At 40.1% G+C, this 107,604-nt stretch overlaps 4 protein-coding genes across 4 annotated transcripts; all 4 read right to left on the bottom strand.

The window, feature by feature from the left end:
* Positions 1-44,542: 44,542 nt before the first annotated feature.
* Positions 44,543-46,997, bottom strand: LOC110868400. The gene is made up of 3 exons (XM_022117554.2): positions 46,670-46,997; positions 45,503-45,711; positions 44,543-45,401 (listed from the first exon to the last, which is right to left on the bottom strand). Exons 1-3 carry the CDS (start codon positions 46,819-46,821, stop codon positions 44,644-44,646), a joined length of 1,119 nt encoding a protein of 372 aa, XP_021973246.1. The 5' UTR covers positions 46,822-46,997; the 3' UTR covers positions 44,543-44,643.
* A 5,848-nt stretch (positions 46,998-52,845) lies between these two features.
* On the bottom strand, positions 52,846-53,763 carry LOC118480250. Its single transcript, XM_035975000.1, has one exon. It carries the CDS (start codon positions 53,761-53,763, stop codon positions 52,846-52,848), a length of 918 nt encoding a protein of 305 aa, XP_035830893.1.
* Positions 53,764-62,816: 9,053 nt separating this feature from the next.
* Positions 62,817-63,725, bottom strand: LOC110866841. Its single transcript, XM_022115992.1, has one exon. It carries the CDS (start codon positions 63,723-63,725, stop codon positions 62,817-62,819), a length of 909 nt encoding a protein of 302 aa, XP_021971684.1.
* Positions 63,726-70,094: 6,369 nt separating this feature from the next.
* On the bottom strand, positions 70,095-74,939 carry LOC110868402 (probable serine/threonine-protein kinase PBL7). Its single transcript, XM_022117555.2, has 6 exons — positions 74,756-74,939; positions 73,929-74,119; positions 73,301-73,490; positions 72,384-72,775; positions 71,368-71,783; positions 70,095-70,426 (listed from the first exon to the last, which is right to left on the bottom strand). The coding sequence occupies exons 1-5, from the start codon at positions 74,835-74,837 to the stop codon at positions 71,427-71,429; spliced, it is 1,212 nt and encodes a 403-aa protein (XP_021973247.1). The 5' UTR covers positions 74,838-74,939; the 3' UTR covers positions 70,095-70,426; positions 71,368-71,426.
* Positions 74,940-107,604: the final 32,665 nt, after the last annotated feature.

The following is a 107,604-nucleotide window of genomic DNA, read 5'->3' as shown; positions in this document are numbered from 1 at the left end:
TACCTGTCAGAATTGCCGACTAAAAAAAAGGGTGTCGATAAAGGTCTCACCTTTATTTTACACACACTTATATACAATACGTTTAAATCAATTAATAAGCATGTCAGAGTCTTCTTTGCATGTTATACTGCATATTTACTTGCCAATTTCTTTTTATTACCTATCAAGTTCAAAGCTACTAACATACTTTAGCAGCATTGAACTGGGGGACTAGCAGGGTATAGCGCCATTACGCCTTAAAAGTAATCATCTTCTCTCAGGCTGCCCATTAAGGTGATATCCATTGCACATTATCCCGCATCAGCTCTTATATAATGTGGATGTTTCAATACGCCAGACAATATTTATACTTCTCACATCATTTGACCTACGACTATACCACTCGACACAACATATGCAATTTGGTAGTCAAGACAAACGCACGACAAAACCAAGATACTTGATTATCTGAATAAGTATTCCACACGCTATGCGACAGGAAAAGTACTTATTCGAATGTGTATTCTCCATGCTAATATGCGACATGAATAAAAGAAAACCCTCACGCCACAGTCGGCGAGGTAAACAGACATGCCACCTACTATTAGCATTCCACACGCTGGTGCGCGTCCAGGAAAAGCACGTAGTAGCTTACATAAAAGTGCTCATTCACACCTAACGCGTATAAAGCATTTTATTATCGCAATAAGTGTTCACTCACGCCAAGCGTGTAGAAAGCACTTTGTTGTGCAAGTGTTCATTAACGCCGCGCGGGTTATAAAGCACTTTCTGATATCTACAAGTGTTCATATAAACATTTGTAAACACAACATACCACCGCATTTGAACTGCATATTACGGTAAAAAACAACTCTGACATGAAATATTTTTCATAATAACAAAGTCAGATGATCAAATTATATAGCGCTAATAGTGGGCATCTTGGTAATAGATGTATTCAACCACTACTACTCCAATGGGTATCTTGGTAATAGATGCACAACCACTGATGAAAAACCAAGTACTTGTCCTACAATTATAAAAGCATTGTGGAAAACATACATAACGCTCTAAGCACCCTTCTGAGGTCACTGAGCATAACAAGCACTTCTGCAGGGGTGCATTGTATATCATTCTTTCCGACGGCAACGATAACTGCTATAACTGGATCATCAATTGTGACAACCCTCACAAAACCAGGTATCCGTACGACTTAATTAACTATTAATTGTTGCCTAATTACTGTGCTTGACTGAGATTCCTGATAAACTGCTACTTGATTTTTGATACATGTACATATCTGCATCATACTTTGATTTCCGTCACTACATTATTTATTTACTGAACCTTAGTGACAAACATGATGCACAAAAGCACAGTAGCATTTGAACGGATAACCTATTGAACATGCTGGTATAGCCAGCATCAGGCAAACACTGCCTCTAAAGGCCTGAATGAGCCAGAATTATTTTACTACACCCATAGTGTGTGTAGAGATACAAGGGTTGTATAATTGCGTCTCTAGGAATAAGATACAGAGATTGGATGTGCCTAAAACGTACTTTAAGCACGAAACACAGCACTTTTATCAACACACTAGCTTCTAGCTACTTAATAAAGTGCCAAAATATGAGGAATTATTCCTGACACCTTGCAGAATAAATTGTGTCGCTAAAAATATTACTTACGACGCTTAAAGGATATCTTAAGCACTTTAACGGATTCCTATCCAACCGAACAACCGGACAATACCCGGAACATAAAAATATTGCCAGTATTATTGTTGGTATTTTTCTGAGCCAGTTAGGGTCCCTGATTTCCCTAACACCCGCTTTTTAACGCATTAAACAACTAACGGGGTTAGACCTTAAAGTTAACTCACTTAACTTAACTAAACTGTAACTGAACGATCGAGACCCAACCGGGCGACCCCACCCCCCTTGGGCCGGTTCCATTGGAATGGAACTAGAGGGTACACCCCTTTTATTATTTAATTCGTTTTGTGGATATCTAGAAGCATTGAGAACCGATGGACGAAGAACTTGAATTTCCCTATAAATACTCCTCTCTCTCACACAAGAACACACACACTCAAGATCACCACACTCTCTCTCCCTCTTGCTCTCCCTCTCGGCCGAGAACACACACATCCATCCATCCATTTTTCGGTTCAAGTCTTGCCATTCCAAGTGCACACTAGTGTCGGGGATCACGTACAACGAAGCTTGGAGCAAACGGAAGCTAAAGAACCTCGTGCATTTGCTTTTATCCACGCCGTTTTCGACTAGATTCTTCCCTAGCCTTGAGCTAGAGGTATATTATTTAAAACTCGTTTTTAATCGTATCAAAGTGGTTAAAAGGATTTTTGACGGTTAAAAGTCGGTAACCCATCATTCGAATCTAAAAAGTTTACTAAAACATGAAAATCGTTGGATAAAAGGTCATGTCGCGTGTAAAAGTCGTAGTATTTGAATATGTTGATTGTTAAGGCCCGATCTACGTTGTGGTGGCTCTTATCATCGTTTAACCCGACTTTGTTAGGATCACGTATCTTAACATAAGCTTGTTTCTAGCGGTGCGAGGGTTAAAAGGTGAAACTCCACCACACGGGAAACATGAACTTGTGTAAAAGTGTTTTAACATGAAAAATAGTATTTAAAACGAGCCGATCTACGTATGTACAAGTGGTATATTCGTAGGACCGGGTGTCGAGAAAATCATGTTTTACAAAAGTGGATAACATGTTAATAAAAGATGATTTCTATAAACTACAAGTATAAAAACACTTGTGAAACGAAAGATCCGACAAAATAACAATTTTTATAAAAATTGTCGGAAGTTGTAAAGAGTGATTTGTTCCAAAAACGGGGTTTTTGCAAGACTAAACTATTTTATACATAGATCCACTAAATATAACGAGATCTACATAATAGTTTTAGAAAAACTACAAGTTCATGTAATGTTGTGATTTTACATACTAGTCTACGAGTTTAATGTGTTGAAACTAGTTTGAAGTATCGGAAAATGATTTGGTTGATTTGAAGAATTGTTGAAATGATTTTGTAAAAGAAAATGATACGCTTGAAAGCGTGGCCACCTCCAGTTACAGGGGAAACTCTGGCGAAATTTTCTAAAAATATAACACTTAGGATTATTTACAAGTGTTAAACTATTTTGAGATGTTTTCAAACTATATTTCGCCATGACTTTATTCATTAAATAATCGGAGGTGGGATTTTCACAAAAATAAACGTGATAAATATTTATTCGATAAATATATTTTTCACAACACTGTTTATGATTATTTTGTGAAAATGTATAAATATTATTTTTCGAAAAAAGAAATAATATTTACTAACTTTGTCGAACCCAAAATAATACCAACGCCTTCACGACAAACATATAAGTTACAACGGTAATTACTATTACCACTTAATCGCCAAAACGTAACTTACGCTTTATTCAGAAATATTCATAAACGCATGTATTGTCAACGTATTATTTTGGAAAGTATTATATGAAGAGAAAATATATTATTTTTGAGAAAAATAATTATATTTTGGGAATGAGAAATAAAATATATTAAGTGAGACTTAATGTTATAAACACGCATGTATTAATTCCCCCATCCTTGGGAAGGAGATTTTCTACCAAGTATATACACGGAACGGTTGTCTAACCGTTTCCCGAAATTAAACTATAAAGCTAAGGCACGGCCATCCGTCTAATAGAATTAGCACATGTAGGTCGTTGCGCAGCAGTTGGATATTTGGATTACTTGGTATTGTGACGCACTCACTGTGAGTTCATGTCCCCCTTTTCTCTTAACTGTTTTCAGTTTTATAAACTGCGGGGGTGAAATACATGTTACAATGATTATGATTACTTTACACATGGTATGGTTAGCGTAAGGAGGGTTACTTTTAGATCATGTGAATGGGTAGGCGTACACTTGAGGTCATTAATCCTCAGGGTAGGACCGAGGGGCAGGAGCGGTAGATCTATTTGGGTGTAGCGAGCCCAGTCCCAGGTCCAGCATAACGGACCTTGGGATGACTTTGTTCCCGACGCATAAATTTGCTAGGTTTGAGCCTTCCTACTTGCATTTACACATATCAATGGCCTTGCAAACCATTGGTGATCTCTTTTTCCTTATTTGCTACATACCAGGTTTTTGATAAAGATAAAGGTTTGTTTACGCACTTTCGCATGAACTCGCTCAACATTATTGTTGATTTTTCAACTTACATGTATTTCAGGAAATTAACGATCTGGCGCGGTATGGTTTGTTTTCTCCGCTGCATTAGGCCCGAGGTCATCCAGGGTTCGAGACTTGTGACTCTTTCCTGGACAAGTCACAGTCCCCGAACCGTGTTTATTTTAAAGTTTGTGGTTGTAACGTATTAGACATGTTTATGGTTGTCGGGTGTTTACCCGTTAAGACAATGTTTTACTATTTTACTTTCAATGGATGATCTTGCATATTTTAATTCATATAGCTTGTTATGATTAAGCTATGGTATTAAGAAGTCACACCAAATTAACCACGCTTCCGCAAAGCCAGGGTGTGACAGCTTGGTATCAGAGCTCTGATCATAGCGAACTAGGATTCCTTCTCGAGTCTAGACTATGATCATTAGGGCTCTCACGAAAACATTTTTCTGCATACCACTTAAGTCCAGATCCAAAACCTTTTTATAAACAAATGTTGAGCATATTTTATTTATTATTTTTAGGCTCAGTCTGGGAGGCTGAGGCTCGGTCTGGGAGGCCGAGGCTCGATCTAATGGATCGAGGTAGTTGGCTAGTGGGACTAGGGAGTCAGTCTGGGAGGCTGGGAAAATTGGCTAGTGGGACTAGGGAGTCAGTCTGGGAGGCTGGGAAAATTGGCTAGTGGGACTAGGGAGTCAGTCTGGGAGGCTGGGAAAATTGGCTAGTGGGACTAGGAAGGACAGTCTGGGAGGCTGGGAGGCTAGTGGGACTAGGAGAATTATGTGATTATTATTTGGTAGCTTATGTGATTACCTGATTTACTGATTATTTGTGCATACTTGTGATTGTGTTACAGACACATGGATACATCAGATACCGGAGACTCGGATACTACTGGACCTCTACCCATGGTGTCGGATGACATTGTGTCATCGGAGCATGAGGTGCATTGTGACAACCCGGACTTTCAAGGTTAGTAACGTTTAAATCTGGTGATCTCGACACTTCGTTATTCCTTTTCTTAATGTTAACTGTGCATGATAACTTCGTTAAGCAATCATGTAAGTGTTTTTGGGCCGCAACTATATTGGGCCACATATTAGTGTTAATTGTTCGAGCGGACCGCACCCTAAACCCTTATAACCCGATAGAAAATAATTAGATTTAAATTAGCCCATTAGATAACAACTTTAGTATTTAGTATATGATTTTGATAGTCCACTTGCATGGGCTTGAGCCCAATTCGGCCGATCAACAGGAACCGCCCCCATATGTCGTTAGTCTAGCAAAACTTGTGTAATTGTTTAACTTAAAACTCAAAACCAAAAACAAACTCTACCTATTTCCTTGTGCTTGCAACTTATCGGCCCAACCTTAAACAACTCAATCTTCCTTTTCCTCCTCATATACGGAAACAAAGTGTTGTGATTAATTGCAACCTTAAATAATCCTCACCATCATTATCACGTACATACGGTATAAGGTTCTCAACCTCTTGCGAACCCTAGCACTTTCACTTGTTCCTGTGAAACAGACGGCAGCCCCTCTTCATCTCGAAGACTTCCGCAACTCCATCTCGATCTCTTCGGTTAGTGTAATCTCCTTATGTTTCGAATCAAACTTCTTTGTCATGCATAGTTGTGTCGGTACAGAATCGTTGTTATTGTTTGTGCTCTTACACGATGGAATATGTGCTAGTTATTGCATGAGAATAGGATTCTTGGTAGTTAATTATGTGATGATATGAATCGTTATAAAAACCGTGGTGTGCTAACGCGAAACGACTTCGGATTCGGGTTAGTGGGAACTGAGTCCAAGTTGCTTGATGGAACAATGATTTGGATAGGGTAATGGTAGATATGATAAATGGAATAATGAGCAGTTGATTGGTAATCGATGGTATGATGATATGAATTGATCTGATGCAATGTTATTGACTTCTAATGATAACCTAGTGTAGGATAATAGATTGGGATTCATGAATAATTAAGCCTTAAATGATGAATGATCAATGCTAATTGATGAACTGATTAGGGATTTTTAATCTAATGGTAGTGTCACATAAGAATCCTTAAATCTTATAAATTGGTCATGGGTTACTGGTAATCGGGCCACCTTAACATATCAAGTATTCATAAACCTGATTTGGGCCGAGGGAGTGTCATGGGCTGCACACTAAGCACCGGGCTATAAGCCCAGCCTTTTTCTCAAGTAAAACAACGGGCCACACTGGAATGAGTTTCATATGTTAGGCTGCATAGTATTTAAGGTGGGCACGTGTATAAACATTTGGGGCACACACATGCATTAAAATAATTATGTTGGGCTGGTTACCTGGGAAGGGCTTTACGCGCTAACTCACACAAACTGGGCTTAACACAACATCATGATTGGGCCTGTTCTGCTGGGCCGCAAGATGAAACAGAACTATATAAGGGTTGTGGGCCAGAATACGTTTGGGTCAGGGATATAATCTATCACACACCTAGTTGGGATGCACGTTGTCGAGTTACGATTAGGGACTGTTAAGCGTCTCGGACATGATATATTATGTGTGTGTGTCTTAATTGAATAATCATTGTTCTTGCTTGAGTTGTGCTTAACTGTTATACGTGCCATACGTGACAACCACCGATGTGGTCTATGTGTAAACAAACTGTAAAACTGATCATTACCAAACACTCTTCTAGGTTGTGAGTATTGAACTTATTTAACGAGTAACTTGTCTAACCGAGCAAATCTAAGGTGAGTTAATTGCTCTTTCTCAAGCATGGATCCCAGTGAAGGGTTAACGGGTAACGTTCCGATGAGGAATGCATGGGTAACGGGATGTTGGTTATTGTACTCAGTTTTTCTATCATTGTAAGACCACTACATCTACCGGCACGTTGCTTGTAGGGCAACGGGGGTTATTAGTTGATAGCGCTATTAGGTTTGGCACCCTCACGACGTTCAAGGGGGAACGGGCGTGAACTAATTACCTTAAAACATGACCAATGCTTTGATAGAGGCATTGGGGTTGGCAATCACATATCATCTGGCCATTCGGTACTCGAGTAATAACAACATCAAAACGTCAAACATCATAACAACAAGCAACACATCATTTTGCAAACTGTTTTACTCACTTGTTCGGTAACACAACTTGGTAAACAAACACAAACCTTGAACTCACCAGCGTAGTCTGACACACTTGTTTACATGCTTGTAGGTAATTACTGAAGGAACTTGGGAACTTGCTGTCTGATGCTGCTGGAGTGGTTATGGTCATGATAAACATTTATATTGATTGGGTTTCGACACATTTATACATTTATACTTTTATGCTTCCGCTCAATACGTTGGTTTTGGTTAAACCTTTCAAACGTATATTTATTTCAATTGGGTATTTCAATACCTTATGACTTGTGTTTGATATGATTGGTGGCTCTTTGTTGAATCGTTACACCTCCATTAGGGACACGCCCTAGGTGGTAGTTTGGGGGTGTGACAGTTTGGTATCAGAGCTACTGGTTATAGAGAACTCGGTTTTAAAAACGTTTTCATAAAACCAGACTATAACCGAATTGATCCAAACGATGACCATGACACTCAGCTTCAGACTGCAAGGTTCGTTCCTCGTTAGCTTATGCTTTGTATGCCTAGTAAAAGAAACTATATTTATAGCATGCACGATACGACATGGTAGGCATCATGACACACTGATAGTGTAACGTAACACATACATCTAGTAAATCCTAATCTTGTTGGTAGTGCTTGTTTTGTGTTGATTGGGGTGGGAGAAACTTCAAACATGAGTTAAGAAGCATCGAGAGGAGCATGCAAACCGCCTTATTATCATGGGTGCACACATAATAATAACGCGTGGTGCATGCAAATCCCAATGAGGCTTAACGAGTGTAAGAGGGGTTCTTCCCTGTTTGTGTATGAACATAGTAGTTAATCGCCCCTAACATGATAAACCTGAATACTTTTCTCGTTCTCGACTCCTAAATTCGTTTCATTCTCCTATTATAGAAACAAGAGTGGACGAGGAAACGGACGTAGCAATTATTGATTGAAACCTTGTGTGCTTACTCTTTCTGTCATTTTTTTCCTTTCTGCGTTAATACCCTCTTTTGGAACGTTGTGAGTGTGCATTCTTTCGTTTAACTTGCGTTACGTCATCAACTCGACAGGCATGTCTACACCGTCCGCATCTTTCGACCAATCCCGGGCGCCAGGGAAGGCACCCGCTGATACTCACTCACCCCCGCGTCAGATGGAGACGCGTGCTGCTTATAGGAAGAGACTCGCACAGGGCGGGGAGTCGTCCTCCCGACCTACGCATGCACTACCAGTTAACTCCCTCAGCGCTCAGGCCGAGTCGGCTGTGAGTAAGGCCCTCCGAGATTACAACCAGATTCTAATAGAACAAAACCAAGTCTTAATGGAGCAAAATCAGAAATTACTAAGAAGGGTTGATACCCAAGGAGGGCGATTGGAAGCTCAAGAGAAGCAGATACAGGAACTTACTAGGAGGACTACTGACTTGAAGGCAGAAGCCCTAAAAGGGCGTGAGGTACAAGGTCTGATACTGAGAGACGCTCGAGTGGATCATGAAAGGCTTAACTCGCATGCCGAAAGGATAGGTATGATGGATTGGAGGGTCCATCAGTTGGAGGAAGCCCGCTTCGCACCTGAACCCGAGCCAGCCCCAGTCCCGGCACCTCCCGAACCAGGGGTGGAAGAGTCTGATGAGGAACCCGAAGAGGAGGAGGAAGAGCCGGAAGAGGAGGAAGAAGAGCCAGAGGAGGTCTCGGATAATGACGGAGACGATGATGATGGTAGTGACCTCGGGGATGGTGACGTGGACGACTGACTCGTCTTTCAATCGTTTATCTAGTTATTTTTCTTTCAGTTGTTCTCGTATAAACAATCATGGTGATTAAAACTTTTGCGAATATTCGATGTAGTGACTTATATGGTTCAATTTGAATGGGTTTCTTATTTTATTGTTTAAAGGATATTTCTTGTACTGAGTCGTCACCTTACCTCTTTTTACCCTTGCACCACAAGAGTCACATCTTTGACTCTACGACAGTTACCTTAATTATGGTAAACCTCTCGCTGGCTTTTGTACTACCCGGTGTCTATTGGTTGATGCAATACTCTTGAAAGTTTTGACATGGTCGTTGACATGGACTTGGTTATCTAGGTATCAAGCGGAAAATTCTCTGCAAAAAGAAAATCGTGCGTCCCCTCTCCCCAGTGGGGAATCCTTATCAGTTTAAAGACCATCGTAGTGGCGTCGTTGTTGGCATTGTCACAGTCGTGAAAGCCCGGAAGTGTCTACGGAAGGGCTACTCTGCTATACTAGCTCTTGTCACCGATTCGCCACTCTAAGAAAGGAAGATAGAGTATCTTCCAGTATTCGTGGAATTTCTGACGTGTCTTCTAAAGAGTTACCTGGTTTACTTCCACATCGTTAGGTTGAATTCCAGAATTGACCTTATGCCATTCCTGATTTCCTCCTGGGATACAGCAATCCCTTGGATTCGCTGGATACTGTCACAGCTTCATCATAGGATTTTCGCAGGTTTCGCAACTTCAACCTCCTTAGCATAGCGGGGAGCTGTGAATTCCTGAGAAATAAAATCGGGGAAACGTCTTTTCAGCTTTTGAAACCCAACCCTACAACACGCGAAGCATCGCTTCTATCCGAGGGTACCGATGATCCAGCGATATACCATGATGGTGTTACGGAGAGGAACTGCACGACCTACAACCTCCGGTGGAAACCGTGGTCATTGGATTTAAGTGGGAGGCATTACTTGGACGGTACTGAAGGCACCAATTAGACCGATCACAAGGGCCTTCAGTGCACCCTTGTTTCAATAGAGCTAACCATGTGAAGGCATCGCTAGAATGGAACTTCCGAACGAACACGTGATTAGGAGAACTATACCCACGCATCCCTGTAGACGAACCTTATCACTTTCACTTGTCATCGCCGCTAGAAGTGAAGCAGTCACAGTTACACGCGTATGTCGTTTTGCAACACTAACCTTTACCCACCAAACTCTGTCTTGGACAAATGATACACTCGCGCGACCGCAATGTGACGAACCTCCCTGTTGTGCCATGCCGCCATGCACCACTACTGGAAATTACTTCTTGACAACAAATTTGCTGGCCAAATCCTTCGGATGTTTAATGGACCCCTGTTTCGCTCGATTCTTTGTACGAACCTCATTAATTCTCTGTTTCTTTGATTGGCAACTGATATAACAAAACGCTAACCACCATACCATGATTTCCACTGATCACAAGATTAGCCCCCAGGCGTTGTAAAGTATCTATAGATCGAGTTCGTCGGAACTCACTTCAAACCATTGTTTTAGATCAATTTTCGGGACGAAAATTCTTTCAAGTTGGGGATGATGTGACACCCCGCGAAAACGCTTAACAAAACTAGTGTCCTCAGTGACTGTTTGCTAAATTTCGGGGCGAGATTCCTCTTCAAGTTGGGGATGATGCCACAACTGAGCAGAACCCGCAACAATCCTGATTTCTCACTTCGTTTCTCTCACACTTGGCGCTTGCCAAATTTCGGGACGAAATTTCTTTCAAATTGGGGATGATGTGACAACCCGGACTTTCAAGGTTAGTAACGTTTAAATCTGGTGATCTCGACACTTTGTTATTCCTTTTCTTAATGTTAACTGTGCATGATAACTTCGTTAAGCAATCATGTCAGTGTTTTTGGGCCGCAACTATATTGGGCCACATATTAGTGTTAATTGTTCGAGCGGACCGCACCCTAAACCCTTATAACCCGATAGAAAATAATTAGATTTAAATTAGCCCATTAGATAACAACTTTAGTATTTAGTATATGATTTTGATAGTCCACTTGCATGGGCTTGAGCCCAATTCGGCCGATCAACAGGAACCGCCCCCATATGTCGTTAGTCTAGCAAAACTTGTGTAATTGTTTAACTTAAAACTCAAAACCAAAAACAAACTCTACCTATTTCCTTGTGCTTGCAACTTATCGGCCCAACCTTAAACAACTCAATCTTCCTTTTCCTCCTCATATACGGAAACAAAGTGTTGTGATTAATTGCAACCTTAAATAATCCTCACCATCATTATCACGTACATACGGTATAAGGTTCTCAACCTCTTGCGAACCCTAGCACTTTCACTTGTTCCTGTGAAACAGACGGCAGCCCCTCTTCATCTCGAAGACTTCCGCAACTCCATCTCGATCTCTTCGGTTAGTGTAATCTCCTTATGTTTCGAATCAAACTTCTTTGTCATGCATAGTTGTGTCGGTACAGAATCGTTGTTATTGTTTGTGCTCTTACACGATGGAATATGTGCTAGTTATTGCATGAGAATAGGATTCTTGGTAGTTAATTATGTGATGATATGAATCGTTATAAAAACCGTGGTGTGCTAACGCGAAACGACTTCGGATTCGGGTTAGTGGGAACTGAGTCCAAGTTGCTTGATGGAACAATGATTTGGATAGGGTAATGGTAGATATGATAAATGGAATAATGAGCAGTTGATTGGTAATCGATGGTATGATGATATGAATTGATCTGATGCAATGTTATTGACTTCTAATGATAACCTAGTGTAGGATAATAGATTGGGATTCATGAATAATTAAGCCTTAAATGATGAATGATCAATGCTAATTGATGAACTGATTAGGGATTTTTAATCTAATGGTAGTGTCACATAAGAATCCTTAAATCTTATAAATTGGTCATGGGTTACTGGTAATCGGGCCACCTTAACATATCAAGTATTCATAAACCTGATTTGGGCCGAGGGAGTGTCATGGGCTGCACACTAAGCACCGGGCTATAAGCCCAGCCTTTTTCTCAAGTAAAACAACGGGCCACACTGGAATGAGTTTCATATGTTAGGCTGCATAGTATTTAAGGTGGGCACGTGTATAAACATTTGGGGCACACGCATGCATTAAAATAATTATGTTGGGCTGGTTACTTGGGAAGGGCTTTACGCGCTAACTCACACAAACTGGGCTTAACACAACATCATGATTGGGCCTGTTCTGCTGGGCCGCAAGATGAAACAGAACTATATAAGGGTTGTGGGCCAGAATACGTTTGGGTCAGGGATATAATCTATCACACACCTAGTTGGGATGCACGTTGTCGAGTTACGATTAGGGACTGTTAAGCGTCTCGGACATGATATATTATGTGTGTGTGTCTTAATTGAATAATCATTGTTCTTGCTTGAGTTGTGCTTAACTGTTATACGTGCCATACGTGACAACCACCGATGTGGTCTATGTGTAAACAAACTGTAAAACTGATCATTACCAAACACTCTTCTAGGTTGTGAGTATTGAACTTATTTAACGAGTAACTTGTCTAACCGAGCAAATCTAAGGTGAGTTCATTGCTCTTTCTCAAGCATGGATCCCAGTGAAGGGTTAACGGGTAACGTTCCGATGAGGAATGCATGGGTAACGGGATGTTGGTTATTGTACTCAGTTTTTCTATCATTGTAAGACCACTACATCTACCGGCACGTTGCTTGTAGGGCAACGGGGGTTATTAGTTGATAGCGCTATTAGGTTTGGCACCCTCACGACGTTCAAGGGGGAACGGGCGTGAACTAATTACCTTAAAACATGACCAATGCTTTGATAGAGGCATTGGGGTTGGCAATCACATATCATCTGGCCATTCGGTACTCGAGTAATAACAACATCAAAACGTCAAACATCATAACAACAAGCAACACATCATTTTGCAAACTGTTTTACTCACTTGTTCGGTAACACAACTTGGTAAACAAACACAAACCTTGAACTCACCAGCGTAGTCTGACACACTTGTTTACATGCTTGTAGGTAATTACTGAAGGAACTTGGGAACTTGCTGTCTGATGCTGCTGGAGTGGTTATGGTCATGATAAACATTTATATTGATTGGGTTTCGACACATTTATACATTTATACTTTTATGCTTCCGCTCAATACGTTGGTTTTGGTTAAACCTTTCAAACGTATATTTATTTCAATTGGGTATTTCAATACCTTATGACTTGTGTTTGATATGATTGGTGGCTCTTTGTTGAATCGTTACACCTCCATTAGGGACACGCCCTAGGTGGTAGTTTGGGGGTGTGACATGCATACCTCAGATTATACGAGCACAGATGATGACGACTTCCAGCCGTTCGCTATACCCGACGGCATTGATGAGCATACTGATGACTCCTTGCCCTTCGCTTTACCCGAGGGTGCCTATGAGCCTATTGATGGCGATCCTGCTGAGTATCTTCCCCTTGTTGTGATTCCAGCTCCGATTCCTCTTGCTTCTTACCCAGCATACGAGCTATTACCAGACGCCGAGGCTGACGGCGACATTGATCTCTACGAGGACGAGCCTTTTGAGGACGAGGATCCTGATGCAGCCCCTTTACCCGCTGGCGGTCTCTTGATGATTGCTGATGCCCCAGCTGGAGACTCGCCCGTCCACTCACCAGTCCCAGACTCTTTTGAGTCTGTGGCTTCTGCTCCGTCTCACGAGGTGAGCATTCAGCATTTTGTTCATGACTCGGACCCTGACCAGGCATCTTCTGCCGCCCCTATTCCGAGTTTCGCTTTCGAGCACGATGATATTGAGGATTCGGATCCTGTTTTCCCTCCAGGATTTGATCCTGACCGTGATATTGAGTATGTTCATATGGACCAGCTTGTAGAGGACCCTGTTGATCCTGCTGACCCTATCGGTCCCATTGATCCAGACTTTGATTTTGATATGGCGTTTGACGACCCGGAGCCTGCCATAGCCCCAGAGCAGGCAGCTGCTTTCGATCCTGTACATGAGCATGGCTTGGTGCATGCTGATGTTCCTGTCGACCCTGTTTTGGCTGACCCGCCAGTTGGCGATCTTCCTGTTGATGACGTCCCTTTGTTAGCTGATGATCATGCTGTTGATCCTTTTGTTGACCCACCTATGATGCTGACGTCCCTGTTGACCATCATGTTGATCATGTTGATCCTGTCATTGCTCCTTTTGATCCTGTACCCATTGAGCCTGAGCACGCTCTATTTGCAGAGCATATGGATCCACCTGATGAGGAGGCTCAGCACGGTTGGATACCGGCTGACGAGGATGTTCCACCATTTCCACCACATCACACTGAGGCACATCATACTGATTTTTCGTTTCAGATCCCACCGTTTGCACCTCCAGCAGGGCCTGGAGAGGGCTCTTCAGCCCACCCCTTTGGGCACATACCGATGCCTATGCCTTTCATGCCTCAGATGACACCTGTTCCATCTTCTGTTCATGTAGCACCATTCGATCCCACCAGCATGCCACTGCTTTGGTCATCTTCCTCACCGATGCCACCCACTGATCCATATCATCCATTCCATATGGGACATACCATAGAGGACGTCTTGATGTCCTTTGTCCATCAGCATGATTCCCACACACAGCGACTCCAGGAGCTCGAGAGAGCTCAGCTATCTTTTGGTCCATATCTTGGTCAGACATCTTCATCTTTTCAGCCTTTTCGATCATTACCTCCTGACTTTGCTGCCCGACTTACGACTATGGAGCAGCAGATTGCATCTGTTATTCGCACTCAGCAGGCGATGGAGGAGGATTGGCTTCACTTACGCCGCTTACTCTACACTCACTTTCCCCCTCCTCCACCCCCATCCGCATAGGGCTCATTGGTACCATAGTGGTAGGCGATGGTGAGACGACCGCGATTGTGACTGCACAGCCTTTTGGAGACCATCTGACGATACTGATTTTTGTTGATATTTGTTGATGTACTGGATGTATGTGACACTGATGTGATATTGTTTTTGACAGGGGTGATGTAGCCCCTATTTGATTTGTGATTGTATGATACAGTGACATGCTGACACACTTGCTACACTTTATGGTCTCGATATATAACAATCGCCGTATTCTCACCATATCTGTTTCGCATGATTGCTTATTTATGTTTTGGGACATGGGATGTTGTATGTATGATATTTGCAACATGGGATGTTGGGACATGGGATGTTGTATGTATATGATATTTGTAACATGGGATGTTGGGACATGGGATGTTATGTGTGATATTGATGACATGAGATGTTATATGCTATTACTATTACTATATATATGTTTATTATGGCCTAATCGACGTACGCATCTTTAGAAGATGGCACCAAGACGTCAACCGCAGCCAATGCCCACGACTCATGAAGAACTCCAGCAACTTATCGCTAGCGCCATTGCTCAATACGCTGCCTCGCAAGGAGGACCAAGCGGAAGTAGCTCGAACATTAACGGCAACCAAAATCCTCCTCATGGTAACCCTAGTCATTAAGAACATACCGTGACCTGAATGGATTCCTTTAGCAGATGCTAATGCCGTTCCTATGATGTAATGTATGTGCAGGGTGCACCTACAAACAATTCTTGGACTGTAAGCCCATAAACTTCGACGGCACAGGTGGTGCTGTTGCTTTCGTCCGCTGGGCAGAGAAGACCGAGTCCGTACTTCGCATGAGCAAGTGCGCTGTGGATCAGCAAGTCACTTACATCTCAGGGCTATTTGTGGATGGAGCCCTATCCTGGTGGAATCTACAGGTCCAGACCCTTGGCGAAGCCGCAGCTTACGCACTAACCTGGACAGAGTTGAAAGAACTTATGCGCAAGAAGTACTGTTCTCGTGCTGAAATTCAGAGGTTAGAGACCGAATTCTGGCACCTAAGGATGGAAGGTTCCAAGATAGCTGAGTATGTCCAGAGGTTCCATGATTTGTCGCACGTGGTACCCTACATGGTTACACCGGAGTTCAAAAGGATTGAACGCTTCATCTGGGGATTGGCTCCTCAGATGATCAGCATGGTGACTTCTTCCAAACCTGCAACCATCACCGAAGCCATCGATCTGAGTGTGGCTCTCATCGAAGAGGCGATTCGGTTGAACAAGTTCGATGAGATGAACCCAAGAAGAAGGAGACTCATGTGGAGTCATCTGGTGGTAATAAGCGAAAGTTTTCGGGTCTCAAGCAAAGCACCGGGGCGGTGGTCAAGAAGGGAGAATCGAATGCGCCAGCTCATGATTCAGCTGGTGGTAGAAAGAAAGGGAAGGGATACATGGGTGCACAACCCAAGTGCAATTTATGCCAACGACATCACTCTGGTCGTTGTGGGTTGAAAGTTTGTGAAGCATGTGGAAAGGTTGGCCACCTGAAGGAGACTTGTTGGACCACTGCTGGCCGGGGAGGTCAAGGAGGAAATGGGAATAACCGTGGGGGTAATGGGAACCGCCCACAAGGAAATCGGGGAGGTGATGGAAACCGTGTTAATCATGCTAACCAAGCAGGCACAATGAACCGAAACCAGGGAAACCACCAAGCTGGAAACAATGGTGGGAACGGGCAGAGGCCCGGATGTTTTAATTGTGGAGATCAGGGGCATTTCAAGAAGAATTGCCCAGAATTAAACCAGGCACGCGGAAGAGTGTTTAACATGGAGGCCAGGGAAGCACGCCAGGATCCCAACGTTGTCACTGGTACGTTCCCTGTAAACCAACGCTATGCATCCGTTTTGTTTGATACTGGTGCCGATTATAGCTTCGTGTCGCTAGAATTTAAGAACATGCTTGGTTTAGCCGCTAGTAAGCTAGATATTCCGTATTCAATTGAATTAGCGAATGGGAAGTTAGTAGAAGCTAACGAAGCGATTCGAGGTTGTGTAATTGAATTGGGAGAGCGTGAGTTCGCTCTAGATCTACTACCAGTCCAGTTGGGAAGCTTCGACGTGGTAGTAGGGATGGATTGGTTATCAAGCAACAAGGCAGAGATAGTTTGTCACGAGAAGATTATTCGTATCCCGACAGACGATGGTGAGACCATTGTTGTTCATGGGGAGAAGCGTGAGACGCCGTTAAGGATGATTAGCTGCCTGAAAGCAAGGAAGTGTTTGAGGAAAGGATGTGTTGCTTTTCTAGCACACATTGTGGATAAAAAGGCTGCTGAGCCAAAGATCGAAGACATCCCTGTCGTGAGGGAATATCCAGAAGTCTTTCCTGAAGACTTGCCTGGCTTGCCACCTCAAAGGCAAGTGGAGTTTCGCATCGACTTAGTTCCAGGCGCTGCGCCTGTGGCTAAGGCACCTTACAGACTTGCTCCGTCTGAGATGCAAGAACTGTCGACACAACTTCAAGAGTTGTTAGACAAAGGTTTTATCCGACCAAGCTTCTCGCCTTGGGGAGCTCCAGTTTTGTTTGTGAAGAAGAAGGACGGTAGTTTCCGTATGTGCATTGACTACAGAGAGTTGAACAAGCTGACGATCAAGAATAGGTATCCCCTGCCAAGAATCGATGATCTGTTCGACCAGCTTCAAGGTTCAAGCTTCTATTCAAAGATCGATCTTCGATCTGGATACCATCAACTACGGATACAGGAGGAGAGTATCCCGAAGACAGCCTTCAGAACTCGATATGGACACTACGAGTTTCTCGTTATGCCGTTTGGTTTGACAAACGCACCTGCAGTGTTCATGGATTTGATGAACCGAGTTTGTAAGCCGTACTTGGATAAGTTCGTGATCGTATTCATTGATGATATACTGATTTATTCGAAGACGAAGACTGAGCACGAGCAACATCTTAGAGCCATTCTGGAGCTGCTAAAGAGGGAACAGTTGTACGCCAAGTTCTCTAAGTGTGAGTTTTGGCTAAGAGAAGTGCAGTTTCTTGGGCACGTGGTGAATGGAGATGGAATTCATGTGGACCCAACCAAGGTCGAGGCGATCAAAGATTGGGAAACGCCAAAAACGCCAACCGAGATTCGGCAATTCTTGGGTTTGGCTGGCTATTATCGAAGGTTCATCGAGAACTTTTCAAAGATCGCCCAACCATTGACATTCCTCACGCAAAAGGATAAGAAGTTTGATTGGGGAATCAAGCAGGATGAGGCATTTCAGATATTGAAGGATAAGCTTTGCAACGCCCCAATATTAGCTCTACCGGAAGGTACCGATGATTTTGTGGTATACTGCGACGCATCGCGTCAAGGATTGGGTTGTGTGTTGATGCAACGTCAAAAGGTTATCGCCTACGCATCACGCCAACTGAAGGTGCATGAAAAGAACTATACCACTCATGATTTAGAGCTAGGCGCAGTGGTCTTTGCTTTGAAGATCTGGAGACACTACCTTTACGGTACAAAGTGTATGATCTTTACAGATCACAAAAGCCTCCAGCATATATTCAACCAGAAGGAGTTGAACATGAGGCAAAGACGATGGGTCGAGTTGTTGAACGATTACGACTGCGAGATCAAGTATCATCCGGGAAAGGCGAATGTGGTCGCCGATGCCCTAAGTCGTAAGGAAAGAATCAAGCCCATAAGGGTTAGGGCTATGGAAATGATAATTCAAACAGATCTCTCCTCGCGCGTGCGTGCAGCGCAGAAAGAAGCTCTCAAGGAGGAGAACCTTGAGAAAGAATATCTCCGTGGGATGGAGAAGATATTGGTGCCAAACAGGGAAGGAACGTTATGTTTTGAGAAAAGGATTTGGGTTCCTATGTTTGGAGGTTTAAGAGAGGGTATTTTTGATGAAGCTCACAAATCGCGGTACTCTATCCACCCTGGAGCGGATAAGATGTACCAGGATCTCAAAGATTATTACTGGTGGCCTAGGATGAAAGGCGATGTTGCTATATACGTGAGCAAATGTTTAACTTGCGCCAAAGTTAAGGTGGAATACCAGAAGCCTTCGGGACTTCTGCAGCAACCAAAAATTCCCCAGTGGAAGTGGGAAGAAATCTCCATGGATTTTATTACGAAGTTGCCAAGAACGCCAAAAGGCCATGACACTATCTGGGTGATAGTGGATCGCTTAACGAAGTCAGCACACTTCTTGCCTATTCGCGAGAAGGATCATACAAGCAAATTGGCTGAAATCTACATGAGAGAGATTGTTACGCGCCATGGAGTACCTCTCTCGATTATTTCTGATAGGGATGGAAGGTTCGTATCAAGGATATGGCAATCCTTCCAAGAAGCTTTTGGCTCAAAATTGAATATGAGCACAGCTTTTCACCCGCAGACCGACGGCCAAAGTGAGCGGACGATTCAGACGTTGGAAGACATGCTGAGAGCATGTGTGATGGATTTAGGCGGTAGCTGGGATAAGCATTTACCCCTTGTTGAATTTTCATACAACAACAGCTACCACACCAGTATTGGTGCCGCGCCATTTGAAGCTTTATATGGGCGCAAGTGCAGATCGCCACTCTGTTGGTCTGACGCAGGTGATAGACAATTGGTAGGTCCCGATGTAGTTCAGGAAACTACAGATAAGATCGCGCAAATCCGAGATCGCATGAGTGCGGCTCGTGACCGTCAGAAGACCTACGCAGATCTGAAAAGGAAACCTCAGGAGTTTGAGGTTGGGGATATGGTTTTGTTAAAGGTATCACCCTGGAAGGGTGTGGCACGCTTTGGGAAGCGTGGGAAGTTGAATCCGCGCTACATTGGTCCTTTCAAAGTTTTAGAAAGAATTGGGACCGTAGCATACAAGTTGGATCTACCTGCCGAGCTGAATAATGTTCACGATACATTTCATGTATCCAATCTGAAGAAGAGTCCAACTCAAGTTAACGTTGCCATTCCTACCGACGAAATTCATGTTGATGACACGCTCCACTTCGTTGAAGAACCTGTCGAGGTCACGGATTGGAAAATAAACAAGACCCGCCGGAGCAGTGTCAAGCTCGTCAAAGTTCGCTGGAATGCTAGACATGGTCCTGAATTCACCTGGGAGCGTGAGGACCGAATGAAAGAGAAGTACCCCCACTTGTTTCCTAAGAACCCTGCTTCTACAAGCAGAATTTAAAATTTCGGGACGAAATTTATTTAACGGGGGGAGAATGTGACAACCCTCACAAAACCAGGTATCCGTACGACTTAATTAACTATTAATTGTTGCCTAATTACTGTGCTTGACTGAGATTCCTGATAAACTGCTACTTGATTTTTGATACATGTACATATCTGCATCATACTTTGATTTCCGTCACTACATTATTTATTTACTGAACCTTAGTGACAAACATGATGCACAAAAGCACAGTAGCATTTGAACGGATAACCTATTGAACATGCTGGTATAGCCAGCATCAGGCAAACACTGCCTCTAAAGGCCTGAATGAGCCAGAATTATTTTACTACACCCATAGTGTGTGTAGAGATACAAGGGTTGTATAATTGCGTCTCTAGGAATAAGATACAGAGATTGGATGTGCCTAAAACGTACTTTAAGCACGAAACACAGCACTTTTATCAACACACTAGCTTCTAGCTACTTAATAAAGTGCCAAAATATGAGGAATTATTCCTGACACCTTGCAGAATAAATTGTGTCGCTAAAAATATTACTTACGACGCTTAAAGGATATCTTAAGCACTTTAACGGATTCCTATCCAACCGAACAACCGGACAATACCCGGAACATAAAAATATTGCCAGTATTATTGTTGGTATTTTTCTGAGCCAGTTAGGGTCCCTGATTTCCCTAACACCCGCTTTTTAACGCATTAAACAACTAACGGGGTTAGACCTTAAAGTTAACTCACTTAACTTAACTAAACTGTAACTGAACGATCGAGACCCAACCGGGCGACCCCACCCCCCCTTGGGCCGGTTCCATTGGAATGGAACTAGAGGGTACACCCCTTTTATTATTTAATTCGTTTTGTGGATATCTAGAAGCATTGAGAACACATGGACGAAGAACTTGAATTTCCCTATAAATACTACTCTCTCTCACACAAGAACACACACACTCAAGATCACCACACTCTCTCTCCCTCTTGCTCTCCCTCTCGGCCGAGAACACACACATCCATCCATCCATTTTTCGGTTCAAGTCTTGCCATTCCAAGTGCACACTAGTGTCGGGGATCACGTACAACGAAGCTTGGAGCAAACGGAAGCTAAAGAACCTCGTGCATTTGCTTTTATCCACGCCGTTTTCGACTAGATTCTTCCCTAGCCTTGAGCTAGAGGTATATTATTTAAAACTCGTTTTTAATCGTATCTAAAGTGGTTAAAAGGATTTTTGACGGTTAAAAGTCGGTAACCCATCATTCGAATCTAAAAAGTTTACTAAAACATGAAAATCGTTGGATAAAAGGTCATGTCGCGTGTAAAAGTCGTAGTATTTGAATATGTTGATTGTTAAGGCCCGATCTACGTTGTGGTGGCTCTTATCATCGTTTAACCCGACTTTGTTAGGATCACGTATCTTAACATAAGCTTGTTTCTAGCGGTGCGAGGGTTAAAAGGTGAAACTCCACCACACGGGAAACATGAACTTGTGTAAAAGTGTTTTAACATGAAAAATAGTATTTAAAACGAGCCGATCTACGTATGTACAAGTGGTATATTCGTAGGACCGGGTGTCGAGAAAATCATGTTTTACAAAAGTGGATAACATGTTAATAAAAGATGATTTCTATAAACTACAAGTATAAAAACACTTGTGAAACGAAAGATCCGACAAAATAACAATTTTTATAAAAATTGTCGGAAGTTGTAAAGAGTGATTTGTTCCAAAAACGGGGTTTTTGCAAGACTAAACTATTTTATACATAGATCCACTAAATATAACGAGATCTACATAATAGTTTTAGAAAAACTACAAGTTCATGTAATGTTGTGATTTTACATACTAGTCTACGAGTTTAATGTGTTGAAACTAGTTTGAAGTATCGGAAAATGATTTGGTTGATTTGAAGAATTGTTGAAATGATTTTGTAAAAGAAAATGATACGCTTGAAAGCGTGGCCACCTTCAGTTACAGGGGAAACTCTGGCGAAATTTTCTAAAAATATAACACTTAGGATTATTTACAAGTGTTAAACTATTTTGAGATGTTTTCAAACTATATTTCGCCATGACTTTATTCATTAAATAATCGGAGGTGGGATTTTCACAAAAATAAACGTGATAAATATTTATTCGATAAATATATTTTTCACAACACTGTTTATGATTATTTTGTGAAAATGTATAAATATTATTTTTCGAAAAAAGAAATAATATTTACTAACTTTGTCGAACCCAAAATAATACCAACGCCTTCACGACAAACATATAAGTTACAACGGTAATTACTATTACCACTTAATCGCCAAAACGTAACTTACGCTTTATTCGGAAATATTCATAAACGCATGTATTGTCAACGTATTATTTTGGAAAGTATTATATGAAGAGAAAATATATTATTTTTGAGAAAAATAATTATATTTTGGGAATGAGAAATAAAATATATTAAGTGAGACTTAATGTTATAAACACGCATGTATTAATTCCCCCATCCTTGGGAAGGAGATTTTCTACCAAGTATATACACGGAACGGTTGTCTAACCGTTTCCCGAAAATTAAACTATAAAGCTAAGGCACGGCCATCCGTCTAATAGAATTAGCACATGTAGGTCGTTGCGCAGCAGTTGGATATTTGGATTACTTGGTATTGTGACGCACTCACTGTGAGTTCATGTCCCCCTTTTCTCTTAACTGTTTTCAGTTTTATAAACTGCGGGGGTGAAATACATGTTACAATGATTATGATTACTTTACACATGGTATGGTTAGCGTAAGGAGGGTTACTTTTAGATCATGTGAATGGGTAGGCGTACACTTGAGGTCATTAATCCTCAGGGTAGGACCGAGGGGCAGGAGCGGTAGATCTATTTGGGTGTAGCGAGCCCAGTCCCAGGTCCAGCATAACGGACCTTGGGATGACTTTGTTCCCGACGCATAAATTTGCTAGGTTTGAGCCTTCCTACTTGCATTTACACATATCAATGGCCTTGCAAACCATTGGTGATCTCTTTTTCCTTATTTGCTACATACCAGGTTTTTGATAAAGATAAAGGTTTGTTTACGCACTTTCGCATGAACTCGCTCAACATTATTGTTGATTTTTCAACTTACATGTATTTCAGGAAATTAACGATCTGGCGCGGTATGGTTTGTTTTCTCCGCTGCATTAGGCCCGAGGTCATCCAGGGTTCGAGACTTGTTACTCTTTCCTGGACAAGTCACAGTCCCCGAACCGTGTTTATTTTAAAGTTTGTGGTTGTAACGTATTAGACATGTTTATGGTTGTCGGGTGTTTACCCGTTAAGACAATGTTTTACTATTTTACTTTCAATGGATGATCTTGCATATTTTAATTCATATAGCTTGTTATGATTAAGCTATGGTATTAAGAAGTCACACCAAATTAACCACGCTTCCGCAAAGCCAGGGTGTGACATCAATAACAACGACTGGTACAACCACCAGCGGTTTCACATTCGCCTAAGGTGGCATAACATCTGCATATGCATCTATGACCACCAATAGCTGCACATTACGACAACAGAGACCCCGATGACACGGACGCGTGGTAGGGACCGTTGTCACATCAACATCAACTCTTTCAATGAGCTGAACGCCGTTAGCGCACCATGTGTTAACCAACAAAAGTCACACCACAGGGTGGATATTCTACAGTAGCCCACACGACTGCGTGCGCACCGCTATGGCAGGGCCACATCCGCAAAAGTCATCCAAGGGCGAGACACAGAACTACCAAAACTCAGCCTGCTCCAAGGCTCACACGCGGGACTCAACCGCATACGCGCAACCTTAACAAGCTCATGGCAATGCGCCAGTACAAATGGCAATTGTCTATAACTAACCAGCGTGCGTCAGGGTTACCCAACCAATTTCCACGATGAGCAATCGTATACTATTCATTGCTCCATTGTCTCTACTCACAGCCAACGACAACCACAACAAACGTGGCCGGCGACTTTCTCTCACCCGGACGACATGTAAGCCTAAAATTAGTGATCTTCACTCCCGAGCTCCTAATAAGTCTAAGTGCTCCTCCCACGCTTGCACGCGGGATCAACACTAGACTGGGGGACATGACGAGGTATGGTACTGGACCCGACCCGAATGGTCAGACTTTCCTGCTATTTATCACTTTTATATTAATTATATATTATTATTGTGTACCAACCCGCGAAGCCCAGCGCATTGTAGTTTATACTACACTAGGCTGTGGGCTCGTAGAGACAACCCCTAATTGGGCCTGGCCCATTGAGGTTAGGGTTTTCCCATATCTCCTATATAAGGAGGTCTCCACCTCCTCATTAGGGCATGAGATATAGGGCAACACTTTTGTAGCTGGAAATAGGGAATTCTTCCTCTACCGGCCGTCTCTACAATTGCCCACGTTTCTCTCTTCTTATTTGCAGGTCTAGGATTCGGGCAAAGAAGACGAGGTGTGGTCACATCCGTATTCATCACCGTAGAAGTTCCGACCCGCTTGGGTTCATGCTTCTTCACCACCAGATAGGGAGGTAGAATTTAGGATTAATCTAATTCCAGAAACTATACCGATAGCCAAGGCACCTTATCGGTAGCACCCACAGAAATATTAAAACTGAAAAATCAATTAGATGAATTATTAAGTAAAGGTTTCATACAACCTAGTTTATCCCCGTGGGAGGGGGCACCAGTGTTGTTTATTAAGAAAAAGGATGGTCTGATGAGAATGTGTATTGATTATAGAGAATTGAATAAGGTTCAATTAAGAATCGATACCCATTACCTAGGATTGATGATCTTTTCGATCAACTTCAAGGAGCTAGATATTTTTCTAAAGATATACCTACGTTCCGGATATCATCAACTGAAAGTACAAGAGGAAGACATACCTAAAACTGCTTTCAGAACTAGGTATGGTCATTACAAGTTTACAGCCATGCCCTACGGATTAACGAATGAACTTGCAACATTCATGGACAAAATGAATAGGATCTGTAAACCATATTTGGATAAATTTGTAATTATCTTCATCGACGATATACTTATTTATGCCAAAAGACAGAAAACACATTATCAGCACTTGCATGCACTCTTTACTTTGTTAAGAAAAGAGAAGCTTTTCGCCAAATTCTCGAAGTGTGAATTTTGGCTGCTAGAAGTACAATTTCTAGGTCATATGGTGAATAATGAAGGTATTCACGTAGATCCTGATAAGATAGCAGCAATTACCAAATGGAAGGTTCCGCAATCCGCAATGGAAATTAGGAGTTTTGTAGGTTTAGCCGGATACTATAGACGGTTTATTAAGGATTTTCCAAGATAGCTATATCGTTAACTAAGCTAACCTGTAAAACAGCTAAGTTTGAATGAGGACCTAAATAAGAAGAAGCCTTTAGGATCTTAAAGCATAAATTAACAAATGCCCCAATCCTAGCCTTACCAGAAGGAACAAAAGATTTTAAAGTATATGGTGATGCTTCAAAGCTAGGATTTGGATATGTGTTAATGCAACGCAAAAAGGTAATTGCGTATGCATCAAGGCAATTGAAAACGCACGAAGAAAGCTATACCACTCACGACTTAGAATTAGGAGCCATAATTTTGCCCTTAAGATTTGGAGACATTATCTGTATGGAAGTAAGTTTACTGTCTATACGGGTCATAAGAATTTAAGATATATATTTGAGCAAAAAGAATTAAACATGAGGCAAAGGAGATGGATGAAAATCCTAAGTGACTACGACTGTGATATTCAGTATCACGAAGGAAAGGCTGAAGACGGCTAGAGATCGCCAGAAGAGTTATAGAGATAATAGACGAAAGCCGTTGGAGTTTCAAGTTGGATACAAAATGCTATTGAAAGTATCTCCTTGGAAAGGAGTTGTTAGATTTGGTAAGAAAGGAAAGCTAAGTCCAAGGTACGTAGGACCATTTCCAGTGATCCAACGTATAGGACCAGTTGCTTATCGTTTACAACTACCAGAAGAGTTAGCTGGAGTACATGATGTATTTCATGTATCCAATCTCAAGAAATGTTTATCAGACGAATCCCTGGTAGTACCTCTTCAAGATATAGAGGTAAATGAAAAATTGAAATTTGTAGAGAAACCACTACAAATAGAAGATAGAAAGATCAAGTTTCTCAAAAAAACAAACGACTAGTGGTCAAAGTCAAGTGGAATTCAAAGAGAGGACCAGAATACACTTGGGAGCTGGAATCAGAAATGAAGTGGAAATATCCTCATTTATTCCAGTAAATCTCGAGGACGAGATTTTTCTTAAGGTGGGGAGGATGTAACAACTCTCACTAAAATTAATACTTAGTATGTTAATTATCTATTAAGAAAACCCTAATTAAGACACCCAAGTGATTCTGCACAAACCCTAAAATTTTCAGAACAATCGGAATCAGGATCAGGGCCCCTAAAACCCAGGGGGGGTAAACCCTAGTGGACGATTATCTAAATAACTTGCTGTCGAATTCGAATTTGGAGAAATCATCAACTCAGCAGGCCTAGTCCCACACGTGGCAACCCTATGACCATTAGGTGTCCTTTAAAGACCGTAAGGAAAAAAAAGTCTTACGGTCCATAAGCATGTCAAATTTTGTGTATAAATAGTAGACATTGGGACTTGATTTCTGGCACTAAAACGACGAAGAAATTCGTTATACACACTGAGATATCATAGAAACAGTCCACAACACACACAAATTCACGAAGTGCTGCCGTAAAATAGGGTAATAACTCGATCGCTTTTACGATTCAACGTCCGATCGATTGAAACTATCCAACGTATGATTAAGTGCTGCTCAAATTAAGTTTATACTTTGTCATTCGTCGTGATTTCGACTTGAATGTTTGAGTGCTGTCCGAACTCGGGCTATACTCTGTCATTCGTTGTGAATCCGCTGAATTGTTAAGTATTGCACTTTGTTAATCGTTGTGAGGGTTTAATCTCATGAATTGTCGTAACTGCTGTATTAGTTACTAACCCAGTTTGTGTGCATTATTATTAAAATTAGGTTAAACAAGGCTAAATCAGTAGGCTTATACACTGCTCGTTAAATCTGCAATGTGAGTCATTCTCTTTTTATCAACTGTTTTACAATACTCCAAATTATTTTCAAAGTTATAATTACAGGGACTAAGTCGTGGATATCTTGAATCACTGGCTAGTGGGGTATTGTGCACATTACTAATTTTCTCCCAGTTAGGTTCATTGACCTACTAGGGATAATCATCACTATTTAGGTTCATTGACCTAATAGTGGTATGACCATCGTCACCATTGTGACATGTCACCATTGTGACACGGTGCCAGATAAAAATAAGATATAAACCATTGTAATCGCTCTTATGCTGTAATTTTATAACTAAGGGTCATTTTATAAAACCTGAATGAACTCACTCAGTATTTCCCGCTGACAAAACCTTTTTCAAACATGTTTCAGGTGATCTGTTATGATCCAGGAAAAGTGCCGTGAAGCACTACAAGCTTAAGAAAGTGGCTCCTGATAAAATAAAGAAACATGTTTTGTAAAATAAAAGATTTCCCAGTGAAATCAAATGATTGTAAATTACCGGGGTTTTATCCCTAAATTATGTAAACGGGAAGTTTTAAATATTGAAAGATCATGTTTTAAAAGACTTCCGCTGTCGCCTAAATTAAATACCACGGGATTTCTGTCTCGCGGCTCCTGAAACGGGTCATACCGGGTCGGGGGCCGTGACAATAAACTACATGATTAGCTACCAGGGAGGCCCCCACACAAAGGCCCCCAAACACCAAAAGTTTAAAAGTATCCTAAGGCAAGTAGTTAAGTTACAACCATATCGAAGGAAATAAATGTTCAGAAATCACTCGGGGGCACCCCCAGACAAAGATGGTGGAGAGGAAGGGCCAGCAGAGGAAAACAGGGCTTTTAACTCGTCAATCGATATTAAGGGATGCTCCACGATTTTCTTCAGGATAGCAGGGGTCTTGCTTCCAAACTCCTCATCCAACGTGGACAACTTCTTCTTAGCTTTGGAGTTGTACAGCGGAGTCTCTTTCCTGCCTAGACCCTGAGCAGAGTAAGCATAACCATCCTTCAGACCGGCCTGGTAGCCAACATCCCGGTAAGCCCTGTATATCTCCTCCAAACCCCTCTTAAAGTCTTCCGACTGGGCAACAACAGCAAGGAAGGCTCCAAAACCTTCAGTGATTAGCCAATGCTTTTCCTTTGCCAACCGCTGATTGTCATCAGAAGTTACCCCATAGTCCGCATACATGGTGTTAAGTTGCTCCTGGGAAACGGAGCCAACTTCCTTCAAATACTTCAACTCAGCAGCCAACTCCTCCTTCTCCCCCACCAGCGCCGACATCTCTTGCTCCCAGGCTCGCTCCTTCTTCTCCAGCATGGCCCCAGACCCCTGGACAAAAAGTCAGTAAAACAAAAAACAAAAAAAAAGGGGGGGAGGGGAGGAGGAAGGATTGTATACCTTCTCCTCTTGCAACTTCCCCTCAGCCTCAACCACTTGGCACCTAAGTCCGGCAGCAAACAGATTGGGAAGCCTTAAGCTCAGCCTTGAGCCCTTCATTCGCCCTCTTCAGATCATCAATCCCTTGCAACATACCAGCACCCCTGAAAAAGCTCTCACAAAGGGACATGCTGTACTGATCCTCGAAGAGATCATCCCTCAAAGCAGAGTTCACAAACTTATGGGAGGGAGGAACAATATGAGTAAGAAAGTCCCTAGCGGCCTCAGGAGTCCCTATCACTGAAGAATGAGAAACTTTCCATTTGGGAACGTAGGTGAGGGGAATAGCGTCAGCAAACAAAGGAGCCAAAGGGGACCGACGGGTGAGACCCTCAGGTTCAGTGAGCTTGCTGGTCCCCGTAGCATGAAGAGGGGAGAGTTCAAAGGCTGAGGTAAAGTGAGCCAGGCCGACTTCCGGGGTTTTGTCCCGTACCCGGGAAGATGAGGGACCAGTAGTGATCTCTATGGGATCACGAGAACTCCCCTACACCAAAAGAAACATCAGAAATCAAACAAAGATGAAACAGAATAAACAAAGAGGAGAAAAGACCCACCAGCAAAGGTACACTCACAAGGCTTGAAGACCTCAGATGTTTGGACAAGGAACCTTTGACCCCAACAGGGGGACGCTCAGAAGCAACTTTTAAAGGAAGGGGGAGCTTCTGCCCACTGGCACTTCGGAGTCTTTGACGGATATCATGGGGAGCGGGGGCTGGCTGAGGACTTGCAGATTTCCTCTTGCGAACTAAACGAATCTCCAGATCCTCATCATCGCTTTGACTAGAATGTTGAACAGGGGGAAGGTCAGGGGAACTTTCCTCCTCATCAGAAGGGTTCCCCTCATCACCCCCCACGGTGATAGAACCCCCAACCGGGGCAGACCCCCCGGTAATTGACACTGCCCCACTCCGGCTCAGACCCGGAACAACTTCACCATCAACCACAAACTGCACATCCTTGGAATCTCCCTGAAGCAACCTCCACAAAGTCAACTCTGCAAAAGAAAGGCTCTAAAGATGACTACACAGATACAAAGAAACAAAAACAAACAAATGCAGACCCGAGACGGAAAAATACCTTTTTTTCCAAAGAAAGCTTTGGGACGAATAGGGTAAGAGGGACTCAACCCCCCATAGCCAAAATACCCTCGGAAAAAGTGAAAGCTGTTGGATCTGAGTTTGATTCTGATTGTATTTTGTGTTTGTAATTAAAATGAAAATGGATGAGTGTGCAGCGGAATTATGATGAAAACAAACTTTGCATACAATCAAACGAGAGTAATATTTTGATCAAACATCTTTACACAATGAATCGGAAGATTGAATTTATTTCAATAACGATTACAATGATTGATGAATGAATGCAAACTCCCCCTCAGCCAGAGCTCAGTTGTTTGTTCGTGCAAAGAAGACGATGATGCAAAAGAGCTAATAGAACAGTACAAAGTACTAATCTATTTATAGGCACTTGCAAACCACTGAGCATCTTAGCTGACGTCACCATGAAAGTGACATCTAACCTCCTAACAAACTCTAACCTCTGATCTATACAAGCACTGCTATGTTAACTACTGCTTTTACATTACAATACAAAACATACTATTGATCAGCTGCTGCAACCTTCCACTGCTGTGAACCCAGCAGCACTTGTCCGGATCAGCAGAGCTTGACTCAAAGCAGTAGATTGAATCAGCAGGGCTTTAGTCTTTCATCAGGTCTTTACTTGAGCAGCAGTTGTAGGTCAGCATTTAGCAAGATCAGCAGATAGGAGGTCAGCAGATGTTGAAATCACTTTCAAGGGGAGAGATTTGTATGTAAACATCTACTTATTCTGGATCCACTGCTCTGATCCAGTTTTGGCTTTAATTATCTGTTCCTCTGATAGGGTTCAATCCCAACAATCTCCCCCTGGAACAGATAATGCCAAAACTCTTCATTATTGTGGACATTTATTGCCTCATCAACAGTTCCCTTATCTGACCTTTAAATTGTAGTTCAAAGTCAAGGGCATCTGTGTCTTCATCATCCCTGCTAAGTGGAAGATCAAGGAGATCCTGCAAATCTTCAAGACTCAAGCCAAGAGCTTGTTCCCTTGATATTTTCTCCACTTCTCCACCAGACCTGAGCAAAGTCAATACTGTCAGTTTCCCACTTTTGTATTTTTGAGCCTGGTGGGTTTCTTGGGAGATGTTTATTTGCAGAGGTATTTGGTGAGGCTGGCCTATTCATAACTGGCTGACCAGCATTTGCAGATTGACCCAAACCAAGAGTTTCTATGATCATTTTCTTTATGCCTTCTTTTACAAGGTCATCTCCTTTTATCATCTCTTGGATGGTTTCAGCTCCCAACTGTTTGTGTGTCCTTCTTTTATAGATGGCAACACCAGTTGGAGCAGTGGTTCTCCTGATTTGCAGCTTTGATGGTCTTTTTGAAACCTCAGCTTCAGGATAGTCAAGCTTTTGAGGAACTTTTGGATCTTTCTTTCTTAATTCCTCCAACCTTTTGTAGGTGATCCTGACCACATCTTCTTTCCATCTAGCAATTTGTCTTTTGTTTCCATATTCAGCAGCAACCAGTTCTTCTTTCATTCTTTTCAGTTCTACCTGTTTGTCAGGTACATTCTTTCTAAACTTTGCCCAGTCAGGAGGAGTGTGAGTGACTTTCCTTTTTATCATGTCTTGAATTCTTGCTGCTTCATTTTCAAGCTCAGGAACAGTCCACTCTTTGTACATGTATCTCTCTCCTTTGTACTTCTTGTGAGCCATGATGCTTTCAATGTAGTCTTTCTTCAAAGTTTCAGCTGCTCTTTCTGAAATTTGTTGACTGACATTTTTTGCAAATTGTTCTAGGGAACTGACTTGTGTGAGCAGATATTGATAGTTTCTAGAAATTTCTTTGTCAGATTTCCCTTGTGTGTTTCTTTTTGAGATATCCTCTCCTTGCTTGGCCTTGATCTTCAAATATTCATCAACATTTTAGGCCAGGGATATCCTTTTATTGATGGCAAACTCCTTTTGGCAGGGTCATCCTCATAGTAAAAAGATTTTATTTCTTCTCTAACAGCTGCTAGTTCAAGAGGAAACTGAACACCTGCAGGAGGTAAGGGCTTGTGCATTCGAACTGAAGAGAGAGTAATTGGTTTTGGTATTGTGACAAGAGCTAAAGATTTTGAAGATGTTTGAGATGGTGAAGTATCATCATCTTTGAGAATTAGCCTTCTCCTCTTTGTTTGAGGAGGGGCTGATGATGTTTTGGATGGAACAATGGTGGTGGATGTAGTGGCAGTGATTTGTGATCGACTAACAGTTGTTGAAACAACTGGTGTTCCAACCACTGTTGTCTTTACAGCAGATGTTGTAATAACTGCTGTCTTCTGCCTTTTGGCAGGAGGTGATTTTGTTTTTGGTGGTGATGATGATAAGGCAGTGGATGTAGTGTGTGTTGAAGTGGTGTGTGTTGAAGTGGGAGCAGATGTTGAAACCACTGAAGTACCAACAATAGTGGGTACAACAGGAGTTACAACAGCTGTTTTAGGTGGTGGTTTTAGAACAGACTTTGAACGTCTGGTTGGAATGGATTTGGGTAGCCTTACTCTTCTTGTAGGCTTCTTCTTTTCATCAACAAGATTTTCATCATCTTTTGACCCTGAAGTACCCTGATCTGGATAATTCACCCTGGCTTTCCTTTTGGCCTCTCTATCCCTTTTTACACTTGCAACTGCTTCTGCCAGTGCATTTGTGGTCACATCAATTTTCTTGCTTCCATCTGGCAGAGGGATCTGTTTGGTCATGTTTGCATTTTCTGGTGCAATGTAGAGACCATCCTCTATTCCCTTCTTTTTCCACTCCTGAATTTTCTCCCCCTTTTTGGCATTATCTGGGGGAAGTTGATCAATGAAGAGAACTGTTGGAGGAGCAGTGCCAGTGGTGTGCAGGATCTGAGTTTTGAGAGCCTTTAGATCAGCCTGAGTGTTCTTGAATCTTGACTCCATTGCATTTCTCAGCTGTTGAACATGTTTTTCATGTTGCTGATCTGCTATTTGTGCTTGATGATGGAGAAAAGGTTGAAATAGATTCCAGAGCTCATTTGTAGCAGGTGCCTATTATGGAGCAGATGCTTGAGGTGGAACAGTAGTGGATTGCATCTTTTGAGTTTTCAACACCTGCTGTAGCATGTTTTTAAGATCTGCAACAGATGTATCCAACTTTTCAATTCGTTCCGTCAAATCCTGATATTTTAGATCATCACCCAATTTAATGGGATCATCTGATTTCCCACTAACAGTGGTTTTATCAGTGGTAGAGGTAGGGAGTATACTCCAAACATTAACCACTGATGCCCCTTTTTCTTGGTACTGGGGTCTTCTCCCTTCAACACTTGACAACCTTTTGATGTTGCCAGTAGGATAAATAAATCCGCTGGTGGTTGGTAGAGGTGCTATAAAAGGAATTGCCTCCAAGGAAGGCTTATTGATGTAACCACTGTCCAACTGTAAACCAGTGGGTACAATAGTTGTAGTGGCTGCTTCACTTGGATTTCCACCAAGAGTTACTTGTAACTCAAGGGGTGTAATCTCCTCAGGTTGTGTTGGTGGGTTAGCAAGGAATGATACATCAGGCTCAGTCAGTTGTTGAGGTATATTCTCATTAACAGGTGATTGAGAAGGACTGAGTAATGCCTGGTTCAAATCTATTGCATCCAACAAAAGTTGTGTTTTTGGTGGAATTGTGGATGTGAGGTGGGGTGTAGAAGGAGAAATTGCCCCGGGCATTGGGTTGTGGATGATGGAAACGAGTGTTTCCAGAGCATCATAATGTGGTGGCCCTATGTGTACAACCTGTTCTTTTTGTGAAGAAGCAGGAGGAGTTTTGGTTATGGGTTGAGATATTTGTACCAACTGCTGTGAGGAAGTAGCAGCAGTGGTTTCTTGTGACATTTGTGTTGTCACAGGCAGTAGCTCTGGTATCTCATCCTCCAGAGTTGCCGTTTTGATTGGTTTGGGGGGTTTTTGATTTTTCTTTTTGTTTGGCTTTTTGGGATTTGTAGGTGTAAATTTCAAAACAGTTGGTCTGCTGCTTTGATCACCTAGAGCAGTGGGCTCAGCAGCAGATACCTGAGGAGTAGTGGTAACTGCTAAATTCTGCTCAGGCACCTCTGCTTGTGTTTTGCAAGGTGCTAACATTCTTGAAAAAGTTTCAGTTGTTAAGCTGTTTATTTGAGTAGACTCACCTTGATTTATTGCAGCTAAATCATTCTTACTGAATTTCTTTTCAAAATAGTAACTTAAAAACCTTGGAAACAGTAAGAATGACTTTGTTTCAACATTATTAACCAAATCTTTAAAAATTTCCCGAGAGTAGTTAAGATTTTCTTCTTGAAGAATTGCATATCCCAGATTTTGAATCTTTAAAGGGATTTCATTGAAAGAAGTGGTCTTGTTTGAAACACATAGTAGGAGGGTATGAAATAAAAATCTGGTTGCAGAAGGAAAATAACCTTTTTGTAAGGTAAGTTTCTTCATCATTGTGGCTTCATACCCTCTTTCAATGAAGTCAGTTTGTAACTCGTTTTTAGTGAAAGAAGTTTTACCTTTCTGATCATCGAGTTGAAAGACCTCTGAAATGGACTGTGGCGTGATTTGGATAGCTTTACCCTTTATAGAAGAGTGTATGGTGGTTGCAGTGTCTCCTTGTTTTTCAAGGGTTGCATTCTTCCAGAACTCCCTTTGGGTCTCCAAATAGATTGATGCATTGGCGGTGAACAAAGTTTTGTACTTTGATTTTGCCATGATGTTAATGATGGAATCGAAGACATCGGTGGTTCCTGGTTTTGTGAGAAGACCCAGGAGATTGTGAGATGATTTATTTGGGATTTCAGTGGAGATTGCCTTTTGAGAGGCTGTTTTCGATGATGATTTGGATGTGGGTTTTGCGGATGGCTTCGATTTTGTCATTTTTGAATAGAATGATCGAAGAATTTGTGGAAGATGAGATGAAAAACTATTTTGAGAAGAGAATTTTTAAGAATTCAATTCGACAGTAAAACCCTGTTTTGGTGGTGAGTGGGGGATTTTTATAGGGAAGAAAGTGAATGCTGACGTGGCAGCCGTTACAAAAGGTCTGACCACTATGTACTGCCCACGTGACAACCCCTGGTGAAAGTGAAGGACAGTACTTTGATGAAAGTGAGAGATGAAGGCAGTGGTAAGGAAGCAGTGGATGATTTTCACTATCAGTGGATAGCATATCAGTGGATAAGACACTGCTTTTGAACAACAGCGGTTATCAAAGGAATGAGAGAACAGGGGTTGACTTGAAGCAGTGGACAGACTTTTGAAGTAGAGCAGACTTTTGAACAATCTGTGGTTATAGCAGACTTTTAAGGATTTGAATGAAAAATTTCATTGTTAGCTATTTTTAAGGATGGATTTTTGATTTTCTGAAAACATTTTGTTGCTTTTATTCAAAGAAAAACAAGATGTTGCTTGTTATTCCATGTTCAGCATCCCAATCCTAGAGACCAAGCTTTCAAAAGTGGCTGTATCAAGTGCTTTTGTGAGCACATCTGCCAGCTGGTCTTTAGTTGGGACATGATGCAGAGAAATTAAACCTTTTTCATAGCAATCCCTCACAAAGTGATGTCTGATGTCGATGTGTTTGGTGGTAGAGTGGGAAACTGGATTTTTGATGATATTTTCTGCTGCCTGGCTGTCCAACATGAGTGGTGTTTTTAAGGCAGTGATACCAAAATCCAGTAACTGATTTTGAAGCCACAAAAGTTGGGCTGTACAGCTTGCAGCAACAATGTATTCAGCCTCAGCAGTGGATGTTGAAACTGCTGCTTGCTTTTTGCTTTGCCAAGAAACTAATTAATCACCTAGAAATTGGCACCCTCCTGAAGTGGACTTCCTTGTGGTGTGACATCCAGCAAAGTCACTGTCTGAAAAACCTTGAAGCTTGATATTCCCATTAGCTGGATACCAGATACCAAGTGTGGGAGCACCTTTTATGTATCTGAAGATCCTTTTTACAGCAATGAGATTTGATTTTCTGGGAGCTGATTGACTTCTTGCACAGACACATGTTGCAAACATGATGTCTGATCTAGATGCAGTTAGGTACAATAAAGACCCAATCATGCTTCTATAGAGTGTTTGGTCAATCAGCTCATCCTTTTCATCAGATATGACCAGCTTATTTGTTGCCATGGGTGTGCTGCATGGTTTACAATCATTCATATCAAATTTGGTCAAAAGTTCTTTAGCATATTTGCTTTGATGAATGAAAGTTCCATTTTGCATTTGCTGTACTTGGAGACCAAGAAAGCATTGCAGCTCACCCATTGCACTCATTCAAACTCAGCTGTCATGAGTTCTCTAAACTCTTCACACATTTTGTTACATGTGCTTCCAAAAATAATGTCATCCACATAAATTTGGACAATCATTAAATCCTTCCCTCTCCATTTAAGAAACAGTGTTTTATCAATGGTACCTCTTTTGAAACCATTTGAGAGTAGGAAGTTGGAAAGAGTCTCATACCAGGCCCTTGGTGCTTGTTTTAGACCATACAAGGCTTTGTTTAGCCTGTAGACATGATCAGGATAAAATGGATCCTCAAAACTTAGAGGTTGACATACATACACCTCTTCTTGAATTGTACCATAGAGGAAAGCACTTTTGATATCCATTTGAAACACCTTCATGTTGTGATTGACAGCAAAGGCCAGGAACAGTCTAATGGCTTCCAATCTTGCAACGGGGGCAAATGTTTCATCATAATCAATCCCCTCTTCCTGTCTGTAACCTTGAACCACAAGCCTGGCTTTATTTTTGACAACAATGCCCCTTTCATCAGTTTTGTTCTTGAAGACCCACTTTGTGCCAATGGGACTAACCTCTTCTAGCAGTGGTACAAGCTCCCATACTTGTTGTCTTTTAAACTGTTGGAGCTCCTCTTGCATGGCTTCTACCCAGTTGTTGTCTTTCAGTGCCTCTTGGTACTTGACTGGCTGATGGAGTGATAGAAAACCAGCAAAAAGACAAATGTTTTAGGTTTGGCTTCTTGTGAGCACCCCTTCATTGATGTTGCCAATGATTTGATCAGGTGGATGAGATCTCAAGAAGATTAAATCTCCTTGGTATGGTATGATGGCATTTGTTGGTGAAGGCTGCAAATGTGTATCATCTGAGCTAACCACTGCTGGTGACTTTGATGACCCAGCAGTGGCTTCAAAAGGTGGTGGAATAGGAGGTAATGAAGTGGACAACTGCTGACTTTTATCCACTGTTTGAGGACTTTTGTCAACAGTGTTTGAGGATGTGGAAACAGTGGTGGATGGGCTACTTTGGTCAACAACTGTTGAGGTAGCAGTGGTTGAGCTTTGACAACTGTTTTGAACAGCTGGTGCTTTTCCCTTTGTGGCAGACCTTTGAGGGATGATGATTTCATACCCATAGTCTGGTGTTGTATCCTCTGATGGACCTGCACTGTTAGTCTTGACAGCAGTATTTCAAAAGTAAATTTTTCAAGATCAACCAGATCTGCAGGATTTGCTGGGATTTTCATTGATGAAAGTTCATTGAACTTTACATTCAAAGTCTCCTCCACTGCGTTGGTCCGTGTATTGAACACTTTGTATGCCTTGGCAGTGGTTGAGTATCCCAGATGATAACCAAATCAATTTTGGCTGCAAATTTTGAAATGGATTCTTTTAAGTTCAAAATAAAGCATGGGCAGCCAAACACCTTGAAATATGAGATCAGTGGTTTGATTTTATACAGAATTTCATAAGCAGTCTTTTTGTGCCTGGGGTTTATTAAAACTCTGTTCTGGACATAGCAAGCAGTGTTTACTGCCTCTGCCTAGAAAGTTAATGGCAAACCTGAATCTGCAAGCATAGTTCTGGCTGCCTCAATCAAAGTTCTGTTCTTCCTTTCAACAACCCCATTTTGCTCTGGTGTTCTAGGGATGCTGTACTGCCTTACAATCCCTTTCTTCACACAGAAAGCATCCAACTCCTTATTTTTAAATTCTGTGTCATTGTCACTCCTGAAGGTTTTCACTGGAAGGTCAAATTGCTTTTCAACCTGTGTCACAAAGTCTTGCAAAATGCCTGCAGTCTCATCTTTTGAGTGTAAAAAAAAGTCCATGTAAACCTAGAAAAGTCATCAACAATAACCAAACAATATCTTTTCTTCTTGAGGCTCATGACTTGAACTGGGCCAAACAAATCCATGTGTAGCATTTGCAAACACTGGATTGTTTTGGACTCTTCAATGGACTTGTAAGAACTTTTATGTTGTTTTCCTTTTAAACAGGAAATGCAATGTTCAGGACATGAAAACAATTTTTGTGGCAGGCCTCTCACCAAACCATTTTTTGAAATTTCAGTGATTGTCTTAAGATTTGTGTGCCCCAGCCTTCTGTGCCAAAGTTCTATCTCTTTGTTAGAGGCAGCTGAGAACAGACAGACATCAGCTCTGGGACACTCTTTTGACATATCAACAACATAAACATTGCCACTTCTTTGAGCAACAAGTTTAGTTTGACCAGTTTTGATTATTGCTTCAATCTTTTTGACCATTTCTGGTCCAACAATCCTACAACAATCTTTTGTGAAGAATGACCCAAACCCTTTGTCACTCATTTGTGATACACTCAGAAGGTTGAATTTTAGATTGTCTATCAGATTGACATTTTCAAATTTTACATTTCCAGATTGCACTGTACCAGACCCTAGAACTTTCCCTTTACTATTATTCCCAAAGGATATATCACCCCCTCCATGGATTTTAAAGTCTTTGAGGAGGGCTTTACATCCTGTCATGTGCCTGGAGCCTCCACTATCTACATACCAAAGACTATCAAGCATGCAGAAGCTCCCTGCACATGAAGTAAAAGGATTAGTTCATTAAGGGCTCCAAAGCCAACAGGGCTTTGGATGGGGTTTCAACAGTGCATGGTATGCATGCAGAGTGATGGACAGTGGTTAGGTCAGGGGTTTGGACAACTTTAGTACTGTTTCTTGCTAACCACTGTTGGGGGTCTTGACCAATCACCTGCTGATAACCAAAAGGATGCCTATTCACTCTAGGTTTAGAGGGCCTTTTGTAGGCCTCATAAACGTGTGGAATCCTTTGGTAGGACTGTTTTTCCTTGCCTTTTCTGAACTAATTGGCAGGGGGTGCATCAGTAACCTGAACATCTCTTTTGACAGATGTTTGGTTCAGCTGTTTTGTGACAGCTGTTTGAACTGGTACAAACAGTGGTTGTTTCTTGGTGAATTTGACAGATGATGATGATGATGATGGACTCAAGGATGTTTTAGCAAGGTACTCATTTTTTTCACATCAAAGTTTTTTAGATACACACATGCTTGAGTTTTGTGGTTTGTTTTACCACAAACAATGCAACTTTCAGCTGAAACAATGACACTTGTTCTGTTTATATCATAAGCTTTTAAGTGGAAACAGTCTTTTGTTAGATGATTCCTTTTCTCACAGAATTCACAAAACAAGTTATCAATTTTTTCTCTCTTCTTTCTCTTTTCAGACTCCTTTGCAGCAGAGGTTTTAACCACTGCTGGGATGTCCTTGAGAGGTATGACTTTAGCCGTTGGAGCTTTAACACCATCAGTTGATGTAAAGTCCATTGGCTTGAAATTTTCAAGAATATCACACTCATCAGACCATTTTGGTTTAAACTGATGATCTTCAAGCTCCTCAAAAGTAGAGGATCCCATTGGTCTGTCAAGTGTGATTTTGTTACCAAGTTTGTCAGTGATTTTCACTTCTTGGCCATTCTTGTTTGTGGGGATGAACTCAGTGATTACATCAGTGGTTGGAACAGATTTTCCAAAAGCAGTGTTTTCATCATCATGTTTTCTATAACCAACCCCAAATTTCACATTGTTTTTTATCTGTTTTTCAAGCATAACTTCATACCCTTTGCATGATTCCACCCATCTCTCACATGTGATCTGGGTGGACTCTAACTCCTTTTTGCAAACTTGGTATTTTTCTACCAGAGTTTGGAGTTGGGTTTTGGTTATGCTCTGCTCTTCTTTCATGCTGCTAATCTCTTTCTCTTTTTCAGCCAATTTGTTTTTAAGTTCTTTTAGAGATCTTTCAAATTTGACTTCATCAGTTAAGATTTTATCCCGAAGGTTTTCATTCACCTCTTTGATGTTAGCAAAAGCAATAATGCAATTGTCAGAACACAGTTTTTCAAGAACTTGAGGTGATACCTTGGCAGCAGCCATCATTGCACAATCACATTGAGGATTTTCTTCATCTTCAACTCTTTCTTCTTTCTCACCTGCTTTTTCTTCTTTCTTTTCTTCCTTGTTCTCTTCGGACCATGGGTCTGTCAGTGGTTCAATCAGGGTACCTGAACTTTCTCCCAACAGTAATTCACCAGCAACAGCAGTAACCACTGCTTCAGTTACCTCATCCACTATTTCAATACTCAGCTGTTCCTCTTCAGTTTCAACCCCCTCCTGTATTGACTCTAATGCCATCAAACAAAATTCATTATGAGAAGAATCATTGGAAGCATAGAGTGCAAAATTTTCATCACTAAGGTCTTCAGGCATACTGCTCCAGTCAACAAACCCTTGAGTGAAAAAACTTTGTTGATCTGGTTGTACTGCTGCTGGAGCAGTGGTTTGAGGTGCAGGCTGCACTTGTGCCTGAGGGACAGGGGTTTGAACATATTGGATCTATGGAACAGTAGTTTGGACATAGTGCACTGGCACAGGGGCAGCAGCATAGTGAGCAGTGTTCACTTGAGCTGCTGGGGCATATTGGGCATAGTGCACAGTGCCTTGATTTTGAGGTCTAGGATTTGAGCTAGGATGAGTGATTATGGGACCAGTAGTTTGACTCCTACACTCCCTAGCGAAGTGTCCCAACCTATTACACTTGTAGCACTTGATTTTCGATTTATCCTACCCAACCCTTAGATTCCCATGCAAACCTGGGAATTTTCGCCTTGTTCTTTTGTAAAATTTGCTAGTTCTAACACTTAGCAAGGCCAGTTGGTGCAGAATGTCCATTTCCTCTAAGTCAGTGGGATCAAAATGCTGTAAATCATTGAGTTCAAAGTTTAGATTGTCTGACATCTGGTTTTCGTTTGCAGTGAATGCAAAACTTGCAGTGTGAGGATCAGGGTTGTTAAAATTTGCACCAGCAGTTATGTCAATGAAGTGATCATAACCCTGATCCTTAGCACTACTCCCAGATTCTTCTTGACCCAGAAGAGCAGTATTACCGAATGTATAATCATCAACGGTTTTTCCTGACTCTTGTAACTTCCTTTTCTGGTTCAACTCCCCTTCGTAGGTCAGGAGTCGACCGTGGAGTTGGGTCAAGGTCAGATCCTTGAACTCAGGTGAATTTCGGGTGACAAAAGCTATGGTGTCCCATTTTTCTGGCAGTAACCTGAGGAACCTGCTATTTTGAGTTGAGTTTGTAAAAGTGGTATTAACAAGCCTCAGTTCACTGATGAGACAACTGAACCGCTCTAATTGTTGCGTCAGTGATTCACCTTTTACATGACAAAATGTTTCATACTGTTGGTTCAAGATTTCCCTATTGTTTTCTATGACTTCTTCGGTTCCCCCAAACTGTTCCTTAAGCGCGTCCCATAACTCTTTGGCACTGTTACAGTGTAACAGTCCAACATATATTTCATTGGGCAGCGCTGATGCTATGATGCTAAACGCTTTAGCATCTAGTTCGATCTTTTGAAAGTCGGTTTCGGTATAGTTTTCAACTGGTTTTGGAACGAACTTTTTAGCATCTTCAGCGCTTGGCACTGTGGGAACATGGGGACCAAAGACGACAGACCTCCAACAACCTGTGCTTTGTTGAGCGAGGATGTGACCCATCCTCCTCTGCCAGATGTTGTACTCATTTCTTTTTAGCATAGGTGGTTTAAAAAGCGAGCCGATGTTGTTTTTATCATCCTGAGATTGTGACGTCATTCTTGTTGTTTTACAGACACTGAGAAATCAACTTTAATGGTGATTAATCCTTGCTCTGTTTTTCAGCAAACGAACAAACGATCAGTATCAACTGTTATGAGCTGAACTATTTACGTCAAAATGATTGTTAAATCAAATTTGACTGTCCAAGCTCTGATACCAATTGTTGGATCTGAGTTTGATTCTGATTGTATTTTGTGTTTGTAATTAAAATGAAAATGGATGAGTGTGCAGCGGAATTATGATGAAAACAAACTTTGCATACAATCAAATGAGAGTAATACTTTGATCAAACATCTTTACACAATGAATCGGAAGATTGAATTTATTTCAATAACGATTACAATGATTGATGAATGAATGCAAACTCCCCCTCAGCCAGAGCTCAGTTGTTTGTTCGTGCAAAGAAGACGGTGATGCAAAAGAGCTAATAGAACAGTACAAAGTACTTATCTATTTATAGGCACTTGCAAACCACTGAGCATCTTAGCTGACGTCACCATGAAAGTGACATCTAACCTCCTAACAAACTCTAACCTCTGATCTATACAGACACTGCTATGTTAACTACTGCTTTTACATTACATTACAAAACATACTATTGATCAGATGCTGCAACCTTCCACTGCTGTGAACCCAGCAGCACTTGTCCGGATCAGCAGAGCTTGACTCAAAGCAGTAGATTGAATCAGCAGGGCTTTAGTCTTTCATCAGGTCTTTACTTGAGCAGCAGTTGTAGGTCAGCATTTAGCAAGATCAGCAGATGTTGAAATCACTTTCAAGGGGAGAGATTTGTATGTAAACATCTGCTTATTCTGGATCCACTGCTCTGATCCAGTTTTGGCTTTAATTATTTGTTCCTCTGATAGGGTTCAATCCCAACAAAAGCCCTGGTAGGATTCTCATACATACACTTCCACTGAACGGTCTCATTCGCCGATAAGGAAGGAACAACATCTTCGATGGGGGTATCAACATCCCTAGGCAGAGGGGATTCCGACATCATAGCAGCAGAGACAAAAATAAACCTACTTTTCCAATCCTTCGGGTAAGTGGAAGTCGGCATGAAGGACTAACAGGGTTTTGACACATTGTTTTGTCTCTTGGCAAAGGTAAACCAATCTCCATCGGAGATCAGCTTGTAAAACATGCAGAACAAAGGAATGGAAGGTTCACCGGAAATAGCAGCACAAGACAACTCGAAGTGCACCACTCTCATCCACCCTAAGGGATGCAACTGAGAGAAGTGAACCCCAAAATGACGAAGCAGATCGACCTTGAAAGAGGAGAGAGGATATCGAACCCCGCAAGAGGAAAAAGCCAGGGTATAAAGAGGAATCACGTCCGGCGTAAACACCGCCGGTTCATTAGGATCCGGCAAGGTAGGGGAGAACTGTTCAGGGATAGCAAATGTCTCAACGAAAGACCTCAAATCCTTTGCCGTCAGGACTGACTTGATTACAGAACGGCCAGAGCGACTCATAATCGAAAAAAGAACGACAATCGGAGAAAGAATGGTGATTAAGAGGAATTGTGACGGAGAAGAAAGGGAATCAGAAAGTTTAGATAGGAAATTTGAAAGGGTATAGGGTATTTAAAGGAGATAACTGACGTGCAGGTAACCGTCCTGTCATTAGTCTCGTCAAAATTCAAAAAAAAGGGCATGTGTTGCTAAGGGGATAACTCCCGCTATAGGTATCCGGCGAAATGATGGCTAGTGGGGACGGTTAATTACAATTGGCCAGGAGTGGGCCCACAGGAAGGAAAAACCTCTCTTCAAAACAGTTATGATTCAGCCTCAGATCATGAGCCTCGGGTCTCAGAACCCAGGACTAAAGATGACTTGACGACGGGCCAATGGGAAGCCCCATTTACCCGCTTTGGGCTGTCATCATGCGGGCCCAACAGGAAAAGCCCAACAAGAGTTTGCCTTGCCCACTAAGGTTACCGTTATGAGCGGGAAAAAGGACCAGAGGAAGCAGGCAACATTTAATGCTTGATTAGAAGAGGATCTCTTGCTGGAAATGTACCTCATCGCCGGAAACATTAAATAAGGCTATGATTTTACCGTTGGGGGTCAGACACGTGTCTGAGCCCCCCGAAGACCATCAGAACCCGTTGGATTATCCCATCAAAATATCTCACGTGAAGGTTAAGGTTTAGGTGGTTATATAATAGTGAAAGACGATGATCACAGGGACAACTAGAGGTATCTCATTTACTACATTCACATTTATTACTCTCACATTAACTTCCGACCAAGATTCCCACACATTTATCACACAAACCACATTTATTAGATTCACACCTTAGAGGAAGCATCCCGGTGATCATACTCATCGGGATAAACTTCTCAACTCTTCCGGCAAGTTTACTTATTCTCACGCCGGAGCTTGGTCACGGATCCCCTCCGGGGCCCTCCGTGGCGAGGCTAACGGTTTGTTCTTTTGCAGCAACGAGGGTAAAGGCTCTTGACGTCAGCGAAGATCCATCTAACGTCACCACGGGATTTGGGTATTCGACAATGTGGACGACGTTTGAATGGTGCACTAGAAGTGTTAGAATCAACATGGACTATAAATACAATTTTTAAACTATTATAGTAGAAGTATTAAAATCAACAAAGCATAGAAAAAAAATGTAGCTTACTTGTCATTTAAAAACCAACACAATGTTTATACCCGTAACTATTTTATTAATTAATATTACCTTTATGGTGTAATGATTTTACTGTTTTAGCTGCACACCAATCATTTTTAATCACTATTTTGTTAATCTAAATTATTAATATTTCCCTTTATAGTTTAATGCTTTTACTGCTTTAGCTGCACCCCCAATCATTTTTAATCATTATTTTTTAATTAAAACTTAGTATTAACATTAACATTAATTAAATTAGACAAATAATTTTTTAACCTAAAATTATTATTAATATTAACTAAATTAGACAAATAAAAATAGAAAGAGCATTTAACTAAAAGATACTACAATAACATTTAAAATCTTATAGATAAGTACAATAAAATTTTAACACCTAAAGATAATTACTCGTCTTCTTTCTCATTCTCGTCGTCCTCATCCAACGCACATAGAAAGCGTTTGCGAATCTTGTTTTTCTGTTTTTCGATTATTTGTTTGTCCACATCCGACATACCGTCAGTGTTCATCCCAAGCACCATAAGATCGTAGGCGTCGGTTTCTCGTTCTGCGAGGGCTAACAATTTTTTAATATTCGCGTTGATACTTTCAAATTGGGCTTGCATATCGGGGTTGGTTGAAGATGACCCACCACCTTTGTTTTTATTTTTTGCACGATCTCGCCCCACCGGGAGCGGATCAACTGGAGGAGTCGGTTCTTCCAGCATCTCAAACTCATTGTCTGAATTATCTAATTTTAATTGCGAATGCGCATCCGATGCGACTTGAGAGGATGTGTGGTCATTGGACAATGTGCTCTTCGATCTTTTGACCCGTATGTCTTGTACGTCCATTAGTGGGACGAGATGCCACTTGGTGCTTTTCCTTAAGATTTGCCACGGTTTATCCATTGTGAACCCATGGGACTTATCTTGTTTATAGATTTTGTGTGCCTCGATTAGCAAGTCCACATCGCTAGCCCCGTTAGTTCTACCACGATTGTTGGAGAGGTTGTTGAAGATGACGTTAAACGCGGCAACTTTTCTACGCATTTCTCTCCATTTACCGGAAATGGAATCCGCATTCCGGTATGGTTCTCGTCCCGTTAATTTGTGAAACGCTTCACGAACACGTTTCCAAAAGTCGGTGCCTTTATAATGATTTCCTATTAAAAAGATATAAACATTACTAGACAATTTTAAAGAATAAATAAACCTTATTTTACAACTAAAATAAAATAAATATATAAACATTATAAATAACTACCGGTAGCCGGGTCCTCGGATATTTCGACCCACGCACGAGCCAAAGCTAGCTCCTCATCAGAGGTCCAATGCATAACATTCTTTTCCACGGGTTCGGCGTCAACCGCCTTCTTTCTATGCTTCCTCTTCGCTTTTGACGGACCCGGGTGTACCATTCCGGGTTCTTTTTTTGTGCATTGGGTGGTTATCAAAACTTCAAGTATCCGGTCCCTTTTAGAAAGATAATCACAAGATATAAACTACATAAGGCAGTTCTATTCAACAAGACATAGAGAAAGGAAATGTTACTACACCTCAAGGTAATAGATTTGATTCCTTCTAAAAACAAACACCACAATAAACAATGACTTTCTAATCAACTTTAGAAGGTAGAAGGCAAATTGGATGATTCAGAACATATAAAAATTTCATATTTCTTAATACAGAGTTAACCCCCAAACTAGTAACAAAGTTAGGCAAATAAATATTTCTTAGAGTTAACTGCCATTTTCGTCCCTGACGTTTGTCTAACTATGCCAGTCCAGACCAAATTTCAAATTTTTACCATTTCCGTCCCTTACATTCTAGAAACACGCGAGCTACGTCCAAAAAAACTAACCTCTGTTAAAACCTGCCGGCATAATTGGACAAACCATAGGGACGAAACTGGCATAACAGACGTTAGTTTTTTAAACGGAACTGACATATCTCAAGTATGTCAGGGACAAAAATGGTATAAATTTGAATTTGACCTGGAACTGCATAATTAGACAAACCAAAGGACAAAAGTGGTAGTTAACTCTATTTCTTAATACAAATCATAATACCATAGCTAACCCCCCAAACTAGTAACAAACAAACAAACTACTTACATCATTCAAAACATATAAAAAACTCTACATATCTCACTACAATCAAACAAACATTCATAACAGACAAAAATCTCAACAGCAATGCACAATCAATAACACTTCATAATCTAGCCCTAATTCTCTAAACTAACAATCTCTCAGCAGCAAAATAACTTGATCAAGCCACAAATCAAAACGGTAAAACTTAAACCATAACTCTTAATTAACACATAAACATCATATCAACATATATAATATCCGAAACCCTAGCTTCACATATACGCATAAAAATAGAGATGAAAAAACACTAGTAGTACAGTACAATTAGTCAAAATCACCTCTCAGAAAGCTGAACCGGCAAACCGAACCGCTCCGGACGGCGGATCTTCCGCTGAGTATCATCGGTAACCGAATCACCTTCTTCGGTGGTGTTTTTATCACCGGCATCCGTCGTAAGGGTTGCAGAATCATGGATATTCGTCGTTGCCATTGAAGAGGATTATTTACGAGCCCTAATTTGTGATCTCACAGGTTTGATTTTGATAGTGTATACGTATCCTCCTGGGGTTGTTGATGAAATGTTTGGAAACGTAAGGGGTCAAAGTGCGCATATCACGGGCTATGGTGTTTCTTTGCCCCACTTGATGAATGTTAACCAACTTGTATACCACATATTTTTGCGTTTGAGTTTCAAGACTTGACGGGTGATCAGAAAATCGAAATAATTGAACCGTAATCGAAATAATTGGTAAAACCGAACCTAAATAAAAATTAAAGGTTTGGTTTTCGAATTTTTAATAACAAAAAATTTCGGTTCGGTTTTCGGATAACCATTTTCAATAACCGAAAAAACTCGAACCGAAACGAAAAAACATATATTTTTATGTTTAACTTTAAATGTTTAACCCATACTATTAGAAATTATTAATTTTATTCTTGAATATTAAGTACTTATGTTTAACCCATACTATTAGAAATTACTAGGTTAGAACCTCGTGTATTACACGAGTTAAATAAATGTAATTTTATATATTAAACAATAAAAATTTAGATCTTTATGAACCTCATATATTGTATGGGTTAAATAAATGTAATTTTATATATCAAATAATAAAAAAATTAAATCTTTAAAAACCATGTGTACACAGATTAAATAAATGAAATTTTGTATACTAAATACTAAAAATGTCGTATCTTTAAAAAACCCGTCTATAATCGGGTTGAATAAATCTACAAAATAATAAAAAAAATACTTCATTAAAAACCTCATATATTGAACGTGTTAAATAGATCTAAAAAGAGTTATATCTTTAAAAATCATGTATATTACACAGATTAAATAAATGTAATTTTGTATATTAGATACTAAAAACGTCGTATCTTTAAAAAACTCATTTATAGTCGGGTTGAAAAATCTACCAAATAATTAAAAGAAAACATATCCTTAAAACCTCGTGTATTACACGTGTTGATTAAATCTAATTTTATGTTGATTAAATCTAATTTTACATAGCAAATGATAAAAAGTTATATCTTTAAAAACTTCGTGTATTACACAGGTTATATAAATGAAACTTTGTATAGTAAATAAGCACGTGTTGAATAAAATATAATGTCATATGTTAACACTTACAGTCGTCAAGATTTATCTTTTAAAAATGAACTTTGGTGTACTATTCACTTATTATAACATTTCAGTTTCAAATGGGAACCTCTGATTCCTAGTTTACCATAATTTCAATCACCAAACTCCAAAGTATATTGTGGACTCGGAGTACTCCATTTGGTCCAGTGGGTGTCCCGAGAGTATTCATGATTGATTCTGTTGGTCGTTAAAAAAAAAAAACTTGAGATGTAACTTTATAATTATATAAAAAAACAAACGTTTATTTTCACCTAAATATTTGTTTAAAATTATTTATAGAAAAACAAATATTTATTTTTATGCAATTTTGTTTAAAAATATTATTATTATTATTATTATTATTTAATATAATAAAAATACCGGAAAGTAAATCAGAAAATTTTTTTATTGTATGGGAAGCTTTATTTATTTCATTCGATCACTTGAGATTTTTTTATTTATTACTTTTTATATGTTAAGTTAATTAATCATTTGTCCACATAATTATTTTCATTTGAATTTCTTATTTTCAAACTTGTGATCACATATCGGTTCAATGGTATTCTCAAATAGTAAAATATTTTTATTTTAATTACTATTTGTATAGATATAAATAATAATCTATAATTGGGTAGGAGAGATTAAATTAAATAATATTCCGTTGGAGATTATCTATAACTAATTAGAAAAATATTAAACTAAATGATAATTATCCATAGAGTACATGGCCTAATATGATGATAAGTGTCCCAAACATGGTTTCTTTTATTATATAGTATAGATAGATAGATTAATTTTATTCTTGAATATTAAGTACTTATAATAAAAACATTAAGATGTTTATTTGCAATTAAGATGATTTATTTATTGCCTATAACAAATAACAAAACTTAATATAAAAATTAAACAATCTTCAAAGTATTATAAAAGAAAACGTCCTAATAAATCCTTTGAAAAAAACACAAAAATGAAAAACCGAACCGAACCTGTGTAAAAACCGAAACCGAACGGTTTTGAAAAACCGAAAACCGACATTTCAGTTTCGGTTTTGATTTTGCCCAAAAACCGAACCGAACCGTGCACACCCCTACTTTCCACAAAATGGATATTCAGAATGGGATAGAGGCGTATCTTGTTGTCCGTCTGCCTTCTGTTTTGATGTAACTTGCCAAGTATGAATGAAAATATTTAATTTTGTAAAAATAAAAAACGGAATCGTAACCGTAACTGAAAAAAACCGATCCGAATAATGAATTCGGCGTTTGGTTTGATTTTTAACTTAACTAGTTTTTTTACTATCGCCGCGTTGCGGCGAACGTCTTTGTTGTTTAGTCTATGTTTACATGTGTTTTAAAATCACTACGAGCGCGTTGCGCACGGAAACCGCTGACAAGAATACAAAGAAAATATAGAAAAAAACACTAAAAGATAAGCAAAAGAAAATCAACTAAAAAGTTGTACGGTAATAATGTTGTTCGTATGAAACCTGTGGTCAGAGATGAGCAAATGATACTGGGTACAGGTACCGAATTTCCCGAACCGAAAGATCTTAAGTACCAATTCGGTGCGACTTTTGGCGTTCATGGTACCGGTTCGCTACCGTTTTTTAACTCCATATACAGGTACCGTAATTGGTATTTTCGGTACCAGTACCGATTCGGTATTGGTTGGCACCGTGCTCATTCCTACCCCTGAAACTAAAAAAAGAAATCATTAAAATTAAAAGTTGAAGAAAATCAACAAAAAAAGTTGCACGATACCGTTGTTGTTCGTACGACACCCGTGATCAGGGATGAGCAAATGGTACCGGGTGGCAGTACCGAATTTCCCGAACTAAAAGATTTTCAAAATCAATTTGATACCGATTTTTGGTGTTTTCTGTACCAGGCTGGTGTCGGTTTTTATCTTTATGTACCGATATTACTATACTGGTATTTTCCAGTATCGGTTGACAAAAGCTTATCTAACTTAAAAAGTAAAAAACATAATAAAACTATTAAAAAAAACCATATATATTATTATAACTTTTTCTACTTTTCTACTGTTCAAAACATTGGATTATTAATATATAGGAGAATTTGGTTTATCTGAATAACCAAATAAACCTTTAATTTATTTAATTATTAGATAAAAACTATAATAATTAATAAACCATATAAATTTTATTAGCCTAAATGATCAATTTAAAGCCCCAACTCAAAATAAAGCCCACTTATTTCTAATCAAACTTAGAACTTCAAAATATAATAGGGTTTTTAAATTTTCACATATCAGGGTTAAAGGCGTCTAACCGACTCTATAGTTGCTCTCTGGTTTTGAAGTTTCTATGATCTATCTTTTGAAGTTTTAACTTTGTGGCTGTGTGTACGACAAGAATCTAGATGTGTTTATTTTATTTTGCTTTGACACTTTCTTTTATTTATATATCGTTCGGTTTAAACCAGACTTGATGTTCGGAAGTTAGAACACATACATGAATATAAATTAGGAAAAAAAAAACTAAGGTACAATTCGGTTAAATTTGGTTGAAATTGGTTTGTTTGGTTTTTAACCGAAACCAACCCGAATTGAATTCGGTTTGCATATTCTTAATTTAATTTGGTTTTTGGTTTGGGGTACAAAATTTTGAAAACCTAATACTCGATACATCTCAAACGAGGGTCCAAAAAAAGAAAAGATTATTAATGGGATCGTTCGGACGTCATGTTGGAGCATTTGGAAGACATGGAACGAAACTATCTTCTCATACCATAAGGTGGGTGTCACTATAGTCTCGGAATATATCAAGTCTTTGGCGTATGTTTGAATTAGAAATCGTTCTTCGTTTAAGATTTTTTTTTTTTTTGGAAAGATTGGTGCATGTTTAAGTTGTAATTTGGATTCTTTGTTTTTTTCTATCTTCTTGCTAGCGGCTTTAATGAAAGTTGTCATTCCAAAAAAAAACTCATGGGCTGACAATTTCATAAGCGAATCCGCTAATACGATACGAAACACTACGGTTTTAACAGGTTTTGTGTTTGGGCTTTACAGCTTTGGTGTTTTAAATAGATCGACACGTTTAAGACACGATAAATTTTGTGTCTAAACAAGTTAAAGACTTGTTAACCTGTTAGTTACCCTAAATCCCTAATAATCTGGAAAACACCAAATAAAGTTTTCATATCGCTGCTCACTGTTCATCGCTCAACCGCATCACTGACCACCAATGTCGGTGTAGTTACCTTCACTCACCACCAACCACCATCATCGCCGTCACCAGCCGACGTTGATTAGGTAACTCGTCTGATACAGGTTAAAAGCGCACCAAATTTTCTTTAACTTTATATTGCTTATTTTTGAGAGAGGGGGGGGGGGGGGTTGAAGCCATTAATGGGAGTTAAAAGGGTAAGGTTGTGGGGTCCACCCCCAATCAACCAATCGCAATTTCTTCTTTTTTTTGGTGCAAGTTAAACTACAAAATCATAGTTAAAGGGCGAGTTAGTTAAAACTTATAGTCTACGTAACATGACATTATGTTACATCACAACACATGGTCTAACTGGTGCTGTATTTGAACGTGTATCGATATATTTATATGAAGTGCATTTTATATATCTATACAAATTTTATCAAGTTGTATAAATAATATTATATATACTTTTTGTCTCTAAAACATATTTTTATTTACATTATTCAAAGCCGGAAATGATAAAACAAAACTCATAACAATATATATTTACTTGCATAAAATATTTTACTTGAATTAGGTGGTAATAGTGAAGAGAAAAATTACTATGTTATAATCAAGTTTTTTGATAAATCTAATGAGCGTTGTGTTACTTCAAAGGAATTAATGAACTTCAAACACAATGGGTCTAACTACTAAAGTTTGTTTTTTTTTTTAACAGTGAACTTTATAAAAAACACGGCAAGCAGTGGCGGAACTAGAACATTAACTCAGGGGTATCCAAAAAAAAAATTCACCATACAATCACACAATATTAAAAAAACGACAATAAATACATAAAGTAAAACAAATACATAATAGATTTGTCCTCTTTTTTTTCAATACTTTAAATTGTTCCATCACATCGTCGTCTTTTACTTCATGTAAAAAATCATTTTCGACCGCACAAACCATAGCATTGTTCAAAAACTCCGGGCCCATTCGATTGCCTAAATCCGTCTTGACAAGCTTCAGTTTCGAAAACATCTTTCAACGGTTTGCGGTTGCAACTGGTAAAAGCAAAACTAGTTTCACTACCTAATAAACTAAAGGACAAGAACTATCTGTTCCCGTTTCAACCGCAACATGCGCAAGATCACTTATTCCATTCAAGTTTGCAAAATTATCATCGCTTCAAAATGATGTCGATTTGTAATGACATTCTTTCGGTTTCTTGGATTACCATAACTTTCCATCATGTCCAACATTGTAATGTTGTATTTTGTTTTACAAAAAAAGAGTCACTTTTTCCAACATCGGCTCAAACCCACAATAAGAAAAGAAATAAAGAATACCCACAAACAAACTTCATATTCAAAGGGTTATTAGTTTATCACGTATTGGACTATTGGGCTAGCTATTAATCAATAGAATTGGGCTGCCTTATCAATTAAACTGTTTTGGGCTTAAAATTTTTAATAAGAATTGAGCTGCCTATCAACTATAAACTGATTTTGACTTTTGTATTTTTCGTTGGGTTAGATATAAATGCTAAACAGCTTTTGGGCTTACGATTTTTTTTCTTTCAGGGGTATCCTCGTAGTTGTTTAGGGGTATCCTTTGTACAAAACTGAAAAAAATACACTACCAATACGAAGTTGAGCCGTAGCCAGTGGTACGGCTCGTATAGATATAAGTCCGCCCTTGACGGCAAGCCCTCGAAGCAAGGACCGCCAACCAACCACTTACATCATATACAAAGGATTACGCACCCAGTCCTTCCACACTAACCCGGAAAATTTTGACCTATTTTTTAACCACAAAAAAGACCAAGATTTGACTAAAGCAACCGCCTCTACAACCTTCGGACAAGTGCCTTGAAAAACTTTAGCGTTCCAAGTTTTCCATAACACCCAACAAGTAATCATCACAACTCCTCTAATCACTTTTTTAGCCCATTTGCAACCTGAAACCTGATCGTGAATACCCAACAGATCTTTAAAATCAAAAGCCAATATAGGAGAAATATTACACCATCGGCCCACTGAATCCCAAACACCAAAAGCAAAGCCACACCCCGTGAAGAGATGCATCACGTCTTCCTCTCCGTTGTCGCAAAGGCTACACGAGCCATCTTGAACATTTATTCGCCGTCTAATTAACGCCACTTTAGTCGGGATACGATCCATCTCGGCTCTCCAAACGAAAATATTCACCTTATTTGGCACCCAAGACTCCCATCGCATAAAATGATCTCGCCTGACCTCGCTATCTTCTCTAAGCAATAGCTTAACCGACGCCACTGAGAAGGATTCTTTAGCCTCGTCTCCCCAAAACCATTTATCCTTAGAACCTGTTAAAGAAACATTAGATAAAAGAAACTGAACATCTTGCAATTCTGACATCTCCTCAACCGTAACCAAACTCTTTTTCCAAGTCGGCCGGAACCGCGTCCCCTTATTACCGCAAAGCATCCTCTCTGCAACCGAACAATTTTTGTTTCGTTCAAGTTTGTAAAGATTAGGCCACCGATGTTTTAAAATTGTCGTTCCAACCCAAAGATCGGACCAAAAGTTCACCGTCAAACCGTTACCCACCTTCGCCGTTATAAAAGAACTGAACGGCTTCCCTTTAAAAGACCGCCTCTCCATCTCCTTGACCATGGAAATCCAACACCCTTTGAAACGACGATTGATAGGCAAGAACAACCACCGACCCCTCCCACCGTGAACCAACTCCACAACTTTACGCCAAATGCATTCCTTTTGAGTCTTGAATCTCCACGCCCATTTAGCCAGGAGGGCGAAATTAACATCCCTTAATTTAGAAATACCCAGCCCCCGTTTTTCTTAGACTTCGTCACAGTATCCCACGCAACCCAACTCATTTTCTTATTTTCACTCGAGCCGGCCCACAGAAAATTTCTCATCAATTTTTCCAACTGATTAATCACTATCACAGGAGCTTTATATAAGGAAAGATAGTAAACCGGAAGACTAGCTAACACCGACTTAACCAAAACGAGCCTGCCACCCATAGAAAGAGTATTTGCCTTCCATGATGCTAATCTCCTTTTCACCGTCTCTATGACCGGCTCCCAGTGACAACTCTTATTCATGTTCGCCCCCACTTTAATCCCCAAATAATCAAAGGGGAACTCTCCTGTCTTGCACCCTAAAATATTAGCCATCTCGGTCGCTTCTTGGCCATCCACACCAATACCAAATAACAAGGATTTTTTGATATTAATTTTTAAACCCGAGCATAAGTAAAAAACTCTAAGTAACCTCACCGTTTTTTCGATATTTTCCTTCGACCATTCCCCCAAGATCAACGCATCATCAGCATACAAAAGGTGGGAAATAGAGGGGCCCCCACTGACCGTTCTAAAGTCCTTTATCTCCCCCAAATCACACGCCTTCCGAACTAAACAAGAGAAAGCCTCCATAATAATAAGAAATAGAAAAGGAGACAGTGGATCTCCTTGTCTGAGACCCTTGTGGCATTGAAAATCAAACGTGGGCGACCCATTTACAAGCACGGCCGATCTAGCTGACTCGATAATCCCCTTAACCCAAAGACACCACTTGTCTGGAAACCCCATTTGACCCATCACCGCCAAAAGAAAACCCCAATTGACATCATCATACGCCTTTTCAAAGTCTATTTTCAGCAAAAATTTCCTACCCGTCTTCTTTATCCAACCATACAACTCATTAATTATAAGCGGGCCGTCCAAAATAAATCTATCTTTAAGAAAAGCCGTCTGCGTTTCGGAAATAATCTTCCCCATCGTCTCCTTCACCCTCTCAGCTAGCACCTTAGATATAACTTTACAAATAACTCCAACTAAAGTGATAGGTCTATAGTCTTTCAACCCAATAGGAGAGCTAGTCTTCGAAATTAGCGTAATAAACGAAGTATTACATCCTCTACTAATTACTCCAGTCTCATGAAAAGTAGTAAAAAGCTTAAAAAAATCATCTTCCAAGATACTCCAGAATTGTTTAATAAACTTGAAATGAAAACCGTCTGGCCCCGGGGCTCTATCTGAACCGCAACTAAAAACCGCATCCCTTATCTCCTTTTTAGAGAAAGCCCGAACTAACCTCGTAGCATCCTCTATAGGAACAATATTAAAATTATCACATACCAATTCCGGCCTCGTCACAAACTTTTCCGAAAAATGGTTTCAAAAATTTTTAACACTTCTTTCTTGACCAACTTAGGCTTAGAAATCCACTGCCCATCAACCATAAGGTAAGGTCTGGAATGTCATTCGACGCTTTTCTACCATTCACCACCCTATGGAAGTAAGCCGAATTATCGTCCCCCTTCGACGCCCATTTAACCCTGGATTTCTGTAACATCCCAAAATGTAAACTTTTTAAATTATTATTAAGTGGTTATCTTTTCTAAAAGATAAATAAATCAAAGATGTAGTAATGTAAAAGTATGTTATATATTTTTACAAATATAAATGTGCAAACATTTATAAGTACATATATGTATACTAGTGTCGAAAATGTGTAACTAGACGATAGCCTAGTTAGAAACGTACACTTTAAGCGATGGGCTAATCTTTTATTCGAGTAAATAATAAAAGACGAAATGAGTTAGATATATGTATATATATGTTAGAGAAATTATAACTAGGTAATAACCTAGTTAAAAGATTACACCTAAGTGGTGGGTTAACTAAGCTTTGAGGCCTAACTAAGTTAAACCTCATAGTTGAGGACTAAAGTTATCAACTAGCCAAACATAACTAAAATTCTGCATTTTAAGATCAAAACACACATTTGCAAGTGTGTGTTTGTGTCGACAATTACAAGGGAGAAGAAGAGAAGCAACCTAGTTCATCCTCTTCACAAATTGATGCAATTCTCCACCAAATTGAAGTGTTTGGGGCTTGATTCTTTGGGCTTTAAGCCTTTCTATACATCTAAGACAAGGTATGACTTAGATTTCTTGTTGGTGTAATGAGTTTTGTGGAGAAATTGGTGTGTACACCAAGATGTGTGAAATTGGTCATGTTTTGTTGTTCTTGTAAGTGTTTAGCTACTTGTTATACTAATTGCATGGTTAATTTAGAAGTTTGATGTTGGTAGTTGTTAATCTAGCAAGAATCAAGGGTGTATAAACACTTGGTGGTGTTAGAGAAAATTGATGTGGTGTAGTACACACAAGTTGTATGATGAAATGCTTCTAAGAATGGAAACTTAAGGATTTAAAACAAGCAATACACCTGTTTTGTAAAAATCATATAAAATCACAGAAACTTCCTGTGAGGATGAGCCTTATATGCTCGGAACGCTATTTAAACATACTACGTTTTATGTTTCAACATGTTTGTCTAATTCTGAAGCTATACGGGTCAAAACAGTGTCCGAAGTCTGCAAAACTGTTTTGACAGCAAGCTGTTTGGAAGTGTTTCAACTTCTGGGCTGATCTTGCAAAAATCATAAATAATTCTACGAAGCTCGGATTGAGCTGATTCTTTTTGCATATGAAACTATAATGAGTCTGGTTTTTATAATATTTTAGGTCATACATAAATATGATTAGTAAGTGGATCAAATAACCCGATGAAATCTGATGCGCAGAAAGTTGCTGCACATTTTATTTGTAAACTTAATAAAAAAAAAAAGAGGTATTTAGTGTACACTTGCCTTGTTCATGAAACAATGGGTATTGTAAATATATGGCACATTATGTGGTTTATTTCAAGGGTCTAAAACACCTATAAATAAGTTCACACAAGTAGTTGTATTAACGGGTAACGAATGGTTTAAGTATTTATATATGCTTATCGGTAGTTTGACTTCTTTCTAAGAAGTCAAACTAACCCATGATGGAATTGAAAGATTAATGTGCATGAAAAATCTATAGGGGATGGTAGTCATGATACAAGATGACTAATCTAACCATATTATGAATAATGTGATAGCTTGACTCTTTGACGAGCTAGGTGGAAGCTTGGAGAGGATTGGTCAAACGAAATAAAGATGCCAGGAAACTTGCACGGATGCGAGGTAAGTAAAACTTACACCCCTAGAATAGGATCATTGATCATGTGAGGGTAATGTCTTGACAGTTAGTTAAAGGTTATCGAGTAACCAGTTTTGGTAACATGTATAAAAATGGAATGAATTCCTTGGTGTAAACCATGAAACGTGTCAAATTAGTGAGTTGTAAAATAAGCCACTTGTTGGTAATGATGATGATATGCTAAAAATGAATTCCATGGTGTAAACCATGAAATGGGTCAAAATAGTAAACCGCAAACCAAATCATTTGTTCGTGATGATGATGATGTACTAAAATGAAACCCAGTGGCGTAAACCATAACGGGTCAAAATGGGTAAATGTGACCTTAAAACAAAGGGGGTTCCGGTTAATACTCTTAAGGGGTAGACTGGGAATCGGTCTAAGGAACCATCAGACAAACCATAGTTACCTAAATCGCTAGGGTAGCCACAATCCACGTATTGGATCGTGGTGTACCCAATCGGAAATCGTAAGCGTACCGGAACGACATGGTCCGGGGAACCGGGTTGCGTCGGTACGGTGTTCTTGATTGCGGAGGTACGGCGATCCAAATTGATCCAGTTCAGCAAACCAAATAGACAAGGTCGAGGTTCCAAATCGATTGGGATACAACGATCCATAGCTATTTTAGGTGGGAACCAGGAAGAAAGGGGAAGAAGACCAGCGGCTGCGTCTGTGTGTTATCTGGCTGTTTTAGGCTTTTTAGGTTTAAAGAAGTTTAGTTATTTCAACATTTAACCCCTCTATGTTTTCTAGTTTACATTTAAACGCTAAAACTTATAGTTTTTACATAAAAAGTGTAAAAGTAGTTTGTGTATTTGAACATTTAACCCCCTCTATCTTCACTAGTTTACATTTGATCCTTAAACTTATAAACTTACACATAAAAAGTATAAATTAACATTATATATATATAACAATGAACCAAATTACATCAATTTCTACTCCTATTCAATTTTTATCTTCAACCTTCAATGTTTATGTTTGGTAATTTGAATTTTGGAATTTGGTAATTTATGTTTTAATCTGTGTACACCGAACCGGATTCCATGGTACACTGTACCGGTTCGTACCGAAATGAACCTACCCCCGTTCGTACCGAAAACGTCACCTCTAGCGAATCGCGTACCCGAACCACGTACCCGTACCGGAGCGAACAGCGAATTAGGTAACTATGAGACAAACAAACAGGTCAAATAGTGATAATATCACCATTTGAATCTGAGACATGTTTTGCCGGGTCATACGGGTCAAAGGGTGATGTTGTCACCATTTGAGCATAACATCTAATGATGTATCTTGTTGAGTACGCTTCTTACAGGTAAGCGTGATGGACAGGCATGCATTGCCATGACAAGCGTAAGGTAACACAAAGTGTAAGAATAAACGGGTCAATATTTAAACCTGTGCCAGGTATGAAATAATAGTGATACCATCGTAAAGGGGGTCGGGTTGTCTAATGATGGTAGGATTAGAATTGGGTGATGAAATCACCCATGTAAACTACACGTAGAAATTGGATATAAAGCTTTTGAGCCATAAGCTTTTCCAAGGGTTGAAATTGACTTAAACGCCCTTGGATTAGTGTTTTGGGGTAAATTACTTCCGATATAAGTTGAATAAGAAGTTTTTAGATGGAAAGTCTTCTAAATGATTATCAATGAGTGACCTGAACTATAAAGACTATAAGTCTCGAAACGGGTAATTTTTGAAAAATGTCGTACCGGAGGGTGTAATGGGAATGTAATGGTATTTTTAATAATGACCAACCACAAATAAGGTTGTGGTTGGAATGAATGACAAAACTAAGTATGGAAGTTGGAAATTTTAAATGATCACTAACACAATTAAGAAAGAAAAAGGTACTAATGTAATTTTGAGTTAGATTGCTCAAATTCAACAAAAAGGGTCAATTAACAGTTGCATGATAGTTGTGGATGTTTTCTCGAATTGTGGTTTGGTGAGTAATCTTGTTTTTTTTAAACAAGTTTAGAAATAAATGATTTAGAAAACCGTAAAATGGTAGTTGAAATGCTAAGAAATATGCGGCTAAGGAGTAGAAGTTCAGTGCCGGAAACTGATTGAAAGCTTGCTTGAACCGTAGCCTATGGACGGAAGTCGTTATTAGATGATGTGATTTTGTATATCTTGATTATTATTGTAAATATTGTATTTCCTTTTCCTCTCCTTAATTATAGGAGATTATGTTGTACCTCTCACTATTTAATAGAGATAATACCTCTCAAATATTCAGAGGTTGATTTTACAATATTGTTACATGGTATCAGCCTAATTTTCCTCTCTCTTCAGCCCCCTTCCCTTCATCGTTCTTCCTCTTCCTTTTTCCTGGGAACCCTAATGGCTACATCACAAGACATTATCCACATGCCTTCTGCTTCTCACCTTCCCACCATCAAACTATCATCCGCAAATTACCTTGTTTGGCGCACTCATATGCGGCTTCTCCTTTCCATTCACAAGCTGTCCTCTCACATCGACGGCTCTTCTTCCCCGCCATCTGAAACCACCACCGTTGACGGCAAATCGGCACCAAATCCGGAGTTTGTTACTTGGACAGAATCTGATCAGAAAGCTGCTCTTCTTATTCTTTCGTCTCTTACTGAGGAGGCGGCTGCCGAGGTTCTCGGTCTCAATCGGGCGAAGGAAATCTGGTCTGCCCTCGAGAATCTGTACAGTAATGCGTCTGCTGAACGTGTCCAAAACCTCCGTGATTCTCTCAGCCAACTTCAAAAAGGTACATCTTCTGTTACCGAGTTTTCTAGTCGGTTCAAACTTCTCTGTGAAAAATTGGCAGCCATCGGGCATCCGGTTACTGAAAGTGATAAGCTACACTGGTTTCTTCGTGGACTTGGCCCGTCTTACGAGATTTTTTCTACTGCCATTCGAGCCGTCAAACCGGCTCCTCTTTTTCGTGATTTGGTTACTCAAGCCGAGAGTCATGAACTCTTTTCTCAATCTATCCACGGTACTTCCACTCCTCCGGCGGCGTTCCACGTTCAAAATAATCGTGGATCTTCAACGCCCAGCCGCGGTCGCGGCTCTTCTAGTCGTGGTAATTTCTCTCGTGGCTCGAATGGCAGGGGCCGTGGTCAGGGACGTAGACCACCGCACTGTCAATTATGTCGTACGAATGGACACTACGCATCCGCATGTCCAAGTCTTCGTACCTATGCTGCTCAAGCCTCCCAATATGATGAGTCTCTCGCCAAGGCTTTCCATGCACAATGCCACGTTACTAACGATGGCCCAGATTGGAACGCTGACACCGGTGCAACGGATCACATGACTCCGACTCGCGAGTCTCTTCACCATTCGGTCCCCTATAAAGGTAATCATAAGGTGATTTTTGGCAATGGTATGAAACTTCCCATTACTCATACAGGTTCATCTACTGTTACTGATCATATTTCTCTACGTGATGTGCTTGTTATTCCATCTCTCACAAAGAAATTATTATCCATTAGCAAGCTAACCGCTGATCATCCTGTTGATGTGTTATTCTCAAAAAATTTTTTCCATATTCAGGATCGGACAGCCAGGCAAGTTCTCGCTAGAGGCGTTTGTGAGGGTGGACTTTATGTGCTCAAGAATGAACCGAGAGTTTTTGTTGCTGAAGTAGTTAATAAGGCCTCTTATGAATTATGGCATGCACGTCTAGGCCATGTTTCGTTTGATGTTATTTCATCTTTGAACAAATGTGGTGTTTTATCTGTTAGTTCTTTATTGCCAAAACCTACACTTTGTGCTTCTTGTCAACTTGCCAAGGGGCAAAGATTACCTTTTATTTCCAATATCAAACGTGCTTCTAATCCCTTAGATTTAATACATTGTGATTTGTGGGGACCCGCACCCGTTACATCTACAAATGGATATCGTTATTACGTTATTTTTATAGATGATTATTCACGCTTTACGTGGCTTTACCCACTTAAAACAAAAACGGGTTTTTATTCGGTTTTACCCGCATTCATTAAGCTTGTTCAAACACAGTGTTCTCGAAAAATAAAGGTTTTTCAAAGTGACGGTGGCAGTGAGTTTGTAAACCACACGGTTCGTAAGATTTTTGAAGACAATGGGACCTTTCATCGCTATTCGTGTCCATACACGCCTCAACAAAATGGCCGTGCGGAACGGAAACATCGACATATTGTTGAAACGGGCCTGGCAATGTTATTTAATGCCCATATTCCAGCTTGTTACTGGGAGGATGCCTTCTCTTCGGCTACATTTATTATCAATCGCGTACCGACTCCTCTCTTAGACAACAAGTCTCCGTTCGAACTTCTCTTCAAGCAAGCTCCTCTATACTCCAACTTTCGAGTTTTCGGTTGTCAAGTGTTTCCTTATTTACGTGACTACGCTAAACATAAACTTGAACCTCGAAGTCTTCCATGTGTCTTCATCGGGTATAGTTCGCAATATAAGGGATACCGGTGCTTGGATCCGAGCACATCTCGGATTTTCATTACGCGTCATGCAAGATTCAATGAATCTCTTCTTCCTTTTAAGGGGTCCTCTACTTCTACTGATATTCAACAATTAGAACTCACCACCTTTCTTGAAGACATTTCTCCTCCAATTATCTCCTCTGACCAACAACCCAAGCCCGCCCCATCCAATCCCACTACACCTCTCGGCCTGCCCAATTGCCCCATCTGCCCGCCAATTATTCCTGGCCCAATTTCCAGCCCATCTACTACGGCTGTTTCCCCTTCAGCTGAGTCTCCACTGCAAGAGCTCCACACTTCACCAACCACTCCCTCGCCCTCCGCTACGGTTGCTCAACCTTCACCCGTAGTTGCCTCACCCGTAGCGGACACCACTCCACCGGACGTTTCCCCTTCTACGGTGTCAAATGCCCCGGTTTCTAATTTGCATCCGATGGTGACGCGTGCCAAAGCTGGCATTTTCAAACCAAAGCATCAAGCAAATTTTGCCTCTCTAGCCACGAACAATCTTCATATCGCACTATCGTCTGCAACTGAACCGCGTGGTTTTAAATCTGCCTCTAAGGACCCTCGGTGGATGGCCGCTATGGTTGATGAAATTATGGCCTTAAAGTATTTAATAGAGATAATACCTCTCAAATATTCAGAGGTTGATTTTACAATATTGTTACAGTCGTAGGTTACGGTATATAAAAGTGAATATGGACAGAATGACCAAACCGTAGCCTACGGTTGTCAACCGTAGGTTACGGTCAATTTTGAATCAGTTTGCAGAATGTATCAACCGTAGCCTACGATAACAAGCCATAGCCTATGGATCACGCAGTTAAAAACAGAAACATTAGACCGTAGCCTACGGTCTTGAACCGTAAGCTACGGCGAGGAAGTGGTCTGCGACTAGTGTGTTGTATAAGATGGTTTTTATTCAAAATTAATCAAATTTAAGCTCAATAAGCACTCTAATGGGGTGTTTTGCCATGTCAGGTTATGATACGATGCTGGACCGTGATCGGGATTGATGCCTAGCCGAATACCTTCCGCCGAGATAAAGCTTCCGCAATAAAAAAAATCAAATTGATTTTTTTTATATAAATGTTTTAATCAACAAGTCGAGTAGTTTGGGTGCGTTATAAACCCAAGACTTGTAATTGTTTGTGTTTAAAAAAAAAGAACCGGACCTAAAGTACATTTAAATATTAGAATGTATGGTAATAACGGGAACGGGTGTTACAATTTCTGATGTAAATCTCTACACTTCCACTGATTAACTTGAGCCACCCTTTTTTACATTCCTCCCAAACCCAAACCTCATCTTCCTCCAAATCCCTCTCTTCCATTATGGTCTCCAATTTTTGAATTTCATTCTTATAATTTTCCAACTCCTCACCCTCTTTTTTAATGGCAACAGACCACCACTTCCGAATCGCCTCCTTGACACACTTCAGCTTAGTTGTGATAACCACATCTGGTCGCCCCTTAACCGAACAATCCGAATATGCCTTGATCACCACCTCCTGGCATCCCTCTCTCTCTAACCAAGAATTGAACCAACGAAACGGTTTGTACCCAAAATTAGAATCCACCAACGTTAAAAGTAAAGGAGTATGATCGGACATCTCTCTCGGGAGAGATCTCAAACACGCCAATGGCCACCTATTAAAGAAATTTTGACACACCAACACACGATCAATTTTGCTCAACTTGACATTACCATTATTAACTGCCACATGAGTAAACCTGCTTCCCCTCATAAAATACTCCTGAAGATCTGCCTCATCGATGAAAGAATTAAAATCTGAAGCACACGTAATGTTAAATCTAGAATTCTTTCTTTCTTCTGTACAACGAACTGCGTTAAAATCCCCCAATACAATCCACATACCTTGAGTACCATTGATAATAGCTTTTAATTTGCCCCAAAGATTTCTTTTCGCAACCACATTTTGGGGCGCATATACATTCAACACATTTAACTGTGACCCGTCTTCGACCAAAAAACCCGAAGTAAGAAGATAATTCGAATCTGAATCAGCCGAGATTTTCCTGAAAATCTTAGGGTTCCACATATTTATGAGGCCTCCAGATCGCCCCGAAGCGTCTACCATATCCGACTCAACTACCCCCTCCCCCAGCAATGACAACAATCAAAACTAACTGACCCCGTAATCTTAGTCTCCTGAATAGCGACAAAATCAACCCCATTTTTGAACCTTAGATCCTTGATCCAACCCTTTTTCCCTTGCAACCCCAAACCCCTCACATTGACAGATAAGAAATTCATAAGTTACCTGCCTGTAAACCTTCTTCCTATACCGCTCTGGTCACCATATCTTGGAAATCACCCAACTGAACCCCCACCTTCGTTCCCAATTGAATTGTGTTTTCAACTTCCACATCAACGCCTCTGTTTATTACCTTTTGCACCGCCTGAGCATGAGATACCTCACTGTTTTCCCCCGCCTGAGCCTGAGCCACCTGCGCATGAGATACCTCACTGTTCACCGCGCTGTGCTTATCGGACGCCTGAACATAACCGACCTCACTAATCGTCGCCCTGGGTTCCGAGTTTTTTTCATTTTCCTTAATCGGAACTTCACCTGCAACACCGTTTACTGTGTGGTGAAATAATTCTTGGTCCACTCCCTTGAAACCACCCTGAGTATCGATCTTTGAGCCTTGGTCTTCACTGCCAGAACTATACGTGTTCTCCTTGGAAAAACTATTAACTTCATTGGGCTCCTTTTGACTCTTATCATTATACAGACCCAATAGGGCATCAAGCCCAAAAGGATCAAGTCCATTGGGATCCACTTCCAGTCTGGGCCGCTTTCTTGAACTGGGCCTGGTATCAACCGAAATCAATTTATCTTGAACGTGGCCTACCTTACTTCTTCTACCCTTTTTCAATCGGTTACTCATTTTATTATTTGGGGACTTTCTCTCACTCCCACATAAATTAATTTCCAAAAATGACACACCATAATTAACGTCATTTCATTTGTCCACAACCACAGCCTCTCCATAATTCGGATCGCCCATATTAGCATTGTTTTCAATATGGATAGTCTGAGAACTTTCCTTGTTTCCGTTATTTCCAACCGAGAATTCCGTACATTCCATAAACCCATACGGGTTATTGCTTGCCGGATTTTCCGTCACCGCTGACTGACTCCGGTTGACCGGAGCTCCTTCCACACCCCTATCTTTACCCAAAAAATCTGGTTCCCAATCTCCGATTTCCTCCTCCACCCACACTCTGTATCTTCGGCCCTTCCATTGCATGACCACTTCTTCTTGAATCCTCTTACCTTCTGTTACCAGCACTCCTACATAATCATACGATAGGTCTGAATCCCACACACCGTGTTGTCCAACCTGAACAATTTTTCCAAAGCTCTCCCCAATCCTATTGATGACATAATTATCGAGTAAATGAAGGGGAATGCCCTGAACTCTCAACCAGGCAATTCTTTCAAAAGGAAGAGATTGCCCCGCCCACTTCTCCATCGACCGAAATACATCCCTTTTCTCCTTCGATAGCACAGAGAACCGCTCCACATCTTCACTATTTTTAAACGACACCAATATGAACATACCGCCTACATATTGTACCACCCTTTCGCCTAGCATCATTCCTTTGATCGTTTCACTTGCCTCCTGTAGAGCTTTAAAATCGGCCATCGCTACTATCACCACCTTACCCAAAACATGCTCATTCGCTTTGAATTCATCGTTAACAACTATAACCTTCCCCCTTTGTTCCTCCGTAGGCCTTCCCAGAAAAGCGTCTTTAAAGGATCTCATTCCCACGCGCGTATCTCCGATGGTCTCCATCCCTTTGGCGTTTCCACCAATTCCTGTTACTATCTTCGGCTTTATCTTCTCTGTTTGTCGGTTATTTATTTCCCCTTCCTCCAAGATGAACCTTGCGACATTAAAACTTAGTTTGTAATATCCCATCCGAATATTGGACAATACCTTCTCCATCTCCCCTGTATTCTTCACATCCAACAACGAAACAAAGCCAAACCGATTGCCCATCTTATCCCTCTTTCTTGCTATGCAAATGTCATATATCTCTGCATGCGCCCGAACAAACCCCGCTAGATCATTCCCACTACATCGAACTGGTAGATTAGAAACAAAGAACTTTGTCAGCCTCTTCTGGATGTTTACCGGAATATTTTTCTGGTGGCCGCCCATTCCGTTGGCAAGCTGAGGGTTTAGATCCAACTTGTATAAGGTTAACTACGAAAGTTTGTAATAGATAGCAATTGATCTATTTTTATTTTGAAAAGCAAGAAAAAATGAATGAACCCTCTTATTTTATTACTACTAGATGTTCCATTAATAACATTTTGTAATGTTATTGTTTATTGAGTAAATTGCATAAAACGTCCTTTAAGTTTCACCAATCTTGCTGGTATCAGCCTTAATCTTTAAAAGTTGCCAAAACCAGCCTATAAGATTAATTTTGTTGTCGGTTTCATCCTTTATCACTACCCCAGTTACTAATCCATGTTAAATGGCCTCACATGCGTAGCATGTGAGGGTAAAACCGTCTTTTCATGCTTGTGATGTTATTAAAACCCAAATAAATTCCCAGACCCACTTCATCAGTTTAAACATCTTTCAATACTCATAAAACCCTCATTAGAGGTGGGAATTATCGGGTATTTTTAAAACCCGGAACCGGTTCCAACCCGAAACCGGGTATGGATACAAGTGATTGGAACCGGGTTGTCAGTGGAACCGGGTCCGGGTATAACCCGGGTACACATCATTTTTTTATAACCGGTGGAACCGGTTTCGGGTACAATAGAACCGGGTCCGGGTACTGTGTAGAACCGGTTACGGGTACTGTTTGGAACCGGTTCCACTGCGTATTTCAGAAAAGCTGCTGACGACTACTGTTAAGAACCGGTTCTTAACATAAAAAGCTGTTTTTTTTTTAAATTTGTACCGTTAGAACCGGTTTTCAAATATAAAAATCGATTTTTTTTCCTCAAACATTTCAATTTGCATCATCCAATCCATCACTCTTCTTTCTCTGTAAAACACATTCAAACCCGGAAGAACAATATGACATCGGAAGAAGGAGTTGTTTTGATTTTAGAAACCAAGCGTAACCCCGCAATTTGGAAAAATTTTGATTTGTGTTTGATGTCGGATAACCATGAGATGGCTCGTTGCAAGAATTGTGGGAAGTTCATGAAGGCGGCGGCAAACTCCACCTTCAAGAAGCATACCGACAAACATTGCCCGGTGACAAAGGCAAAAAAGGAAGAAAAGGGCGAAGGATCCGGTTCTTCTAATGTGTAGTTTGGTGGATGCGTTTGTTTACTTATGTTTGATGTCTTATGTTTTATGTGTGATGTTTGATGTGTTATGTTTGATGTGTTGTGTGATTTAAGTGTTATGTTTGTGAAATAATAGTTCGTTTGTGGAAAAAAAATTCGCATATATAATCGTTTAAGTAGTACAAAAAGTCGGTTCCTTCGGTAATCAAAATCCGTTCGCATTTGTTTCGTAACAGAATCGGTTCCACGGGACTGATCAGAATCGGTTCCTTCGGGACTGATCAGAATCGGTTCCTATAATTTATTTTTTTGCTCGTTTGCTTGAGGACGGTGCGGCACTTTCACTTCCGCTACGCTTTGGTGCGGGCACTTCGGTACAATCGTCTTCGGAATCATTGGTCTCTACCTCGTCTTCCTCTTCATCCTCTTCTTCAATAATCTTGTGCTCCAACTCCACCTCGTCTTTGAGACTCGACTTATGTTGAACACGATCAACGCCGTCCAAATGATCTTTTAGGCAAATTGCCATCTCTAGCGACTCCGGGGTTAATCTTGTTCTTCTAATCGACAATAGCCTACCACTAAGAGAAAAAACATTTTCCGAAGCTACCGTGGAAGCTTGGACCGTTAGTAAATCACGAGCTATGGTGGCTAGAATCGGGAATTCCGTTTCTTTAGACTTCCACCATGCCAAAATGTCAAAATTATTATACTCCTCGGCCGTCATAGTAAGTGCATCATCCCTTAGTTTATATCGGCCGAGTTCACTAGATGGTTCGTTACCCCTTTGTTGTTTCGCCGTTTCGTCTCTAACGACGTTCAACATGGTTATGATGGGGTCGGCAATTGTTTCATCGTTAGAGGCCGATGATGAAGCTCCATTAAAAATGGTATGATTTTTTCCCCATATTTTTTTAAATAATGATCATAAAGTTTATTCAAAGATTCTCGAAAAGTTTTTTAGTTTTGGCTTTCAATGTTGGATTCTCCTCGTGCATATCCAACTTGTCGTAAATTTCATCAACTAACGCGTTAACACCCGCTACATTTAAAATTGGGTTTAAAGCGGCGGCACATAAAAATACGAGTGGTAAATCCAAAAAATATTTTTTAAATTTATTGATCATTGGTGTCAACATGTTCCTCAACATGTCACTTGAGTTTTCAAACTTTTTAAAATTAGTTGTTATCAAATACAATTCGGAAATAACTCGAGAACTAGTGGGATAATAAACACCGGAAATTAAAGTTGTTGATTTTTTGAAAACTTTTAAAAAATCACTTAGTGTTTGAATGTTATTCCAAGCCGTGTCGGGAAAAGGGTCGACTTGGTAGTTATCACAAAGTTGTATGAAATGCTTTTAAAGTGCCCATTTGTTTTAAAGCCATTTCAAACATATGACACGTTGAATTCCAACAAGTTGGGATATCCCAATTAGGACCAATTAATTTTTGGCATAAAAACCGGTTCCTACCCGATTCCAGTGGACCCGACCCGGACCCGGTTCCGGTTCCTACCCGATGCTTAGAGGAACCGGTCCCAGGTTTAAAAAACCCGACCAAACACTATTTCCGATCAAACACTATTCCGATCAACACTCACCATTCTGTTCAAACCTATATCATTCAAAACCCTAAATGGCTAACAGAGGAGGTGGATTTCATATACGAGAAGAAGAAGATGATTATGATGTCGATAAAATTTATGGTAAAGTTCAAAGTTCAATTTTTTATATCTGACTTCGATCCTTTTCATTTACTGGTTTAAAGTTTTGATTTTGAATCTTTAAAATGCAGAACTTTATCCAACGTTGTTCTCAATCAACATGCATCATGGAGGATCATTTACAAACAATTCAGGTCGTGTGTATGTAAATGGTTCCTTAAGTTTCGTTGATTTGGTAGATAATGAGAAATTTGAGATTTATGAATTGGCCCTAATGATGAATGAGTTAGGTTATGATGATGTTGTCCCTAGCTTTTACCATTATCTTGAGCCTGGGGGTGATTTGGATCCTGGGCTTCATCCATTGGCTGAAGATTCCCATGTCTTGCAGTAAAAAGAACAACCCAAAGGGACTTGCATTAACCTGGCATGAATCTTCAAATGAAAACAATTGAGGTGTGGAATGTGGAACAAAGCATATTCAAGGTGATACTAAAAATGCACCTTATGTAGTGGATATTGGAAGCTCTAGTGTTGTTACTCCTCAAGTACCTAAGGGGGTTTGAACAGAATGGTGAGTGTTGATCGGGATAGTGTTTGATCGGAATTCCAATCGACGATAAGGGTTTTATGAGTATTGAAAGATGTTTGAACTAATGAAGTGGGTCTGAGAATTTATTTGGGTTTTAATAACATCACAAGCATGAAAAGACGATTTTACCCTCACATGCTATGCATGTGAGGCCATTTAACATGGATTAGTAACTGGGTTAGTGATAAAGGATGAAACCGGCAACAAAATTAATCTTAAAGGCTGGTTTTGTCAACTTTTAAAGATTAAAGCTGAAACCAGCAAGATTGGTGAAACTTAAAGGACGTTTTGTGCAATTTACTCTTGTTTATTTTACTTGTCTTGTACCCTTTATATATTGTGTAACTACATCATTTATTACATCACGTTTCACTTTTGCAAATTTATATATTATTAATTTAAAACACTGTTGTGCATTATGTGGTTCTACTACCTGCTATATTGTTAATTTGTGCATATATATGTAGTACCAGCTGTACAAGTTGTTGTAAATAGAGTAGGATTGCCAGCTGTTATATGTAGATCTCCATTTGTTCTATAGCGTGTCTATTTGATGATGGTTTTAGTTATAAACCTGATTACAAAGTGCCAAGTGCCCCGATACGTGTCTTTCTCCATCACGATTTAGGGTTTAAACACCCCAGACATGCCATTTACTCTTCTCTCAGAACAGAATCAAGCCCTAATCTCTCTGGTTCATTTCTTCCGCACACACAATTGTTGAGCGAAGGTAGGTCCTGATTTATGTTAATCTTATTTCTAAACGGGTTTACCTACTCTTAAGTTGGTAAATTTTTCATTCATTTTAATCACAACAAAATATACAAGATAAAAGTTGATTGATATTTGATAAAGTATATGGATGAATAGAGCAATAATCGTACCCTGTGAGGGTAACGTGTCCAGTTGTACAAAGTTACAAACTACAAATCTTTCTCAGATAAAAGTAAAATAGATGTTCTGTTACATATGATCTGTACATCATACTTGAACAGCAATCTAGTAAACAGATGATTCTTTATAGGGGGGTATCATATATATTCCCAAAAGACTTTCTATAACAACATTAATAAATACTAGATGGACAGGTTAATAACATATAACACATACACAAGTACATCTACACTTTAACAACAAAAACCTCATGCTAAACCCACCACCGTCACCCGCCACCAACAAAAATAGACGTCCATTCGATCAACCGCGATCTGGGTAGTTTTTCAAACTCGTACCTACTCTACCGGAAATCTGTTTTCAAGTAAACATCAAGTATAAGTTACACAAGGCTCGATTCGCATTTGGGTCAACTCAACCCGGCCCATACTCAAAACATGTCAAAAAGTAACTAGCAGAATTCATCTGCGCATTGCGGCGGGATATGCCAAAAAGATATCAACCATAAAAACGAATACCAGCGTCGGTTCCAATAATAACGATATCAGTACAAATGTTGTCTGGTCGTAATCGGTTCGGCCTGTGCCGACACTCGCTATAACTTGCGATACCAAATAAATTACTTTATTTTGAATAAATCTCCGTTTTCAACAAAATTTATTATAGAATGTTGAAAAGTAAAAAAGTTAAAAGTAAAGTACACGGATGGTCCCTATCGTTAACAAAAAATTTGGATTTGGTCCCTAGCTTTTCAAAAGTACACAGATGGTCCCTGTGGCTTGCATTTTGTAACGCATTTAGTCCCCCAACTAACAAATCTAAAGGTTTCAGTAGGTCCAAGATAGGGACCAAAAATAGTAAATACGTTACAAAGTGCAAACCCCAGGGACCATCCATGTACTTTTGGCAAAAGTTGGGGACTAAATTTGTTACAAAGTGCTAACTATAGGGACCATCCATGTACTTTTGGCAAAAGTTGGGGACTAAATATGTTAGAAAGTGCTAACCATAGGGACCATCTATGTACTTTTAGAAAGCTAAGGACCAAATCCAAAATGTTGGTCAACCACAGAGACCATGCGTGTACTTTACTCAAAAGTTAATAAACGCAAGTTATTAGAGAAAAAACAAACTAAATAAAAAATAAATGAGTTAAAAGCGTTTATTATTTATAGTACAGGGGTCTTTAACAGGTTAAAAGCATCCTCAGACCCTACCAATAACCAATAGCTTTGATATGAGTGGGATTTTATGGGGTACGTTTGTTTAATTCAAGGAAGCATTTGAAGTGGTACCTCAGTATAGTTCATAGTTCATAGAAATGAGGACCAAAGGGTGGCATTGCCCCTGAAAATCAAAAATGCCGTTTGGCGCGATTTTTCTCCGATCCACTGCCGCTCCCACTCCCGCTACCGCTACCACCACCACCGCCGTTCTGTTTCTTGTCATTGTCTCGTTTTGATCTAGGAGGTGTGGTAGGTGACCATAAAGCGTTCTGGATCGGTTGACTTTCAGGGTCATATTTCTGTGAAGCAAGGTAGCTCAAAGCCGTAACCACATCGGCTATAACCGGACGCATGTTCGGTTGCTCCTGCACACACATGGCTGCAACCGCAAGTGCCTGGTACAAACCCCTTGCTGGATACTGACCTTGCAGCCCCGGATCCGCTATCTGGCTGAACTTTCTTCGGTCTTTGAACAACGGTCTCGCCTGGTACCATTTAAAATCAGAATAAAATTTCACGTGTTATGGCCAACAATGTAGTAAAAAATTAGGGCTGCAAACGAACCGAACGAACACGAACAAGTGTTCGTTTGTTAAGGAAATATATATGTTCACGAACTGTTCATGAACACTTACTGAACGAGATTTTTTGTACGTGTTGTTCGTTAAGGAAATGAACGTGTTTGTTTGTTATTTTTATGTAAGGAACATAAACGAACACAAACTAGTGTTCATGAACACAAAGAAAACAAACGAAGACAAACTAGTGTTCTTGAACATAATATACTGAAACTTATTAAAAATATTATTCGTCAGAATTTTGAAGAATTTAAATAAAATATAAAAATTAAAAACACTAATGAACTATCGAACACAAACAAACATAAACGAACGCATTACCGAACGTTCACGAACATAAATGAACGAACGAGACCTCTGTTCATGTCCGTTCATTTAACTAAACGGAAAAAATTCGTGTTTGTTCATTTATTAAACGAACGAACACAAACGAACTTTCCGTCGAACGGTTCACGAACTGTTCGCTGAACGTTCGGTTCATTTGCAGCCATAGTCAAAATTACTTACCCATGAAACCAAATTTTGCTCCACTCCGGTTTTAGAGTTATCAATGGCTTTCCGGCCTGTAATAATCTCCAAAAGCACAACACCAAAGCTATAAACATCTGATTTTAAGGTCAACTGTCCGGTCATCGCATACTCCGGGGCACAGTAACCGTAGGTACCCATGACACGCGTAGAAACATGTGTGTTATCCCCGACCGGCCCAAGTTTTGCCAACCCAAAATCCGATAGTTTCGGGTGGTATGATTCACCGAGTAATATGTTTGAGCATTTTAAATCACGATAAATTACAGGTGGACTAGCTTTATCGTGTAGATACTCGAGCCCTTTAGCAGCTCCAGCCGCAATTTTCATTCGGGTATTCCAATTGAGTCGTTTTTTACCGGGCGACAGGTCTGTGTGACATGAAATACGTATTTAATTTCCAATTTAAATAAGATTATAATTATTTTTAGAGTAAAATGCCATTTTCGTCCTTGAGGTTTGGCCACTTTTGCGACTTTCGTCCAAAGGTTTGTTTTTCCGCATCTGGATCCAAAAGGTTTGAAATCTTGCCATTTTCATCTGGCTCGTTAACTCCATCCATTTTTCTCGGTTAAGGCAGGGGTATTTTTGTCTTTTTTGTTAACTTAAAGGGCAATTCGGTCTTTTTCACTCTTTTCACACGAAATTAGCATAATGTACAAGTATTCAAAAAAGACGAAAATACCCTTAAGTTAACAAAAAGAACAAAAATACCCCTGCCTTAACGGAGAAAAATGGATAGAGTTAACAAGCCGGATGAAAATGGCAAGATTTCAAACCTTTTGGATCCAAATGTGGAAAAACAAACCTTTGGGTGAAAGTCAGAAAACTGGCAAACCTCAGGGACGAAAATGGCATTTACTCTAGTTTTTTTTTCCAAATAGTAACATAATTACCATGAAGATGGTCATCCAAAGATCCCAGAGGCATGTATTCATAAACCAGTAGCCTTTGATCTCCATCGGCACAATAACCAATTAAATTAACAAGATTCGGGTGATGAAGTAAACCCAACATCAACACTTCTACTAGAAACTCACGGTTTCCTTGTAGCCCATTTCGATCCAGTTGCTTGATTGCTACAATCTACATCAACGACCAATTACTTAGATATTTTCGAGCATCTATAAGCATAAATTTGTTTTAGAGTAAAATGCCATTTTCGTCCCTGAGGTTTGGCCAGTTTTGCGACTTTCGTCCAAAGGTTTTTTTTTCCGCATCTGGATCCAAAAGGTTTGAAATCTTATCATTTTCATCCGGCTCGTTAATTCCATCCATTTTTTCTTCGTTAACCCGACTTAACGGAGACAAATGGATGAAGTTAACGAGCCAGATGAAAATGACAAGATTTCAAACCTTTTGGATCCAGATGCGGAAAATCAAACCTTTGGACGAAAATCGCTGAACTGGACGAAAATGGCATTTTACTCTTTGTTATATAACTGCAGACATAATTTAAACTTTTCATGTATCTATAAACAGTTTTTGAATTACATAGCTCATGTGTAAAGAAGCTGAACTAACCTGATTTGAACTTTCGAGTCGCCCTTTATATACTCTACCGAAACCACCTTCTCCAAGAAGACAATCACCTCTGAAATTCTTAGTTGCAGCTGCCAGTTCACGAAACGTGAATGTTTGGGCCGCAAGATGATCCGATCCCCCATCTTTGACCGCTTCCTTTGTTTTGAACAACGGATTTGACCTAACACTCTCTAAAACATGAGCAACAAAGAACAAGGAATTATCAGACAAAAAAGCAAATGCAGTTACAGATAAAAAGATACTGAATCTAAACAACATATCTCGACCCGTTGAAATGAAGCCTCTTAGTATTATCATTTTTTTTTTCATAATAGCACATTAATTAACTATCCAAATATCTTGTAATCAAACCCTATAAAATTTAGTGTATCAGTTGAAATGCACAAAATAAATATAAAAAGTAGCTACAAAATTTCCAAGTAACCAATTACCTTAATTCATTCATTATGTGATCAATAATGAATTTAATGTCAAAATAAGAACAAACATCAACATCACCACCAGCAGCAGCAACAACAATTTGGAACTCAATACCTTATCAATACACACATCTAAAACAAAGAAATAAATAAAATTCCAATTTAACTAATTTTAGAAAACCTAATACTACAAAATCAACAGAGCAAAAACAAATCATTCAGCATAAATAATCCTTCCTATAAATTTATAATAATCATATAAATTAACAACTGTAAGAAATGGCTACCGCAACAACATAATAAAAACAAATCAGATAATAATAATATTATTATTGTTATTATATGTTAGGGAATCTGAAAGTAGATATAGATATAGATGAAGATGACCTGTAGAAGATTGAATCGGATCGAGAGATTTCCGCTTCTTCTTCTTCTTCTTTGAAGTTCCAGAGCATGGAAACCATCCCATTCTCTCTCTCTCTCTCTCTTCTTCTCAGAAGAACAGTTGTAAACGATAGTAGTCAACACCTCAATAAGAGAGAGAGAGAGAGAGTGATTTTTGATCTTTTATTGGTAAACTCCTATGTCATGAAAATTGAAATATAAGAAAGTAATTATGTTTTTTTTTTAAGAAAAAATAGAAAGAAAGCTACTTTTCGATAGTAGAATACTAGAAATAACTTTTAAAGATCTAGATTCATCAACTTTTTGACCTTTTTTTATAATTGAGATTATTATTATTATTATTATTATTATTATTATTATTATTATTATTATTATTATTATTATTATTATTTTTCATAGATAGATAGAGAGAGGGTGTGTGAATATTAACTTCTTTTTTTTTATTCTCGTCTTTGATGATTACAACTAATATTTACAACCCATGCTTTGTGACCGTTAAACCATAAAAAATAGACGTGAAAGCGTTGAACCATACACGTGTGTTACAGCTAATTCGTAAAATTTTGACCACAAACGTAAAACATTATCGTTAAAAACTAAAAAACCTTTAACCCAGATAATAATAATAGTACTGAGAATCCACGCGTTGTGCCAGACCCGTAAACGTATACGTAATTAAGGCAAACCACAAGAACCAAAGTAATGAGATAATATCCAGATTTAGGGTTAAAATTCATACTAAACCAAAAAAGGTTATTTTATAAGAGAAAAAAATAGAATAATAAAAAGTTTAGTTGATAAAAATAAAGTATTACAGTGGAGCTTAACTTCCTTGTATACAAAGCAATCCAAGTAGTAAAAAGTTAAATACTAGCCTACACCCATGATTAGCTTTTTGCTAATGAATATATAGAAAATATCTAAAAATGACTATCATTACATTTTAGGCTACTCGGTGTGGGACTCGTTCTTCGGGGCGTTCAGTTTTCCCAAGAGATCGCTTTTATTCTAGACCTATTTTTAAACCAAAGAAGTCCAACCGACTTAACTTTGCTTATAATGTCTTTGATTCTAACCCGAGGGTTGTTGAATTTGAAGTCGTTCTTGGCGCGACATATGCTCCAACATCCAATTCTAATAATGTCAAGCAAGGCTTCTTTCTTCCGAGGGTTATTGGATACAATCAACCATGAACATTTTGTAGCCATTTTCTCTCACAATTTTTTTTTATGTTGCATTAAGTCAAAAGTTGTTTTAAAACAATAGCTTAGACTTGAGATACTACAAAATGTAGCATTTAAAAGTTGTTTTGAATTGATAATAGTGGGGACCTTACTAGATTTGCAAGACAACTTTTCCTATAACAAAGAGCATTTATTTGTTTCTCTTAGTGTTCACCTTCTCATTTTGCTAAGACACTTTTTACTTAGTTTTGAATTTGAAAAATCATATAGGTTTTCTTTTAACCTTTTTTTTTGAACAAAAATATTTTGATGGTTTGATTCATTTACAAAACACTTTAGTTATTTATAAAGATTTATATGTGGCTTTATATATTTGTTATAAAGTGATTTGAATATTTTGCGATACTCTTCGACACAATCTTGATCCACACATATATGTGTGTTGAATCGTTTCATTGGCATTTTTGAAAGGTGGCTTGAAATCTTAAACTTGGTTAAATTTTAAAGGTTATGTCGAGTGGTCGAACGCTTGATATACAGTCAGACTGTAAAATCGACTGTGGTGCTTCTATTTTGTTGTTGAGCCTTATCGTTGATATTTTCTTCGACAAACGATCAATACAGGGCTCGGCGTCGGTATCCATCTAGACATCACTTTTCAACAGACTAATGATTTGAAGCAGTAGCTTGTCAATCATCCATGCTAACTTTGTGGCATTTGTTGTGGATCTTGTGTTTGCATTATTTCTTTCTTTTCATATGATTTTTGTTGATATGAATACATGGAAGCTATGATTACAAAAACATGTGTTTGTATCTAGACATTCAACACATATGTTGATATTTATATCATCATCACAATATGCAATTATTCTTGTTCTTAGACAAGGATGCTCCAACAATTACCTTCACCACCGTTCAACTTGGCCCCTTTGACGGACCCCCACTCTATGGTGCTCATATATCGAAACTAATGTAATAGTCAACTTAAGAGCCGGTTAAGCACTCTTCAACGTCGAAAATGGTAACAACAAGCATATGTTTGGCAGTGGTGGTGACATTATACAACAATCTTAGATTCTACCTTATTTGGTACCCGTATTGTATGTGTATTGTACCAATTTTACCTATTTGGTATCCGTATCAGTACTCAAAAAATAGAAAAAAAAAACAAAGTGGTACCAAAACGGATACTAGGCCATAATATTTGGTACCTGATTTTGTTCAGATTCGATACTGGTATTTTCACTACCTGTAAGGGTAATGTACCCGTTCTAATTCCTACTCAAGAGTTATTAGGATTTAGGAGGGTGAGTTATGATATAGATGGTTTGAAGATGGATGAAGTTATGTTTTAATAATGATAGGGTATAAAACCTTAATTAAAATTTGGATATATACAATTATCATACATGTCAAAGTCATTACACATATCAATTCATCCTTTTGTACATACAAAACAAAATGAAGATACTTAATATATTCCAAATATTTTTTATTGTATATGAGATAATTATTTTATTATTCGGAGAAGTGTTACACTTGAGAAGTATTTGGATGTTTATTTTCTAATCTATCTATACTTTCTATAAAAGAAGAAATCCAAGTGACATAAGAAAAGGTGATGTATCAGCTTGAGAGCATATCCAACAAGGCTTTTCTTATGTCATTATTACATCATAAAGCCTAATATTTAAAGACTTTAAAATTCAAAGTTGGCCCACATTCATATTTCAAAGGCTTGCCATCAAACCACTGCCTCAAATCCAGTTCAAAATTCTGTTCCCAATTCAAACATCTGTTCTCAGTTCAAAATTTTACCATCTAACATCTGTTCCCAGTTCAAAATTCTGGCTCCACGCTTTCATCTCTCCCTCAAATCCAGTTCCCAATTCAAAATTCTGGCTCCACATTCAAAATTCAAATCATATATTCTAATCCTATAAATAAGACATAATTATGTGGCTCCACATTCAAATCTCTCTCGCTGATATCTGCGAGCGTGTCTCTCTCTCTCTCTCTCAAATGCATCTTTCTCGTGATTCAGCCGCTATTCTCCGATTACACTTCTTTGTTTGAATGTTTGATGATTCTGTTTACATGTTATCGTTCCAGTATCTGTCACACCCCCAAAATACCACATGCGGAAACACCACGGGACGTGCGACGTACCAGGATCCAAGCCACCAATCACACTGAACTACGCGTAATATTTAATAAAAACATTCCATTCAGTTCAAAGTATCAATCCAAGACATAAGTTAAACCAAAACAACTATTCAGCGGAAGCATAACATAAATAGTAATTCAAATGTTTCAAATCATATGTTCATAATCAATAAAGCGAGTATCCAAGAGTTTTGATCCATGACCACTCCAGTGCTCCCAGATAGCAAGTCCATAAACAGAAATCTAACAACCTGCAAGCATGCAGACAAGTGTGTCAGACGACGCTGGTGAGTTCAAAGTTTTGTTAACGCGTTTAGTTACCAGAGGTGTGTTTGAAACAGTTCAACGTTATGTTTTGATGATGTTATTAACTCGATTACCGTATGTGGCTACTAGATGTGTTTGCCCAAACCCCAATGCCTCTATCAAAGCATTGGTCAAGTGGTCAAGGTAAATAGTTCACGCCCGTCCATTCCGGCCCGGTGTGAGGGTGCCAAACCTAATAGCGCTATCAACTAAATACCTCGTTGCCTTCCCGGCAACAATCGGTAGATGTAAGGGGTCTTATATGATAGAAACTGAGTAATAACAAACATCCCATTAACCTGACATTCTTCCCTGAAAACGTTACCCGGTATCCCTTCCTGGGATGCATACTTGGAAAAGAGCAGTGAACTCACCTTGGTTTGCTCAGTGGAGTTAATTACTTGCTCACCCTTAGACAGTCACACCCTAATGTAAATAATCACTCGTAATCAGTTTACGTTCACGCATACTCATAACGTGCATACAAGTTATCACAGCAATTATACAACTCATATCATCCCATAATTCACGTATACGTTCCAAAGTAATGCTTGACAGTTATGTGTACTATACTAGGTGTTTGTACCAAATTATATTACTCATCATAAGTAATCATCATCAACAGTAACCATTATGATTTTATCCACATGTTCATTCAGCAACTAAGTCGATCGCATCACACATGTTTTACCAACATAACCGTAACCATAAATGGACACCATTAGCAATTTGCCACAGGGTTTCCATTAACAAGAAGTCATGCATGTTCACAACTTCAATCTGTTGATGGACTCTTGAACAGACAGACGACGAATCTCCTGGTCGGCGAAACATCGAGTTTCGTCGATGCATGTATGATGAAACCCCATGACCTTTCGTCAGGGCTCCTGTGACGAATCTTTAAGGAGTTTCGTCGATGACCTTGCAGGTTCCGTGTTTCCCTACAGTTTCATGTTTTTCTACCCTAGCCCTGGCCACAATTATTTGCAAATCATTACTTAATCATTCCGGTTATTACTTGATCATGAGCACACATATGTCATTAAAATGGTGATCAACACGCAACGAGATCGTCACTAGCATTAACAAGTTTCAGGATTCCGCATCGGTTATTTCACGTATAACTATTTCTATCATACAGATACTCACTATATCCATATCATCAACAAAATACTCCAACAATCCATATATCTAATCACGATGGACATCAACAACAAGCAATCAACAGTATATATATATATGCCCAATCACGATTAACATAGCAATCACGATTAACATGAACAACAAGCAATCAACAGTTTATATATATATATATCCCCTAGACAAACAATACCTAATAAAGTAACCGTTGCCGTACTCACCGGGAATCGAAGGTTTAACAGACTCGGATCGGAGAGAGAGAGAGGAAAGGAAAGCCTCGTGCGAGTGTAAGGTTGTCGCTGGTGATAGCGATAGTAATCTAGGGTTCGATAACTGACGTTTACGTACAATGAACACACATATAAGACAGATTGATGTTTGGGCCCTATCTGGGCTGAAAGCCCAATTCGGCGAAACCTCTAAGGGACCACGAAACTTCCCAAGTTTCGTCTACTAAATGGTGATGATGAAACTCAGTGTTTCGTCGAGTGTAGCTTGAGGTTGTTGCACCGAGGTTTCGTCGGGCATAGTTTGTAATTTGTGAAAGTTTAGTAGTTTAAAATAAATGTTTATAACAACTACTGTAACCAAGTACTACACATACTCAAACAATACACATATTCAAAAAGATTTCAAAGACCAAGTTTGTAACAAGTAACATATCAAGAAAAGGTATTGAAAACTCGGGTTGTCACAGTATCATTGTTCCAATATCGTCGTTTCAATGAAGTTTCTCATCACACATCAACCTTTTAATATCGAAGTTGTAGTATAATTGTTGCAACATCGTGAAAGGTTGCATGTGTTACCTTCTTTGATGGGAGAGTTGCAACTTGAACGGACGATATCTATCTTCTATCGTGAAAAGTCAGTTGTGCTACATCAGTTGAGAAGAGACCTTTGCATTTTGTTTCTTATTTTGATTAACCGTTGATGATGTTCATAGTTTTTATTTACACTAACATTTTAGAATATGTTAAGATGCATGTTTATATTATTAAAATGAACTACTACATAGAAAAATACAAATTTAATGAACTATTTATAAAGTATTACACGCTAGGGTTAACACTTGCTAAGATTTCGTAGACTCCGGCCTTTCTCCATGTGATTTCATGCTCTCTTTTGAATTTCAGGTCACTTAGCATGTTGCAGATTTTCTGATCCTATTCTAGAAGTTGTGTCAGAAACTCTTCTGCATTCTTCTGGAACTTTGATGGAGGAGAGTGGATGACTTCATCGAGCAATGATATGTTGTTCCAAGTTTTGTTGTAATTAGTGTCATTGATTATGTTGACTTTCCTGTTTAGTTCTGGGTCTGTTCTTTGTTCTTTGAGTGACCACGTCGAGAATTGTGTTTTAACATCGCTGGTGTCTGACCAGTGGTAGAAGCTGAAGTTTGCCATGTAGATTTTTTTGTTGGTTTTCTGATTTGGAACATTTTTTTGACAGAAAGTGATTTGTAGGACAGTTTGTTGATGTTTTGAATCAAAAGTAATCATCGGTCTTTTATAGAGTTTAAAAACGCGTCTACATGGTAAATGAAGAGGTTAATTGTAATTGTGACAATCTGCTTTTGTTCTTTGAATTTCGATATTTTGTCCCTTGGTTTTCTTGGTATTTAATTTTATAGTTTTTCCATAAGACTTGGGGTTTGAAAAGGTTTTTGCATTAAAAGACTGTTGTTTTGAAATATACATTAATATGTTTATATTAAATGTACACGTTTTGATAATTACATGTCACACCCCAACCGATGGCGGAAACATCGGGATGAGACGTACAAATTGCTCAAAACAACATAACACTAATTGTGACAATATGAATAAAATCATTTTATTAAAACTAGAGAATAATACATTGTTTCAAATAGTAAACATAAATTCAAACATGGTTTAATTGCTAAAATGGGTATCTAAAGCCATCCTAGCTTGTTTTCTTGAGTCTTGTACTAATCAACCTGCAACATGTATTAAAATAAAATCAACAAAATATGTTGGCGAGTATACAAGTTTGATGCATAGTATAATAAAATGTTTGAAGTTGCTCATATCCAACATGAATACAATGATACAAGTTACTACTTTGCCATTCAATATCGTTCAACATCGTTCAAATATCATTCAAATATCATTCAACATCATTCAACATCGTTCAACATCGTTCAAATATCGTTCAACATCGTCCAAATATCGTTCAACATCGCCATACCCCAAGACTCAAGGGCATTGAGATTAACACGTTCAACTTGCATAGCATATGAGTTTACAAACATCAAATTGTTTCATGTTTAAATGTGGATAGAGTGTGATAAAAAAACAAGATTCAAACGTTGCGTGTTTTTGTATAGAATACATGTTGCACCCAAAAGTGATAAAAATAAAAATGGGATCGAGTATACTCACAGTGATTGCGTTGCGATTTCTTGTAAAAACGCACAAGTAAAGATGTCCAAGAGGACGAACGTAAGTGATTAACCGAACAAGTGACGAACCACCGCAGGCTTCTCCGGTCGTCTTACCGAGCTCCGGCGACGGGCTCGGTGAACGAAACATGGCCAAACCGTTCCACCATGATCTCCGGTGGTTGCGGTTTACTCCGGTGAGTTGTAGGCGCTGAACAGGGGTTCTCCAAGGTGTTGCGGGTCAAACGGAGGATGGTGAAAGGTTTTGTGGGGTTGTGAGGGTGTCGAGATGAAGGATGCAGGTTCAAGAGGAGGTGAGGGTCGATACTTATAGGTGTTCGAATGGGTCGAGAATTTGGAAACTTGTTGTGATTATGAGCCGAAGATGGAAAACCCGAAAGTGATTGTTCCGCATAAACGGTAATTGGCAAGGAAAAGGAAGTGATTGAAAGTCGAATTTAGGAAAGGATTAATGCTTCCGGAAATTGATTGATCATCCAAAACAAAAAAAAAGTCAACAGTTGCTGTTGTTTCGTCTTGGCGGCAAATATTTAAAAGAGAAATAAACGAAATTATCGCTCATTTAAGTTTTAGGAGGTGCGAACTTAAACCAATATGAAGGCTTGGTTGAACGGTTAAGTTGTTGCTTGTTGGACGTGTAGACCTGGGTTCGAGTCCCGTAGTCTGCATGTTTTTGTTTCCTTTTTTTTTCTTTAAAAGTGAAGTTTTACATATTACCATATAACCCCCCTCACTTAACATAACTTGACTAACTTGGTTAATTAGTTTAGTTTAACTCATTTCTAACTAGCTTGGTTATATGTAAATCTTTAAATTAATTAAATTAATTTAAAGAAATAACTTAATTAACTAGTTTATAGAGAAAAAGATTGAACTTTGTAATTGTAAATTTAAATAAATTTTAATTAAATGAATAAAATTATAAACGGATCAAAATAATAATAAAAAAAATCTTTAAATGATTAAGACTTCGAGTTTCAACGGTTAGGATCCGAATTTTAAAACGGGTCGGATTTTGAGAAATCCATTTAAACGGATGTTACAGTCTCCCCTACTTTAGGAGATTTCGTCCTCGAAATCTAAGAGGAAGACATTTAAAAATTCAAAAGAAAGAATAGATGAGACTAGATCGTAACGTTTTGTTTAAGGGAAATTGTTTTCATGAATGCATCACATAGCATATAGTTTCACATAGCATATGAAGTGTTCAATTAGTTTTACATAGCATAATCATGAAATTCACGTTGTGTAACATAGGTAATAAAAGCATCGTAAATTTAGTTTGTTCACGAGAGATTATTATTAATTGTTTTAGATTTCGAAGATACTGTGTAACGTGTCTCCAAGATTGAAATATAAGTAACGTTCAAATATAAAGTTTCATTGAGAATGAAGAAGAGTTGGCAACTACCTCTGAGGTAAGGAAATCACCCCTAGCTCATTGGTGAGGTTGAAGATTGAGCGAAGCTGACCATCAAGGTAAGGAAATCACTCCTATCTTGATGATAAACTTCCATTTTTGGGAAATATGAGTATTAGCATAAAATTTAAAACAATTCCCATGACATACTTAGTTAACAAGATTAACGTATCACTGGCATGTGAATAAACATGTCAACCCATCGTGTACCGCAAAGTTGACTACCCAACATCGTCGCAACGAAGAGGGTGTAATGTTGTTAATTTAACATGACCACTAGAATACGGGCGGGCGCTACTCCTATAGCACTAAGCATAGTGCTATACATGTTAAGGTGTGGGTTAAAGGACAAGTTCATCACATAAGAATAACCCAGTAACACGAATCCAGTATAACATACTAGCATGCATGTATTAGATTGAAATGATATATCGTTCAAATGTAAAACACATAAAAATTGAGATAGCATAAAAGAGATTTAACGTAGAACATGGATTGTCACGGAACGTAACATAAGACTATTCCAAAGTAAATCGAAGTCCTTTTCGAATTAAGGAAACGTGCTTGGGCCTAATAGACAAATACTCTCATCGAGAAGCGATTAACGATATTTGTCCTTCCAGTTACTACACGTCCTTAATCGATTGGGAAAATCGAAACTTTGGCGAGAATGAAAATCGAGGAGTGGGACTAGTTAACAAGATGCGAGTTTCACCTCTAACTTGATAACATCGTACCCTAACGTGGTTGGTACTTATCAAAAGATAAGGGTCCACTAGAGTATGAAATGGAAACTCCCTTCAAGATTTGGATATCACTCCTAACTTGAGGGTAGATTTCGTGCAAAAATCAAAGTATAGCTGAGTGAAAGTCATCACCAAGTGTGGGAATCACCCCTATCTTGATGAATCATTTCGATTGTGTTACATGAGTGTCTTCAAAGCCTCCATGTGTATTGTGGTAGCCTTAGGGAAGGCATGTATATTAAGAGTCCAAGAAAGTAGAGGGAAGCAAAGAAGATAGAAAGGAAGTTGTTTTAAGCAACACATAATGAATAAGCTCTTAAACTATAGACTAGGCAAGGCATTCCTAATTCCCTATAGTTATGGCTCTGATACCAATCTGGTATCAGAGTATTCCTACTATAGACTAGGGAAAAGTATAGCAATCTTCCTAATTCCCTATAGTTATGGCTCTGATACCAATCTGGTATCAGAGTACTCCTACTATAGTCTAAGGAAAAGTATAGCAATTCTACCTAATTCCCTATAGTTATGGCTCTGATACCAATCTGTCACACCCCAACCGATGGCGGAAACATCGGGATGAGACGTACAAATTGCTCAAAACAACATAACACTAATTGTGACAATATGAATAAAATCATTTTATTAAAACTAGAGAATAATACATTGTTTCAAATAGTAAACATAAATTCAAACATGGTTTAATTGCTAAAATGGGTATCTAAAGCCATCCTAGCTTGTTTTCTTGAGTCTTGTACTAATCAACCTGCAACATTTTTAAAATAAAATCAACAAAATATGTTGGCGAGTATACAAGTTTGATACATAGTATAATAAAATGTTTGAAGTTGCTCATATCCAACATGAATACAATGATACAAGTTACTACTTTGCCATTCAATATCGTTCAACATCGTTCAAATATCGTTCAAATATCGTTCAACATCATTCAACATCGTTCAACATCGTTCAACATCGTTCAAATATCGTACAACATCGTCCAAATATCGTTCAACATCGCCATACCCCAAGACTCAAGGGCATTGAGATTAACACGTTCAACTTGCATAGCATATGAGTTTACAAGCATCAAATTGTTTCATGTTTAAATGTGGATAGAGTGTGATAAAAAAAACAAGATTCAAACGTTGCGTATTTTTGTATAGAATACATGTTGCACCCAAAAGTGATAAAAATAAAAATGGGATCGAGTATACTCACAGTGATTGCGTTGTGATTTCTTGTAAAAACGCACAAGTAAAGATGTCCAAGAGGACGAACGTAAGTGATTAACCGAACAAGTGACGAACCACCGCAGGCTTCTCCGGTCGTCTTACCGAGCTCCGGCGACGGGCTCGGTGAACGAAACATGGCCAAACCGTTCCACCATGATCTCCGGTGGTTGCGGTTTACTCCGGTGAGTTGTAGGCGCTGAACAGGGGTTCTCCAAGGTGTTGCGGGTCAAACGGAGGATGGTGAAAGGTTTTGTGGGGTTCTGAGGGTGTCGAGATGAAGGATGCAGGTTCAAGAGGAGGTGAGGGTCGATACTTATAGGTGTTCGAATGGGTCGAGAATTTGGAAACTTGTTGTGATTATGAGCCGAAGATGGAAAACCCGAAAGTGATTGTTCCGCATAAACGGTAATTGGCAAGGAAAAGGAAGTGATTGAAAGTCGAATTTAGGAAAGGATTAATGCTTCCGGAAATTGATTGATCATCCAAAACAAAAAAAAGTCAACAGTTGCTGTTGTTTCGTCTTGGCGGCAAATATTTAAAAGAGAAATAAACGAAATTATCACTCATTTAAGTTTTAGGAGGTGCGAACTTAAACCAATATGAAGGCTTGGTTGAACGGTTAAGTTGTTGCTTATTGGACGTGTAGACCTGGGTTCGAGTCCCGTAGTCTGCATGTTTTTGTTTCCTTTTTTTTCTTTAAAAGTGAAGTTTTACATATTACCATATAACCCCCCTCACTTAACATAACTTGACTAACTTGGTTAATTAGTTTAGTTTAACTCAATTCTAACTAGCTTGGTTATATGTAAATCTTTAAATTAATTAAATTAATTTAAAGAAATAACTTAATTAACTAGTTTATAGAGAAAAAGATTGAACTTTGTAATTGTAAATTTAAATAAATTTTAATTAAATGAATAAAATTATAAACGGATCAAAATAATAATAAAAAAAATCTTTAAATGATTAAGACTTCGAGTTTCAACGGTTAGGATCCGAATTTTAAAACGGGTCGGATTTTGAGAAATCCATTTTAACGGATGTTACATTACAAATTTCAGTATATAAACTCATAGTCACTTCACCTGTTTTTCAGAAAATCTTCCTACGAAGATATCATACTTTCAGGAAAGTCGAGTAATATAGTTTATTCAAATGGCGTCATTCACAAATGCAAAATCAGATGATTTAAAGCAGCGTTTTGTCAGGCAAATCGAGGAACAGGTGTATGAAGATAGGGCTACTCTTCAAGAGCTGAAGAGATGTTTTGATGGATTGCAAGTTGGGTTGTTCACTAGAGAGCAGGTTTCCAGAGATCTTATGCGGATGCCTTCAACTTCCGTTCGTGAGCTTTGTGTTGTCAGTAATATAGAGTGCGGTGATAGAGACGTGGAGTTCATGACGATGCTGAAGGATATACATCGAGAGGTTCAGCAATCGATGGAGTTGAAGCTAAAGTTTCTTAATTCTTGTTGTTATTGTTAGATTTGAACTTTAATGTTGTTCAGTATGTGATGTAATTGTTAGAATTTTAATGTCATGAATAAATTTCAATCTTACGAATCTATGTTGCGTTTTAGTTTTACTTATTTAGTGTTTGAGTTTGATTTAGATTATGTTGATGTTTAAGTGTGTTTGAACATCTATTTGGTAAGTCAACAGAGGTTAATATTTAGAGTTTTCAAAGGTCTGTTGTAGTTAAACTTTCGTAAAAGAGAACATCTGCTGATGATGAAACAGCTGTGTATGCTATGCACTGTTTGATTTACCACTGTTGACTAATAAATTTTAATAGTATTAATCTTTGTTGTTGCATCTTCATTTTAATTATTTCAGTCATTCCTAAGTATTATTTATAATTTTGTTTATCAGTCATTCCTAAGTTTTAATAGTATTAATCTGCGTTTTACTTTTACTTTCTTAGTGTTTGAGTTTGATTTAGATTATGTTGATGTTTAATTGTGTCTGAACATCTGTTTGGTAAGTCAACAGAGGTCAATATTTGGAGCTTTCAAAGGTCTGTTGTAGTTAAACTTTCGTAAAAGAGAACATCTGCTGCTGATGAAACAACTGTGTATGCTATCGATTGTTTGATTTACCACTATTGACTAAATGAATAAATTTTAATAGTATTAATCTTTATTGTTGCAAATTCATTTTAATTATTTCAGTCATTTCTAAGTATTATTTTATAATTTTGTTTATCAGTCATTCCTAAGTTTTAATAGTATTAATCTGCGTTTTAGTTTTACTTATTTAGTGATTGAGTTTGATTTAGATTATGTTGATATTTAATTGTGTCTGAACATCTGTTTGGTAAGTCAACAGAGGTTAATATTTGGAGTTTTCAAAGGTCTGTTGTAGTTAAACTTTCGTAAAAGAGAGCATCTGCTGATGATGAAACAACTGTGTATGCTATCGACTGTTGATTTACCACTGTTGACTAAAAGAATAAATTTTAACAGTATTAATCTTTGTTGTTGCATCTTCATTTTAATTATTTCAGTCATTCCTAAGTATTATTTTATAATTTTGTTTATCAGTCATTCCTAAGTTTTAATAGTATTAATCTGCGTTTTACTTTTACTTATTTAGTGTTTGAGTTTAATTTAGATTATATTGATATTTAATTGTGTCTGAACATCTGTTTGGTAAGTTAACAAAGGTCAATATTTGGAGTTTTCAAAGGTCTGTTGTAGTTAAACTTTCGTAAAAGAGAACATTTGCTGATGATGAAACAACTGTGTATTCTATCGACTGTTTGATTTACCACTGTTGACTAAGTGAATAAATTTTAATAGTATTAATCTTTGTTGTTGCAGATTCATTTTAATTATTGCAGTCATTCCTAAGTATTATTTTATAATTTTGGTTATCAGTCATTCCTAAGTTTTAATAGTATTAATCTGCGTTTTAGTTTTACTTATTTAGTGTATGAGTTTGATTTAGATTATGTTGATGTTTAATTGTGTCTGAACATCTGTTTGGTAAGTCAACAGAGGTCAATATTTGGAGTTTTCAAAGGTCTGTTGTAGTTAAACTTTCGTAAAAGAGAACATCTGCTGATGATGAAACAACTGTGTATGCTATCGACTGTTTGATTTACCACTGTTGACTAAATGAATAAATTTTAATAGTATTAATCTTTGTTGTTGCAGATTCATTTTAATTATTTCAGTCATTCCTATTGGTTAACAGATGTTAACGAACAACAGATGATATTCAATTTTAAAATGCTTAACAGAGGAGTTGATACTAACAGTGGTTGGGCTAATGATGAATAAGTATTATTATATAAGGTCTGCTATAAGTATTATTATATAATTTTGTATGTCAATAACAGTTTTTTGGAAGAATTTACGGTATATTTTGCTGTTATAAAAGGTTTGTTGTAGCTAAAGTCTGACAAAAGAGAGCATCTGTTGTTATAAAAGGTCCGTTTTCAATCTTAAAATGCGTAACAGAGGATTTGATACTAACAGTGGTTGGGCTAATAGCAGATGTTAGACTTACGACTGTTGAGTTACAACGATTGAAACAATTGTTTTTGAAACTTATCCTTGCCTAAAAATACATCCACTGCTAAATGGTACCATCTGTTGACATAATTTTTGTTTATCCTAATGACCGTTGATTTACTATACTGCTGACTGTCATCCATTATGACAACAGAGGTTCTGAAGTGGACATATGTTAGCTAAAAATAAAACAACTGCTGAAAGTTATCATCTGTTCTCATAACTTCTGTTTATCTAACGACTGTTTGACTCACACTGTTCCCAACGACCAACTGAGGTTATGTGTAAATATGTGTTATGCAAGGTTTTCAATGTAAATGTAAATAACAAATTCAATAAGGGGTGTATGTGTAAATATTTTTCATCTGTTGAAAAATATGGGAAAACGAAAATACAACCGTAATTATTTTTTAGCATCATTACACATCAAACATCTATCATCTGACTTCTTTCAAAAATCTCTTCTTCCCAGTCATTTTCTAGGGTTTCAACTTTCTTATTCTTCGTCTTCTAAGTTTCAATTACTGGAGGTTTTATTGTTTTTTCTTCAGCAACTGGTATGTACATTCATATTGTAATGAACTTTATATTGTTTAACCGATTTTAATTTAAATTCTATCTTGCTACAAATACGATTTTAAACGTTTGTTGCTAAATATTCAAAAAGGGTTTAGTTAGGTGTTTGAATCATTTGTTGAGAACATAATAAAATAGTAAAAAATTTAACTCATACTCTGTTTCTATGATTAATTTCGGTAGATACTCTGTTAATACAAAAAGTTAATGTTCATCTTTGAAGCCAACTTTTTAATTTCAATCTTTTAACATCTTTACTGATTCAGGTTTTATCATGTATACTACATTTGTCAAGTTTCTTGATAACCCAGAATCTTTGAAACTGGTATGACATGTTTTTATATACATAATTTATTTTTATTGAGATATATATTTAACAGTTGTTATGGTTTTGATGAAACAATGGTTAACCGGGCAGGGTTAACACACTGGTCTCGTCAAGAAGGGTTAATCCCTTCCTCTCGAGGATCGCTGGCTGGGTCACCGGTGGTCGATCTCCTGCACAAGGAAACAAGCCGTGACTCGTAACAAGGAGGATGGGGTGGGGGTGCTCCTTGTTACCACTCTCCGGCGTGAGAATCAGTAGTTTGCTTGAGAAGCAAAGTAAGATACTAGTAGTAGTGAGAGAGTTGTGAAGAGATACCTCAAACCTGGTTTGGGGTTGGTATTTATAGCCGAGGAGTGAAGGAGGAGGATGATGGATGGACTGACGACGTGCTACACCTTTGCAAGTGTGTCAGTCTTGTCGGTTGTGGAGGTTACGCCACGTCAGTCCATTGCTTACGTAGCTCTGACAGGTAACTGCCATTGGTGCACTTGCACTGTAGTGTCAGTCCCACTTGTTGAGTGCATAGGATGCGGTGCAAGCCGCATCGCTGCATGCGGTAACGTCTGAGGTTACCGCGTCTCCTACTTGTGATCAAGAAATACGCGAGATGCGGTGCTGGCCGCATCGTCGTCCGCGGAGACTATTTGCCTGCATCCCTTGTCGTGACGAAAATGCCCATATGGTGCGGTGCCAGCCGCACCGTTATGTTCATCTTCTTCTATGCCTAAGGTAAGGCTTCCTTGTATTGATAGAAGTGTTCACTGGACGCGGTGCGAGGCCGCATCGCTGTGAATACTTCCGTTTTCATACACCAGATGTGATGCTATGTCGCATCACTCTACCGTTCTCATGTTCCATGTAAGTCCTCCTTCGTTACTAGATAGATTGGATTCAACCCTTGTGCCGACGCGTTCTCGCATGGGCACAAGTGGGTTGTTAGCTGGTGGGGGTTTTGATAAGGGTAATGGTCACTCGCGGTCGATGCTGACGCGGGATCTGGGACCATACCCCTTCAAGTCCCCCCAGTCTAGTGTTGCTGCCACATACAAGTTGTATGAGGGAGGAGTATTGGACTATGGTGTTTAGAAGGTAGTTTGGAGTCTGGAGAAGATCCTAGACCATGTGGATGGTCTTTTCTGTATGTAAATCAAGCTGGAGGTCTGGAAGGGTCATCTGACGCCTCTTCCGTACCGGTGAAGGAATTTCGTCTGATGCGAAATTCTCAGCCGTTTTATGTCACCAGGTGGGTTGCCACCTGTTGTTGTGTCGAAGGTCTCTTGGAGACTTTGTTAGTAATGCTGCACAAACTTCGAACCAACCTCTGAGATGGTGGTTGGAAGGTATGCACAAGCTTTCAACCTCTGAGAGGTGGTCTTGTCTTCAAACCAATTGTTGAAGTGGTGCATGAAGAAGAAAAGAAGCTTTGGATCAATCTCTGAGATTGGGATCAAAAGTAGTTGATGCTTGTAAGTGCTTTGCTCAAGCTCTATGTTCAGCATCTAGTCATGAGATGACGATCCCTTTTTTGTTGGGTTTTCGTGTTCGTTGTCATAGCTCTCTAGTAACCGCACGTCCTTTGCGGTTACCTCGTTGCGTCATTGTTGGCCATATTTGGTCGAACAATGTAGATTTGTACTATGGGTAAATAAACATGGTCATAGGCAAGGGTATGCCCACCATTGTTTATTCTATGCGGCCCATAGGCGGGCAAACAAAGTCATAAGCAGACTTGTTACCGCTGTTCAGACGCTTGCTGTTCGACAAGGGCTTGTTTAGAGCGCTTATCTGCGTTCTTCCTGGAGCCACTTACCTTCACGCTCCAATACCGAGTTTGCCTTGAAGTAGCTTCGCTCGGTGATGTGGAGTTAGTTTGGCTCTTCCGTAGCAACCAGTCTGTGGAAGCTATGGTTATGTCCGTAGCTACTCGTGAGTGTTTGCGGTTTTGCATTCCCATATTCGCTCGAAGCGGGTGTGTTGCTCGGATGTAGCTCTTGAAGGTTCAGGAGTCAGGGTTGCTGATGTGCGCGCGCGTACATTCCCTTCCTTCTTTATGTTAAAGAAGGTGTTCATGTACCCTCTGCGGTTGTGAACCGGACAGGAGGGATTTGAAGCTTGAAGAGAATGAAGGCGATGCGGTTTACCTGTGTCTGAGATGCGGTTCCGTCCAAAGAACAACGCTGGTTCTGAGCATCTGACACACCTGAACGGGCTCGTGTGTGTCATGTCCGCATATTCCACGTGTGCTCGTGGATAGTGCGGATAGGTATTATACCCCCTTATTGTATAGAGATATATATTTTTACCTATTTTTTAGGGGTATGTAAAAAAAACGACATGCGGTATGGGTTATGGTGCGGTATACCAGAGAAACCGCATGCCGCTTATAATTGGATAATGTAGTCGCTTTTTGTTGCATACGTGGCTGATCTCACGTGTGAGTTGGTGGAAGTTGGTGAGATCTTCCTGGCATGTGCTGAAATGAAAGGACGTTTGCACTGCCCGAGGCATTAAATGCACTGTAGCAAAGAGTGTAAACGTCTCTTATGTCAGGCGCGTGGGCGGCCACGCGCGCGTGATAACCGTCAGCGAAAACGGCGCTTGACACGTGGTATCGCGCAATTCGTTCTTTTTGAACGTGATGATTCGTTTTCTCCCTCCGCATTAATTGCGATGGGTATATAAGGGGAAACCGTTCGTGGTTTCCCCTCACTTGTTCGAAATTTCAAAAATTTGCCGGTGAGAGAAAACTTTTTCTTTGTCTTCTCCGACGATATTTCTTGAAGTTCCGGTGAGGTTTTTAGTTTTTCCACTCACTGTCTTCTGTTTCTTTGATATATCTGATGGCTGAACCATCAAGTCCACACAATGTGGAGGGTGAAAACCCTGAACAGCAGGTAGTAGCGGCTGATGAAGACGAAGATGATGACGTTGACGTTCCCGGTGGTGGGTTACCGGTGTTGAAGTGGTCAAAGGGTGGTTTTAAACTCCTGATGACCACTGTGCAGATGGCCGACGATTGGGATGCCACCTACCCACAAGAGGGGGATACCGGTGCTGATGCTCCGGCCGGTTATATAACTTTGTGGGCCGATTTTTTCAACGACGGCAACCTTAGGTTGCCGGTGACGGTGTTCGTTGCGGAGGTGTTGGAGTATTATCATCTCCATATCTCCCAACTTAGTCCCTTTGGAATGTTCCGAATTAGGAACTTTGAATATACATTCCGTGCCCATGGCTTGCCCATTACAGTGGAAAATTTCCGGCGATTCTACCAGTTGATGGTGAACACCGGTTTTTTTCTCGTTTACTCAACGGCATGGGAGCTTGAAGTTGATGACGCCCCCTAAGGGTGTGACAGGCTGGAAGAAGAAATTCTTCTATGTGAAAGCCTGTGCGGTCTATGCCAGCATGTCTTTCAGGAATGTCAACGTTGGAGTTTCTAATGAAGATATTCCTGTTGCCACCGCAAAAACTGTGGATTGGTTCTCTAGGCTGCGGCCTATTGAACTCAAGAAGTTGGATAACAATCAGCTGTGGGTATTGCGGATGATGCTCACTAGACCGGATAGGAAGGCAAGGCCCGTTTTGCGGGAAAAGAGTGGTGGTAAGTTTGTTACTCTTTGTTGTTTTCCTTATTTCCTAAGCCTTGTAGTAACCTGCATGCATGTGTTGTGTCAGCGGATGCGGTTGGCTTGTGGAGAATGTTTGAGCCCGATTTCGAGGGCCGGGTTGAGCTTATTGCGGTTGAGCTGAAGAAAGGCTTCAACCTAGAAATTCTTAGCAACTTCCGCGTACCGTCGCGTGCGGTGCTGGATGCCCCGGTGCTGGGAGACGCAAGAGGTAGTTCGTACGTTGCATTTGTTTTTCCAGTTTATATTTTTGACTGGTTTTCTTGATTGTGTCAATCCAGGTATCCTTGCGGATTTGGGCAAGTTTGAGAAGCGCATTCCCAAAAAGTATGTGGAGAAGAAACCGGTGAAGAAAACCGCGCGGGGTCGTGGCAAGGGGAGTTCTGAAGGCTCAGTTGCCCCTTCTTCAGTTTCTGAAGCCGCAGGTACCTATCGATCTTGTTATCGCGGATATACCGATTACGTGGTAGTATCTGACACCCTTGAGGGCTTGGGTGTTGTAGGTAGTGGTGCGGCTGCGAGTGGAACTGCTGCGGTTCCCCCCATTGTTGGTGAGAAAAGAGGACCAGAGCAGAAGGCTGCTGGTGGTGGTGAACCAAAGCGTCGGAGACTGCAGACCAAAAGGGCTGCTCCGGCGCAAAAGAAACCTGCGGTTGCTGCTGGTAAGTATATCCCGTTTCATTGTTTTGCATGTACAATATGTTGGATTAACAATTGTTGCTCTTTGTGTTGCAGAAATCCGAGATGCAGGGTATTCTTTCTTTGACTTCCCTTCGTCTCCCCTGCATACCGCTGCTGCGGGTGCGGGGGTACCGAAGGAGACTGTTGTGCCCAAGGAGCCTACGGCCCCTTTTGTTGGGCCGGTTCGCGATCCCACCGTAGAGAAGGCGGTGGAAACGACTGCTGACCAGATATTCGATACTGTGGATTCCTCAGACAATCTGATCTCTCCTAATGAGGGTGATGGATTGGACATGAGGTTTTCAGATGCTGGTAAGCAGAAGTCTGATGCTGAGGTGCGGCAGCGGGATGCTGAGCCGCGGAAGTCTCCTGCTGGTGAGAAGGGTACCGGTTCGTCTGCCGGTGGTGCGGGTTATGATGGGCCTCCAATTCAGCCTGGGGAGTCTGAATTGGAGTATTACTACCGCACCTATACCCAGGGTCGAAGTACTGTTTATCACCGACCCCCCTGGACTGTTATGCAGGGGGATGATATTTCTAATGACCCTTCTGCGTGCAAGGAGATTTTGGGTGGTCTGGGCACCCCGTTTGAAGTTGATCGTGCCCGTTCGGCACCCCGTGAGCTGCGGATCAACCAACTTTCTACCATGCTAGTAGGAAGTTCCATAGTGGCGAACGCCATTTTGGAAGACTATCGGGTGTTAGGCCGCAGAGAGGATGAAGCTGCTCGCTTGCGGGCCGAAGCGGAAGAGTTGGTCAAGGCTGCTCGTGCGGGTGCGGAGCAGCTTGAGAAGGATAGAGCTGCTTTTGAGAAGCAGAAGCAAACCTCGGAGTGGGCTGCCACTGCTCAGTTGAAACAGGTTCGTACTCTTGCCAAACTTCTTTCTGATGAACGCAAGAGTTGGAATGAAAAGTATTCCAATGAGCGCAAGAAGTGGAATGAATCTTGGGCGAAGCAGAATGACACTCTGTTTCGTGCTCGGCAGGAGTTGACGAACGCCAAGGCAGCGAACGTTGCCTTGGGCAAAGAAAAAGCTGCAGCTGAGGCCATTGCGGTTAAAGCGCAGCAAGCAGAGGCCCTGGCTATTAAGGCGCTGGAAGAGGCCAAGGAAACGGGGGCCCGTACTGCGAAGGCCCTTGATGAGGCCAAAGAGAGGGAAAACCGCACTTCGAAGGCTCTGGAAGAGACGAACGCGGAGCGTACCCGCTTGGGTAGGGTTGTTACCAACCTTCAGGTATGTTTCGTTACCTCTGTTGTATATTTCCTTCATTGTTTTGAAAATGTTTATCGAGTAACCTGTTTTCTGTTTTTTGACAGGCTGAGGTTCAGGCCCGGGAGGTCGCGGTTAAAGACCTTACTGCCCGCGTGTCGGTTGCGGAAGAGCGGGCTGATGCCGCTGTTGAGGCCAAGGATGCCTTGGCGTCCTCTTTGGACCAGCTGAAGGCTGACCGTGAGTGGTTGCGGACTCACGGTATCGCGCGTGTAAGTATCCGTTGCCTTTAGATTTGCTTGGATTAGCATCCGAGACTTATGATCCTTTTATTGCAGATTGTTGAGGCTATCATGGCTGCCCCTGAGACCGCAGCTGGTTTGGACCTGGTTAAGGAACGTGCCCGCGATGCTGGTTTTAAAGCTGGTTATAACCGCTGCATTGGTCATGTAAATGTAATGTCAACGGGCGGTTATATTGATGAGCGATCTGGGTTCCATGGTGTGGACACCGAGTCGCTTCTTAAAGGGCCGAAGCCTCCTTTTATGATACGTCCCTTGCCTGTGTAGAGGAACTGGACAATTGTTTAGAGGCTGCGGACTATGTTGATCGCCTGCGGATGCTTTATCCTGATGCGGAAGAGGAAGATCCCGCTGGTGGTGCCGAAGGAGGTGCGGGAACCAGCGGTACAAAATAGGGTTCAGGTTGGCTAGTGTGCCTCCTTTTTGTTTTCCTCTTGTATAGAATAGGAACTTTATGTAAATCCATTAAGCATCCACGTGGGTGCTTGAATTTTTTGAATATAAAGTTTTTTTGTTCAGTTTGTACAAGTGTTTTTAATTCTTGCATGTCTGAACGTATGTATACGGAACTTTACCCATTTGTGAATGGGGTCAAGTATACTCCATACTTTTGTCGTATGAGTACGCGTCAATTATGTTATTTACCCCGTTAGGGTTTTAGAATTGTGTAAGCTTTGTAAAAGCTTATATATCCGGAACTCTACCCATTTGTGAATGGGGTCAAGTATACTCCATACCTTTGTCGTATGAGTACGCGTCAATTCCATTGTTTGCCTTTTTGGGCTCAGGAATTGTGTTAAGTGTTAACAAAACTTGATTATCCGGCCGGATAAATATGCAAGTCTTTTTGCCTTTTGCTGGCCTATTACAATATTTGTGTGTGGTTACCACTTTGTATGGGTATCGCGAATGAAGATTTTGCCAATCTGTTTTTGGGATACCGCAAAGTGGAACACGCATTTGTAATAGTAGTAACAAACAATAATGTATAAAATTGCTTATTTATTTATTTGCCAATGGCCTGCGGCCCGATAGGTTACATAGAGAAGTGTAAGAACATGGCTTACATATAACAGCGTCGAAGCTGTTGTGCATTCCATGTTCGTGCGATAGGTTCGCCTTCTAGCGTTTGTAATTTGTACGCGCCTTTCCCTAAGACCTCTTTGATGAGGTAGGGTCCTTCCCACTTGGGGGCAAGTTTGCTTGGGCGCTCGGCATTAGATGCCTCATTGTCGCGTAGGACGTAGTCTCCTGGGTTGAAAGTACAAACGCGGACGCGCGTGTTGTAGTACTTTTCAAGTTTGGATTTATATTTGGCCTCGTTGATGGCAGCGTTTTCGCGCCTTTCTTCCAAGAGGTCCAAATCAATCCTGCGTTCTGTGTTGTTGTCTAGTTTTTCAATAGCCAACATTCTAGGAGATGGGAGACCTACTTCCGCGGGGATCACCGCTTCTGAACCGTAGACTAGGCTGAAAGGTGTCTCCCCGTTGCTTGTTTTTGGGCTTGTACGGTGAGCCCATAAGATACTTGGGAGTTCATCGACCCAGCCACGCCTGGCCGTTCCCAACCGTGCCTTGATCCCTTCGACTAGGCTTTTATTGATACTCTCAACTTGGCCGTTCCCTTGCGGGTGTGCGACTGATGAGAATATGTGCTCAATATGTAGTTCTGCTAGCCATTTTTGAAATTCATCGGCAGCGAAGTTGGTGCCGTTATCGGTGACAATGCACATTGGTAAACCGAAACGGCAGACGATGTGTTCTCAAATGAACTTTCTTGTTATCATAGCAGTGGTTGAGGCGAGCGGTTTTGCTTCTACCCATTTTGTGAAGTAATCGACCGCTACTATGATAAATTTGACCGCACCCGGAGCGTCAGGGAAGGGTCCCACAACGTCAATTGCCCATTTCTGAAAGGGCCATGCGGTTGTGACGGGGACTAAGTTGTTCTTTGGCCGCAAGGTTTTTGGAGCATGACGTTGACAGTCAATGCATTTGCGCAACTCTTTGACGGCGTCCAGGTGCATGCCGGGCCAGTAATACCCGGCATTCATGATTTTGGCCACTACCATGCGCGGTCCAGCATGTATGCCACATATGCCCTCGTGTATCTCTCGGATGAGGTATGTGGCATCCTGGGGGTTGACGCATCGCAGGAGTGGCCCCAGGTATGATTTTCGGTATAAGATACCGTCTCCCATTTGATAGTGGCACGCTTTATGTTGTAACTTGCGTGCCTCGGACTTGCTTTCGGGAGTCACACCTGATTGTAGATATGCGATAATAGGTGTCATCCATGATGTTGTACCGTATTGAATGACATTGACTTGGCGTAGGGGTACCGAAGGATTTTGCAGAACTTCGATGCGTATCTCCTTTGCCAAGTGTTGGAAGCTGGTAGATGCAAGTTTTGATAGTGCATCTGCGGACTTGTTTTCGCTTCGATTAATATGTCGGATAGTAAACGAAGCGAATTGGGATGTTAGTTGCAGGGCTTGTTCAAGGTAGAGGATCATGATGTCCCCTTTTGCGGCATAGTCACCGCGTATTTGTCCCGCAACCAACAAAGAATCGACGTGCGCTTCCAAGTGTTGCACGCCGAGTTTGACTGCTAAACGTAGTCCCGCTAACAGGGCCTCATATTCTGCCTCGTTGTTTGTGCTTTTGAAATCGAGGCGGATTGCATATGTGAGTTCTTGGCCGTCAGGGCTGACGAGTCGCAGACCTGCGCCCGCACCTTCCTCGTTGGAGGCACCGTCGGTAAATAGTGCCCATGTTTCTGAGGAGGATGGCGTTGGTGCAGGAGTTTGTGCTTCTTCGCATTCTTGGATGCAATTCACCGGTACTTCGGCGGCGAAATCAGCTAAGATCTGGTCTTTAATCGCGGGGCGCGATTTGTAGTGTATCGTGTGCGCGCCCAGCTCGATTGCCCATTTTGCTAATCTCCCAGAGATGTCAGGTTTGGATAGGATCGGGCCGATCTTGTAATTGGTTAGCACTGTGATGACGTGGTTTACGAAGTAGCGTCGCAACCGTCTTGAAGCGTGCACTAATGCTAGCACCAACTTCTCCATTATTGAGTATCTCGTCTCTGGGTCGTTGAGCATCTTGCTGATGTAATAGATGGGTGTTTGAACCCCCTCTCGCTCCACTATCAATACCGCACCCACCGCGTTGTCCGCAGCGGATAGGTATAATATGAGTGGCTCATCCTTGCGTGGTGCGGTTAGAGTTGGGAGTTGTATCAAACACTCCTTCATTTCCCGGAAGGCCTTTTCAGCCTCTGCGGTCCACTGGAATTGTTCTTTCTTTGAACAGCTCCGCAGGGTCCTGATGAAAGGATAAGACTTAGCTGCATGGTTGGCTAAGAATCTGTTGAGTGCCGCAAGCCTGCCGGCTAGCCGTTGCATATCTTTCATCGATGAAGGCGATGGCATGTGCTCGATCGCCTGAACTTTCTCCGGGTTTACCTTGAATCCATCTTTAGTCACGATGAACCCAAGGAATTTGCCTTCTTCCATTCCAAATGAGCATTTCCCTGGATTGAGCTTTATGTTAACGCTCCGCAGAGTTTGGAATGTTCTTTCGATATCTGTGAGCATGGTATCCTCTTCCATGCTCATGACGACCAGGTCGTCCATGTAGATTTCGACACTTTTGCTTATTTGCCCGCGGAAAGTGTCGTTCATAAACTTTTGATAGGTTGAACCCGCGTTGCGCAACCCAAACGGCATCTTTGTATAACAGTAATTTCCGGTGGGAGTCCGGAATGCCGTTTTGTCTTCATCCTCGATTGCCATTTGTACTTGATGGTACCCTTTGTAGCAATCGAGGAAACACTTCCACCTGAATGGTGCGAGATTATCGACTTTTTCGTCGATTTCTGGAAGCGCGTAACAATCCTTGGGGCAGGCTTTGTTAAGGTCTTTGTAATCGACGCACATGCGCCAGCCCCCGGACGGTTTTTCTACCATGATTGGGTTGGATAACCAAGTCTGGTATTTAACTTCCCGCAGGATGCCTGCGGAGAGCAGTTCTTCGATCTGCTCTTGCATCGCCTGATTTTTAGCGGACCCAAGGTGGCGTTGGCCTTGGATCACTGGCTTAATACCTGGCAAGGTATTCAAGTGATGTTGCGCGATATCACGTGGGACCCCGGTCATGTCCGCGGGTGTCCACGCGAAGATGTCTTGGTTCCTGAAGAGAAGCTGCTTCAGGTGCGCTTTGGTGGTCGGGGACAAGGCGTGACCCAATGTGACCTTTTGTTCTGGGTATCTCGCATTGAGAACCCACTTTTCTGGTTGGTCGTTGGGAGTGGGCCTTGCGACCTTGGTCGGACGTACTTCGTCCGACATCATGACGTCCCGGCGGGCATAGATGATCGCGACCCCCGATTCAGTTGGGAAACCGACCGCAGAGTGGGGGACGGATGTGATCATATTGAAATCTCCTTGGGATTCTCTCCCGAGGAGTACATCATATCTGGAGGTGTGAGGTAAAACCATGAAGTTTACCTCTTCTGTCCTTGTGTGTCTTCCGTTGGAAAGACGCACAGAAAAAGTAATCTGGCCCAGGGGAAAGACAGTTTCCCCTGCGAACCCGGCCAATGGGTAATCTACTGCTTGCAACCGATCTTTGTCCTCCTGGTCGAACTGGTTGAAGCATTGTTCGTAGATTATATCAGAAGTACTGCCCGGGTCGATGAATAGACGCTCGGTGCAGTAGTGTGCCAGTTGGCCTGAAATAACGACGGCGCGTCTATCGCGCGGTCCGCCTCGGACTTTTGGAAATACGACTTGCTCGTCCTTCCATTCATTGTCCGGTCTTCTCGCCGCTTTGCGCGGCCTACCTTTGCCTCCGTGGATCATGTGGGTGGAAGCCACGTACATGGTTCTCTTCCCGGAGGAGGTACCTTCGCCATGAGGGGTGATGCGCTTGGTGGGTTTTTGCCCACCTGGCAAAAGGTGTTGCAGTTTCCCCTCCTTTAAGGCCCGCTCAATCTCCAGCCGGAGACTGATGCAGTTGTTGGTGGTGTGGCCCGAGTCCTTGTGGTACTCACAGTAGAGTGTGAGGTCCTGATTTTTCTTGGACTTCATTGGTTGGGCCGGTCGCAAGAACTGTGGGTCCGCAAGAAGGACCTCACTTGGCGACATGGTGATCTCGGTCCAGTTGCGATCCCGAGAATCTTTTTTTGACGCCCGATTGTCTCGGGCGGGGTTGTGGTTCCTTGGGTCGAACGTGTTGGTTCACGGGAAATATGGTTTGGAAATGTTGTCACGATTTCCCGCGTCCCTGTTGCGTTTATTATTACGCTTGGACCCTTGGTGGGAGGTTTCGGCTTGGGGTTGTGCCTTCGCCAGATGCGGTTCAAGAGACCGCTGCGTCTGGGCGTATGTCTTGACCGCGGTCATGACATCTTCCCATTTTTTAGGCAAGCCTTCCTTGCCTGAGATGGTCATGACCATCTGCTTGTCCCTGACTGCCTTGATGAAGTGGTTCCGTGCCATTTGGTCTGCCACGTCACCTATCTCCAGGCACTCTTTGTTGTAACGGACGACGAATGCTTCGATAGATTCGTTGTCCCTTCGCCAGATATTCATGACGTCCATCGAATCGCGTTCGTGGCGTCGTTGTTGGCTGAAGTGGGCGAGGAACTTGGTACGCAAGTCCTCGAATGATTCCAGTGATCCCACTGGCAAAGAATCGAACCATGCCCTGGCCAGGCCCGTGAGGGTCTGGGGGAAAAAATTACACCACGTGGGTTCATCCCACTGGCCGTTGCACCCTGCGCCCATGAAGACGTTCATGTGGTCGTCCGGTCGGTCGAACCACTGTATTTCCCGATGCCGAATGGGAATTTTGTAGTTGTGACCCGGGCGTGGGCAATCCGCGGGGCGAACTTGGAATTTTCGGCCGCTGCCTTTGGCCTGTATGGTTCACTAGCAGGGCGCTTGGCCGCCCTGAGGTATTTGTTGCAGGGGTGACTGGGAGGAACATAGTTGCGCCCTCCCGGTCTGCTGCTGGTGTCGTGCGAATCCCCGCGGTAGGTACAGTCGTCAGGGTCGGTATGACCGTACCCTTCGGTTTATGGTTGTGGGCCCAGCCGGCTCTGAATACCTGCGCCGTGTCGGGAGGTAGACCGCCGCCTGTCCTCGCCATAAGGACCAAGGCGGGTATGCACTGGTCCTCTGGTGTGGGACCCATACGAGGAATCGTCCTCGTGGAGTGTGCGGACCGAACAGTAAGACGATCCGCGGTCTTCACGTCGGCTTCTTGAAGCCGGACGTGAATGTACCCTGCCGTCGTATTGTAAAATACGGTCAGCAGGGGTGTGCGGTGCTGGGGTAGGCCCAGCTTGTATATGCGCTTCCGCACAAACGCGGTTGTATGTTGCTGTCAGCAGGGCTGCCTGCTGATCATACCAGGTATGAACGTCCATGCCTGGTGGGATCGCAGGTGCGAACTGTGATAAGTCATGTCCAAACGTAAAGGAGGGACCCCTTTGTGTGGACGTGCCAATGTGTCCGGGTTGGGAGGTCGAGGGATTGACCCCTATCAGAGGTGGGATTGGGGGATTTTGGTTATCCGCAGTGTTGTTTTGGTGATCAGTCATGATCTTGAGAGAGGAAAAGGATAGATGAAAAAACGCTAAGAGTAGCGGTGGGCGCCAATGATGAAACAATGGTTAACCGGGCAGGGTTAACACACTGGTCTCGTCAAGAAGGGTTAATCCCTTCCTCTCGAGGATCGCTGGCTGGGTCACCGGTGGTCGATCTCCTGCACAAGGAAACAAGCCGTGACTCGTAACAAGGAGAATGGGGTGGGGGGTGCTCCTTGTTACCACTCTCCGGCGTGAGAATCAGTAGTTTGCTTGAGAAGCAAAGTAAGATAGTAGTAGTAGTGAGAGAGTTGTGAAGAGATACCTCAAACCTGGTTTGGGGTTGGTATTTATAGCCAAGGAGTGAAGGAGGAGGATGATGGATGGACTGACGACGTGCTGCACCTTTGCAGGTGTGTCAGGCTTGTCGGTTGTGGAGGTTACGCCACGTCAGTCCATTGCTTACGTAGCTCTGACAGGTAACTGCCATTGGTGCCACTTGCACTGTGGTGTCAGTCCCACTTGTTGAGTGCATAGGATGCGGTGCAAGCCGCATCGCTGCATGCGGTAACGTCTGAGGTTACCGCGTCTCCTACTTGTGATCAAGAAATACGCGAGATGCGGTGCTGGCCGCATCGTCGTCCGCGGAGACTATTTGCCTGCATCCCTTGTCGTGACGAAAATGCCCATATGGTGCGGTGCCAGCCGCACCGTTATGTTCATCTTCTTCTATGCCTAAGGTAAGGCTTCCTTGTATTGATAGAAGTGTTCACTGGACGCGGTGCGAGGCCGCATCGCTGTGAATACTTCCGTTTTCATACACCAGATGTGATGCTATGTCGCATCACTCTACCGTTCTCATGTTCCATGTAAGTCCTCCTTCGTTACTAGATAGATTGGATTCAACCCTTGTGCCGATGCGTTCTCGCATGGGCACAAGTGGGTTGTTAGCTGGTGGGGGTTTTGATAAGGGTAATGGTCACTCGCGGTCGATGCTGACGCGGGATCTGGGACCATACCCCTTCAGGTTTATATTTTCTTACATTACTTAAAAATTTTATAAATGATGTACCTATAGCCTTTGCTAATCAAAAGTGGGGAGATTGTTGGCAAAAAAATAAGTTGCGAATCTATCATGAGTCTGGTAAAAAATGGGTTATGAGGGTCAGAACAGAAAATTCAACACCAATAATAACTGACGGTTGGGACAATGTTGTTAAAGATCTCAATCTGTTGAGGGATACTTTGTTGGTTTTCAAAGCGTTAGGTGATTTTGGGCTTGAACTTTCATGTTTTGTTGATGAGATGTGTGGTGAATCTTATTTCACGTTTAATCGTAATGCAAGATTTGGTTTTACGTATGACTATTGATCTTAACTTCAATCCTTTTGCATTTTAAACGTGTCAACACTTATTCTCATAAGTTACATACTTCACGTATAGTATTCATTATTTTTAATTTTATGCAGGTAATCGAAGACTACTTCATTAAAATTTTTTACGTAAACAACCCACCAAATGGCAAATTTCAAATCTGTTATAAGGGTTCCTATTGGAATGTTGAGGTGTCTAAGGTTGATACAAACTTTGTATTTGCTAGAGGATGGCATGAAATGTGCAAGGATGTTGGGATACTTGAGTATGATTTGCTTGTGTTTAGCAGAATTGATGATGTTGTTTTTGAGGTAGTAGTTTATAGAGATGAGACTGAGATTTGCTTTTCGAAGAAAGCTGAATCTGACGATGATAGTGTACTTGAGATATCGAAGGCTGATTATGTTGAGAATGCATTCAAGGTACGTATGTATTTAGCAATTAGCATTAGCAGTAAAAGTTTTAATTATTTTAGCATTATATTAATTATTTCATTAATGTTGACCAGGACATCTATGAGGATGAAGAAGTTGTGTCTGTAGGTGAAGGAAGAACCATTACTCAGGTACTTACTAAATTATTAAAATTATTTATATTTTTTTTTAATTTAACACATATAAGAATTTAATGTTTTTACAACTATTAGTAATGTTGTTTACTGATGTTACATTTATCCAATAATGTATTATTTAGAAGAAGTTACCAACCAATGCCGAATGCACGTCGAAGAGACGCATGTCTTCATGATTGAATAAAATACAAGATGTAAGTTTACCATCTTAAAGATTGTTATATTACTATGGTTATTAAAGTTACTCTATGACAACAGGTTAAGAAGAAAGGCTAAGTTACTTCTGAGAGGAAGGAGACGGTCAAGAATAGGACTAAGGGAAATGCTGACTTAGCTGTCGACACAAGTGATCATATTGGATGTTCTTCATCTACTCACAAAGTTAAGGTATCTATACTCGCCACTTAATTAGTATATCTTATATAAACTGTTTTTTTTTTTTTTTTGCATATATTCAACATTCCTTTAATTTACATGTATATTTTTACTTTTTCATCAAGGGGAATAGAGTCGCCAACGTTCAGAAAAAGCTTAACTGTAGAAATAAGATTACGAAGACTGCAAAAAAACATTCTGGACATCTTCTCGACCCTGAGTTCATTCATTTTGATCACAAAGGAGACTATAGGCTGGTATACCATTTTTTATAACAAACTAATGATTTATGTTTATTTGTCTGACTATTATTTTTTTCTACATAATACATGTAGCGTCTTCCTGTTGAAGTTGCCAGATGAGCAGGTCTTTCTGTTGATCTTCATCCTTTGAAAGTTCAAAACATGGTTGGAGTTGTGGAAGTTTATGATGTTAAGTAGGAGTTAAATGAATTGAAGTGACGTTATGCGTTGGACGGTTGGCGAAAGTTTATGACTAAGAATAACTTGAGGTTTGGTGATATGTTGCACTTCACATATGTGTCTTCGCAACAGAAGATCGTATTAAATCAAGTTACCTCACTTTAACAACGACATTTAAGTATGTTCTGATATCAGATATTATAACTATGAATTTTTTATGGTGATGTTGTTTTTTTTTTTTTAAATTATTAACTTAATGTTTTGTTGCTATGTATAGCTAACATGATAAACACTGTTATTAGCTCTTTATGTTTTATATATAGATGATATCATAATTCTGTTTACTAATAGTAACTGCAATTAGTAGAAACTTAGTTTATTAATCGCAAATGTGACATTCTTCTGCATTTATGAGTTTATGAATTTAGAATGATGGATGTATATGTATGACTGTATTTGTCATGATGATGTTGTGTTTCATGTTGTAAAAACCAGGGAATTGTCAGATAATAGATTTCTTTGCCCGATTAGATTATGTGTTAAATTATAGTTTTTTAAGTCATTGTTTCGTTTTCTTGAATTTTATGTAATTTTGTAAAGAAGTACAATAACAAACAGTGATTTGAACCCATATTTGCCTTTTGGTCAATAGTTAATGGAAACCCATGTTAGGTTCAACAGTGTTTTGAAGAGGAAAACAGTGTGAGAAGACAGTAGATCTGATTAAGTTAAACATCTGTTCAGACTTAAACAGATGTTTGGCCTTAAACAGATGTTTGGCCTTTTATATCAGACGTTTGGACTTAAACAGTTGTTTGATCTTAAACAGATTTTTGGCCATAGACAGATGTTTCAGCTTAAACACATGTTTTGCCTTAAACAGATGTTTAGCCTTCTATATCAGATATTTGGACTTAAACAGATGTTTTAGCTTAAACAGATGTTTGGCTTTAAATTAAACATCTGTTTAAGGTCAACATCTGTTTGACTATTGATCAACATTTGATTGACTTTTGGCCAACATACGTTTGAATTTTGGTCAACATCTCATTTAGTATTCAACAGAACTTTGAATAACTCAACATCTGTTTAATTCGTTGTTTTGTTTTCTTGAATTCTATGTAGTTTTGTAAAGTAGTACAAAAACAAACATTTTTACAAAATCTCAAATCACACTATCATTTAAGTTCATTGAAGTAAAAGTGGAAATGATGTTATTTATGTGGTCCTGTTGTGCTTTTGTTTGACCTCTAATATGGGTTCATGATCTAATCCGGTGATTTGAAGACATTGTTGTTGAATCGAATGAGATGCATGATGTAATGTGGTCCTATTAATAACAAATAGTAATTAATATAATAAGTTTCCCGAGCCCGGGAAATAATCTCGGGTAATAACCTAGCTAAATAATATTTTATAAGGAGCATTGAATAAACCTATTGATCATTAATTTATATCAATTTTGTAAGTCTGCAGTAATTATTTTTTTATTCTCTGTCAATATGTGTAATGCATGGTTTTCTAAGAAACGACCCGTGTTTGCACACGAGTCTTACCACTAGTACTATATAATAAAAGAAACCAACTTTGGGACACTTATCATCATATTAGGCCATTTCTTATAGATAATTATTATCTAAGTTTAATCTCTCCTTATTAATTATAGATAATCCTCCTACGAGATTTTATTTAGTTTAATATTTTATGGATAATTATTATTTAATTTAATCTCTTCTAAATAATTATAGATAACTCTTCTACTAAATATTATTTTGTTTAATCTCTAATACTTAACTATCGATAACTATTATTTAATTTAATTTAATATATACTTCTCATTTATAATATTACTAGAATTACCACCCGCCGCAATGCGGTGGGGGATTCATTAGTTATATATAATGTTAGATGAAAGTCAAATGTTTCTCACATGACCACGAGTTTGTGTGTAAAACAGATAAAAAAATAACTAAGTTGATCTCTGACTCGCACGTTGCGACAGACCTATCAAACGGCGCAAAATAGACGCGCTGCGACGGACATGTCAAACAGGAAAAAATAGATGAAAAAACGTTGAACCCCACACACACGTTGCGGCGTGTTAAGTCGGAAATTTAGAACGACACGTTAAACGGATAACTTATGAAAGATGAAAAGTATATAAGAGACTAAAGTTGAAAGTAAAAAAGAATAACTAAGTCGATCTCTGACTCGCACGTTGCGACAGACCTATCAAACGGGGCAAAATAGACGTGTTGCGACGGACATGTCAAACAGGAAAAAATAGATGAAAAAACGTTGAACCCCACACATACGTTGCGGCGTGTTAAGTCGGAAATTTAGAACGACACGTTAAACGGAGAACTTAAGAAAGATGAAAAGTATATAAGAGACTAAAGTTGAAAGTAAAAAAATGTTGAGATTAAATTGTAAAAGATGAAAAGTTTTGGGTTGAAAGTAAAAAAAGTTAAAGAGGTTAAATTGCAAAAGATGAAAACTTTTGAATTAGAAGTGAAAAATCAAATTAATTAAAGGGGTTAAAATACCAAAGATTGAAACTTTAGACTTAAATTGCCAAAGATTGGAATTTTAGAGTTTAAATGATATCAATTAAAAAAAAGA

Source organism: Helianthus annuus, chromosome 7 (genome assembly GCF_002127325.2).
Source record: "Helianthus annuus cultivar XRQ/B chromosome 7, HanXRQr2.0-SUNRISE, whole genome shotgun sequence".
In the NCBI taxonomy this organism is placed as follows: Eukaryota; Viridiplantae; Streptophyta; class Magnoliopsida; order Asterales; family Asteraceae; genus Helianthus; species Helianthus annuus.
This window is presented reverse-complemented; position numbering and strand designations above follow the sequence as displayed.

Coding starts and splice junctions, on each gene's coding strand:
- LOC110868400 (XM_022117554.2), bottom strand. CDS start 46,821: ATGGCAACGACGAATATCCATGATTCTGCAACCCTTACGACGGATGCC. Junction 45,712..46,669: donor CCGGTTCAGCTTTCTGAGAG/GTGATTTTGACT, acceptor TCTTTCTAAAAG/GGACCGGATACTTGAAGTTT. Junction 45,402..45,502: donor ATCCGAGGACCCGGCTACCG/GTAGTTATTTAT, acceptor TCTTTTTAATAG/GAAATCATTATAAAGGCACC.
- LOC118480250 (XM_035975000.1), bottom strand. CDS start 53,763: ATGGTCAAGGAGATGGAGAGGCGGTCTTTTAAAGGGAAGCCGTTCAGT.
- LOC110866841 (XM_022115992.1), bottom strand. CDS start 63,725: ATGGTAGACGCTTCGGGGCGATCTGGAGGCCTCATAAATATGTGGAAC.
- LOC110868402 (XM_022117555.2), bottom strand. CDS start 74,837: ATGGGATGGTTTCCATGCTCTGGAACTTCAAAGAAGAAGAAGAAGAAG. Junction 73,491..73,928: donor GACTCGAAAGTTCAAATCAG/GTTAGTTCAGCT, acceptor TCGTTGATGTAG/ATTGTAGCAATCAAGCAACT. Junction 72,776..73,300: donor TTTGGATGACCATCTTCATG/GTAATTATGTTA, acceptor CATGTCACACAG/ACCTGTCGCCCGGTAAAAAA.